This window comes from Photinus pyralis, unplaced genomic scaffold, assembly GCF_008802855.1.
Source record: "Photinus pyralis isolate 1611_PpyrPB1 unplaced genomic scaffold, Ppyr1.3 Ppyr1.4_LG6, whole genome shotgun sequence".
NCBI classification, from domain to species: domain Eukaryota; kingdom Metazoa; phylum Arthropoda; class Insecta; order Coleoptera; family Lampyridae; genus Photinus; species Photinus pyralis.
In genome coordinates this window covers 43,061,582-43,205,760 of record NW_022170663.1, presented here as the reverse complement: position 1 = coordinate 43,205,760, position 144,179 = coordinate 43,061,582, and the positions used below count along the sequence as shown (strand labels likewise).

Genomic DNA, 144,179 nt, shown 5'->3' with positions numbered 1-144,179 from the left:
TTTCGATATATTTTTTCCATATTTCTCTCGGGTTATGTGGAAAGTTCTAAAACTATTTAGGGGCTGTTCAGAACTCTAATCGATACACCAATTCTCCATAAAAAAAGTTTTTGTGTTTTTAGCCCGAAAAGTAAAAACCCTTCGCGGTATCATGGTGCAGAAATGATACTTTCAAAATTCTCGAGGGGCTATTTGGAGCTACAATCAGAAAAACTTACCAAACAATGGCCCCAAGTATTTTTTTACCACTTGCAATACGAAAAAGCCTCAATCCAGTTGTTATCAGGTTTACTCCATAAGTTCATTACGGAACGTTCTAGAAAATTTTGCCATGTTCTCGAATTGACCCTCGACAGTTTAAAAAGCGCATTTTGTGGGCGCTTTGTTCGTCAGTCTCCCCGGGAGGCGGGAATCAAATCAACCGGCAGCCTTTCAAAAGTGGAAGTTTCTCTAAGAAAGTGTTAACTGATGACTTACAATAAGAGAAGAATGGAGAATCGGAGTTCTGATCCTAGTCGTTCTGGAATGTGCCTCAACAGTTTACTACAATAAAAAAGTGCAACGGGAGCATTAAATTTGGATTTAAATTTTTGATGTTTCTCGAAAAAAAAATTTTAAGTAAAAGTTTTAATCTGTATAACAATGTCAAGGTTTTGAAGTATTTTCCCAAACAAATATTGTTCATTATAATGTACCGAATTTATTTGGATCATTGTAGTCATTGAAATATGTGTAATTTTTACACCGTGGTTATCAATGGTCTTTTTGTTCCGATTACCTGTTCCTGAAAATTATCATTACAGTCATCAAATTTCTTTTTACCTGAGGGGTATTCAATACTCCCAGACCCCTTGGGACTAAACTGTCACTTTTAAAGCAATTTAATAAATGGCTCCATCTATTGTTGGAATTTCACAACGCAATTTTGCCGCGCAGTGCGTGCCGAGTTTCACTTTCTTTCAGTTACACTTTGGTTAAACAAACAGCAGAAGCGTAAGTTAGAAGGCATGGAATTTTAATTGCCATCATCCATATTTATTAATCTCTGGCGATTGGATTCATAAATTGGAGATTTCGAGATATTGTTGGACGGATTTCACTTATATAACTCTTATAGTGAGGACTTTTATTGCGTTCTTCCTTCTTAGCGTTAAGTACCATTCTTTAGGTTTGGCTGTAATTTGTGTACTAAAATTTTCCATCGACAATTTCTGCTTCGTCTTGCAAAGAGGTATGTAAATTTTAGGTTATCAAGGAAAGAGGTTATCTTTGATTTCTTTTAGGGTTCAAGTTTTAGTTCCGGTCTAAACTTTCATTTTAAGTAATAATAATAATAATAATAATATCATAAAGGAGATTTAATATCAAGATTCAATCCTCAACAAAGGAACAACTTCTGTAACTCTTAGTTAATAACGATTTTGCCCCTTCAGACATATGTGATAAGTGATTACATTCACGCTAATTGTAAACCTCAGGACCTCATTATTTATCTTTGCCATCTCGGTTATGTTATGATCGAGTTTGAAACGCGGGTGTTGTCGAAGACCATCACTTTCTCATGAACCGGATGGCCAATGAAGTACCGTACCTGGTATAGATGCAGATTACAAGTAGAGCGAGGCTCCTCGGGCATTATTCAACTAATTAAGGTTTTTAGCGCATTTTTTAAGAGTCCTGGAATTTTTTGCAGTAGGTAACCTATACCTTGAAGGTGTGCCAGACGGCCATCAAATTTCGCCGTCTAAAAGGCCCCCCCCCCCACGAATTATTTTCTGAGATGCTGTTTTTGAAAGTAAAACGTGCATAACTTTTACATACGACAACCAATTGGTCTGAGATTTTGCAGGGAGAGGGGGAGGGGGTAAACACATGTTCTACCCTTCATGGTATTCTAATGAAAGGTCTCATCGAAATAAATTGGTTTGTACAAACTATAACTTTCCTGTGCGACTCTTTTTCGAGATCAGTAAGCGACGGGGCCTGGGGGGGTTAACAATTAATTTTCTCTCTCATTGTATTCCAATAAGGTCTCAACAAAAGGAACCGTTTTCTACCAACTACTGCCCTTCTTTCTGTCCTTTTATCAAAGTACGGGGGGGGGGGGTTACTTTTATCCTTCATGGTACTCTAATGAAAGGTCTCAACGAAAGGAATTAGTTTCTACCAACCATAGCCCTTCTCCTCGAACTCTTATCGTGATCGGGTATATTCCCTTATACCTCAAGAACGGATTGTCGGAAGAGGGTACTCACAAAGGGTGATTGAGACGTCTGCAAGAAATATATCCATTGGTGATGCCAAACTAAAAACTATTTCGGTTAAAAAAAATGCGCTTGATCTGCACAAGAGTTGTGCACAATTTATACTTGTTTTTTATTGGTTTCAGGTTTAGGATGCGAGAACTGAGCCCATTTCTTCGGCGTTAACATCCAATTTTATTCGAGGTAAGATTTCCCATATATATGTTATTTGTACTTGACCCTATACGTGCGGATTTTTGCCAGAAATATTAATTTATTTAATTCTGGAAAGTTGTTTAATGATTCAGTAATTATTTTTCATTACTTTGCAAGGAATGCTAACAATTTTTCATTTTCTTGAAGGTATTCCATTTATGAAAGTTATAAGGGCTGAACATTTTCGGGGAGGATGTAACAGCGAGGGGTCTGTGGGGTATGGAATACCCCCTAGTACACAGAAGGAATCGATCACATTTTCCTGAAAACTATCATGGCAGTTCATATTCCGCAGGAGGGTCATCGAATCCCTATTTTCCGGGGGGAGAGGAGGGGTATTCTATACCCTCCAGATCCCCAGGTACTTAATTATCTCCCAAAATGTTAAGAGCATGTTCTTGATTACTTTGTAGGGAATGCCAACCGTGTTTTATTGCCTAGGAGATATTCCGTGCATAAAAGTTCTAAGGACTGAACGTTTTGGGGGAGAATATAACGGGGGGTCTGGGGCTATCCGATTAAGTTTTGAAAGATGGTCATCAAATCTCTCTTTTCCATGTGGTTATTCTCTACCTCCTGACCAACCGGTACTGAACTGTCTCCTAAAATATTAAGAGCATATTTTTCATTACTTTGCAAGGAATGTCAACATTTTTTCATTTTCTTGGAGATAATCCATTCATGAAAGTTAGAAGGGTTGAACATTTTCGGGGGAGGATGTAACACCGGGGGGTATGGTTCTCCTAAAGTTCAATCAAGTTGTAAGTTTTACCTGAGCTCCCCTACGTGTCCCCTAGTATACAGAGGGAATCGATTACATTTTCCTGAAAACTATCATGGCAGTTAAGATTCCGAAAGGGGGTCATCAAATCTCTATTTTTCGGAGGGTGGAGGGGTATTCCATACTCCTCAGCACACAAGAGGAACCGATTATCTCCTCTTGAAAACGATTATGACGGTTAAGTTTTGAAATCTTTATTTTGAGAACAATTTAAGTGGGTCTTTTGCATTGATCTTTAGGGAAACTATTTCAATGACTTATCAAGAGCATGGGAACTATTGATGATCTTTTTAGAAAACGCATCTTTGACTCAAAGGGGGGCCACGCGTGAAATTAGCCTTCGATATTTTCAAAACTGACTTTTTATGACTTAATTGTCGGAATTTTTTTTTGGATTTACCAAGAGCTGAAAACTTCAAGGGGCCTCTAGAACTCTAATTACAAATGTAACATTTTTGTAAATGGGCGTTACGTGCGTTCTCACAGAAAACATTGTGTACTATCACATTATTTGGAAAAAAATGTTACAGCCTGAATAATTAGGCTATATTAGAGTTACGTTATTTGCTTTTTCATCGACGGAATAAAAACCTTTGTAATGTGAGTCATGTGACGCGTTCTCCAAAGTAATTAAATATCCCGTAAATCATCCGACAGACTAGCTCGACTCAATCCCCTCTAATCCTTCAAGAAATGAGAGTCACCATTTGTTCCTTAGCACAAGGGTAGTAGCAGTGCAATTCCTAATGTAAATATTTAATTCCTATTTCACCGATGCGGAGTGAAATCAATACTCCTAAATGATCGACACCACACTGTCTGCATAGTTTACGTGCATTGGACTCGTGAGAAGCATTTTATATCAGATGTTGATAGAAATTGAACTGACCTCTCGCCCTTATTACACCCACGTTTCTAGGGCAGTTCATATCTACCTGAAAAGAACGCACAAATCTAGGCTATAGAAATTAACTATTTAGAGAGAGAAATCAATGGAAATATGTTTTAAAGGTAACATACATCAGGAAAAAGTGTAGATAAGGGTTGCTCTAAATAAAGTGCTATAAATAGCATGGTGTAAGGATGCATCGACCAATATTCTGGTCAGTCACCTCGCTAAATTCGCTTGCAAGTTACATGAGAAATTGGGTTACGGCTACAATTACCTAAACCTTTGAGTGTATAAACTTATTGAAACCCGATGAGGGATGTGCTTGTATCTACATCGATTTTGGATAGGTAAATGTACACATTTTTTTGTTACGAAAGAAATGCGTAGGTTTATGTAGCTAGAGTTACTTTGGATAATTCACACGAATTGGACCCTTGGGGTTACGAAATCCTATAGCAAGAAGAAACTTTGACCTATACACCTACGCGGTCAGGTGGAAAGGTCAGTGTCGTTAGACGTTCCGTTTAATCACGCTTGGACCACGGATGCTGGCCAAAATAAATGTTTGCCGCGGCATTCGATCGAAGCTCAAATGTCTTAGATTGCGTATTTTACGATTCTGTTCGTAATGTTATGCGGATGTAAACAGAGAATAAAGGAACCGTAAAGTAACTAATGAGACCCACCCCTAGAAGTGCGAATCGCGAAGTACGCGTTTGAGAAAATTCCGAATTTGGAAATTAGGAGACTTTCTCGTAACAAGATAACAGGGGACTCAAGATTTATAAAGTTATCATTATGATCGGCTTCAAAGTAATCCAAACGATACATTTGATTAGACGATGCTGCCAGTATTCAAACTGTTTTTGGAAGTCTTTTCCGGAATGTACTTTAGTATTTAGATCACATGCCTTTGAATGTCACAGGTTCGTGAAATGGCCAATTTATGACTGTAACATATAATTTACCATATAAATTTTCTTATGCTACACCTAACGTAATTCTTGGACACGAAAAGAAAAATCTGACAACAAACTCTATCCGGGTCGGAATGAATTCGAATAAACACACAGTTAATTGATTGACAATGACAAAAAACAAAAGAAAAGCTTACAAGACTTGTTTGGACATATTACCCCGCACGCAGGCGGTCGACAAATAGAATAAGAAATGTTAAAATGACCTACGCTTGTTTCTTAATAATCTGGCCGCACAAGGTTTGCGATATTCGGACGGACTTAACTCACACACAAAACGCTGACAGATTCTGAACATCACTTTACTTTATAACACAGAATTAGTTGACAACAAAATTGGTATGATGAGTAAAATGAACAAATTTTCTATTACTGTTCGCACGGTAAAACGTTTAACTTTTAATAAGAGAGCCTTAACAAAAGTCCTCCTTGTACTACTTCTCACGATACTTTGGTTAACAAAATAAGTCTTCAACTAAACAAATAGAGCTGACTGCCCGAGATTTTGGCACAAAGAAAAAAAATGTACACGCTCTTCAACGTTCCCGACACCAACAGCCTAGTCCCTTTGCGGGTCCAGTATTTAAGGAAATGCCACTTCCTTCTTTATCAATTTTTCAATAAACCGCCAATCACAATCAGCCTAGATAAACGCCAGCGACGACGGAACGGGCCAAATGTCCCCACTCCTCCTCAAGAAGCCCTCAATACTTCGAAACACCTGCATCCTTCGTTATCAGCGCCAGAATGCGCATTTCCCTGAAGTTAATTAACTTTTGCCTGATAAACAAACGACCAGATGTAACCTTTTTCAAACAACGTAATTTCGATCTACTTTATATTAAAGCATCTTATTCAAATTGAACGATTACGTATAAAATTTAAACAAATATTAAAACGAAATATAGCGCAACTGCAAAGAAAAAACAAACACTGAAATATAAATTCAAATAAAATGAACTAACTGTGCTGTTCCAGATTTTTATTTTTATTTTATTTTTACTTTATTTTGGAGTGGGCGGGGTATCAGCTAAGGCTGCTCTACCAACCCAACCCACTATAATACATTTACAAATATCCATGCCCGAACTCGGATTCGAACCAGGGCCCCTTAGTACCGCAGTGCAGCTGCGCCACACGGGTCGGCCAAATGGTGTTAATATTCCATTGTTATCGGTTGCCGTTGTTACGGATTATGTTTAGGATTGATGAGGAGCTAAAAGAGCATCCCTTTATGATACCAATCTACTGAGTAGTAAGTAGAGATGAACATTGTGAATAGCATTCCAACCACATTCTTCATACTTATTTTTTTCTGAGACTACACAAATCAAATAAGACCAAGAACCCGGCACACTGTTGTGTAAACAACGTCATGTAGACGTTATTTTGATCTAAACAGCGAAAATAGTGACGGCACGCCCTGTATGTGAGAAATATTTCAATCTAGTAAAGCAAATCGAATAAGCACAGAATTGGTTTATTTCGTTTGAATTTGTTTTTTTTTGTAGTGGTATTTTTCCCTAGAATTGCTTGTAATTGCGTATTGTTTATTTAATTGTAAAACGTGAAATTCCGTGTTATAATGTGGGAAAATCTGGTCAAATTTTGCGTAAGTATTTTTTATAAAAGGTTTAGTTTAATGTTTGTGATAAGAACTTTTGATATTCGGCGAAAATGCATATCTGGCGCAGATCAGATAATGCACGTGTGTTACGAACAATTGCACCTCTCTAAAGCGCGTTCCTTCGAAGTTGGCTTATCTAATCTAATTACAATTCCCGCATTATTTATTAATAGTGGAAAAAGGAGATTATTGTATGTTGAAGATGGTGTTTCGTTAAATACTGGACACACCGAAAAAAGCAGCCGGTTCGCGACGGTTGCAAAAGAGTGTACTTCTCTTTACGCTATTTTTATTCGAATTGGTTACACTATTTGATTAATTGGAGACGTAGTTTGTTGTTAATTATGATAATTCTGTATCGCAAATCTGCTTACGATCAGATTATGTAAAAAAAAGAAACTGTACGTAATTTTAAGATTTCTTATTTTCACTATTGACCGCTTGTGTGCGGGCTAATATAGCAAGCAGGTTGGATAGCCATTTCAGGAATTTTGTATTAATTTTCTTTAGACGTATCCACCAAATATGGTCTGGCGGGACCGGAAATCAGACCCGCATTCTGTCGTTCGTAGGATTAAGACCACTCTGTTTATCAAAAAGAGAAAATTTGTTGGAAAACATGGTGTAAACTTAGTCGGATTTTAACTTTCATATTGTTATTGTTAAGATATTACAAGAAAAGATAATTGCGTACATTACTTCCAAGTTTAGGTTGGCGCATGCGTTAAAAACTAGGTTTGCGCATACGCGAATCAAAGCTTTTGGGCTTTTGCGGTTGTTCTACCAAAGAATTATGGTTACTCTTTGGTTCTACTACCCAGTGCAAGAAGTCTGACATATTTTGCACCATAACCTTTGCCAGTTGCCAAGGAAGCTATTTTAGGTCCCCACCAATCCTAGCAGAAAATGAAGAGGACGTAGACGATCCTGATGGGGAGGAATGTTATTACATCTGAATTGGACATTATCTTTGCTCAAAAAATTTCCCTTTATCTTTGTTGTAGGTAAAGTTGAACTGTCGAAGCATAAACACCACGCGTGTCAATGAGTCTTGAAGGGAATTTAATTCCGTACAAGAATCCACTTATACGTTAAAACTGAACAGGTAATGAGCCAGAGGAAAAGTTCGACCGAAATTTCAAATTCCTCACCTTCTAGAGGCCTTAGTTGGATAACAATGCGTTTTTTTTGGAAAAAATGTATAGAAACAAAGTTGTAGAAAATTTTATGAGCTTTCGATTGTTTCCTACGACCCACCATTTTCGAGATATATCCAAAAATCCGCAAAACTGTACCTTCAAAAGAAAAGAAATCGCTCGGGACTTTATTACACAATTATCAGGGAGTTTTCAACCACACATTCCCGAAAAAAATTGGAACTACACGATTTATTTTTTTCTATATTTCCTAGAATGACATACTACTTATAGTCATAAGAAGAATTTTTAAGCCTAAACAAATGTTGGTCATGATGATCTAAAGAATTTATCTGGATGATTGGGGTCAACGAAATATATGTCATTTTTTTGAGTGGTTATCATTGCATTTTTGTTTTTTTTTTTTGCCTCTAATCGTCAGTCGCAGTCAAATTACATCAGTTATAAAAGGGATATATCCTTATGTTAGTGAGCTCATCATCAATAAAATCAAGGTGGAGTCAGCTAAATGTGTAGGTTTTGAAAAGGGATAGGTTTGATTAACAGCCGTTCGGGATTGTAGGTGCAAAGGATACTAACCAATAGAAAAAATGTAGACATCGTCATTTTTAAGTTAATTCGCCATTGTGGGTGTGAAAAAGTTACTCAATAATTAAGAGAGGGGATCATTCAAAGTTGAATTAAAAACAGATTTGTTATTTATTTTATTTTGTCTTTATTTTTAAGTGGGCGGGGTTTCAGCCAAGGCTGCTCTACCAACCCAACCCACTATACATTTACAAATATCCATGCCCGAACCCGGATTCGAACCAAGGACCCTTAGCATCACTAAATCTGTTTTTCGCTCATATTATTAATGCTCATATCTAGTAAACTGTGGATTAAAAAAAAAAACAAAAGCATATCTTGAATAAGCTCTTCAAACTACAACTCTTTCCTCATTTAACCGAATCTGTCTTACGGTTGCCGAGATCCTAATGCTTAAAATGAAAAAAAACTCAGCCTGTATATCCTAATTTGCCTATTCAATAATGATCAAAGGGATTAAAGGTGCGCAATCGAAATAGATCATAATTTTCGTTTGTCATATTTCAATTTGTCTTAGTTTATCAAAAAAAAGTGTATTAAATATCCACTTCAATCTGATCTTAGAACTTGCTTGCTTGTCTGAAAATTAATATACAGAAAAGTGGATTATCTCAGAAATTGGGTTGTTGACTTCAGTCGCTTGTCGTCTTCATCACATTTTATGAACGATTTTCTAACCGCGACGGTTTCCCTCGTAGCAAAATTGTGTTCTTTTCGCAATTTACGTTTCATTACTCGTACACTCAACTTTTATTAAATCCGTTGCGCGCAAATGATGATGGGTGTCAATTGACGCCATCCTGATTTTACTAATCAAACAGTTGTACGTATTCATTTCGGTTTTATTAAAAGTACAAGCGAGATTGGTCCCCTTCAATTATCTCGCGGATTATGCTTTTTTTTTAAATAATTGTAATATTGCCTTTGAGCGAGAAATACAAGTATCATTTCGCCACTGTAAGCGAGACAGTATTAATGTCTAGACAACCTTTTCTGAGCTATTTTCGTGTTCATTTTTACTACTCATATACTTCATGATGAGTACCAAATCAAAAGATTACGCTTCGTCCCACACGGTGCTCTCGATATCATGTGATAGTTATGGCTCTTCCGCAAATGCAGCAACACATACATAGATGATCCCAAGACTAGTTCATGCGACTCCGGAAACGTTCAATTCCTCCCAACGGTTTTTCCGCTAAAATATACCTAAAATATAGTAAGTTGGAAAGGGCCTCGCCTCGCCGTTTTGACAAGCGGATTAGTTAAATGAAAGTGGATGAACACGAATAATATGCAATCTACGTATATTGATGAAATAGTAATCGATTAAATCCCGCGGCATCAAGGCAATCTCCCAATTATTTTCCGCAAACCAAACCAAACGGACACCTCGATAAAAACCAATTTTTCATCAGCACACCATTTTCGGACGTGCTCACTTACAATTCACGTCGCAATATGTTTAACGAACCAGTTCCAAGACGGAACGACAACACAATGACGAAAATCTATACTATGAGTAAAAATCTGACACTTGTCTACTCTTACAAAAGAAACCGTTACATCTGAACGCACGGTATCGAAACGTGATATAAATTTGGGTGCTTTGTTACTAAGAAACCGTAGCTTCCAGATTTATTTATTTCTTTTAGGAATTAGAAACAGAAGGTGATTTAACTTCTAGCGCCCCTTTAGCTGCCGATGAGGAAACCAGTTTCCGTATTATATAAATGAACACTTTCTAAGATAACCGCTCCTTTTGCTATTACAACAAGATAATCATAGCAAGGAAGATAAGATAAAATCGAGGATAGCGCAGGCCAAAAAAGCATTGGAATAAAAGCGGGACCTGGACGATAGACAGGCAAAAGCAGGATAGAATGAGGATTAGCTGAATGGATAGGGTAACAAACGAAGCCGTCTTGGAGCTAGTACAGGAAATACGGAAATGTGGAAAACCGAAGAGAGAAGACGAGATAGAATGATAGTGCACGTGCTAAGACACGGAGGAACAGTACTATTAGCTATAGAAGGTAGGAGAGAGGGCAACAGGGGGGGGGGGGAAGGACCACAGAGACATAGACCAAATAGTATTTGAGATATAGAGTGATACAGTTTAATAAATCATTTATTATTAATATCTGTAATACCACTTTAGATATTTAAATGAAATTTGACATGCACATACTATGTATCCAGAGGCATTTTTTAACGTACCACATTTTTTCAATTTCCACCAGTGGCGTTCGTACGGAATTCCACATGCCCATTTTGGCAGACATTGATGGTACGCCACTGATTTCTTTGAAAATAAAATTATTCTTGAAATCCCCAATCATTTCTAAGCAAATTTGATCCCTTTGTTTTTTTCAATCCGATGCACGGTTTTCGCTTAAAAAAATAAAAACCGTTTCTCTGCATGATTATGACAATATCATGCAGCGAGAAAGATTTTCTTTTTAAAATTGTGCGTCGAATTGAAAAAATCAAGCGATCAAATCTGCTTATGCTTCGTACTCCGAATTTTGGAACTTTTTCAATAATTAAGTAAAAAAGAATACTTACCATTGTAGTAGGCTGCGCCTGTCACAATTTTTAATTTTGTGGACGAGTTTTTATTTATTTAAGCGAAAACCGAAAAGAAAGGGTTGCTTAGAAATGATTGGGGATTTCAAGAATAATTTTTATTTTCAAAGAAATCATCAGTGGCGTACCATCAATGTCTGCCAAAATGGGGATGTGAAATTCCGTACGAACACCACTGGTGGAAATTAAGACAATGTGGTACGTTAAAAAATGCCTCTGGACACATAGTACATACATGCCAAATTTCATTAAAATATCTAATGTGGTATTACAGATATTAATAATTTATATAATAATGTAATTAATTTATTTTTGAAAACTCTCAAAAGTTACGATGTTTAGGACATATGAAATTTTCTTTTTAAAATACACCCAAATTTCGATATGGTTTTCGGAGGTGCTATAATTTTATCGTTAGATAGCGCTACCAGTATAAGAACTTAATTATTAGCGCATTTTTGAAAAAAAAATACGCTATTATATTCGTTATGGTTGGCTGACTGGCTGTCCGGCTGAGATTTCAGCAATTACAATTGCTAGAGACTTTCAATTTTCACTAAAAGCTTTCTGTTATAGTGTAGAGGTGCAGGCTCTAGTCTATTTTGAGTTAGACTACTCGTGAGATCGATAATTTTAAACTTTGCTAATGAAATACTGATCTGCATTACCAAAAATGCGCTTTCATCATATGCTGATTTACAACTTGTTTAGCGTTATAAACTTAGCGTTACATATAGGAACCATTTAATAAATTGAATGTATAAACACTAAACATGTAAAAACGCACGTATTTACAGATAGCCTTGACATGTTTACGAAACCATAGAAGCTGATTAGTGATTACATTGCAATCAGTTTTTAATCTTAAATTTATTTTTCTAATTATTAGGTGATCGTATTAAAGCGTAAGTTGTAGAAGTGATTCCAGCAAATTCTTGAACAGTGTTCATCAGTAACAGGTAGATCCCAACCAATTTTCTTACACCATCAATTCCTGTCAGCTAAAATACAACTCCAGGTACTAATTTGATTCTGCTTTAGCACATTTAAGAAAATCAATGGTTGTTCCATATACATATGGAATGGGGGATTGCATGGGTAACTTTCTTATTATTAAAGATAGAGAATTGGTTAAATGGACAATGTTTTGCAGTTTTAGATGCTTATTTAAAATTTGCTTGTAGAAATTCGAAATGTCGAATAGGTTCGTTGTAAATTCAAAAAAACTAAAATTGGTCATTTCCTTTAATGTCTTATATCATCGAAAGTATATGAGATATAAAAAAAAGTTTTATATAAAAGTTACTGTCTTTGATACGCTTAATTTAGAATTGATGTCAAAAAAAATTCAAGATGGCCACTTTTGAGGAACATTTACCAACTTCCTAAAGTTAAATGGGCGCCATATTGGATTTTTAGATTATTTGATAGATTTTTTAATTCTCTTTTCAACGTATGTAAGTATGGATAATATGATAGTCAATAAGTGACGTCATAAAAGTCAAAGTTTTTCTACGCTTACTTATATAAAATTTTGGATTTGGAGGGAGTTGTAACGCCCAAACCTACTACCCATGAGTGCGCCCCTGATATTTTAAACATCTAATGTAATTACTTTTATCGTTTTGTTGCCTGGAATAGATTTAGTTTTTTTTTTTTTAATTCATCATAGCCTACTTGATTAAAATATAAAAACCGTTCATATAACTGGTATCTTATTTTCAATCTTATGCTATGATAGCTCGTTGAAAAGAGAATTAAAAAATCTATCAAATAATCTAAAAATCCAATATGGCGCCTATTTAACTTTAGGAAGTTGGTAAATGTTCCTCAAAGGTAGCCATCTTGAATTTTTTTGACAGCAATTCTAAATTAAGCGTATCAAAGTCAGTAACTTTTATATAAAACTTTTTTTTATATCTCTTATACTTTCGATGATGTAAGACATTAAAGGTAATGACCAATTTTAGTTTTTTTTAATTTACGTCGAACCCGAGGTCGAACCTATTGGACATTTTGAATTTCCACAAGGAAATTTTAAATAAGCATCTAAAACTGCAAAACATTGTTCATTTAACCAATTCTGTATCTTTAATAATAAGAAAGTTACCCATGCAATCCCACTCGATCTGGGACACACTGTATATGAATGCGTTTTAAATTGTTTTAATAGTACGAAAAAGTTTTTAATATACAGTGCGAGTCTTTAACTTAGAAAAAATTCACTAGGCACATCAAAAACATTATATAAATCGAAAAATAAATTAAACTTAATACTAATACCTTTTGGCATTCCACTAAATATCTTCTAAATAGAAACATAAATTTGAAATTTGGTAACATGTATAACTTGATATACTTTTTAAGTCATAAAAAATTAGGGGTGGCGTTTAAAAGAATCATCGATGACTACATGACACGTTAGAGACTCGTACAATAAACTAAGAACTTCATGTAGGATTAGAATCTGGAACCAAATGCAGGGTGTTTTATTTAAATACTGTAATTCACCCTTTGTCTAATCGGTAAGCTCCTCAAGTTGTGCGGACGAAAAATCAGATCCCCGCCATCTGTGGCAACAGTGGGAAAATTCGAAATCAGAACACAAGCTAAGAACGCGTTACTACACACACGGCAATTGATAATGAACAAAGCTGAAACATTCGTAACCGTCAGTCTTCCCGCTCAAAGGGATGTGAGGTACGCCATCGAAAAAATCAAACAGACCGTGACATGGAGGGACCATTGCAATGTGCTGGATATCAGTTGTGGAACGGGGAACGTTCCGCACGACGTTCTTCTACCAATTCTACCAGAATCGACAACTGCCATAATTGGTGTCGACATGTCAACATGCGTCTTACAGTATGCGAATGAAAAGTACGGCAAAAAGATTATCTTCAAACAAATGGATATCGTTAACTGCCAAATTCCCGGAACGAACTACGAATAGTCCAGTCAACCTGTGTTTTTAGTGGGAAAAAATAGTATAAAGCTAATTTTTTCACCATCGACTACTACCATTTAGACAAGTGTTTAGCCAAAAGTAGCTCCCATTATTACCTTTAAAATGATATGACATAGTACGTACTTTGTTGAAGAGCCTGCGAGATTCAGCCGGTGTAATGCAGAATGCGTACCCAGTCGTGGCGGGCTTCGTCGAGGTAGGCCCGGCGGCGCGGCATTGCAATGCTAATATTGTTGTATAGTGAGTGTTTTTTTTTAACTTTAAGGTACACTATTGCATTTTCACTTCGATCACACTTTCTCATTTTACTGCCTGCACTTTATAAACGAGCAGGAGTAAGTGACTTTCACCATTATTCCACCATATTCTTTTTGTCTTTTAGGCTCGCATTAAGGAATATTTACCAGCTATTGAAGCCAGGGGGAGACTTCTTCTTCACCTGCGGCGTAGGGTGTACCTAACTTGCTTGAAGCTGCCAGATTCCTGTCCGGAACCGAGAAGTGGAAGTCGATTGAGTCGAACATTGATAAGCATATGTATCCATACCAATCCTCGTCAGATCCTAAAAATTATTTTGAACGAATACTATTAAAAATTGGATTTAAAATTTTACAGTTGAGCGTCGAACCAAAGGATATCGCGTTACCGATCGAGTGCGTTCCCGGTAAGCGAAGGAATGTATTACATTTACATCTTAAGGTTGTTTTTGTAGCATATATGTTTGCGCACTGGCCAATTGAGTTGCCTAAAGACTTTCCGTCAGCCTGCATAGATGTTGTAAGGGAGTGGAATGATGTGCACACTAAAGAAGATAATAAAGAGTTCCTTTTAATGAAATATCAAATGGTTTTTGGACATGTTCGAAAACTTGAGTCAATGTATAGTAATATTTTATAGGAACACGCTGTATTTTACATATATGGAAAACCAAGGAAAATTTGAGATTACCTTAAATAGCTTTATTAAGGACCCCAAATCGCTTACTTAAAGTTCACATACTAACTTTTTTTAACGTTCTTCATCTGCTTTGCGTAAAACTTATTATAATTCCTTGATTCGAATAACACAGCTAATTTGAAGGATACAATGCATTCAAATTAACAGAAATAAATCTTCGTAGTAATCAGAAAGTAACGTAGACAACAGTCACCAGGTTATTAGTGCGGGTAGATCAGGTGTTTGGTTTCCCTGAACTCTGCCGGTAAGGTAGAAACTCATCTATAGTGTGCTTGAAATGAGATGATGACGGTGGCACTACTCCAAATGCATCTCTTTGCATAATATTGAGAGAATCCAAAGTTCGGCGATTATCACTCAGTAATATCGAGGTAGGAAGCAACAATCAGGTAGGTAATTATAAAGAAAAGCAAGTAAGCCAGAAGTAAAAAACCTAAAAATGATTATTCAAGGCCAAGATTTTTGGCACATACCGACAACGGCCTTAGAACTTGTAAAAGATATCCGCAAATGCGTCAGCGAAGTGTCGAAAGCATAATAACAAGAGCAAAACTTTACTAAACTTATACAGTCACAAATTTCCCCAAAAGGCAGACAAAAATTGTCGAGTAACAGCGCCTTAATAGGTTATTTAAATCGGGAATTTCAATTGGCAAGAAACTAACTTACAGAATGTTTCGTAAATCTGAAATGTCGTACGTTTTCCAAATTTCAAAATGTGGCAACGCGGGGCGCCGCTGCCAAACAGTTTATTAGTGAGATTGGCGTAAAAATTCGTGGTATTACTAATGAAACAACATCCAGGAATTATTTAATTCAACGAATAGACGAAACGCTGCATCTGTCTTACGGACCTTGCCTTTTCTACTAATTTTTTAAATTAGATTCTTTATGTTTTAAATTAGCGCTGTAGTTTATATATGTTATGAAAGCTATACTCGTAGTGTCATTTAAACAAAAAATTGGAAGTTGTAGAAGTGATTCTACACTACTTCATCAGTATCAGTACTAGGTAATGCAGATACTACAGAATTTTCACTACAAATTCTATATCTGCTTCAGTATATTTAATAAAATCAATATATGAATGCGTTCTAAATTGTTTCAATACTAGAAAAACCATATTTATTTCATAGCATATGTTAAATTGACATTTCAATAGGTTTGAATGAGTACACTAAGTCGCTATTTGACCTATAGCGATCACTTTAACCGCAAGGGTAGATAAAGTGAAACAGATGACTGTGCATTCTAATGATCTATCATTCATACTTTAAATGGGACGCGAAGTACGATATAAAATGACGTTCAGAACATATGACAATTCTGTTTTTAGGGAAACGACAACGACGGCAGAACCTAAGAAGGTAGCGGTAGAAAGCATGGGGAAGCTTCGATCTTTACTGTGATTGGTTAAAGCACGAGTCAATTACACAGAAAACCAGTGGTGAATTTTGTAAGCTGGTAATTTCTGTTGCCAACTAGACTATCGAACTGTCATTAGCTGTCAATTTCAAAGATCCAAGTATGAAATCGATTAATTTATGTTCATATTTTTCAAGTTTGGTACCATTTTATATCCTGTGTGTACTGATCTATAGTCGATAAAGGGAAACTAACCATTTCACTCAATGGTTAAAATATCCCTTTATCGTCTTATATCGTGTGTCCCAGGGAGAGCGCACTATAGAATTAAAGTATCTTTCCGTGAAGGATTCAGGAGCCCCTTGATATGTGTTTGAAGTAGTAGAAATAGTTGAAAACATTTTGAGAAAAACGACTCATGAATGTTTAAATATTCGTAAACACCAATAAAGCTCTGCAAAGCCTTTAAAAGACCCTTAAGGACCAATGAAAACACCAACATTTCGCACACCGACAATTAGAAAGGTTTGATCTTTCCGGTGCCAATTTCAACTTAATGATTTACGATCAATCGTCGACTTTTGGGCACGCCAACGTTGAAAATGGGTTAAAATTGTAGTTTTGCCTTTGGAAGTTCGCTACCCGAAATAGTATATTAAGACACAAGTGTATACTTAATCAAGTCTTTAAAGCACGCGCAACGACTTTAACGTACATGTGTATCTTACAGTATTTTTTATTATACCTGCAGTATAATTTTAAAATAGGAAATACAATGAAATCATATTGAAGTTATACTTGAATACATGTCTAATTAAGTGGGCTGGGTGTTGTTGACAGTTTCAAAAGTATACTTGAAGTATCATTACCTAGCAACTTTAAAGCACGTGTGTTTTAAAGGCCTTTTTTCGCACGCATTTGAGTGTTTAAAACGGAGATTGTGATTCAGGTATAATAAAAAATCCGACCTGAAAATGTGCATTAGGCAAAACAATAATACGTCAAGAGTTTTTTAACTTTCGTCAAAGATTCAAAACGTAGATTTATCGTTAGACATGAACCATTTAATGAATGAAATGTATAAACACTCAAAAGCAAATAGCAAGTGTACTGATAGCCTTTGACGTTTAGACGAAATCATGTGAACTAATCACAATTAAATCTGTTATTAGGTTTATTTTTATTTTGCTAACCATAAGAGATGATCAATTAAACGAAAGTTTTGAAGTGATTCAAGTAAGTACACTATTTCACCAGTAATGCAGTAACACCACAAATTCCTGTCCTCTTTATAATATTATTCAATTCCAGGTGCTAATATACCTCTCTTAATCAAATAAATGGCTGTTCGGTATATCAATCCGTTTTAAATTGTTTTATTTTATAGCAGATTTTGCCATTTTTACAGGTTTGAATATTTAAGTAGGCTGAGTCGCTCTTTAACCGTGATGGTAGATACGGTGATCACTTTAATCGCAAGGGTAGATAAAGTAAAACAGATGAGTATGCATTCTAATGACATCTGTCATACTAATTTCAAATGGGACGCGGAGCACGATGTAAAATGACGTTCAGAACATATGACAATGCTGTTTCTATGCAGAACACTTTAGTTTGACGTCTAAATTAAATTGTCAGAAGCGTTTACAATGATTTACATGGCATCTTTCACTCAATATTTATAATATCTTATATAATAAATTACTATTAATAGTAAAAATACATTTTTTAATATAGGCACAGTGAGAAAAAGTACGAAAAAGTAATTCAACTCAAGAGCAATACCTTTTGGCGTTCAACTTTTGTTAAATATCTTTGAGAAATTTGAAATTGGGCACACATTAAAAAATGTATCTTTCGTTCTTCTTTATTATTCCTAAACCCGGAGTTTGCCAATATAGAAATAGAATCAAAGCTGTAATCAATGCTATCAATTTTTATTTAGTGTCAGAACAGTTCTTCCTATGACGCACCGCTTTCGAGATTTAAACACAAAAACAAGAAAAGTAGGTCTTTGCCTCACTCTAGACATCAGGACGACAGTATGTTTACTTACAAACTATCCTACACCAGGTCATAAATTGCAACAAACCCAATAACCCTTTCATTGACTGAACTAAAATATTGGTCAAGTCAAGTCGGTTTATTAATAAAAAAACTATTTATAATAGTTATTTACAAGATTACAGATTATACTGCTTGTTTATTTGAATCAAGAGGAAAGCGACGCTTGTGGTTTGCCCCCCCCCCCCAACACACTTAGAGATTTCATAGTCGTATTATTATAAATGAATGAACTCGTTAGGCGCCCACATGCGGCATCGATAATAACTCTTGCGCCATTAGTTTTTTTAGCAATCCGAAAATACATTAGGGGGAGGGGGGCATATGTAGCCCCCCGTAACGTTCAACAAATTAGAGACAAGCTGAAATTTGGCAAGGTAGTTTGTTATAAGGGTCTAAACACCATCTGAAACCCCAGCGTCGAGGCGTTGAGCCCGTCACCCTAAACCCACCCCCTAAGTGGGATAAAATCTACCTTTTTTGAAATTTTTGTTCATAACTCTAAAAGTAAGCATTTTAAGAAGAAATGTCAAGGGAGAAAAATTGTAGAGAAGAAAATTTACTACCATATATGCATATGCATCAAATTTGTTAGATGTTCAGTGGCGCAAATTTCATCAACTCATTCAACTACTTAACCGAAATCCTATAGTATTTCCTAATATTACTATAAAACGCCGCAAACTGTTCACTTAGGTTGCCTACTACATGATGAATTCAATACTGCCTGCAAGGGGGTCTTCGAAGTGACCCCCCATAACTCTAAGTAACCACCCCCACCCCAATTGTGGGCGTCTCGACTTTTCCGGCACCTCATTCCCCGTTTAGTCTTCGAGGGGTAGTCGGCTTCGGCCGCCCAAAAGTTGCCTTTCCGATAAAAAATTGTACTTGCAAAAAAAAAACTGTCCACTTTAGAAAAGTTTTGCAAACTTCGAAACCATGTCAGTAATAGCATCATATTGACAAAATTATACTAATTTTTTATGAGGATTTCAAAAATGGCACCAGAAAAGATAGTGCCATTTGCAATAAGAAAGTTCCAGTATCGTTCTGATACAACCGGAAAAGCGGCGATCTTGAAAATATGATTAAATGATTCGTTATGATCGATTATTCAAAAAAAGGTAATGGGTCCCGAATTAAAATTCCAAACTGTTATTCTAATGGTCCAGTTAGAAATAGTTGCCCCCCCCCGCCCTTTTTTGAAAATTTGTCATGGCTTAACCGTGATGGCGCTAGTTTTAATTCAATGGCGCAATTGAGCGCAGATGTATCAGATGGTATAGATACCAGCGACAAAATACGTAGGGGGGGGGGGGTGCCTATACTTGGCGGCTTCCAAATGTGTTTTCGGATTGCTAAAAAACGATAATGGCGCGTGTGAGCGCATTACTTTATAAGAAAACAACATCAAATTTGTAAGAATGAGGTGCCGGAAAAGCCGATACACCCACGATTGGACTGGAGATGACTGATTAGAGTTAGGGGGGGGGGTTCACTTCCAAGACCCCCTTACAGGAGACAGTATTCAATTCATCATGTTTTAGGCAACCTTAGTGAGTAGTGAATTGCTGAAAATTGCGTCACTGAACATATAATTTGATGTATACGTATTTTGGTTTGGTAGCAAATTTTCTTCTCTACAATTTTTCTCTCTTGACATTTTGTCTTAAAATGCTTAGTTTTAGAGTTATGGAGCAAAACTTCAAAAAAGGTAGATTTTACGCTACTTATTAGAGGGTGGTTTTGGGGTGTCGAGCCCAACGCATCGGCGCTGGGGTTTCAGACGGTATTTAATACCTTAAAACAAAGCACCTTGCCCAATTTCAGCTTGTCTCTAATTCGTCATCCTGTATGGTCCCTGTGCTATAAGGGGAGAGGGCTAACTTAACGTTTTTTAACATATTTTTTGCGCTACATCGTACTACATCTAGCGCTATAATGCGACGTAAACAGAAATCTTTGCGCCATTATAGTTGTTTAGAGACCCTTTATACCAGTGTTTTACAACCCTTTCGAATATGCCACCCCTTTGCAATTTCAAAAATTCTGGCGATCCCTTGGCGTCTTAATAAAATTATCAATTACTTTAATTCAATAGATTCATTGATACCAGCGACAAAATACGTAGTGGGGGGGGGGGGGGGGGCTACGCATACTTGGCTCCCTGCAAATGTATTTTCGGATTTTTAATAAACGATGACGGTGCAAAAGTTATTATCGGTCGCGCATAATGAGCGCAAGTAGGGGGGGGGGGGGAGGTTAAATTAAAAAAAAATAAAATTCCATTTATGTGCTTTTAAATGGTCAGATGTCATGTTTTAACTTATTCAAGAACCTTTAATTTCGTTAATAAAATTGTATGCTATCTCCATTGATTTTCGATGTACAATGATATTTATTAAGAAGTAGACATAGGGATTTACGTTAATTGTTTTTCGCTATGGCTACTTTATCAGTACCAGATCGCTATTTGTTTTAAGAAGTCAGACGCCTTTCAAAAGGATATGTCCACTTCTTAATAAATATCACTGTATGTATCGGTAAGCACCAGCTATGTTATCCAATGTCCGAAAGAATATTATTAAACGGATAGATATATGTATTGCAAAAGGTCCCTTTTTTGAAAATTGGTTAAAAATTACTGTGTGTTAGTTTATAAAATTGGGTTGTTTGTTGCAGCCGTGTTAGACTAATGGATTGTTTACCAACATGTTGCAGGTAAAGTGCGCAAATTTGAAGTTAAATCTAGTTACAAGAGGCCGCGTTACTACACCCGGCAATTCACAATGCACAAAGCTCAAACATTCCTAACGCACAATGCTCTCCCTCAAAGGGATGCGAGGTACGTCATGGAAAAAATCAAACAGATCGTGACATGGCGGCCCCATTGCAATGTGATGGACATCGGTTGTGGAACTGGGAATGTTACGCACGACGTTCTTCTACCAATTCTACCAGAATCGACAAATTCCATTATTGGTGTCGACAAGTCAACCGAATTCGTACAGTATGCGAATGAAAAGTACGGCGACAAGATTGTTTTTGAACAAATGGATATTGTTAACTGCCAAATTCCCGGATCGAACTACGAAGAGCATTTCGATCACATTTTCTCATTCTACTGCCTGCACTTTGTAGGCGAACAGGAGTAAGCAAATTTCACGAGCATTTACCCAATTGCCAATCTTTTGGTCTTTTAGTCTCGCCCTAAGGAATATTTACAGGTTGTTGAAGCCAGGAGGAGACTTCTTCTTCACCTGCTGCGTACGATGTAACGGGTTTGAAGCTGTGACAATTCTGGCCGAAACCGAGAAGTGGAAGCCATCCGTGTCGGATTTTCATAAGTATCTATGCCCATACCAATTCTCGTCGGATCCCAAAAATGTTCTCGAGCGAATGCTGTTAGAAACTGGATTCAAAGTTTTACAATTGAGCATCGAACCGAGGGATACCATGCTGCCGATCGAGTTCGTTTCCGGTAAGCGAATGAGTACATTACACCTGAAGGTTGTGACCTTTTTGTAGGATTTGTGCTGTCGCACTCGCCAATGGAGTTGCCTAAAGATTTTCCGTCAGCCTGCGTAGATGTTTTAAGGGGGTGGAATGATGTACACACTAAAGAAGATAATAAAGAGTTTGTGTGCATGAGATATCAAATGATTTTTGGGCATGTTGCAAAACTTTAGTCATGTGTTTTATAATATATATATATATATATATGTGTCATGTTTTATAGGAACAGGCTGTTTTGTACACGTAAAGAGAAAAATGTGAAATTCTAATAGTTATTACTATACAAGACCATTGAGTGAAAAATTATCCTTTCACGAATTGGTTAGTTATTGTATTATACAAAGCATTATTTTATAATAGAAACTTCTCAGAATTCTGGATTTAATTGAGACGTCAAAAATAACATGCTTAGGTTCTGCCGTCGCGGTGGTTTCGATAGAAACAGCATTGCCATAAGTTCTGAACGGCATTTTATATCGTGCTCCGCGTCCCATTTGAAATAAGAATGACAGATAATTTTCGTTTGTTAAATATCCGCTACCTTTTATATCGGATGTCAAAAGTTTTATTAGCGGCAAAAAGATTTTCCAAAGTGGATCTTCAGAGAGCCTTACATTAGGTGCCAATGCCAATTCCAATCTTTGTAACACGGCCCAAAGTCGTCAATAATATGTTTACAGGTATTTTCGTTTATATTTGAATTTTGACTGCGCCCGATAACTTTCAAGAAGACGTCCAACATGTACGTACTGTTTTTCGTCTACTTAACACAAAACAACTTCACCGTCAACGTAAGTTAATGAGATTTTGGGACGACCGAGTTAGATTCACCGGATTACTCCGTTTGGCTATCAGTCAAAAAGGTTGCGACCATCTTGAAGTTGCCACAGTCCTAAACTGCAAAACAATCAAAACAGTCTTAGCGTCACTCAATTTTTACAGGTGATTTCTACGGCACGCTGTGCATTTTCAAAATGAAATTTACCACGTTGATTCCTGGAAACAAAAAGAACGACATAACACCGAACTATCAAAGGAAAATATTATCACGATCATTTCACTTCCGGTTTTACCGAATGTGGATAGCAACTTTCTTATTTTAAATAGAACACCCTATATTTTATCGCATTTTCGAAATGTACATGAAAATCTACGTCGTTTGATACCACTTTTCCCTATACTCAGCATCAAACGTTTTCAAGTTATTCAAGATTTTTTAAAATTTTTGACGTTTCACTGATTTAGCGCTCTGTGCCTATGGCTCCGTTGACTTGAATTTTAAAAAATCTTCCAAAGCTGACGTGATGCTACGTGCGAATGATTTAAATTTTGATAGCACTTCTACAGGGTGTTTTAAAATTAATGGTCAAGTTCAATAACTTCAAATCTTAAAAGGTTGATTTTTTCAAATGAAACCTGCTTTATTTTTTTGCACTTTCAAATGCGGAAAAATTCTACATCGATCAATTATTACATTCTCTATACCTATCTGTTATGGTTTTCGTTTTATGTAAGATTTTCTAAAATTTTGACCGTTTCTTCTCTGTCCTACATTCAAATAGGCCACAATTTACAATAAAAGTGTCAAACATAACGCTGGACGAGGAAAGTTAATAATCCATATCGACCCACGACCGGGCGCGTCGATCGATATTAACAATTTTCGTTTAGGATTTGCTTGAAAGAGCAAATTTGGGCAGAGGTATTTGTGCTTTTGTTGAGGGACAATTACAGAGGTGACGTATTCCTTTTATCTTTACGTCTATTGCATCCACCTAGTAATTATATGATCGTGTTAGATTATTTGCCAAATTAACGGCATTCCCGTACAGCATGGGTATTGTCATTTATAACTCATTTTAAATACAAATTGCCCTTTTATAATTGTACTGATCATACGTTGAATTAAATGCAAGATTCCATTATGTTTTCTACGTAAATATGTTGTTTCCCAATTTACAGTATCCCTTTGTTCCTAGCACTGGTTTTACCTGCCAACCCGCAATATGAATTCCAAATTTAAAAGATCTAATAAATATTATAGTGATTCGTAGATGGTGCTGTATTTGGAAACACCGACAACTACATTGTTAATTTATAGTTGAATTTCTTGCAACACATTCCTTTTCTTTTGCATGAATATGTTACTGTTTGAAGTGGAGGTAATAGTATTAACAAATTAAAAAAGGACAAATAGCATTTTTTTTCTTTAGCTAAAGAAAAAATAAATGCTATTTGTTAACTTATGAACATTTATTTGTAATGTTGTAATGATTGTTTTTAGCGTCTTTTCCTCGAAGTGAAAAATCGCTATTGGCAGCACTTTGTTGTCCGTCCGTTCGTCACACGTACTCCTTCTACACCACTGAACCGATGTGGGCGATATAGGGCTCATTTGAACGGGCTTAGTCCAAGGATTTCCCGTGCATACCAATATTTTTTGTTTTACGCATGCGCAGTGTCAAAAATTTGGATTAACGCATGTGCAATGCGAAATTTTTTATTTATGAAGATATTTAAATGAAACTTTATATGTAAACACTACGAATATAAGTAAAATTAACGACATTTTCAAAATGTTGTTTTGCGCATGCGCAATGCCAACTTTCTTATTGATGAAAGCAGTTAAATGAAATATCATATGTAGGCACTTTGAATGAAACTAAAACTAATGCCGGTTCCAAAATGACTATTTACGCATGCTGTATGTTTTATTTCTGAAGGTATTCAATGAAATTTCTAATGTAGACAATGCGCAATGCTATTTACGAAAGCATTTAAAAAAAGTTTTATATGTATACACTTCGAATAATAGTAAAATTAATGTCCATTTCAAACTTTTTTGTATTTGTATACGTTCCACTATTTTTCTCTAAACTGTATAGACTTCGATGATAGGCGGCTCATTTGAAAGAGAATGGGGTAAGGATCTCGTGCCTACCGGTATTTTTTCCTGGTCCTAGCATTAATATTATTAGGAGGAAAATACGCTCTCGTCATTTATGTTTTCATAATGACTTTTTAAACTTTTCTTTATGTATGGCGCCGTTCAGTTGGACTGTGGTGCTAAGGGTCTCTGTTTCGAATCCGGGTTCGGGCATGGATATTTGGAAATTTATAGTGGGTTGGGTTGGTAGAGCAGCCTTGGCTGAAACCCCGCCCACTCAAAAATAAAGGCAAAAAAATACAATTCTTTACGAATTCCAGTGGAGTCTATGATTCGACATTATATTAATTTCCCAGCCTATTGTCATATTTGTCCTCGGTGAACAACCATTTTCTAAATTTAATCTTGCAATGCTAATTATTATAGAGTTGCGCAATGTTTCGGGGCTGGCCTGGGTACACCACACACTTGACTTTTTAGGAACAGCGAAAAGAATTTGAGATACTGTTTATCTGGCATTTGATGGCACTAACATGGCACTAACACCGTGATCATTATTTCGATAAGTAAAAGTTGAGTGCCCCGTTCCAGCTGTCTTATTTTTCTTATGTTATGTAGTAGCACTAACGATAAGCTTCGAGCACTAACGTGGCACTAACTGTCGACGCTTTTTTGTCGAATTATTTAATGTGGGCGGGGCCAACTTCACATGGATGATCTGGTCTTTTCGATAAAAAACCGTAAAGAATTGCTAAACAACTCGACGGCGACGCCTGAGTCTTTAAAGGAGGCAGTGGATCAATGCAGTATTAACGAACCGCCAAGGTCATGGAACGGTGTAGACGAGATCTCAAGAAGAGGAAAACTGGCAATAAACCTTAAAAAAACTTGAAGATCCCGTCTTCCCAAAGTTACAAAAATTCGATATTTTTTTATTTTAAGTCGAATTTGTTTTGAAAACAGATTTTTTCTGGTGATCAATAAAGACTAGCAATTTCCTTCAAGAAGTCAGATCGCCAATTGGTCTGTCCATTTTTTAAAACTTTGGACTTTAGATAATTTAAGTATCGATAGTGAAAGCGGACAAATGCAGGAATGTTTACCAACGTGTTGCAGATAAAATGGGAAAATTCGAAATCAAATCTATTCAAAAGCTAGTTCGATTAAGACCGTGTTACCACACACACACGGCAATTTATAATGTACAAAGCTCAATCATTCCGAATGCACAGTCTTCTCGCTCAAAGGGATGCGAGGTACGGCATCGAAAAAATCAAACGGATCGTGACATGGCGGCCCCAGTGCAATGTGCTGGACATAGGATGTGGAACTGGGAATGTTACGCACGATGTCCTTTTACCAATTCTACCTAAATCGACAAATTCCATTATTGGTGTCGATAAGTTAACCGAATTCATACAGTATGCGAGCGAACAGTACGGCAAAAAAATTGTTTTTGAACAAATGGATATTGCTAACTGCCAAATTCCCGGAACGGACTACGAAGGGCATTTCGATTATATCTTCTCATTCTACTGCCTGCACTTTGTAGGCGAACAGGAGTAAGTAGCTTTCACCATTGGGTACCAATTGCCAATGTTTGGGTCTTTTAGGCTAGCGCTAAGGAATATTTACAGGCTGTTGAAACCAAGTGGTGACTTCTTCTTCACCTGCTTCGTAAAGAATATCATGTATCTATGCCCATACCAATTCTCCTCGGATCCCATAATTGATCTCGAACGAATGCTGTTAAAAATTGGATTTAAAGTTTTACAGTTGAGCATCGAACCAAAGGATATCATGTTGCCGACGGAGTCCGCTTCCGGTAAGCGAAAAGCATGTATTACAATATCTGAAAGCTGTGACCCTTTTTTGTAGCATTTATGTTTTCGCACTCGCCAATCGAGTTGCCTCTAGATTTTCCGTCAGCCTGCCTAGATGTTTTAAGGGAGTGGAATTATGTACATACCAAAGAAGATAATAAAGAATATTGTTGCCTGAAGTATCATATGATTTTTGGATATGTTGCAAAACTTTAGTAATCTGTTTTATGTATAAATTTATGTTATGTATATTATTTATCTATAGATGTTTTATATGAACAGGCTTTTTATACATGTAAGGAAAACCAAGAAAAATTTTAAATTAAATGGCTTTATCGATTTTAAAATAGTTTTTCCTTTCCTGGGAACCCATCTAAATGCTCTCTTTCGGGCGTAAAAATTGGTTGATCCTAAAATTTGAATTTCTTTTTAAATGAATGGCATAGTAGCTGTTCGCTAACCCTACGACAGAAGGATTGAAATTGCGGTTTTGCATAGGTCCTTGGACATACCCACTTTGATTCTGTAAAGGAGGGTGTGCAAAAATTCAGATTTCGACGAAATGTCTTACTTTTCCATTATCAAAATAATAAAAATTGTACAAAAAAATCAACTTCATTCATCCAACCGTAACCTAGTTACATCCGTAGAAAATTCGTGAAAAACTGACTAAGAATAGTAATTCTTTACGCGGATTTTTAAATATTTCTTAAGGGCTATTATTATCAACGTTTTCATTTGGTGTATAACTTATTTTCTAAAAACAAAACTGGTTAGAATTGGTATCGCAAGAAGTACCGCAGAGCCTTAAGTACGATAACCTAGGACCACAGTGGAACTTCATCGGTTAAAATTTTGATCACTCTCGCTCAGTGATTTTCGAGCAAGATCCCCTACTATACCACCGGTTTTCCTCGTGGTAGTTTCCGTAGCCGATATATTAAGTCGTTTATTATCTTCACAACGTGTACGGTCCTTCCCAAGCTCTTTGTAATAATTTTGGGGATTGTCCGCGTCTCCTCTGGGGACGATACAGCCATACCAGATCTCCAGGTTGGTAACCACCTGCTGGATCTTCATGTTGTACTGCAATTTCATTCTGTCGATTGCCAACTGCATTATTACGGCGAAAATTATCATGGATAGCACCTAATTTCTGACGCAGGTTTTCCACGAACTCGTTGCCCACAGTTTGTTCTTGGCCCGTCTTGTACCGAACCGCAAATCAGATAACACGTTATATTTGCGGGGAAGATTACCTAACATCCGCCTTCGTTCTTTATCACCGATGACTCATCTTTCACGGCACCTCGATGTCTATCGAGATTTCTGGAATGTTCGCTATAATGTTATCATATGGGGTCCTACATTTGGTGGTCCTTTTTAGGTAACGATGTGGGAAAGCTGGTAAGCAATTGTTCTGTATAAAAAGTAGACCAGAACCAGGGACTTGGGCACTTAGATACTCTTATAGGTCGTAAAAGGTGTTAAAGGGTCTTTAACTTTCCGATATTAAGTACTTATAAATGTCATTAAAAGCTCTTCCAGGGATTTTAAAGGCCTGTTAAGGGATTTAGATGCTGTAGAAATGAAAACATTTTTAGAAAAAACAACTCATGAATTAATTTGCCTTTGAGCTACCGGATGATCCGCACCCCGAATATCCCGCTTGGCCGTAAAAGTAGGCACTCAGAATGTCGCCTCCTATGGAAAAACTTTATTCTTTCAAAAATTGTGATTTTCTGGGACCATCCCTTTAGGAATCATAATATATTCGTATTCAAAATGACCGGACGCATTTATAATGAACACAATTACTGCTGCAGACGAAACAATTGAAAAGTTTTGGGGAGCGTTTCACACGAACGAGGTTACATGACTTAACTGTTGTACAGGATGACAATTTGAAAACTTACCCCCCTCCCCCTTGTCTTAGTAAATAAACGAGATATTTTAAAAAATCAAAATCCGTTTCGGTAATTCGGAGAGGAAATCACAATGACATAGTTGGCGACGCACCCCCTCCAACTCTCTGCGCCCCAGCCACCCCAACTTTTAAATCTTAAATAGTGCCCCTCCACGTCGTTGGAAAGCTCTGAAAATATGCTTTCCAACCATACCACATAGAATTATATTTAGGTTAGTAATTATCGTGCAAATCAAAAAATAAACTAAAATGATACATTTGAAATCTGTCGTATTTAAAACGCAACCGGCGAACATAGACGAACGAAGACAGAAAATAATTCAAGAATGTCGAAATATTGCAAAACCAACATTTGAAAAGGTTCGACAAGAGTTTGAGAATAGATTATACTACTGTCTTACCAATAACGGAAACCATTTTGAACATTTATTGAAATAAAAGCCAACTTCAGAAAATGTATTATATTAGTTTATTCTTTGATTTGCACGATAATTACTATATCACAAATGGGGGGTCATTATTTAAGATTTAAAAGTTGGGGTTGGTGGGATACAGGGGGTTGGAGGTTGGTGCGTCGCCAACTATGCCATTATGATTCCCCCGCCGAATTACCGAAACAGATTTTGATCTTTAAAATATCTCGTTTATTTACTAAGACATGGGGGGGAGGGGGCAAGTTTTCAAATTGCCACCCTGTAGATAATGAAACGCAGTTTAGTTCTAGTCGATTAAAAAATGGTGTAACATTTTTTCTTCCTCGATTTGTCATCCAGCCAGTAATGGACATTCTAAAATTACCAATACATACAATAAAAGAGTGACATTCAGTACATTGGTAAACAGATATTTGTTTAGTTACCCTCTATAGGGGTATCACCAGAATTTCTAAGGAATAAAATAGAACTAGATTTTGTATTATTAAGTGTACAGCTAGCCTTGACGTGTTTACAAAACCATGGGAGTTGATTAAAATACACTGATTAGTCTTATTTTTATTTTGCTAACCATAACGTGAGCAATTAAAACGCAAATTGTAGAAGTGATTCAAGTAAATTCCTGTGCACTACTTCATCAGTTACAGGTAATGCAGATACTAACGAATTTTCCTGTCGTCTATACCTCCATGTGCTAATTTACTTAATTGATAGTTATTTATTAAATAAGACGATAAAGGGGTATTTTAACCCTTGAGTGAAAGATGATTCACGAGATGGTTTGTTTCCATTTATCGTCGGGTAAAAGCTTTATTTTATAGCAGAAGCCATTGTAAAGCTTCTGACAATTTTGAATTTAATTTAGACGTCAAAAATAGCAAGCGTAGGTTCTGTCGTCGCGGTCGTTTCAATAAAAAAACGCATTATCATACGTTCTGAACGTCATTTTATTTCGTGTTTGGTGTCTCATTTAAAGTGAGAATGACGGATGTCATTAGAATGTACAGTCACATGTTTCACGGTTAAAGAGCGACTTAGCCGACTCATTCAAGTCTATCAAAATGTAGAAAATCGAAATCGAAAAATTAATTAAAGTTCAAGGTAATACCTTTTGACATTCCAAGTTTTGTTAATAAATATCTTCAATAAAAATTTCAAATCTGGCACACATGTATAAGTTGATATAACCTACCGTTGCAATTTAAAAAAATAGTCGATAAGGCATATCTCAAATTTGCTGTACCTTGTGTAAAATTTCGTTACATCGCAAAGACCGCAATTTAAAATGCTAATTGACGTGTCCGAGCATATTTCCGCACACAAACTTAATGTTGTGAATTTTCCAAGTTAGAGACTGGCATTGTATACACATGTATTTACATATATCTCAACCAATATCATTCTACGAATGTTACACTGTTCAAACATTTCTATTGCTATTGCGTCAACATGCATACCCAACACTTTAGTGATAAGCGAATTTTTTACTTCCAGTTCACATACTAACTTTTTTTTTAACCTCATTAAGCTCCTTTATCTACTTTGGGAAAAACTTATTAATTAATGAAATCTTCTAATTTAAGCCTTATTGTATTGGTGCTACGTCTTCTCTGGAGCTCATGTACTTTCCCTTTTAGAATATTGCGCTTTTGGTCTCTTAAACCAGGTTTTCTACTTTTTAGCGCATTTCCACAAAAATAAAAAAAAAATGCGCTATTGTGGCCACTTTCCGTCCGTCCGTCCGTCCGTCCGTCCGCTAACTTTGCGACGCTACTAGTTTTTTATCTTAAGAGCTATTGTTCTACTTTTTTCGCTATTTGGTTCGTTATGGTGTCGAGTCTTGTACCAAGGAAGGAATTTTTTCTGTACCGCTTACAAAAAAGTTATTGTAAAAAAAACAAAAAACCGTTTTTTACATGTTCCATAATTTTACACTTTTGCCGTTTATTAACGATCCTAGAGATCGTTTATAATTTTGCATTGCTATTTGTCGCCTGCCGGTTGGTCTCTCCGTCTGTTCCTTTGTCTGTCTGTCCATCTATCTGTCCGTGTGAACGATAATTTTGTTTAGAAATGTTCGATCGCTTTTACATCTCCGTGAGTTATGAACTGAATTGCATGAAATTCAATATGGGCATAGATTTAGCCATATAATACGCAATGCCAAAAGTTGAATCGAATCGATTCAAAATTCACAGTGCCCTTTTCGCATATCGACCATTTATAAGCCGAATTGCAAACTTTTTTACTTATAAAAGTATTTGAATGAAATTTGATACATAGGCACTTGGAATAAAGGAAAATCAAACGCCAATTTCAAAATTTGGCTTTGCGCATGCGCAGTGCCAACTTTTTTATTTATGGAAGAATTTAAATGAAATGTGATACATAGGCACTTAGAATAAAGGAAAATCTAGCGCCAGTTTAAAAATTTTATTTTGCCCATGCGCAGTGCCAACTTTTTTTATCTATGGAAGCATTTAAGTGAAATTTGATACTTAGGCGCTTGGAACAAAGGAAAATCTAACATTAGTTTCAAAATTTAGGTTTGCGCATGGGCAGTTCCAACTTTCTTATTTAGAAAAGCATTGAAATGAAATTCTTCTCATAAACTGAAATTGAAGTAGCACGTCAACAATGGATTGCTCATGTGCAACGCTATCTTTCATATTTGTGGGCGGATTTTTACGATTTTAACAGAAGTTGCATCTTACAAATGGGAAATGAATGCAAGTGGAAATGCGCTTTATGTAAATCGTTTACAATTACTTTTTAACTTGTTACACTTGTTGTCAAAAGATTGAAGAAAGAAGGCTACCCGAGAACACCACAGAACGCCAATTTGAGGATGTTAAAGAAGCGTTTCCGAATGCTTTGCTGATTGCTTGGCACACATTCAAAATATCCGGTATTGAAATTCGCACTTTTTGTCTCCAGCAATAGATATGTCTCGGCCAGTGAATTGAGATCTCTCCTGCCATAGGAACGTTAAAGAGGATTTTAAAATAGAGTCTTGTGTAAATGGCCAAAAAGGGTTTCGAATCTCCACAAACAGTTTCAAGAATAAGAAAATAAGGCAATAACTTAAAGTAGAAGAACCTTTTCTTTCGTTTCCCTATGCCGCTGCTATTTCGATTTGGGTCTCATATACAGGGTGTTATATGAGATGGGTGGCACGTCTTTAAATAGGTTTTCGGGTATGCCCTATCCGATTTTGAACAAATTTTTCAAAATTCATAACAAGAGAGGGGATTTTGACGAAATTTGGTATCTGGGGGGTTTTGAACATGAAAATCACGAATATGACATTCGTTTTTTAAAATTCGAAAAAAAAGTTCTCCCTGCAATTCTTGGTCGGACAACGAAAACGGAGAGAATTCCACGAAATTCGTTGTGTACGTGTGTTCGATGGAGTGGTTTTTGCCTACGTAGCGACAGGGAAAGCAAACTAATGGAGGATTGTTTACTAACTTGTTGCAGATAGAGTGGGAATATTGGAAATCAAAGCTAGTTCTATTAAGACCGCGTTACCACACACGAATTTATAATGTACAAAGCTCAAACATTCCGAACGCACAGTCTTCTCGCTCAAAGGGATGCGAGGGACGCAATCGAAAAAATCAAACAGACCATGGCATGGCGGCCCCATTGCAATGTGCTGGACATCGGTTGTGGAACTGGGAACGTTACGCACGACGTTCTTCTGCCAATTCTACCAGAATCGAGAAATACCATAATTGGTGTCGACATATTAACCGAATTCGTACAGTATGCGAATGAAAAGTACGGCGACAAGATTGTTTTTGAACAAATGGATATCGCTAACTGCCAAATTCACGGAACGGACTACGAAGAGCATTTCGATCATATCTTCTCATTTTACTGCCTGCACTTTGTAGGCGAACAGGAGTAAGTAGCTTTCACCATTGGGTACCAATTGCCAATGTTTGGGTCTTTTAGGCTAGCGCTAAGGAATATTTACAGGCTGTTGAAACCAAGTGGTGACTTCTTCTTCACCTGCTTCGTAAAGTGTAACTTGTTTGAAGCAATCCGATTTCTGGCTGGAACCGAGAAGTGGAAGCCGTCCATGTCGGAATATCATAAGTATCTATGCCCATACCAATTCTCCTCGGATCCCATAATTGATCTCGAACGAATGCTGTTAAAAATTGGATTTAAAGTTTTACAGTTGAGCATCGAACCAAAGGATATCATGTTGCCGACGGAGTCCGCTTCCGGTAAGCGAAAAGCATGTATTACAATATCTGAAAGCGCTGACCCTTTTTTGTAGCATTTATGTTTTCGCACTCGCCAATCGAGTTGCCTCTAGATTTTCCGTCAGCCTGCCTAGATGTTTTAAGGGAGTGGAATGATGTACATACCAAAGAAGATAATAAAGAATATTGTTGCCTGAAGTATCATATGATTTTTGGATATGTTGCAAAACTTTAGTAATCTGTTTTATGTATAAATTTATGTTATGTATATTATTTATCTATACCTAAATGTATCATATGAACAGGCTTTTTATACATGTAAGGAAAACCAAGAAAATTTTAAATTAAATGGCTTTATCGATTTTGAAATAGTTTTTCCTTTCCTGGGAATGCATCTAAATGCTACGAAAAGGCTCTCTTTCGGGCTAAAAATTGGTTCATTCTAAAATTTGAATTTCTTTTTTAATGAAAATGGCATCTATTCGCTAACCCTACGATAGAAGGATTGAACTTACGGTTTTGCGTAGGTCCTTGGACATACCCACTTTGATTCTGTAAATAGGGGTGTGCAGAAATTCAGATTTTGACGAAATGTGTTATTTTTACATTATCAAAATAATAAAAATTGTACAAAAAAATCAGCTGCATTAATCCAACCGTAACCTAGTTACATCCGTAGAAAATTAGTGAAAAACTGACTTGAGAATAGTTCTTTACGCGGATTTTTAAATATTTTTTAAGAGCTATTACTATCAACGTTTTCATTTAGTGTATAACTTATTTTCTAAAAAAAAACTGGTTAGAATTGGTATCGCAAGAAGTACCGTATTGACCTAGGACCAAAGTGGACCTTCATCGGTTAAAATTTTGATCACTCTCGCTCTCGCTGATTTTCGAGGAAGATCCCCTACTATACCACCGGCTTTCCTCGTGGTAGTTTCCGTAGCCGATATATTAAGTCGTTTATTATCTTCACAACGTGTACGGTCCTTCCCAAGCTCACTGTAGTAATTTTGGGGATTGTCCGCGTCTCCTCTGGGGACGATACAGCCATACCAGATCTCCAGGTTGGTAACCACCTGCTGGATCTTCATGGTGTACTGCAATTTCATTCTGTCGCTTGCCAACTGCATTATTATGGCGAATATTATCATGGATAGCGCCTAATTTCTGACGCAGGTTTTCCACGAACTCGTTGCCCACAGTTTCTTCTTGGCCCGTCTTGTACCGAATCGCAAATCACATAAAAATGCTCTATCAAATGACACATAAAGTAAAAATGGCTTCCATAAGAAAAAACAAAGTTGATGATGGTTAACTGGAGACGAAACGTCAGACTTAAAATTGAAAGCTAACATCTTTCAGAGGGAAAAAGTGGCTATGATAATGTGTCATTTATTTTAAAATATCTTCTTAAATAACTTCAGCAAAAATAATTTCGTTTTATTCCGCATATCTCCGAAAGTAGTCGGAATTTTTTCAGTTTTAAAACTGCATTTTGTTAAGCAAAATACACAACTGTGCCCAATTTAAAGAAGATTACGTCACATTCGCCTTCGTTCTTTATTACCGATGACTAATTTTTTACGGCACCTCGATATCTATCGAGATTTCTGGAATGTTCGCTATAATGTTATCATATGGGGTCCTACATTTGGTGGTCCTTTTTAGTTAACGATGTAGGAAGGCTGGTAAGCAACTGTTCTGTATAAAAAGTAGGCCAGAACCAGTCACTTGGATACTCTTATAGGTCGTAAAAGGTGTTAAAGGGTCTTCAACTTTCCGGTATTAAGTTCTTATAAATATCATTAAAAGCTCTTCCATGGATTTTAAAGGCCTGTTAAGGGATTTAGATGCTGTAGAAATGAAAACATTTTGAGGAAAAACAACTCATGAATGCTTAAATATTCGTAAATCTCTTCAAAGTGTTTAACATCTCTTAAACGCCCCTTAAGGATCAATGAAACACCAACATTTGGCATACCTGCAACTCCAAAAGTTTGATCTTTCGGCTGACAATTTCAACTAAATGATTTACGATTAATCGTCGACTTTTGGGCATGCCCGCGTTAAAAATGGGTTAAAATTGTAGTTATATTAATTTGCCTTTGAGCACCGGATGATCCGCACCCCGAATATCCCGCTTGGCCCTAAAAGTAGGCACTCAGAATGTCGCCTCCTATGGAAAAACAGTATTCTTTCAAAAATTGTGATTTTCTGGGACCATCCCTTTAGGAATCATAATAATATTCGTATTCAAAATAACCGGACGCATTTATAATGAACACAATTACTGCTGCAGACGAAACAATTGAAAAGTTTTGGGGAGCGTTTCACACGAACGGGGTTACATGACTTAACTGTTGTACAGGATGACAATTTGAAAACTTACCCCCCTCCCCCTTGTCTTAGTAAATAAACGAGATATTTTAAAAAATCAAAATCCGTTTCGGTAATTTGGGGAGGGAATCACAATGACATAGTTGGCGACGCACCCCCTCCAACTCCCTGCGCCCCAGCCACCCCAACTTTTAAATCTTAAATAGTGCCCCTCCACGTCGTTGGAAAGCTCTGAAAATATGCTTTCCAACCATACCACATAGAATTATATTTAGGTTAGTAATTATCGTGCAAATCAAAAAATAAACTAAAATGATACATTTGAAATCTGTCGTATTTAAAACGCAACCGGCGAACATAGACGAACGAAGACAGAAAATAATTCAAGAATGTCGAAATATTGCAAAACCAACATTTGAAAAGGTTCGACAAGAGTTTGAGAATAGATTATACTACTGTCTTACCAATAACGGAAACCATTTTGAACATTTATTGAAATAAAAGCCAACTTCAGAAAATGTATTATATTAGTTTATTCTTTGATTTGCACGATAATTACTATATCACAAATGGGGGGTCATTATTTAAGATTTAAAAGTTGGGGTTGGTGGGATACAGGGGGTTGGAGGTTGGTGCGTCGCCAACTATGCCATTATGATTCCCCCGCCGAATTACCGAAACAGATTTTGATCTTTAAAATATCTCGTTTATTTACTAAGACATGGGGGGGAGGGGGCAAGTTTTCAAATTGCCACCCTGTAGATAATGAAACGCAGTTTAGTTCTAGTCGATTAAAAAATGGTGTAACATTTTTTCTTCCTCGATTTGTCATCCAGCCAGTAATGGACATTCTAAAATTACCAATACATACAATAAAAGAGTGACATTCAGTACATTGGTAAACAGATATTTGTTTAGTTACCCTCTATAGGGGTATCACCAGAATTTCTAAGGAATAAAATAGAACTAGATTTTGTATTATTAAGTGTACAGCTAGCCTTGACGTGTTTACAAAACCATGGGAGTTGATTAAAATACACTGATTAGTCTTATTTTTATTTTGCTAACCATAACGTGAGCAATTAAAACGCAAATTGTAGAAGTGATTCAAGTAAATTCCTGTGCACTACTTCATCAGTTACAGGTAATGCAGATACTAACGAATTTTCCTGTCGTCTATACCTCCATGTGCTAATTTACTTAATTGATAGTTATTTATTAAATAAGACGATAAAGGGGTATTTTAACCCTTGAGTGAAAGATGATTCACGAGATGGTTTGTTTCCATTTATCGTCGGGTAAAAGCTTTATTTTATAGCAGAAGCCATTGTAAAGCTTCTGACAATTTTGAATTTAATTTAGACGTCAAAAATAGCAAGCGTAGGTTCTGTCGTCGCGGTCGTTTCAATAAAAAAACGCATTATCATACGTTCTGAACGTCATTTTATTTCGTGTTTGGTGTCTCATTTAAAGTGAGAATGACGGATGTCATTAGAATGTACAGTCACATGTTTCACGGTTAAAGAGCGACTTAGCCGACTCATTCAAGTCTATCAAAATGTAGAAAATCGAAATCGAAAAATTAATTAAAGTTCAAGGTAATACCTTTTGACATTCCAAGTTTTGTTAATAAATATCTTCAATAAAAATTTCAAATCTGGCACACATGTATAAGTTGATATAACCTACCGTTGCAATTTAAAAAAATAGTCGATAAGGCATATCTCAAATTTGCTGTACCTTGTGTAAAATTTCGTTACATCGCAAAGACCGCAATTTAAAATGCTAATTGACGTGTCCGAGCATATTTCCGCACACAAACTTAATGTTGTGAATTTTCCAAGTTAGAGACTGGCATTGTATACACATGTATTTACATATATCTCAACCAATATCATTCTACGAATGTTACACTGTTCAAACATTTCTATTGCTATTGCGTCAACATGCATACCCAACACTTTAGTGATAAGCGAATTTTTTACTTCCAGTTCACATACTAACTTTTTTTTAAACCTCATTAAGCTCCTTTATCTACTTTGGGAAAAACTTATTAATTAATGAAATCTTCTAATTTAAGCCTTATTGTATTGGTGCTACGTCTTCTCTGGAGCTCATGTACTTTTCCTTTTAGAATATTGCGCTTTTGGTCTCTTAAACCAGGTTTTCTACTTTTTAGCGCATTTCCACAAAAATAAAAAAAAATGCGCTATTGTGGCCACTTTGTCCGTCCGTACGTCCGTCCGTCCGTCCGCTAACTTTGCGACGCTACTAGTTTTTTATCTTAAGAGCTATTGTTCTACTTTTTTCGCTATTTGGTTCGTTATGGTGTCGAATCTTGTACCAAGGAAGGAATTTTTTCTGTACCGCTTACAAAAAAAGTTATTGTAAAAAAAACAAAAAACCGTTTTTACATGTTCCATAATTTTACACTTTTGCCGTTTATTAACGATCCTAGAGATCGTTTATAATTTTGCATTGCTATCTGTCGCCTGCCGGTTGGTCTCTCCGTCTGTTCCTTTGTTTGTCTGTCCATCTATCTGTCCGTGTGAACGATAACTTTGTTTAGAAATGTTCGATCGCTTTTACATCTCCGTTAGTTATGAACTGAATTGCATGAAATTCAATATGGGCATAGCTATAACCATATAATACGCAATTCCAAAAGTTGAATCGAATCGATTCAAAATTCACAGTGCCCTTTTCGCATCTCGACCATTTATAAACCGAATTGCAAACTTTTTTACTTATAAAAGTATTTGAATGACATTTGATACATAGGCACTTTTGAAATACATAGGCACTTGGGATAAAGGAAAATCAAACGCCAATTTCAAAATTTGGTTTTGCGCATGCGCAGTGCCAACTTTTTTATTTATGGAAGAATTTAAACGAATTTTGATACATAGGCACTTGGGATAAAGGAAAATCAAACGCCAATTTCAAAATTTGGTTTTGCGCATGCGCAGTGCCACCTTTTTTATTTATGGAAGAATTTAAACGAAATTTGATACATAGGCACTTGGGATAAAGGAAAATCAAACGCCATTTCAAAATTTGGTTTTGCGCATGCGCAGTGCCAACTATTTTATTTATGGAAGAATTTAAATGAAATTTGATACATAGGCACTTGGAATAAAGGAAAATCAAACGCCAATTTCTAAATTTGGTTTTGCGCATGCGCAGTGCCAACTTTTTTATTTATGGAAGAATTTAAACGAAATTTGATACATAGGCACTTGGGATAAAGGAAAATCAAACGCCAATTTCAAAATTTGGTTTTGCGCATGCGCAGTGCCAACTTTTTTATTTATGGAAGAATTTAAACGAAATTTGATACATAGGCACTTGGGATAAAGGAAAATCAAACGCCAATTTCAAAATTTGGTTTTGCGCATGCGCAGTGCCAACTTTTTTATTTATGGAAGAATTTAAACGAAATTTGATACATAGGCACTTGGGATAAAGGAAAATCAAACGCCAGTTTCAAAATTTGGTTTTGCGCATGCGCAGTGCCAACTTTTTTATTTATGGAAGAATTTAAATGAAATGTGATACATAGGCACTTGGAATAAAGGAAAATCTAGCGCCAGTTTCAAAATTTTATTTTGCGCATGCGCCGTGCCAACTTTTTTATCTATGGAACTATTTAAGTGAAATTTGATACTTAGGCGCTTGGAACAAAGGAAAATCTAACATTAGTTTTAAAATTTAGGTTTGCGCATGCGCAGTTCCAACTTTCTTATTTAGAAAAGCATTGAAATGAAATTCTTCTCATAAACTGAAATTGAAGTAGCACGTCAACAATGGATTGCCCATGTGCAACGCTATCTTTCATATTTGTGGCGGGATTTTTACGATTTTAACAGAAGTTGCATCTTACAAATGGGAAATGAATGCAAGTGGAAATGCGCTTTATGTAAATCGTTTACGATTACTTTTTAACTTGTTAAATATACCTTCAGTAGGGACTGGTAGTATAACTAGTATAGCTGAATTAAATAATTTACTGTTGAAAGATTGTATAATTCTAAGTTAATGTTTGATCCAGTGGACTCTTAAGGGCCATGGATTAAATATAACTTTTATACTATACTATGGACGTTAAAATTTAAACCGAGACACACAAAAATACATCAATCAAATGTTGTGGCACGTATCTTGCTTGGTTTGCGACTCCGTATCTTGACAGTTGTGCTATAGGGGCCTTCAACGAGTTTCAGATAACTATTTAGTAACATTCCACGGGTTAACTTTTACAACTTTTGGAAGTGCATGTAGGTACATATATGAATGTAGAGCAGAAAAAAACGTCCAATGCAAAGATGGCTTGGTGTCATCCTCTATTAAAACTATAGAAGATAACAAGGTGTTTTATAGGTAGTTTAAAGGACGACGCCCATTTTCAATTCAAGTAACTGAAGGCAGCGAGGTTTTAATGGGCAGAGTTCTTTAAGCTATAAAACACCGTGATATCTTGAAGATTTTTTATACCACTGAAGCTTATTTTATCCGAATTCGTCTTTTATTAATAATAGAATCAACAAAACTAGGTACGAAAAATTAAGCAGCGTACTTTAAGTAGTATTTAAAGTAAGTCACCATTGACGACGTATTTTATAAGAAACAATTTCCCTCGGATGATCTTTGGTCGAGTTGCAGCAGAAGGGGTTCATCTTCTTGGTTAGAATTAAGTATGCAGAAAATTCTTCATTCGGTTTAATGCACCCAGGATTATTCGCTTCATGAAAGAGCACAAACCTGTTGAGGAATTCTGAGACATGGTTTATGGCATGATGGACACGTTGCGGCTCATTAGGCAAGGCAACATTTGCAAACAAGCCCCACTTGCTGCCCAATTTCTCACTGGAAACGAATGGCAGTTCCACATCAAGAATGGCCACAATGCTGTATGGGACTGCGTTTTATTAGATGACTTGTTGAATCACTCGCCTCCATCCTGACTACATCCAATTTTATGAAGAGACAAGTTTTTAACAGAAAGAAGGCATCATCGCATCATGTTCCTTTGCTTTCTTTTTGACAGTTGATCTTCATACACATTATGGCGGTAAAATTGTGGAAACATTTTACGAAAATTTGCGGTACAAAAAACTGCAGCCGGTCTGAAAGTTAATCCATTATAATCTATCAAAATCTATTATAAGATAACAAGGTGTTTTATACGTACTTTAAAGGACGATGCCCATTTTCAATCCCAAGTGACTGAATGGAGCACGGTTTTAATGGGCAGAGTTCACCGTGTTATCTTCAAGATGAAGTTTATTTTATCCGAATTCGTCTTTTATTAATCATGAAAGAATAGTATATTAAGATACAAGTGTATAATCAAGCCTTTAAAGCACGCGCAACAAGTTTAATGGCACTACGCGATGGTTGTTCGATTTGTATCAGAATTTTGAGGTAAATGCACCATAATATGATGCCTGTATCTACAAACACGGCAAATAAACGAAGGGCAATCATTTATAGTGCAGGCTACATAATATTTTTTTACAAAAAAAATTAGTTACCGGTTCAAACCGGGTTTTTCACGCTGGTGAAATGATTAGAAATTGGGGAAAAATAATTAAAACAGGTGAATTTTTTCGCGGGTGAAATTACGGGGGTTGAAAGGGGTGGAAACGTATTTTTATTTGTGGCAAATCTATTAATTTTAGGCGAAAATGTTCAATATAAAAGTTATAGAGAAAAAAATGAACAACTTTTGTAGCTGAACTATTTACACTTAACCTCAAATGTTCCTAGAAAAACCTGAAATATCTTTTTTTTTCGATTTTTGTTTTATGGTAAAAAAGGAGACAATTTTTTGGCCCGTAAAGTTGAACCGTTTCCGAGATCTCACGATTTCTGAAAAACACCACCTCTTTTTCAAGGGGATGAAAAATCTATTTTTTTTCATCGTACAAAGGTGCGCGGGGTAGCAATTTTCGGGAAGATTTATATTTTAATAAACAAAAATTAAGAAATATTGTTCCTATAACAAAAATTCGAAAAAATCGCCAAAACTGGAAAAAACAGTTTTAAGATATATACGGTTTTTGACATGATAAATCAACGTGTTGGATGTTAATAAAGATTTTTTCGAAATGTGTCTTCTTGCTTTTATTAATGTTTGCTTAAATATTCTCTTTTGTTCTTTTATGTTCAACTGTTTTAGTTAAAACATCTTTATTATTTCTTTTTTCTGCATTTTTACAGCAATAAAAGCAATTCGAAATAAAATCGAATTATCTTTCTTCCTGATTCCTGAACAATTCGCTTTTGTTCACTGACTCTTCTTCCTGTCTGTTTCATAGCTGATGAAATTGCGTTGAGCCTGTTGATAAACTTGCAAAATCTGCAATAAGAACTTTAGTTTTACCAGCCAAAGCAAATGATTTGAGATGTAAAACCTCGAATAAACTTCATGAGGATTTTATTCATAATTCCTGTAAATTAACGACCAACAGGCCCAACTTAATCCCATCAGCTGTAAAACAGGCAGGAAGAAGAATTAGTGAACAAAAACAAATTGTTCAGGAAGCAAAAGAATTCGATTTTACTTCGAATTGCTTTTATTGCGGTAAAAATGCAGAAATGAGAAATAAAAAAGATGTTTTAATTAAGGCAGTTGGGTACTAGGGAACAAAATTAAATATTTTAGCAACATTAAAGAGCAGAGAGAAGACAGATTTCAAAAACTTTTTCTTCTAGCGCGGATCCAATACGTTAATTTAGTTGCAAAAAAAGCTATTTACCTACTGTCAAAAACGGTATACCTTAAAACTGTTCCCCCAGTTTTTGCCGCTTTTCTTAAAATTTTTCCATTTGAATATTTTTTATTTTTGATTATTAAAATGTAAGTCTTTACGAAAATTTTTCTACTCCGCGCACCTCTGTACGATGAAAACAAATAGATTTTTCATCCCCTTGAAAAAGACGTGGTTTTTTTCAGAAATCGTGAGATTTTGTAAAAGGTTCAACTTTACGAGCCCAAAAAATTATCTCGTTTTTTATCCTAAAACAAGCTATGTTTCCTCCAAATTTCAAAGCCCTACGACTTTTTTTCACAAAAATAAAAATAAAAAACGAAAAAGACAGTTTTTCCAGTTTTTCTAGGAAAATTGGAGGTTATGTGAAAATAGTGCGGATACAAAAGTTGCTCATTTTTTTATTCTCTATAACTTTTATGTTGAACATTTTCGTCTAAAAGTAATAGTTTTGCCACAATTTGCAAAACATCACTTTTCACCCCTTTCAACCCCCGGGATTTCACGCGCGGAAAAATTCAATTTTCCCAATTTCTAATCATTTCACCTGCCTGAAAAACCCGGTTTCGCCCGGTAACTAATTTTTTTTGAAAATAAATCATTTTGTTTTTTTTTTATAGAGCTATTTAGCCTGGACTATTAACAATAATGATTGCATATGGCAGCTATACAAGCACGATGCTGTTTTACAAAGGAAAACTGTTCAGACGAGATTTTGAAAATAAACTCAAAGCACTGAGGCATAGGATGTGCAATCTTGTGGCATAATTTGCATTTTCCATTATTATTTAGAGAAATCCGATTTTGGTTACTAATATTATTGAACTGTGGATTTTTTGAATGTGCATTATGGTTTACAATTAATGCTGAAAAACTAGTCCAATGTGACAAATAAAATGTTTATATAGTAAGTTACTGTTCATGTTCACCCACATTCCCACCCATCAATTTGTAAGTGCTGCATGCTATGAGTTAAAAGAATAATTTTGTACTGGCATGTTTGCACTTACATGTGAATACCTCTTTTAACGCTTATACATGTATCTCCGAAAGGCGTGATATTGTATCTCTGGGAAGAGCGATTGCACAGCAGTACAATATACAGTGAATGATTTTCCACTAGTCCTTTGAATAAATTTAACATAAACTTTCGCGCTCATTGTTGCGATGTTATCCCAGATACGCCTAGAGCACCATAAGTTACTGCTCCTGAATAATATGTAGCATGTAATAGCGGTGCAATATGTCAGCAGTAAAAAAAAAACACATGTGGTTCACTACTTTTTTGTTTACAACCCCGTTAGGATTTCTACATCATAACACATTGTGAGCCACTATAAAACTCATTAAATATGTATATCGTTCTGCTGTGGATACTACACGAACTTTCAACAAGTTGCGGCCGTAACGGGAAATAACATTTTACTTCGAGAAGGTTCGTACACCAACTCCCGGAAAAAAGATTTATTTAAAACAATTAGAAGTGAGGGGGTGGAAGACTACCATTCGCTCTATAATTCCAAAATTGATTTCAGCTTCAGGTTGGTTGCCTCGCTCCACAAATCGGCAGAGCACAAAATACATGCCACTCTAATTGAGTACAAAAACCGCACCACTGCGGTAGATTTACCTTTTCACCAGAATTACATTAAATGGCACTGCCAGATGAACCTTTATTGAATCAGGGAATAAAAATGTACGGTTGCTATTAACGCATAGAATCACATTCGTAATTAGCGTGGACTATTATAAAATATGTAGATTTTAAATTCAGGCGCTCCATTTTACGATTTGATTGACTTTTACCTTCCGCCAAAGCACCCAAACGCTTCCGGGCGGAAATTTGTTTAACTTCGCATAATGAATTCGCATTTTACAATCAATCTTTCGGCGCTCACTGTATTGTTAAGCCCGACTATTTCTAATCATATTAGTCTCACAATGCTCCGAAAGATTAACCCTAATTGTAACACCATTAACGGAAATGTAAATATTTAAGCGGAAATACGTTGTAACACTTTGGCCTGTATGAATTAGATAGCACGTTTACCAATGGGAGTGTGGATCATTAATCTGGGGTTTACCACTGACATCAATGTATATGGTTCGCCGTAATAAAGTGCCCCCAACGGATTTTAAGTAAACTATTGCTTCCAACTTAAGAATTACCTATACCCTTCGCTGAAGGAATAGGTTATCCGTCTTCAACGTATTACTCGATAATAACCTGCAGAAATTCCCTCTATGTCTGCCAATGTGATCATGAATGCGATCTTTTCTATGTACAAAGCCATACATATTAAATTAAGTTATAAAAATGAGATCCGCAGCGTATCTACGACAAAGTAAAGTATAATAGAATTTACCTATATTCCATGTTTGCATGATGGAAATTTCAGCAGTAGTATAATGAGAGTTTGCATTTCACAAATTACACCTTCCAAGTTACCTCGCTGCATAAAGCTAGCGATTTTTATGAGCACTTGCCACGGGGTGTATTCCACATGGTGCACTCTCTAACCGTTGCCTTGAAAATGAGTCTCTTCTTGCGATTTCTTCTTATAGCCAATTTGTATGAATTTCTGCTTTCCAAAGCTTTACGGGATATTAAAAAAATTAACACTCAGTACAGTTTCTTTTTTTAGAATATAAAGTTGGGATGTAAAAAATTTCAAGGGTTTAAAGTGTTTTCCCAAAGAAATATTGGTCATGATAATATAAAGAATTTATCTAGATGATTGCAGGCAACGAAACATGTGCCATTTCTAACTGGTAATTTTCAATGGGTTTTTCTTTAATTACCGGAGACGTAGACGAATTGGTAAACTCATTATGAGATAGTTAACTTGAGTCAGCTTGTTTTGGAAAACAGATGAGATTGATTACGACGTTTAAAATTAGAAAAAAAAAGACACTAACCAATGAAAAATTAGTATTATAACAATTTTGAAACATAGGCCGCCATTTGTGGGTGTTGGATACACCTTGACTTTGAAAAAATTAACAGATGAAGTCTCTCAGCAATTGTGGAGAGATCGTAAAGTTTCAATAAACAGGGAATTTATATTTTTCGTGTAGACGTTGAGGTTTCGTCCAGAAGCCTGAAGTTAACGGGTCCGTTAATTGTTAATGACATTTTCGTTTCAATTTATTTTGTTAAACTGTTGGAGTTTTACGTGTAAACACAAAGCCAGTATTGCATTTGTATTTGTATCCAAGTCCAAGTGGTTTGTTTTGTTTTGCTTCGTTGTAAAAGACTATTTCCTAGACTTGTTAAATGTACGGCAATTTATCATTTATTTTTGGTATCAATTTTGCTTTGTTGAATCATTTATGTGCTAATTTAACTTACGGGCACTTTGATTATTTTTATAAAAGGTTGATGTAACTTACTAGCGATAAGAATACACTTGATACGTGACTACAGGAGCGTCAAGAAACGGAGTTAATTGAATAGAGTTCTTTTTGAATTTTGGAAGTAGGGAGAAACGTTAAATATTGGAGTAAGGGGGCCTTCTGCCAATTTCGAGCCGAGTTGCTATTCGTTGAAAGCCTAGAAGACGCGCGTCCTGCATTAGGTTTCGTTTTGTTCGTCAAGTAAAATTACGTTCCTGTCGCCTGATCAGAAGATACGCTAAAGAAGAAGTTAAGTGCGTTTTTCTGACGCAATTAGTGGTTTATGTGCCCGGATTTTTGTGATTTTAACAGAAAACTCTAAGAAATTTTAAGATTACATTATTTATTTGATTGTAATCGGACGCTTTTCTGGAGTGTGTAAACGAACCTTGTTGTAGTCCATTTTTTATTGTTAGCATTCTATGATTAATTTGATTTTGTTTGTGTGAATTCATGTAAATCGTGTGTTTATTGGAACCCTTTAACGATACAGATAAATGTCTCATGCTTAATTATGGTTAACTTTGTTGATTTGCTGTCTTTTTTATCGTGTCGGGAGTCAAATGTGTTCTGGGAGAAATTTAATAAAAGATCTAAGCTAGGTTAATCTGGGGGGATTATTTACGAAATGAGCACAGAGTTGACTTGTTTCATTTGAATTTATATCTTAGTGTTATTTATCGATTTTGTAATTTATTCAATTTAGATAAGGTATTAGTGTTTGTTTATAATGAACGTATACGTAAATATTTCATAAAACGTAACTCGTACATATTCGTATCGTTTCCGTAAAATTACATCGCTATTTACAATAAACCAAAGATCATACTAGATAGTAGTATGATCTTTGACCGTACGTAACTTTGAAACATTTTCAACTTTTGCGACTATGCGCAAGATTTACATATCGCTTACGTACACGTACGTAAAAATTACGTTCATTATAAACACCTTCGTATGTTTCTATACCATAACTTTGCGAAATTTTTAAGTTTTATGTATTTCTTACGTATACGTTCATTGTAAACAAGCACTTAGAAGTAAGGCGCATCTAGTCGTTGCGATAAGGAGACTTTATCAGGCGTTCAGTTGACGAGTATTGACAAAAATTTAAACAATTAGTCTCTTGACCATCGTCTATCTATTAATGACTATTGGAAAATTCTGGAAATTTCGACGGACAAAAAGTCCAAAATCATGAACTTACTTTTTGTCGCTCGTTGGTTAACACAGAGGGGCGAACAGAAAGTCCAAATGACCAACATTTAATCAGAAAACAGAAATGAGAAACTCTAAACCGTTCGTGAGTTATGTACATAAACGGACGAACGAACAGAAAGTCCATAATCATGAACTCACCGTCACAGGAGCAGAAATATACTTGTACAAAATCGATGTCGGTCATTTTGGAAATGGCTACCCAAGATTTTCTGACTTCTATATATACTTCATTCGATTCTGCTATCCAACTTACAATGATTATTATTATTATCACTACTATCCTAGAAGAATATGCAACTCAATCCATAAACAAGAAAATCGTAGGCCAAGGTTAGATCCATTGATTCTCTTTTTAATGTTCAAAATTAACGGTGATTACCTAGAGGAGCCTATTGAATTTATTTATTATTTATACTAATTCAATTTAGGACACTTTAGGTAACCTTTCCAGTTGACAATGGTCAATTGCCATAAGATCAGGGTTCGGAAATGTACGGTTTCAATATAAATTGATAGAAGAAAGGCTCTAAGTAGGACTTGTAGGACCCACGGCTACATTTATTCAAAAAACCTTTCTTTTGTAATTTTCAATGAAAACATGAAATATATAAAAAAATTAGTTATTTAGATCATTAATAGCGGCCTCAAATTCCACAAATCTGTAGTAAACCAATTTTAAAAGTAGCCCCGAGTATTGTGTCAAGAGAGATTAGCATACAAGTATGTATCAGAAGGAAGGTACACTGGGTGGAACAGGTCAGGTCAAAGAAAACTGGATGGTATAATTGAACAAAACAAGAATTTTTGTAAATTCACTTAGGAACCAAAATCTGATACTCATGTGACACTCGTTTTTAAAAACTAGTTTTCTATCCGAATTCATTACACAATTTTTCTCAATGACCTGTTTAAAAAAAACATTATCGCATCCTTCAAATCAAAGCTCAAGATCATAACTTAACCCGAACTGAAATTCTCATGATTAGAAACAGAAACCTAAATATGATTTTAGACCCAGATCCCTAAATGACACCGAAAAGAAAACAACGGTTGTTTGACAGAAGGCTAAAATGATTGCTTACTATTTTTAGGTAATGACAACAACGACCTCTACAAAATCGACCTCATGAGACAACAAGGTATCGAAAAAACTCCCCTAGGGTAAGTATTCCGGCCCATTCCATCGCATAAAGACGTGTCTTTAGATACATAATTTGACCCATTTTTAGTTTTTTTTGGGAAAACTATAGAAATTAGGGTTACACCAAGGGTTACACTGAAGCCACATTCCAAGATAGTTGGTTACAACAACAAAATTATGAAACATGACATGAATACTAAAATTTTAACGGATTTGATTTATGTAACGTGGATATTTGAATATGAATCGTTGAAATCAATACGGGAATTATTTTGAGCACCCCTTTTGCATCAAAATTCGAGCAGCAAGAATAAAATACGTTTATCCAGTTCAATTGGATAAAAAGTACAATTATGCAAATCATACATTATAACCACATCTTTATTCCTGCATAGCAATTTTGAGGTAAACGACAGGGAAAATGACATGAAATATATTAAATAAAATGTTAATGGCGCTTAATGAAAAAATGAATATTTCAAAAGCCTATTCCAACATAATGACAGTTACAAGGGATTCCATCGATAATAAAAGATTAAATTTGATCGCAATGTTAACTATCTTCGGCATGCACAACGCAACGCATGGTAACGGAGAAAATGCATAGTTCACATGAGGCACCACCCCGTACAATTAAACCAGTAAAAATGCTAATTCCTCCACATTATAACTTCCAATTCCGTCATCCCGAAACTGTATTCCCATTAAACTGATTTAACAAAAGTTACAGCCGATATTTCATTCTGATTTTTGAAAAAGAATCTCTCTTTTGTTCAGACGCTTCCTGTACTTGGGGCGCGAATTAAATACGGACGAAAAATTAAAAGTAATTTAATGGAAATTTCATAACACGATTCTAATTTGGGAGCGATCGCGAGCTTATTTGTTTTCTTTTTTGGGATTCAATTATCGAACCACTCAGAACTTCCCTAACGAAACTTTTGAAGAACTCTCGGCTCTTTAAAAGGCCAAGTTTCTTGGCCGATTATAAAAGTTATACCTAACAATAGGATTTATTTTAGCAGCTATAGTGTATCAATTATTTTCATACTTTGGTTCGCAATTCCATAAAAATTTTGAATTGATATTGCTTCTGTGGAATGTAATGCGAGCAAATTAGTATTCCTTTCAACTTCAGAAGGTATTAGACGAGGAATAAATTATATATAAGGATCAATAATTTAATTTTGGCAAGCATTTAAAATCATAGTATTCCCAATTGATTATGGGTACAAAAGTTTTTCTGTTTGAAAGAATTTTTCACACGTATCACACTCTTTTTATAAATTGTAAATAAATTTTTTTAATCTTTTTATATAAATAAATAATGATGATTGCCAATATATTGAAGGATTCAATAATTTATTACTTTTATTTGTATTTTAGTAAACATAGCGAAATTTATACGAGTACATATACCGCTTTATAGCGAACGTGAACGAATTTATTTGGAAATAAAAGGCGATAACAACAGGGTTTCTGACTGACGAGGTTGAATCTTAAAAGAGCAAAACCTCAGTGCGAAACTTTTGTGGTTCAATTTCAATCATAGAACGCGTAATTAGTTGCTAAAATCGTTTGCGTAGCTGTCAAGGTTAACAGTTTAATTTCTAGTAAAAAAATATATTAAGTGGCCAGTTCTACTAAATGTCGATAGTATCGCGAAGAACCCGTTAGTGATTATGTAGTAGGATTGCGTGACAAAGAAAGTCTTTTGAGCAGACTTATTCGTACCGGGGTCATTTACTTAATAAGATTGACGCGAAGGAACATGTTCGAGTCAGTGAATTATCTTTAATACCAAAGTAGCTAACAGAACGGCCAGGTAAAAGTAAATATACCAAAGTTGCGTAAAGCATTTGTGCAACGACTTATGCGATAAATAACGTTTTATCCACAACGGTATTAGGCGGGAAATTTTAAGACAGGCAAATGACAATGAATATTCATTCACATTGAAAAAAGGTTACTTGTTTGATAAAAATTTAAAATTAACACAGCGGGACATTGGCGTTTTGATCAAGTGCAGAATCACAATATCGGGTATTAGTTTTGGCGAAATTTGAGCTGGTTTGTTGAATTCGCAATACGTATGGACATTTTTGTTTTGCATCAGCACAAAGATAACGTTACTATGATGGTAAAAAAGTCCACTGTACCATATTTCATATTTCTAAAGGGAGCGACGTTTTCCGGGATTCATTCGTACCAGAAGGAAAGTTACCTGCGCTATTAACTGCATAAATTTATGGTCGGTTGTTTTTGTGAATTTGGCATTTAATTTTTGTTAAAGTAACTTGTATATTCCTGAAGCAATCGACCTATGAGAACCATTTCCGTAAAAATTCTTTGCTAAGAATCAGATCCAAGCAAGGGTTTTGGTTTTTGTTTCAGTAATTGGGTATTTTAGTTGCGTTTCCTTTCAGTATTACCTTTGGTTAAAGTAAATTTTTATTTCGTATTTAGGACTTGCACATTTTGGACAAGAGAATGTAGCAATGAATATGAAGTATTTAGATAAGGATCAAAATTAACAGGACCACATGATCATGAAATAAGCATTGCACATTTTGTATTTCTTTTTATAAGTGGAACCAATATATCAAATCTAACAGAGTGTAAAGAAAAATGGAACTTGATTTTGAATAATGTATTCAATCATATGTGTATTTATTTGAGTTCAATCAAACCAGGGTGTTATATTGTGATTTTCAGATTTTAAAAGGAGCCCAGACTTCAGCAAGTTAAGAGGTATAAAAACAATTTTATTACTGAGCTAGCCGTGGGAACCACAACAATTGATTGTCAACTGGACAATTTTGCCAGTGCCGTAGACGTCAATTTTATTGTATGCAAATGTAATTAAGACCGTTACAGGGTGTTCAAGGTGAACAAGAGCTTGTAATAACCTTTAAGGATATTTAATACACGAATCCAAAAGAGCCTAATGGACTTTAAGGGCCTCTAAGTGCATTAATGTCATTAAAAGCGCTTGAGTTCCAAAAATCTTCTTCGTATTGTCCCGTTTAAAATCTGGAATAAACTTCATGAGTTCAAATTAACGTTCAACAGGCACAGCACAATCCCATCAAATGTAAAACAAGCAGGAAGAAAAGTCACTGACGGGAAAAAATTGTTCCAAAAACAATAGAAATCGATTTTACTTTTAATTGCTTTTATTGCCCTTAATTTTGTTTTAAAAATGGTATGTTAAGAGACAAGTGTATAATCAAACGAATTTAATAGCACGGCGTGTAGCGGAGTGCCTTAAAACGTTGAGAAGGCTTTAAAGACCAATTATACTCATGTTTCTCATAGCATTTTTTATTATACCTGCAATATAATGTAAAAATAAGGGACGTAACATAAAATCCTATACTTGAATATATGTCTAATTAATTGGACTCTATATTCGTAATTCCACGATTGCCATGGAAATGTCGCTTGACGTTTGCTTATAAAAATTACCGTATTTGTAAATAAAATGACTTCGGTTAAAAAATATAATCCACCGCCCATTCTGGCTTTTTGCAAAAGCAGAAGAAAAGTTGGTAGGTGCGAAATCCAAATCCAGTAAAGATTATTATAAAGAATATGAAAAGTTGTTTTCGTTGATGCATAGGAAGCAGCTTACGAATAAAGTATTAAATGCATCGGTAATGCTAGCATATATGAAGGTATTTAATTCTTCAATACATTGATGCATTCATTTAAATTTTTAAAACTTCAAACAATGCCGCATACCCTAAATTACAGCTTATTTACCAAAAATTCCTGCAACTTTTCTGTTATACATCTTATGTCAAGGGGGAATAATCCTTTCAAGGTGAAATATTACAAAATGGTCTGCTTGAGCTTTTCATAGCTTTAGTACGGGCGAGTTGTGGTCTAGTCCATCCTTTTAGTTTTATACAGATCAGGAAATTGAGATGAGCTTCATAGAGATGGTGTATATTATTTAAGCTTACACGGTTTTCCGATTCTTTACAATTTACTTGAGCAGACGTTTGAAACGGTATGTAAAATCAGCCCTTATAGTGAATCAATCACAACACACTTTGATCATTTGCGAAATGAAACTTATTTTATACAATTTAAATATGAAGCTGTAAACCTCGGCCGAAATCGCATTAAAACGTTCATTAATAATCATGTTATTTTTTTGGAGAAAGCTATATTACGTTACACGCTTCTCATATATTAGTATCGACACGTAGCACGAAGGCACAAGCTTATTTAGTTTCCAAAATCATGTTATAACTTTGTACAGTTGTTATCTACACCTACATCGAAGTATGTTTCCTTTGAACAGCGTAGAATTGATAAATTACGTCAAGAGAGTTGTCAACTGAACCTCGACACCCTTTCAAAATCGAATTATTTAAAACACACAGCCAAATAAAATTTGATTTACTTTTCCATGCCTTCGTGCAAAAAAAGTTTCGACCGATACTTGAAAGTAACGGTTTGGTAAGTAAGACCGTAGTCACCGGTGAATAAAAGCGATCCAATACAATTTTTTATGTAAATTTAGCTTAAGGATAACATGTCTGCCAAAACATAATGGCTGGAATTCCATTTCAAAGTCAATGTTATCGTTTATTGCAAAAGTTTTGAAACTTTGTGAATATCAAATGCGCGTTTACGCAATCTTATTTAAATTTATTATGTAAAAACAGCTATAAAGGGATTAGAAAGGGATTTTCAATTCAAAATTGAAACGGGCAATAAAATTTGGTTTTTCGCGAGATATTCTGACATTTTTTAAACGTAGTGAGAGGTGTTGCGATGCGCATGTAGAGCGGATTAGGAGTCGTTGATCCTATTCGTACTGCAGTAGATGTCACAATAAGTATAATAAAAAGGGATTATTTGTATATCTCCAAAGGGTATATGGGTGTAGATAAATAAAATTGGGGCACATAACATGGTAATACTGTGACATGAATGAATGAACGCATTTTACCGAAATGAAATTGCCAAAAATAACCACATTTCATTCATTTCTTAAGTATCACGGGAATGTTTGACTATTTTCCCAAAGAAATTGGTGTTTTCGCAATCGAGAAATCCATAAAAAAAGACATCAAAGAGCTTTCTAATTCTTTCCAGTGCAGAAAAATCTTATCCCTCACAATGGAAAAACAATAGGTATGCCAAAAAATAAGCGGTAGGGGAAAAACCAAAGCATACTTTGTCTGAGGGTTTGCCCGTGAACTACTGTGAACCCCAAAGATGCAAAAATTTACTCTTAAGAACCCTTAAGGACTTTTTTCTATTTCGGTGTTACAATGAGAATTTTGTGCAACTGTTTTCGGCAAAAACAGTGTTTCAATGAGTTCCATTGTAACATTGTTTTTGGTAACCTTTTATCTCTAAGTTGGCAGTTCGCCAAGACGTCAACGTCAAATCATTAGATGTGAAATCAAATTACGTACGTAAAATTTATGTGTTTTCCTTGATTTTTGGTACACGAAGAACTTAATACATTCCAAATCAGCAGTTTACACATCCACCATAAATAAATTTATCTACGAGTAAAAAATTACACATTCACGGAATTTAAAGTTTCCATGTCAGTGTTGTGTTTATCTGTTATCTTAAGACATATTAATTCTAAAGTTTCCTGTAGTTTTTGATAATTACTTTTTAATTAAATTAAAGCCCCGAAATAGAAAAAATAGTATGAAAAACACGTGTTACAATGCTTTATTGTAATACTCCTATCTTGTGGACACTCGTGGCTCCGCTTCGCTACGCCACTCGTGCCACAAGATAGTCGCATTGTAACGCTTGTCTTCCAATATACTATTAAAGGCTTCTACGTGTTTGTTAAAGACTCTCAAGAACTGTGTAAAAATTATTGAAAACTATTAGAGAACAACCACTTGGTGACTCGATTAAGGCCTAAACCTTCCTAAAGACCAATAGACTTCTTAAAAGCTTTTAAAGACTGTAGTATAGTATCTTAAAGTCATTCAAAGGCCTTTCAGGCCTAATAGAAGCTTTTATGCGCTCTTAAAAACGCGTAAGCTCTGGCTTATGGCGTATGGTTTTTACTTTTCCGAGTCCCTGCTACCTTTCAAAAGGAAAAAGCCGACAGTAATTAAAAAAAAATTCAAAGTCACTTTAACCTTCCTGAAGAGATCGACCCACGAGAGTTGATCCCGTGGACAGATTTGTATATTCTTTATATATGATAAACGAACCCAAACAAAAGATTTTGGTGATTTTTTCTCATTAATTGTGAAGTGGAATTTTAAGTTCATAGATACCATTCTTTTGTGTGGATTATACGAAAATGTGTCAGGCTACAAAATTGAGATTAGTGAAGAAAACTTACAAACTGCACAATGTACTCAAAAATCCTGAAAGGGGTTCTAGATGATTTTTAAGGATTAAGTGGTTCCAAATGACCCAAAAACTACCGACTGAGGTTTTCGCAATTTTAAAAGTTTCGCTAATTTTATTCATTTCATTGTTCCGAATCCTTTAAATAACACAGGCCTCAGTTATAAACGCTCCAAGAAGATCTCCTCTCAAATTAAAATATGTTGGCACTTGAAAAATACTTATCTATCGTACCAATTACAATTTTAGGAGTGTCTATAGCGCTAATGGATGAAACAATTATGCCTACACTATCTGCTAAAACGTTGGAGGGGTATCATCGTTGAAATGATACCACTAGCCTTGATAACTTAATGAGGACCTACACAGTGTCACATTCTGAAGTGCCTTCTGAGCCAGGTGTCTTTCTTCTTTTTGCCCCTTTTTTCCTACTTTTTGAATTTTTCACCCTAAAAATTACTTTAAATCCAGTAGCCTCTCCTGTTAAACTAGCAGGAGATCTTTGTACCCTTCATCTGAATGTTTGTCCGTTTGTTCCAGTATTTTAACTGTACACGTCGAAATAAAGACGCTTGAACTCGTGGTATGCGAGTTGTAGTTAGGCGTTCCGATGGAAATAGAGAGTGCGAGCGATGCACCACTCCGTTACAACTCGCTTATATACATAATAGATAATTCACTTTTCAATGAAGGTATTGGTAACTAAAGATAAGAATGTCGCGTCGACGTTGACTTCTACCTGTTATCGCTACTGTCGATTTAAACCATTGGAAGTCTGCAATCGAACATCAACACGGATTAAAGCACAAATCGTCCTCTAAGATGTAATACCTGCACAATGAGCTTTTTGGTTTACATGATACTTACCAGAATAAATAGTAATGCAAGAGCGGCGCATTTTTTTGTTCGTGTACTCGATATAATAGGAAACCACGAACCCTTGTTTGTACAATTGTCCTTCATATCAATACTTATAAAGGTGTCTTGAAAATAAAACCCACTTTTACGAAATTATCCCGTTTCTCCTTTTATGAATGAACATTAGCAACCGTGCCATGGAAAACTTTGGAAACAAGCAGTTTCGTAATTTTAACTGTTACCGAAATGCCTCACTTCCATAATTCCGCTTTGTTGAGACATTTGTTTTACGATACCGCTTATGAAATAAGTTTACACCATACACGTTTATAGTTACGACACGGTTATAATAACAAATAATCTTTTGAAGCTTCGCTTTGCATTTAATTGCAATTGTTAATAGTCCATATTACCTCAAATGCTGCAATGCGGAAGCTTTTCGGCCGAATGAGACGGCGACGCGCAGGAAAAGTAACGAAAGCCTACGTCTTTCTCCTGTTTACTAATGAAAATAAATTAAAATAAAAGGAGCCTTACGAGATTAAAATTATGGGACCATAAATTCGGCGATCGAAATTTATGACAGTTGTGACGCGTTTTAATGTAATTGAAGATAATTAAAAGGAGCGAGGTAGGACAAATATTTTTCAGTGGGACTCCCTGTTAATTAATTTTCAAGTTTTAGATTGGAATAAGTTTGTATACCTTAAATTAAAACAAGAAAAATAAGAGATAATTCACGTCCTACAATTTTCTTTCTTCCTACCATCTTTTGAAATTTAATTCGAACGCTGCGGCGGCGTCCAGGTTCATGTAATTAATTCTACTTATACCAAAATGACATGGAAAAGTCAAATTAAGAAACACGTTTTAATCACACGAGTCCTTTAACGGACGAGTACGATAAAACACCTTAGGAAACAAGATTCTTATACTATTTTATTATTTTATATACTCGTATAAAAAATATGCGATATATATCATTCTTGCATTTATATTGGCAGCACTGTTAATTTGTTTTTTCAAAGTTTACGTAAATTCGAATTTGCACTTTCTTAATTTATTAATATTCTTTTGTAAAATGGGCAATGAAAGTACTCCACCGGAGAAATAGCGGAAAGTACAATAAATTAGTTATTTATTACCAAACAGGCCCAGGGAAAATTTTCGTAAAGAAATTCGCCATTGTTCGCGAATGGTGCACTACAAAGTGAATAGCATCTCCGAGAACGTATTACTTGCTTACTTTGAAGTACTATGTAAAAAGAAAGAAGTAATCTTCTTTGTGGTCAATATATTCTGTTATCATGCTTAAATATTCACAAAGACGTGGACATTTCCACGTGTAAAATGAAATAAAGCATATTTGATACGATTGTTTGAAGAGTACGTGCCCAAAAAATCCAAGACCCTTGAGTTACATGAGGAAAGTCTTTAATTTCTTTGCTACAGAAGGCTGATGATAAAACACATATATGTGTAACTCGGACATAATGCGCATTGGCCGACTTGCACGTTTTAATATCCTCGGCTTCGGCTCGGATTTTAATCTTCGCGCACGTCTGCTAATGTGCCACTAGTCCTCGATACATAATGTACTGTTATAGCATATATTAAATTGACATTTTAATAGGTTTCAGAGCTGGGCAGAATACTTTCAAAAAGTATTTGAATACTAAAGAGTAAATACTTTACACAAATCAAAGGTATTTGAATACTAAATACTTTTACGTCCAGCACAAGCGACTACTAGATACAGATACATTGAAAAGTATTCAAATACTTAAAAAAATAAGTATTCAAATACTTTAGAATGTATTCGAATACTTTCAAAAGTATTCGAATACTTAAAAAGTATTCTAATACTATCAAAGGTATTCGAATACTATAAAAAGTATTCGAATACTTTGAAAAGTATTTCATTATCTTACTTTGAAAAGTATTCGAATACAGTAAAAAGTATTCAAATTACTTGTCACTCAAATACATTAAAAATTTAAAATAGTATACTAGATAAAAGGCTTAATACTACTTAAAAAATCAAGTTATACTTTGTATGGGGTTAGCTTTTTTTATATTTCTATTGTCTTTCTGAAATTAATCCTAGCGATTTTGGAACAGATCCATTTTTGACCATCCGTTTGTCCGTGTGCATGATAACTTGTTTAGAAACGTGCGATCGCTTTGAAAATTGGTACACATGGTCTTAAGGATATAAGAAAGGTCCCTATTGTTTTTAAGTTACGTAGACTATCGAGTTCGGTATTCAGATGTATCGGATTTTTATATTTGATTTTGTGACAATGGAAACTTTCCCTAAACATTTCTAAATTGTTCTCAAATATTTGAATAACTTAAGTACTGCCCTTTTTTGAGGACCGAAAAAAAAATTGTCTCACATCGACCCGGAAAAAAAATTTTCTTATAGAATGTGGCCTGTAGAATCCATAATTTCAAACAGTTCCAAGATTGGGCTACTAGTTCAAAAGTTACGGCCCTTTGAATTTTCTTTCGAAATTGGTTTCTAGTCTATAACTTTTGATTGAGAAGTCTGATCGAAAAAGTACGAATTGTTTTGGATTCTACGCACCAAAATTAATAAGAAAAAGTGTTTTCCCGAGAAATTTTGGTGTAGTCGATTTTTGGTAAAAAAGGAAGGTTATACACTGCCTTTTTTTGAGGCCCGAAAAAAAAATTGTTTCAGATCGACCCGGAAAAAAATTTTCTTATAGAATGTGGCCTGTAGAATCCATAATTTCAAACAGTTCCAAGATTGGGCTACTAGTTCAAAAGTTACAGCCCCTTTAAATTTTCTTTCGAAATTGGTTTCTAGTCCATAACTTTTGATTGAGAAGTCTAATCGAAAAAGTACGAATCGTCTGGATTCTACGCACCAAAATTAATAAGAAAAAGTGTTTTCCCGAGAAATTTTGGAGTAGTCGATTTTTGGTAAAAAAAAAAGGAAGGTTAAGTATTCAAATACTATGCGAAGTATTCGAATACTTCTCAAAGTATTCAAATACCTTGCGAAGTATTCGAATACTTTACGAAGTATCCAAATACTTTGCGAAGTATTCGAATACTAAATATTTGTGAAAGTATTTGAGTTACAAATACAAATATTGCTTCCATAAAATTATTTAATTACAAAGTATTTGATAACTAAAAAGTATTTACAAAATCGAATACTGCCCAGCTCTGATAGGTTTGAATGAATTCTTTAACGGTAGGGATAGATATGAAGTGATCACTTTAACCGGATTGATAAAGTGAAACAAATGATTGTGCATTCTAGTGATATCTGTCATTCTTATTTCAAATGCACCATAAAATGACGTTCAGAACATAATGACAATCCTTTTTCTATGGAAACGATCGCGACGGCAGAACCTAAGCTATTTTTGGCATCTCCACATTAAATTCAGAATTCTCAGAAGCTTTACAATGATTTATATGGCTTGAAACTTTAAAGTTTTGTTATACACGACGATAAAGGGAAACTAACCATCTCGTGAAATTTCGCACGAAAAAAAACGCTCATTTAATACGTCCAAAACTGTTGGCGTGGTAGAAGCGATCAAAACAACCACTTTTTTCTAATTAAACCGAACGTCTAAAGTGATATTTTGGGGAGCCATCCTCAAAAAAGGGGTGAAATTTGAATTTTTTCTTTAATTTTCTTCTCAGCGTTACAAAGACTGATCGCACATCTTTGGATAGGTTTTGGGGTATGCCTTTTCCGATTTATCTTACATAGTGGCGTGTATTTTTTCAAAATAGGAGAACTCCAACCTAAAATCGTCGACTATTTTGAACAACTAAAAAGCATTTGTCAATAAATTTTCGCGACCATCACCTTCCCAAATGCGAATGATATCCTAAAAGAAAACTACAGTTAATATTCAGATACATTAGGCCTTTACAATAAAGAAAGTTTAATTCGTTCCACACTGGTAGTCGGTAGGTTAATATATCACAATCACCGCAAAAAAAAAACAAAATGGTGTTGCTAGAGGAAATTGGTTTAGCTATAGAGGGTCGTTGCCGACTTAAAACTATAGCGCTAGTTATCGAAATAACACTATTTCCAGAGTATAAAAATACCAATTTAGCGCAGTTTACTTTAAACCTTTATAAGCTTTTCCACCAGGAAATGATTACATCTCTTAACCCGACTCGAAGTGCAAGTGAAAAAACGCCAAGAATGTGAATTACGTTTTTCAACTTATAGCTACCTACATGTTAAGTCAGTCATTTAAAATATTTAACTGCATGCATAAGAGTGTACTTCTTAAGAGAAACCCTCTAACTGATTTTGAGGGGTTTCTTTTTACATAATTTCAGTTGCATTTCAATGCGAAACTCCCGCACAACGCAGACGAAAAAGATTTCCGTAACGAATTGCTTCGCGTTTAAAGAAATTTTAATTTAAAACATGTAATTCCCATCAGGGATTTTTTACTTTACATTAAAGAGATACGCTTCTTTTTTGTACGTTTTCGTTTTGCAATCATTAAAGTTATAATTAATTTAGGAAAACTACGTGCACAATTTATGTAAGTTAATTACTGAGCAAGGTATGATGGATTAAAATTACCTGCCGGCTTGGGATGGTGTGGTGGTTAACGAATTTATTCAATCAAGTACTTATTCATCGTTGTTATGTAGGTATATTACGCCCGTACAAGAGTGATGAAGTGTAATTCATGGATTGGCCTGCATGCCGATGTGAATTCGCCGAAACGGCAAATGTGTATTGATTTCAAGTATTAAAACTAGTAGTGACGTGCTAAAACAAAATACATCACATTGCGATAAATATCTGGTATTATTTATGCTTGTTGGTGTTTTATGATTACGAGGATGTAATTACCGGAAACACGTTACTACCAAATTTAAGTGTCTCAAAATATGTGGATATATATGAAGGGGATAAAATAATGGAAAACTTTCGTGTAAAACAAATTTGACCCGGATCACTTTAAACAATAGCGTGTTTTCAGAGATGTGTAGTGCTCGATAGAGACTTTTTATGTAAAAGCTCCACGTGTCCGTAACGTTAATCTTACAACGTTCACTTTCCGGTCTTTCACTTAAGATATAACATAAATATCATTTTGCATGTGTTCTTGAAGTCGCCGTCACAAAATAACACGAAACAATGCCGCAAATCATACAACAATAACTCATGTCAGATTTTATTAATAAATCGCAAGCGATAAAGTGTTATTTATTCGCTCCCTTTATTGAGAATATTTCTGATTCGTTCTCGTGGATAATGGTCGCAGCATAAGCTCATACAGATTGCGTGATTAAATTTTCTTTATAGTAATAGTGTCTACTCTAACATGTAGTTTTATTACTATTAAATCTGTTATGGAACGATCAGTTGCATGACACTGGTATATAACAGCTATACAAATGACCGATAGTGCAAATAAACGTTACCTTTTGGTGGCAGTCAACTGTTTATGTGGCTTGAAGAGGGATACATTTCCACCTAAAAATCAACCTCTTCCCAGCATCCTCTCCCACATGTAACAAATTTCAAATGGAAATAATCTTTGAATGCACCGTACTTGAAAGGTCCTTCACTGTTTACCATTGTAAGGTAAAAAAAACGTTACAGGGTTGGATACAGAAGGGAAAGACTTTTTCAAAAAAAGGCATGAGTGTTGTTGTGGGAAATGCACCTCTTTTAAGTTCACGTGATTTACGATTGTGACTTTTAGGGTACCTCGTGTTAACTGAAATCTCGTGATCGTCTTTTTCTCAACATGCCCTGCATGCTGAACTGTTTAATAATCCCATGTTAGGTAGATGTTCACCCGACATTTCCTCGTGATTATCTCTTTCACAGTTTTAATTTTATCTTAGTCCTATAAAATGGGGTTGTTGGATACCCATCAGGTCTACCTAAAGAGATCTGGGAGTTATATATACTGCCCCGGGCTGTTTAACTATTTTCTGCTGTTCTCTTCTGTCAGAAGTTTCCTCTGCGATTGTGGTGTATGAAATTGCAGACGCCCACATTACTGTTGCTGTGCGGTTTCCCGCAGTAGCAAAGAAAGATCCAGAACAGGGTTTTTTGGACTTCAATCCTTCTCCTCTTAAATGAACTACGCCATGAATTGAAAAGGATGTGATTATAAGCTTTGTTTAAAGTTGTTCATGATCTACCGAAAGAAAATATTATCATGATTTATGGTTTTGCCGAACACCCTCTATTTTATTGCATTTTAGAAATCGAGGTCGTTTGATACCACTATTCCGTATACACATGATTTTTTACATTTTTTGACGTTTGATTCCTTTTCTTTTGAGCCCGTTGACTTGTGTCACGATTTATTTTCTCCATTACAAAGCATTTAGATCTCTAACAACATTCAAAAGCTTTAAACACGCATTAACATCATACCTACTGGAGAAGGAATTTTATTCCCTTGGTGAATATTTTAATTCGTTGTAGCGTCTTGTATGTTTTATATGTATATAACCATTTAAATTTTGACATGTCCTATATTACATTTGGAAGAATAAATTATTATATTATATTATTCTTATTGTTTACGGTTTATTACTTGTCGAGAGACCCCCGTACGTAACTTTTAAAAAGATTTGATAAGTACCATCTATTGATGGAATTTAACCACGCAATTTTTCCACGTCGATTGCCAACGCTTTGATTTGGAGATGTCGATTCTCATCTTCCTCCTTCTATAGTAAACGTATCGAGGTACACGTCCATTAAAAAAAACATTTGAAAGCGTAAAGTAGAACGCATGGAATTCTAATTGCCATCTTCCGAATTTATATTGATATCTGGCAAATGGATTCATAATATGGGGATTTTGAAGTGATTATTGGATGGGATTTCACCTAGTGATTTGCGTCCTTACTGTCTTATCGTAAGTACCGCAATTTGTTTCGGCTGTAATTTCTTGTACTGCAATTTCCATCGACAATAAGTCTTGCTTCATCGTGGTTACCTTTGATTTCTTTTAGGGTATTAGTTCCACTTTAAATTCAACTTTAAGGACCAGTTTAAGTTCCAGTTTACGTTCAGTTTCAAGCTCCGGGCACGTGGAACATTACATACGATTCTGTTCGACGTACAAGTTTCGTAACCTTGGACTAAGCTCACCATCGTCTGCGAGTGCCGACGCCCTTGACTTATCTTCCCACCTGTTGACAACAAGTGGCCATTTTGCTGTGAAATGGATCACCGTTTTTCACTAAACAAAAATTTGATTTCTATTTGAAAACGCTCTTAAAACATCCAATGATATTTAAATTTTACTTTCTGAGGCCGCTTTGATTGGTTACATTTGAATATATCCGCGATCATTGTAAGACATAATTAAAACCGTTCATTGGACAAGTAGAGGCATACACTGGTTATGTGCCTTACGGGCAATCTTATCTAGACTACCGTTTCGCTGGATCACAACAAATTTCAATTTCTCTTTCTCTAGTTTCAACCTGAATAAAGAGATAAAATGGTACCTAGATACCTATACTAGATATAGCCAAGTACGGCAACAACGCGTGGTTATAGCAGACACAGAGGCTCATACTGTAAAAAGCTTCAAATCTAATTGAAAAAACAGGGAAATGGCCCGGAACGCAACAAGGGTTTTAGATGATGTTTCGGCTATGAACTCGGGTTACGGCATTACCACTGAAATATTAGGATTTACTGGATTTTGTAGGTAGCAACTTTTCTTCTGCTTCTGCAACAAACCACTGAATGTTATATTTATATTACAGATATTTTATGTTATAGTTATATTTTGATACTTAATGTGCGTACGAAAACTGAGAAAAGATGGTATAAGTCGTTGTTCATATGTCCTCGAACGAGTTGATAATCATCCCATTCTAAATTATGTGAAAAATACAGAGCGATTACTTTATTAAGTGCAAGTATTATAATATGATAGCAGAAAATTAGTTAGATGAAGCACAGAGCGGTGTCAGGACAGGGTAAAGCACGTACGAGTACACTTCTCAATAAAGTATCTACTAGTAAGAAAACAGAAACGTACACGCATTTTTGAACCTAGAAGAGGCATTTGATATGTTTCTACCAAAGCGGTGTGGGTACGTGGGGGCTTATATAGGGAATAAAGAACTTATATGAAATTAATAAAGGCTACGTCAATAAGGCTAAATTCCGAAATAAATACAGGAGAAGCAGACAAATTATATTCACATTCCTATACATATATCAGTCAGTCAGTCATTAATACAATTATTGAAAGCTTCAACATATGTGTTTATAAGAAAATGCTTTATTCCGTCCAACTACAAAACGAACAAGTATCGTAACGGCTGATGCACTGATGCAGGAAACCAAGAAAATGTTTTTAAAATGCTGTTAGCTTGGTATTTTAAAATATAAGATTGGTAAAAAAGAAGAATCTTTTACGAAATTTGTAAATTAATAAATTACACTATAAAAAGCAAAAGCAAATTAAATAAACTTGCCTTTGCTTTTAGTATAATTAACAAAACAACAAAGCGCACTGGTTATGGCTACATAAACCTTCTTAAAAGATGAAAGCAAATAAGTCTAAGGAACAGTTCGAAAAAGTACCTATGTGGTCTTCTATTTTATAGAATGTCCGCCATGAATAACTACAAAATGTGAGAAAAATTCTTATCCTTTCAGTTCTGTTTAGTTCAATAATATATAGGTCCGTCAAAAGAAGCCATCTTTAAAAAAGCGTTATAAATGGTAAAATAAATTCCGGCGCTTTATTAGGTAATTAATATTACTCGAGATACACAAGCAATTTATTAAAGGTGGGAAGAGCACCCCATTTTATATTTCCCGGATCTATTCCGCACTGAATCATTAGCATTCGTAAAACACAGAACATTAAAGAAATAAATGTTTTAATTCGGCAAGATTAAAATGCGTAAATTCGGAAAAAAAACAACCTCCATTTTCAACATCAAATATGTAAATTAAACCCAAAACCCAACCGTTATACAATAAATCTATAAATTCACATTGATTAAGCACTTAGTAATCCATATATGTATAACGTACGTGTCCAACATTCGAACAGATTTACAATTCTATTATAAATCGAGATAATTCGGGATTTTTAAATTTATAGGCAATTTGTCAAAACTTAAAACAGACTAAAACTCAAAATTGCTTTTTTATTTTAATCCGCCAGAATACGTATCGCCAATAAAATCAAAAACTTTTCAAATTTATTTTGCTCTGTTTAGCTTTCATCACATAGAGAATTAAGTTGTAACTTAGTTACATGTAGTAATAAGAGTTTCTTCAAGTTTCTAAACAACAATTAATTACTTAGCGCAGCTTTGCGACCATTCTCTATATGCCGTAGTAGGGAATCGGATCCACTAGATCTGTTAATGCTGAATCACGATTAATGATACTGCACGTATTCGATACATAAAGAAGAGTTGATTTATTTTCTCGTGGTAAATTGTTTACTCTCTGCCTAACTTAAAAATTTACAACTTGGATGCGGAAATTAATATAGGCGTAATTGTCTGTTTACGAGATCCCAAAAAAAGTAATGTGCAAACTAATTTAATGACCACCTAGTTAAATATTAACGCCAATGGATGGGAACGGTTTTCAAAATGTGTATAGGATAACATCAGATTACGATCGATGTCAGTGAGTATACCTTAATGACAAACGTGTACGTTCATTCAATATTAAAAACGTACTCAATAACAACTTAAAAATTACTTACTGACAAAATTAATTAACATGGCCAAAATATGACTGTTTGACGTAACTCGTAACCGCCATGTTTAACAATAAAAAACGTCAACCTAGCTCTCCACTCACTTTCGTCTTTCAAGTTCACATCATCACATTTTTGATTGATTTATGAATATCTTGGGTCACTGCTTCAAAAGAAATGTCGAGGGTCGGATGGTTTTTGTACAAAAGGCGACGATATTAAAGGACTCCTTAACTTTCTCGTAAAGCTCCTTCCTTTCATTTTATCACACAAATGTGCTTCTACGCAAGAAATGTAGTGCGTTTTCATAAACCATAACACTACAGAGTGCATTATGTACCCACTTACTTTGAAGGGATTTATGTACCTTGCCTTCTTTCTTTTCAACGCTGATTAATATCAACTAATTTTTGCATCATTAGCTCTATATTGGTGAGGATCGTTGACAAATTATGATAATGCCCCAGGGCGACCTCTATTTGGCATACTAATATTTTATGTTAGAAAAAGGGCAAATAGACGCGCAATCATTTTAGTGGCACCCTCATTTAAATTTTACTTCTTTTATTTAAGTAGTGCACCCTTACGCAAAGCGGTACGTACATATTTTTGTTCATGAATGCAAAAGTGTGTAGTATCGACGAGTTTACTATGAAAACCTTTGTGTGAAGTTTAATTTTCAGTACTATGCCAGTGTTTAAATATGCAACTGCAGTGCATAGAGAAGTGACAACGAATTGGAAACTTGAAACTTATGTAGTTTGAAATCTCGAAGAAAGTTAGACTCCCATATGAGAAATCCGGGTTCTGACACAAATTCTTTATTCATTGCACTTCAACTTCTTAAAATCACATACCTACCGTTTATACACATTTCTCGAAAAGATTTCAGTTGACAAGTGTACGTCTCTCTGAACGTGATCCGCGATTAAATGGGAGCGATAAAAATTAATGACAGGAACAAAATAATTTCCGTTACAATTTGTTATCTATTTCACGGAACATTGCATAATTCACGTACTGAGCACTGAACATCTACAACCTTGGCTAGATTTACAAAACGACAGCTTAATCGATTTTACGGCCAGCACCTCTCACTATTTAATTCCAATTTTCAAATGCAACTTGCCACCCTTTATGTCTGTGCAAGGCATTTGATTGTATTTGACACGAAGAACTAGCAGGTAATTTAAAGTTAGTTAACAATTTTCCATCCAGCGGGCTTTTCAAATTTTAATTAAATTGTGTACGCCCAAAACTAAATAAGCTGTTTCCAGGACCATTGTATTGTTATTGAAATCCAAAATCGATGTGTACGAAATTTCATTTTAATAAAAATAAAATTAATTAAAGATTAACCAAATCTGGGCTAACGTATTTATGCTGAGAACGTTCCGACTTAAGTGGAGTATGTCATTAGTACTTTGCTTAAGCTTCTCAATTTTTGGATGTGGTAGTCGCTGAATGTCTTTAATTAAATCTTGAGTAGTTACTTGTTCAGATATTAAATCGATAAATTTCTTTCTCAATTTCATGAGTCCATCTTATAAGATGCCTTCAATTTATTGAAATGCACGGGCGGTCAATTAATAATATCAATGTTAGATTTTCAGTAATGAGAGGATTCACAAAATACGCTAAGGATTGTTCAGAGCGGGGGCGGCGAGCGTCGCTTCGATACAGCGTTGCGGTGAGCGCCGTGACTGACGGTTCTTAGTATAGGAATCTTCTACGGGCGAATGTTCCTGATGCAAGTCGTCTGACGGAGAATTTTCCGGAGGTGAATCTTCCGAGGGCAGATTCTGAGTGGACACATTTTTCGATGGTAAGTTTTCTTGGGAGAGAATTCATCCGGACGCGTTTTCCGAAAATGTAGGAAAGCTCGGTTAATATGTAGGTAACATTGAAGGGGGACAATAACTTTAGGGGGTTTGGCATTGAAAATACGGATTGCATTAAAATTAAGCAAATGAAATTCAACACATATAAATTTACAGGGTGTAATGGGACCCCGGGACCCACCCAAGAGCTAGCGACTTATCGGCCTATCGTCCTTCGTCTTTAAAACGATTGAGAGGATAGTAGGGCAATACATAAGGGAAGAATTCACACTAACAAAATGCATACCAAAAGGGACGCTCTACGGAGATCTTCATAATCTCATCTCTAAGAGTGAGAAAAGCATTCTGGACAAAAATGGACCTTAGTTTGCTTTATGAACATTAAAGAGGCATTCAATTGCCCCTTCTATGGCTGAGTTTCACAAATTAAATCGGTTCAGCCGATTTTTCAGAGCCCAGGACCTAGTTATTTGTGAATATGCTCGCATGCGCCATTAATATTAATTTTTCCGCTTTGAGTGTAACATTTAAGCAAAAAATTGTGTGGCGGATGAGAACAAAGAAAAGATTATTCTTCCAAACATCCTGCGGATACAAAATATTTCTTTGAAAACTGTCCTCGAGGCCCCAAAATGATAACGATCTTTGAGCATTAAAAAAAAAGCGACTCAAATTTATTTTTGCAAAATTTCAAAAAAAATTCTTTGCACCAGAAAGTGTAATTTCTGCATTTGCAATGCATTTTAAGAAGAAAGTCTGGACATTTCATTTACGGGAAATTCTTCTCTGATTCTTTTTACCAAATCTGGTTCGTTGACTAACACAAGATTTCCAAAACGAGTCCCTAATAAGGGAACTAACTCTATAGTTTCGCATTTTTTCATATTATGCATTTTTGTACCTATCCCTTCTCCTTCTATATGAATTTTTTTTGCCGCCGTAAAGATACTAAACCATTTCACTCACTTGAGAAAAAAAAGATACGGGGTTCTGAAAGGATTTAAATCAGGAAATATCTCCGATACCGGAAGAAAACAGGTGTACAGGTCTACAGGGGGTGACTAATACAGCAGAAGTGGACAGAGTGAATAGTGGAAAGGGAGTGAAGATGAGGGAAAAGAAACGCAAGAGAAACAAAGTGTTCGATTCGCTGTATCATGTGAGAATATTGAGAACTTTAAAAGCATCAAACGGAGATGGCACTTCTAGAAGTTTTTGAATGAAGTGAGCCCAGTAATAGACAAAGGATCTGGTCAACAGAGGGAAACCTGGAATAAGTCGAGTGGAGGCAATACAGAAGACCAACAACTAATTCGATGGATACGGATTGTGGCGTGGAAAATTTTGAGATTGGAGGGAAGGAGTATATTGTGAGGCCTAATGCGTAAGGCATACTAAGGGTTCCTGGTACCATTAACAAAGGAAAGGGGATTGTCAAGACAGTCTCATGAGGCTATGAACCTGTTTGAGCGAATAATAGACAGAAGAATAAGTACCGGGTCGTGAAAATCAAAAGGTCAGTTTGGTTTCATGCCCGGAAGGAGAACAGACGCCTTGTTTATTCCTACTAGTGCACGAGAAGTATGACCAAAACAAAAAAGCTTCATCTCATCTTCATAGACTAGGGCGTGCGACACTGTACCAAAGAAGGAGATCTGGAGGTCTATGAGGATAGGGGTTAACAGAGACATATGAAGGAAGACACTCCAAATTTTTCCGTAACTGTGCTCTTGCACCAAGATTATGAGCTCATGTCACAGAGGATGTGTTGAAACTATGTATGTAAGAAAACAAATGGCTACAAGACGGGATCATACAACCAGAAACAGAAGGTTTTCTAATCGCAATTCAAGACCAAGTTATAGCAACACGAAACTACAGGAAATATATTCTAAAAGAAGACATGGAAAACGACAACTGCAGAAAATGTCACATAGCCAAAGAGACAATAGATCACATCACCAGTGGTTGTAAAATACTAGCAGGAAAGGAGTATACAAACAGACACAATCTTGTAGCAGGCATAATACACCAGGCACTAATACAGAAACACAACACCAATATTGACACACAACCCTACTACACATACACACCAACAACAGTCATAGAAAACCAAGACATAAAAATATATTGGGATCGAACCATACACACTGACAAAACAATTACACACAATCGCCCAGACATCACATACACAGACAAGCATAACAAAACAACATACCTAATCGACATCAGCATACCAAACGACGACAACATTCACAAAAAACACCAAGAAAAAATTGAAAAATATACACCCCTCGCACAAGAAGTCCAAAGAATATGGAAACAAGATAAAGTTTTAATACTTCCCTTTATAATATCTGTTACAGGTCTCACACACATCACATTTACACCAAACCTACAAACACTACAACTACCACTACGCACACACACACTAGCACAAAAATCAGTTATCCTCAAAACATGTAATATAGTGCGATCTTTTCTACACTGGCTATAAAAATAACAATAGGTATCAGTGGTACTTGGTGTTCACACCCGTCCATTGATGTAACTCCACAAAAGTGAGAAATTTAAAAAAAAAAAAAGTGGGCATCAACTACATTGGTCATTAGCCCTGTTTCTACAAAGACATTCCTTCCCTACCATGTTACTACACTCTCACTCTGTATCCTTTTCATAATCGTTCTTGTCGGGTATCGACCACCTTTGCGAAATACTATATTTTAGTAAAATAACTGGACTGCTTTAAATATAGTAAAGTACTCTTGATCCCTTGGACGTCTGCGAGACAATTCTCCAGATTTTGTGGTACGTCACATAAGTTACGTTGCACGGTTTGGGCTGGACAGTTACATAATATGTGTTCTACAGACATGGCATTATTATACATAAATCACACAGTGGAGGGTTCTCGCCTTTTAAAAGGTAAGTATGTGTAATTGCAGTATGTCCCATTCTAAGCCGGTGGAGACGCACACTTTCTTGACGTGGTAAGTTTAACGCTGGTGATGTTGTTACAACACTGGGCTTAATTTGAGTTAAAAAGGTATTGTTTTCTTGCCACGATTGTTGCCACAATTCTTTCATGCGTTGCAATATGCAATATTTTGCTCACTTTTTTTAATTTCAGGAACATCTATTTCTATTTCCGAGGCTGCTCTTTTTGCGGCCCGATCTGCAAGTTGCAACTTCATTTCCTAAAATTCCCACATGTGCCGGTATCCATACAAACGTCACCACAGTGCCATTGGACGCAATTGCAATAACCTTTTCTTGACACATTTTAGTTAAAATATCCGCCGATGCAAGATTCTGCAGGCTTGTCAAAGAGCTTAATGAGTCACTAGCTATTACAACTGATTGGAGATTTGGATTTATTTCACAGTATCGCAAAGCTTGCCAAATGGCATATTGTTCTGCAGTAAAAATCGATGCTTTTGGAGATAATGACCACGCGTATGCTATTTTTCCTATTGCAATAGGAACACCCAACACCATATTCAGTTCGTGATCCATCTGTATAGATTGTTACATCCGGGGAAAGCTCTGCCAAAATTTCGAATAGCCTTCTTTTCATTTCTGCAGGTAAGTGGTTTTGCTTAGCCCACACAGTGAGGTCGAGACGGATGTTTATACTTGGATATAACCAGGGAGGTGTTTCTCTGATAGTATCAGGATATACCGAGCATGCTGACATATTAGTTTCTTGTTCAATTTCATTTGCTCTGATAGAAAGAGGTCTTGTAATTGTTGGTTTTTGCTGATAGCTATTATCGATCTCGGTAAGCATAACACAGTTTCTGTGCTGGTGATTTGCTCTGATTGCAAGGGTGTAGGTCAATATCATTTTCGTTCTTCTTATGTACAACGGTTCAACACTAGACTCACAGTAGAGACTCATTACAGGTGTAGTGGGGAATGCACCGAGACAATATCTCAATCCAAGATTGTGTACAGTATCAAGCTTTCTTAACAAGGATGGTCTGGCCGAGGAATAGGCAACACAAGCATAATCTAGTTGTGACATTACTAGACTTTTATAAATGCGTATTAAGATACGCGTATCCGCTCCCCAACGCGTCGATGATAGGAATTTTATCACGTTCAGCCTAGATTTGCACTTCCGCACGAGACAATCAATGTGCTGTTTCCAATTGAGTTTTGAGTCCAAAATCATACCGAGAAATTTGTGCGATACTACACATGGAATGGGTTCACCAGCAATAAACAAAAGAGGATCGTAATGAGGTCTTCGTAATCTGCAAAAATGCATACATTTAGTTTTAGAACGTGATAGAACAAAGCCTATGTTTTTAGCGGTGTTATATATGGATTCTATGGATGGTTGAAGTTTACGTGTTATGGCACCGATCGTGTCACCAGAACTGATAATGCAAAGGTCATCAACATATAAGCATCGACCAACGGCCGAATTAACATTTTCCGATATACTGTTAATAGCGATGCCAAATAGAGTACAACTTAATGTTGATCCCTGAGGGATTCCATTTTCAAGAAATTGTCGCTCGGAAAGAGTATTTCCTACACGAACCTGACACCACCGATCAGATAAGAAGGATTCTATGAAACGTGGTAAATTCCCTCTAAAACCCCAACTGTACAATTGATGCAAGATATTGTATCTCCAGGCCATATCGTATGCCTTCTCAATATCGAAAAATAATAATAATAATAATAATATATATTTGTGTTTCTGCGTGGTTACACTTACACTCGTCAAAATTACATGTAAACAGATAAAACAAAAATATGGTTATTAAAAGTACAAACATGAGCATTACACTAAACTAAACCAAATTACGAACAATGTCAATACCTAATTCACAGATTTACAACTGTTCACGAATTCTTGATGGGAATAGAAAGGATTGACTAGAAGAAAGTTTTTTACATTGGTCTTAAAAGTTGAAAAATCTAAATTTTTAAATTTCGTGGGAAGGCAATTAAATAAAAATTGAGACTGATATAAGGCTCCATGTTGAGATTTGGACAGTCTACATAACTCGGTGCGTATATTGTTCTTGGAGCGTGTATTATAGTCATGTAAGTCGGATTGGTATATATTACTACCCTCATTTTTTTTTGCAAAAGACACAGCTTCAAGTATATAAATGTTAGGGAGTGTTAAAATGCTTAATTTGGTAAAAGTTGAACGACAATCATCTCTATACCCCAAAGAAGATATAACCCGCACCGCTCTACACATTGGCGATGTATCTTCAAATTACAGCTGTAATTTGAAGATACATCGCCAATGTGAGCTATGGCCCCACGCCAGAATGGCATAAGATATAGTGCTATGAATATAGGCAAAATATGCGGTTCTAAGAATGTTCCTAGATGTATTATCTCTTAAGCGGGTGAGTAAGAATATAAATCGGTTTAGTTTTTTTGTCATGGTAATGCACTGATATTTAAAATCAAGTTTACTGTCATTAGGGGTAAGCTGAAGATTAAGAAGTAAGAATACAGGGTGCCCCATTAAAAACATTTTAGTTTGAATACCTCGATCATCCGATAGTCAATTGATTTTCTGGTTTGGCTTTCGGCATTGTAATTCGGAGGCAAAAAGCTTCATATTTGGTGATATATGCGGCTTCATGGGGTACAAACTTTGGTTGGGACACCCTATAGTTAATGTTCTCTATTTGCATAATATTTCTACTTCAGGCAGAAACTATACGTATAAATTATAAATATAACTGCACAACCCCAAATGTAGATGAAAAAACGTATTAGATTTTTACGCGAAAATACATTAGTCCAGGGAATAGAGGGTTTTAACTTGCAAAATGAGAAGTAGTTCCAATTTCTTTTGCATGTCATAGACAATCATCTGGTGGTTCAGAATCTAAGTTTTCGACCTTCCATCCCTTGTGCTTTCCCCGTACCACCCCCAAAACCCTTGAAATTTGGTTGGTTTCTTAGTTGTTCAATCATATCTTTTTATAAGTTCACTTTACGGAAAAATATTGTTATCAGAAATTGTAGACCACAAAATTCGAGACAACTTTGATATACATTACGTTTTTGTGAAATATTTATTAAAAAAGATATAGAGCTTCAAAGTTGCTTATATTTTTAAGAATTCTGAAATTTCTATATAGATGTTTTAACCAGATTTTATACTTTACCTCTATAATTAAGAGTTTTATGAGAAAATATATTTAATTTATCGTGGTATAAATCTCCCTACCCTGCACCCTTACCAAAGGGGATGCATAATAATTCAACTTTCAACCCTTGCTAGTGGCGATATTTGAATCACTCTGAGATGGGAGCGCTTTCTAATATACGTTTGAAATTAAAAAAAAATGTTTCACTTCGGTTCAACTCTCCCACCCCCCACCCCCCGGAAGGGAATGAATATTTCAACCCACTTGCAGCGATTGATTAGTCAGATAGTACAACGCTTATTACTTATATTTTGTAATACACTCGTTCTACCTTTCAACACTCACTATAGGGGGTTGAAGTAGTCCCTTTTTGTAGGAGATGAAAAGAGTTAAAATGAAGTAAGACCACTTTTCTTATTTGATAATTGTATTCGAAAGCGCCATAATCACACAGTGATTCAAATACCTACTACGACCAAGGGGTTGAAGTGCTATCATCCCCTTTGATAAGGGTGCAGGATACCAAAATTAATAGCACCATAGCTTCATAATCGAGGTATTTTCTCATATAAATGTTATGATTATAGAGATAACTACAATTTCATTAAAATATGTGCATACATAGAAATTTCGGAATCTTCAAAATAAAGACAACTTTGAAGTTCTGTATCTTTTGGAATAAAAAATTTACGAAAAAGAAGTATATGACAAATTTGTGTAAAATTTGATGGTCTACAATTTCTAATAACAATATTTTTTTGTAAAGTGAACCTATAAAAAGATATGATTGAAAAACCAAAAAACCACCAAAATTTCTTTGGTTTTAGGGGTGGTACGGAGGAAGCACAAGGGGTGGGAGGTCGAAAACTTGGATTCTTAACCATCACATATTCCCCCATGACATGCAAAAAAATTGGAACTACTTCTCGTTTTGCAGGAAATGGTCTATTTTCAGTCTCTATTTCCTGGACTACATTGTATGGAAGTAGTTACAGAAATAAAGATAATGTCATGAGATAAACGGTCACCGAAGATACGAAAACGAAGATAAGGAAACCCCAAGCAATCCTTACATTAAATGAAGAACGTCCCTTGAAAACCCTAAATTTTCCTAAGTGTCTTACAAGAAATATTACCTTGCCCGGGGGATGTAAGTTCGGCTCACAGTCAACTTTGTCAGTTCCAATTCGGTTAACAGCAGCTAACAGCATCCCTACTGAAGTGTGGAGAGACGAAAATACCATTTTTTTTATTCCATTGCATTTCAAATAACGCCATGTACCGGCGAACAAACGCAGCTCGTCCGCTTCCGCTACGTAATTAATTATAGACGACGATTTTAAGAGGCGATTAAAGAATGCCAATTCACTCGAGCTTTCGTGGAAAATGCTATTACACTTAATTCGATAAATACTAACTAAACTAAATTACAAATAAATCGTAACAAAGTGGAGTTTCGTAATAAAATAGTTTAATTAAAAAGACAACAGCTACCCCGTTTCTAACGCGCGCAATTAAATCAAAAAAGAAAACAATAGAAGGTATTTAGAACAATTACATTATCTAAATTCACGACACGTCTTATATTTGTTGTTCCCGTGAAAACTTCCTCGCAAGGGAAAATCTTAATTTCTTATCTTCGTTTCAACAGAAATATCGTGAGAAAGGCGCTAATGCGACAGGGCACATATTACGCCACCGTTGTTAGGTTTCACATTTGGAGAAAGTAATATTATAAAGAAAAACCGAGCCTTGTTCATATCAAAGATAAAACGGAAGTTGCGAGTTAGGCATATTTCGGAAAGCGTGCAAACGCTCACGTGATCTTATAAAAAATATTTTTATGGATGGACACGTAGAATGGCCCTCTTTACGATGATCTTTATCTGAATAATTTGGATTGTTGAATATTGCAATGCTCCGTTCCATTTCTTGTTTTTAAACTAATTGAATTTTATGGAGAAGTTGTTCCGACAGAAGACTTTAGATTGATGGTGACTTTCAGTGTAAAAATTAGATGAACGAGGCTAAAAAATGTGTATCAACTTTTATTAATAGAGGCGCGTGTTCCGTTTAACGCCTTTTTTTTGTTATTATATAATTTTAGCTTAATCTGTATGGGTAATTTAATTTGAAGACTTAAGGGACTTACGAACGAAGTAATCGACTTTCAAAGTTTCATAGCAATTTGCACGAAAGTTTCTCAACTTTATGCTAACTTGGTAATTTTTGGAAACAAACTACTAACACATCCTACAAAGCACAGTGTAGTTCGATAAAGGGCCATTAAAAATTTATATATTAAACGAGTTCGTCGAGGCATTATTCCCGTCTATTGTCCGCTGCAGTGTATTCCGATAAAAGTTGGTTAAAGTACCTCATAACGATGTGACTAAGGTACTAGCAATGCACTTGGGATAGGTAAATGGGGTATGCGTCCTTTTGCTCGTTTTACTTGATTACGTAGTGTTATAGGAAGAGGAAAATTTCAGCCTAAAGGATTACCTACTGACTGCATACTTTTTTTCTATAAGAGCTTACATTTCCTTGTGTTCAACAGGTCTGCAAATACATAATACAATACAAGTTCTACGAAGTTTCTTTCTCTTTAGAAAACCTTATGTAGAACAAAGCTTTACTGCTCAAATTACGACCAGACTAAAAACAAGTATGTACTGTATCGATTAAACCCGAAGGTTCAAAACAGGGATGACAAAACGCAGTTCAAGGCGTCAGGTGTCAGTTTTCACACAGCGAACCATTAATTTTGAATCCTTAGCGGTCGTTTCGTCATTTTCCAAAGAAATTGGTATATATAAAAGGCAGAAAAGGTTCTATACAGCGTTGACTGATGCCTTAATTGGTATCTCATTAAAGTTATGAGCAATAGTAGACATACATCGAACATTTGCCTTTGAAGCTTTGATGTTATCACCACTGACACGTGATCAACAAAATCTGAATGTTACAGAGTTTGAGAGCAGAGTGGATAGGCGTCTCATTACATATGGGTCCTTTAATGATCTTCTTGAAACAAAATTTGTCATTTGTATCGTTTAGGAATCGCAGCTAAACGACTGCCTAAATGGGTAGGTAATTCATATGGGCTTACCTGTGCCCCAGTGGTCAACGTCAAATAATCTAAACGTATCGAAAAAAGAGTCCAGTCATTAACAATCAACATTTGAGAAGACAACTAACGGTGGTTCCAGGAGCAGTAAAGCGTGGCGCCACATTGGAACTATATAAGAGGAAGGATCAAAGAGCATACGTGCAAATAACTTTACTCAAAAGCGCGAACCTTATCTAAATTTAGGACCTAAGCACCCAAATATGCAAATATTAAGCGATTGTAATAATCACGTTATTTTATAGTTATTTACATAATAAGTCATGAAAGTGGTCGTTTACATGACGCGGAGGCTTATTGAAAAGTACGAGGACGCGTAGCGTCCGAGTGTCTCTTTAATGCCTCCAAGTCAGGTAGACTCACTTTCATGACATATTATGTATAAAATTTTACCTGAAACCGCAACATGTAAAAAACTTTTCCAAATTACATTATTCATGTGTGAAATTTTGATACCTAATCACGCATGCTAAAATCACTTTATTTAATTGTTTCCATAGAGATTTCAAAATAATTAAAACAGACAGTGTCATTTTTAACGCAGTTTTCAGTTTATACTTTGTATACTTTTCAACTATACACTCTTTATAACTAGGTACAAAAGCAGGTATCAGTGTACCTATGCAAGACGTTGTTATAATGTAGCCGAAGCTGCGGCCGCTGTAGTGCAATATTCGCTCCCCACAAAGTCAAAAAAAGGTACGAAAAGGCGTAGAAACCTTTTAATGACTGGCGCAAAACTAAAGGAATAATTACTTCCACACATATTCCATTTATTGTTCGTAATAAAAAACCATTATCCTTTGTGTAGGTATATTAATATGAACAAATATCCACATAGTCTGCATTATAATTATCCAATCGTTGATTGAATAACTTATTCAATGAATGATCTAATTGTTATTTTGCATGTACTAGGACTGTAATGGGCGCCAGGCAAAAATATTACAGTACTAGTCAGGTAAAGATCAACTTTCTAATGTCAAAATAGCCCTGAAATTTAGATTTTCTTGGCGGTTTCAGGTAAAATTAATTTATTATAACCATAATGATCATAATCATAATTTCAACCTTGGCTTAGACTCCCGAAATCTGAAAATCCGGCACTGCTACCGAGTAACATCTATAGATCAAAAGAGGTGAAAATAAATCGACTTGTCTCCTTTTTTTAAATATAAAATATTTGACTTAGTGTTCAACGCGAATTATTTGAGATATGGAAGTTTCTTAACTATTGAGAATTCTGTTTGGTCTATTGTTTCGCAAAGTTTGTGGTGTTTCCGCTTTCAGGCGAGAGCAACAATACACAAAGTATTTCTTAGGCGGTACGGTCTAAATTCGCAATGGAGGAAATTATTTTATGCAATATCCAGCAATGTATCTTCGTCTAAAGCACGCCGAATATGCTAGATTAAAGACGTATGGAAATTCTAAGGTATATCATTGCCTACATTTCTCAGATGAATTAATTTTGAAATGTAACGAAATGATGGGCTTTATTGTTAATTAAATCAAATTCCATTTGATAATAGTTATAACTGACACAAACGTTGGTATTGTTTGGGAACGCACTAAATTGTTTCGCCTAAGGAGTTATGTAACGGTGCCGAAGTACTTTTAAATTAAATTTAAGTAGAAAAGCTTTCTGGGCATTGTCACAAAAATTAATAAAAGCATCGCCGTAACGGTTATTATGTTATTAAAAGTGCCATAAAGGTCCACCGCCAGTTCTATTGAAACTTGTTCAATTCAATTCCTCCATTTGCTATTATGACGTTTCATTTAAGTTTAGAAGACATACAATAGAAGCACTAGCGCGCTGTATATTCGGGGCGAAATTAAAACTATCGTATTTTTAATGTTCATGCAGGAGCGATAAACTTCAAAAGTTTTGCTTTTAGTAAACGATGTATAACGATAAAAGTTAAGAAACCGAATCAAAAATTTTATTTATAAAACAATTGAACGCGCAGGAAAACTTTCTTGATCTAGATTTTCTAATCCTAAGCGGGAGGATATTAAAATCTTCGCGAGCTTTTAGTAGCCCTCTTTGTACTTCTAATGAATTTCGCCAACTTTGAAAATAGTAAACGTGATCCTTTTTTTCTTAGAGAATACCACTCATTCGAAGAAATAGATGAGTCTCCAAATACCTCGTCGCTGTAAAGCGAATATTAAGTAATTAAATTATTTGCAGAAAAATTTTGTCGTCAGGGAAAGTGCCAGTAATTGCTTATCGCCTGAGGGAATTGCATTTGTAAAATTGTTAACATTTGTGTATTATCAAAGTAAAAACGAAATTTAATAATTTTATACGCATATGCGGTAAGAAATCTACATAATTTGCGTCCTAAACAGGCGCCCTTAAATTTACATTTTATATTCATTGCTGTTAATCATGCAATGCTGATGTCAGTAATATTTAACCAAAAAGTTTTAATTAAATGTTGTGGATGTTTCAGTTTTCGAGCATTTATTTTGCTCTTTCTTCTCCCCATCTCGTCCGGTTTCAAACAGATAATCATCATGGTCAGTTCATTTGCGAAACTAGTACCTACCTATAAAGTACTTTGCGACATTTGTAAAAATTAAGCCCATTTAAAATAAGACTAATATATTGCTGTGTGAAATGGCAAACGGTCACTAAGCCACCCACAAAGTAACTGTCCAGCTATCTGATTATAAATTTCTCATCAAGATACGTCCGGCCTTCGCTACAATGAAAAAATCTCGATAAAGACGTTAATTTCAGAATCTCAGCAGTCTTGATCACATTCAACAACTCTAAGGAATTATTTAAACAAATTTTGAATAACACCATATTAAATTTAATATGAGAACTCTAATCTGGGTCGCACTTTGGGCTCGATTAAACAGACAGCTACTTCAGTGACAAAGAGAAAAATGTATTCAGTACAATTTAAACACATAAGCTTTCAGAGCCAGATTTACCACATACAACGCATGCAAGGGATCGATCGACAATTAATGAAAGAAACCTTAAATACTTAAAAAGAACGGCCGTCTCCCACTCTCGTCAAACTTGAATATGCGTCTTCGATCAATTAACAACTGTGTTTACGGCGAACATATGTTTATCTTCAAATTAATTACCTTGCGCGAAACGATAACGAACTCATTATCGCAAAACGGGATTTAAATAAGATAAACACTTAACGCAATTATGTCCAGATGTTCCCAATCTCATAGAGGGTGATACTACAGGCGCGAACACCAAAAAAAAACGTCCACATCCTGTTGTTTACATAATAGTATCTATCTTTTAAGAATACTTAGCAAGTATTTAATCGATAAAAAATGCCCAGAAAACATTTAGTCAGTCACACAGAAAATTTGCTGATGATGGTTCCCCAGAAATTGTCCCAAAAACTAAGAATCTCGGCAATATCTATCTAATATAGGAAAATATGGAAAATTCCTTAGGGAAGTCTGAAAGTTCACAACATTTTTTGAAGTTGAAAAATTCTATATGAGAGGTACCTAATTATAGGATAGGAAGTAAGAAACTCTTAAGAAAGACTATCTATAAATTTCTGAAGAAGGGTAGGCATATTGGGAAAAAATGTGGGTTCATAGAAAAGTTTTGCTATAGTTTTGATTTTCTCCTATTGTATGCTTTTGGGGTCAATGGATCCGTAGTAACCTTGTTACTTTTCTGGGCCCTCAAAAGGCTTACCTACGCCTTTATTTTTATTTCGCATAGAAGGTTTAAAAATATTCTAAAGTATATCAAAAAAATTCCGAAGTACCTGTAAAAGTCTTTGAAACATTTCTGAAGGCCTTTTAAGCTCGTTACACTGGCGCAACCGCATGTTCCTTTTTAGGCTTTATATATACAGCGTTTTCGTGCTTTTACGTGGCACCAATCAAGTTTTTTGCCCAGGAAATATTAATATAGCCATTTCAAATTTTTTTAACCTCATTTTCTTCATCAGCACAGAAAGCTTAATACACGGGGAGTGGTTACTCACTACGTGATAAAAATATGGTGGTTTACCTGCTTGACAGTTATTCCAAACCGCGTTTTTTACAATTGTTATATTTCGCGAGATATCCGCATTGATCTTCACAAAACATGACGTAGTTATAACACATGAAAAATAGTAGACGATGAGTTAACATTGGCGTATGAAAAATTCTTTAATTATCTTCGATTGTAGCCGTTCATGAATAATTCGAATATCATAAAAGCACAAAATTTGAATAATAAGATAAAAAATTGCCGAAAATCATAAAGTTTACATTTTATTAATTTTACTGTTATGGAAATGATTGTAAATATCGTTGTTCGTTCGAGAATTGATCAATCTCATCCTACGTAAGCTTTTCTATAAAATGGTGTGCACTAAGTGGAAAGACATTTTGTTTTCGCGATTTTACTCACAAATTTATCAATTGAAGATGTACTTACTTGCAAGGTAGAAGTATCCGCTCTCGTTGTAGAAATTATGCAAAATCGGTTTGATGTTATCCAAAGTTAACGTTTCCAAGTCGTTGTGTCTCAGATCGAAATTAATAATTGCTGGTACACCATCGAGGAGCGTGCTTCGTAGACTCTTTAACTTGTTGTAGCTCAAGTTCAATCTCCATAAATGCGTCAAACCAGCAAACGCCCGATCAGATATGAATTCAATTTGATTCGCTTCCAGATCCAATTCCTGCAAATGATAGTTTTAATTAATATTCCACGATAATGGTTGTAAATGAATAATTACGTTGTAATTACAGTGAAATTCATGTAAATGTAAGATATACAATGCCATTTCGCGTAGTACATCAAAGTTTAAACAGTTCAAATATAGGGAAATACGACGATAATCAATATTTAGTAGATGAGGCTATATTTAGCAACCATCCTGTTGGACAATTTAATTAAAATTTGTTTATCGAATCCGCGGCATTATCGATTTCCATTTTCCATATAATACATTATGATGCATTTTGCAACAATTGCAAGTTGTAAGCTTTTATCTACACTATGCAGCTATTTTACGATCGTCTACAATGTATGGAGTGGCATAATCAGCACTTTTTATTAGTCAAACTGTTAAAACAACCAGCGGTTTTCTTTGTTCGGTTTTATAAATAGGTACTAAAAATGCAATGTTTTACAAGTTATCGATCTGAGACACTTTTTCTTATTAATTTTGGTGCGTAGAATCCAAAACAATTCGTACTTTTTCGATTAGACTTCTCAATCAAAAGTTATAGACTAGAAACCAATTTCGAAAAAAAATTCAAAAGGCTGTAACTTTTGAACTAGTAGCCCAATCTTGGAACTGTTTGAAATTATGGATTCTACAGGCCACATTCTATAAGAAAATTTTTTTTCCCGGTCGATCTGAGACAATTTTTTTTTCGGGGCTCAAAAAAAGGCAGTGTATAACCTTCCTTTTTTACCAAAAATCGACTGCATCAAAATTTCTCGGGAAAACACTTTTTCTTATTAATTTTGGTGCGTAGAATCCAAAACAATTCGTACTTTTTCGATCAGACTTCTCAATCAAAAGTTATAGACTAGAAACCAATTTCGAAACAAAATTCAAAGGGCTGTAACTTTTGAACTAGTAGCCCAATCTTGGAACTGTTTGAAATTATGGATTCTACAGGCCACATTCTATAAAAAATTTTTTTTCCGGGTCGATCTGAGACAATTTTTTGTTCGGGGCTCAAAAAAAAGGCAGTGTATTACCTTCCTTTTTTACCAAAAATCGACTGCACCAAAATTTCCCGGGAAAACACTTTTTCTTATTAATTTTGGTGCGTAGAATCCAAAACAATTCGTACTTTTTCGATTAGACTTCTCAATCAAAAGTTATAGACTAGAAACCAATTTCGAAAAAAAATTCAAGGGCCGTAACTTTTGAACTAGTAGTCCAATCTTGGAACTGTTTAAAATTATGGATTCTAAAGGCCACATTCTATAAGCAAATTTTTTTTCCCGGATCGATCTGACAATTTTTTAAAATTTTTATAAGAAAAATGCATAGCGTGGGGTTAAAAATAAGGTTTCCTATCATAGGACACCTCTTATTTTAAACTCCACGTTCCCAAACTCAGAATGACTTATATCGACAATCGACTACCAACCTTCAATGGTATCATAGAACAGTTTCCTTTTTCAAATTGTACTGTGCCGAAATATTCAGACCATATTGTTTATGCTCAAACAAAAATCTTAACAGTTACTACACAATAAAATGAGGAACGGCGATAAAGATAACGTGACCAAAAAAAGACCTACATTTTAGTGATTACCTATTACAGTTATAGATGAGTGATGATTTGTTTATTGAGTTCAAAAGTGTAAATAAAGAGGGAAGGACGTACCAAGAAAAAAGATTGTAGAGAAGACTTAACAGTGAACTAAGAACAGAATCGGATTGGAAATTTAAGAAATCAAAATGGAAATGCGACTAATCCTACTCCAATTAAACATAGTTAAAAAAAAATATTTTGTTTAAATTACTTTGAAATGCAGGCGCAAATTGTGCTAAAGATTTGAGTGATCTACAAAATGATGGTGAAACTGTTAGTCAAATACAATCCGATCAGTTATCTTTTGGTGATATTTTAAAAGTGAATTTTGAAGACTACGGTGATATTAACATTCCAGAACAAAATGCGCATTTTTGGGGAACAATTTAGGTACTGGTAAAGATTGTAGTGCTTACTCCACCAACCAAACACATCTAACTACTAATGAAATAATTTTATGCCATTTCCCAGTATATTCTGCCGAGGCAGGTGGCTTATTTGAAAGTTTCAGGTATTTTTCTCGAGAAACTGTGGGGAGATTGCACAACTGAATTTTAGGTCTACAATTCCTTCAAGTTGCTAAGTACTGTAGCGTGGCAATTAACCGCTCTCTACTGGTAACTGCCTCATGTGGGTATCATTCCTCTCAATACCTGGGTGAACATATATTTTAATAAATTGTGCAAATTATTAAAACTCTCTCGTTCTAATTCTCACATGAGGGTACTTTTTTCGTTTCAGGAATCACTGTTTTGACCACAGTCTCTTTTTTTTCGTATCTTCAAATAATACTATATATCATCAAATTATTGTCAGTTTCTCCTTATGATCCATACCAATTACCACAGCACCCAAAAGAACACAACCCAGAGCTAGTACTACAGAACTGAAATAGCGACAGAACGCCGCCTGCTCGTCTATTGAGATTTGTCCGTGATCTGTGTACAGCCATATCCGCCTGTGTGTAGCTCAACACGGATCTGTCCGCCGTACAGATCCGCCGTACATATCCGCATGTGAATGGGGCCCTTTAGACTGACCTCGGAAGTTTGAATATAGCCCTTGATCTTGACAAATAAACCCTAAATGCCGCAGCTTTGGAGTACTGGGCATAGGTACTTACAGTATCAACTGTGATTGTTCTATTCACAAGTTTGAAGAAACCTAACTGCTAGATTTTCAGCTAGGAAGAGAAGAGAGAGAAGTAGGGTAAGGTCTCATTCATCGCTCTCTGACGAAGACGCTTGAAAAGGATCCGTTTTTCTAAAGTTAATTTTGTTTTAGGGCGGGGAGAAAAGCTCCTTTTAGAGAAGATTCTTCTCTTTAATAGCATTTATTCTTTATTTATTTTTTAGATGCTTGATAATAACAAATTTAACAAGATGCGAAGAAAATCGCATACGATTTTCATTAGGGCAATTTTTTGACAGCTCTCATTCGAAAACACAACTTTTAATCCGGCACATATTCAATAGGACTGTAAATTTTAACTCTGAACATACAAATCTCCTATGTTCAATTCTTAAATATACAACTCAAATGCCCCTTAAGATATGCAACTAATCTTAACTTTCATCTTTTTGAAATGTTTTTCAATAAACGTTAATATCTGAATTATTTATTAAATTTAGATTATCAGCTATATTCTGAATAAAAGGTATACAACAGAAGAAAAATGAAAATGTTACAGATGTATTTGAATAATCGGATAAACAAATCGGCTGAATACGTATCTATTAAAATAATAAATAAAAAAGTTTCTCTTGTTTACACTGCTGTCAAATTCGTTATATATGCATAACTGTCAGGCATATCAATGCATTGACTTGTACATACCGGGTGGTGCATGATAAGTAGGAATATAGGGCTTTAAAATGGGAAATTTGTTTTATGCAATATCCTGCCCTCCTGTACATTTTACAGAAAAAACTGTAGAGTCGTTCAGAAGTAAAAGGTGCATACGAAACTGTTTACATGTTTTATTACGCTTTTGGTATACCCGCAAATTTAAAAATAAATTTCAACATTTGTGTTATTAGTAGCTATTCATAAAACAACAAAAGTCATGGTTACTAATAACAGAAATGTTGAAATTTATTTTTAAATTTTCGGGTATACCAAAAGCGTAATAAAACATGTAAAAACAGTTTTGTATGCACCTTTTAATTCTGAACAACTTTAAACTCTGTAAAGTGTACAGGAGGGCAGGATGTTGCATAAAACTAATTTCCCATGTTAAATCCCTATGTTCCTACTTACCGTGCACCACCCGGTATATTTAGGAATTGAACATGGGAGATTAGTATGCTCAAAGTTAAAATGTACGCACTGTATATTAATAGCTTGGAGATACCTGTTATTTTTGTAGCGTGAAAACTAGTTGCTAGCTTATGTATGTCATTGTCACTTATCGCCACCTTAAATTTACCACCACCGATTCAACAATGCGCCGTTGTTAACAGTTTCAGGTTTTCAGAGTTATTTCAATTCCATTCGTAATTGACTGTCATTTCCAGATTACTCAGATATTTTAAAATTGCTACAAATTAAAATTATCGTCGATATTATAAACGCCCTTTCGCATTCTCATTCATCTAAGGTATTTATAAATATAATAATCTGGTATAATCAAGGATATAATTTTATATATCTGAGTGGCTTTCTATAGAAATAAAGTGGAAATGTTCGTTTGAAAATGAAATTCAGATACCGAAGGTATTTCTAATTATTTCAGAGCGTTCCCAAGAGGTTACCAAATTGTAAAATTACTATGCTAATATACAAATAAAAACTTCTTAACCCGCTTTATGTGTCAACTTTCTACATATAATTTTCATGTATTTTTGCATCTAGCTAAAGATCGCTTGTGAGGTATTCGAGCTTTACAATTAAGTTGGTAGAACTTGCCACTTCTTGTTGTGATCAAGATATCTACGAGGTTCAATTATTGGACCTCGAGTTTATACCTTTCGGCGTATTCTTAATAAGGTTTCGATAGATTTTTGTGGATTTTTACGTTGTACTGCATATAAAATTGACGTCTTAATACGCACGTGTTTCGGCTTTGTAATTGTAATACCCATTTGTAAGTTGTTTTATAGTTCATCCGATTTTGTTCATCTATGACCTGGATTCAAGCAACCGACAAAGATTTCGATTTCCATACAGTCACGGACGTACGTCATTGGCAAACACTGTGAAATGGGATTTAAACTCTAAGTTATGGCAAACTTTATTTTACATTAAATTATACTTCCGATCTTTCAAATGCTCTTGCTATTAAATAGTATCTCCATAGAGGAAGAAACAATTCAAAATGACATTGTAACAAAGTTCCCTGAAAATCGTCATTTTCTCCTAGATTCTGGATGAAAAGATTTCATTCAATTCTCGATATAGCGGAAAGCATCTACGTCTTTAATACGGAAACTTTAAATAAACATTATAATTCAAAGATCACGCCCTTCCGGGAATAGCAAATACGATTCTCTTTAAACAAATTAAAATAGAAATTGCGGCCTCCAGCGCCCCATAACAGATGGATGGACGGAACGCAGGACTTGAATTAGGTTTTAGCTATCACGTCTCTGACAATATTGGTCCAAGATAGGATAGGAATGTAGATAGGAAATAATTCGAAATTACTTATTAAAAATTAGATAGTAAATTCCTTCGGCAATTATTGGTCGAACCACAAAAATGGTCAGATTTTCATGAATTTCAAGAAATTTGGTATAGTTAAAATTCAAACGGGATTTGCATACGACTTTCCAAGAAAAAAGTTATGTTTGTTGTGGTCCACTACACCGCCACTCAAACCTTTTGACACATTTAATTATTAGACCCTTGTATACAGGTTTTTTAGAAATCGGTGGAGGATTTCGGTTTCCAAGCTCACCGATTTCCACGGATTCTCTAAATATTGCAAAGGATCTCCGAGAATCTCAAAGAATTTCAAAGCATCTCCGAAGTTTGCATTTATTATAAAACCTACTTCACCCTCATCAAAATACATATTGAAAATAGTGATGTGAAATTACACCTTATTTTTAAAGTGCGTGTAAAATTACCAATTGCTTACGTTTTTTATGATATTTTATGTAATTTATGTAACTTACCATTTTTTTAAACCGTAATTTTACAGAAAAATTACCAGTAATTTATGTTTTTTACGTAATTTACCTATGTTTTTGTAAGATTACCTGTCATTTATGTTTTTTTTTAAATATTTCATAATCCTTTTTGAATTTTGTGAGTTTTGAAAACAAAAACACTTGTTAAATAACATATTTTGGTGTATTAAATAACATACCCAAGCAGTAGGTATTTCGCCATCACGCGTCGTTTGGAAGAAGAAGTTCCAGATCGCGAATTAGATGCTGTAGCATCTACATTAAACCAAACTAGATTCAACGGTGAATCGTTTACGTTGGTAGTACCGTCGATGGTGTGTGGTAGTACCCATCAAAATGTATCAAATTTACAAAAATTACGGTTTTTGAATAAAAAACGTAAGTTACGTAAATTTCATAAAAGGCATAAATTACATAAAAAACCGACCTCTTGTAAGTTACGCGTAATATAACAATTTTTTGTGTAACTTTACAAATGGTTATTTTACAATACACATCACTAATTGAGAACAACCTAAAGTAAATTCGTGCTAAAGATTTTCTTACGTAACAAAGGTCATCTTTGCAGAGGATTCATTGCTGTGTGTAATGGTATGTGGTGAAAAATACCACCCAAACATTACCTAGGTACCTCAAATTACAACTTTGATATCGTTCTATTTTTAAATTCCTCTCAGGGATCGACTGGACTCTTATACAAACAAACAAAATCCTTACATTGACTTAAAAGTGTTATAAATTTGTATGTTACGAAGACCGCAATCAAATTCCGTAAATTCCAATGAAATCACTAGGTGAAATTTTGAATTGAAATTAAGACTTAAATAAATGGGAAAAATCTGACGCAGAAAATTAAACCTTTACCTGGATCTCAAGAATTTATGCTAACACACATTTTAAGAAAAAACACTAATACAGTAACAAAACCTGTAAGAAAAATTTTAAGGCTAACAATGCCTTTTTGAAAACTACTCGTCAAATTTAACACAACAATGACATACGCTTTTACCATCGCCCCGAAATGAGCCTATTATTTATTAATTTTTCGTATTTAAAGTACAGACCACCTCCATTAATGAATTCCATATCGTAGTTTCCCGGTGATACACGAAACACTACTCGGTCGCCCGTAATGATAAACACACTTATCTTGCACATTGTATTCTTATCAAGGAACCAATTAACTTTTGTTCTTTAACAAACATCTTTCCTTATTTATGCGTTTTAGACAAGAAATAGAATTAACTTAAACAATTACTAACCAACTTTACACACAGGATGTCCAGATTGCCATTTTCAATACTTAAACCGGAATTACGTTCACCACACGTACACTGTGAATCAACAGGGTGGCTCGCTTCTTCTTCGGTATTGTTTCAACCTAGATAAACGAAACCCTCTTGCAGTTTACACAATATTTGTCTGAACAAACCAAAACTAATTCCTTTTACATTCGCCATTACAATTGCAGCCCTTGGGCAATTAGAAAAAAATTGTATTTAGAAAGTTTCTGGAGCAAGGTTTAAATTGTTTCTAAGTTCTTTAAAATCTACGATCAACGCAACAAATTTGCTTTTCGTTAAAAACTCGCTAAACATGGCATATTGAAATATGCAATTTTTTTCCAGAAATTGCAAAAACAAGTCTTAATGCTTAAAATTAAAGGTTTACCATAGTTTTAGCATTTACCGGCTACCCCCACTTTAAAATTATAATCTGCACTCTTCCATAGTGTGACACATCATTTTACAGTACCTACTAAGTATGGTAGGAATGCATATCAAAATTAATGTTAAATTTGATTAGAGAATGGAATAAGCTTTCAATTCATCAGACGATCAATATAAAGTAATTTACTAGGGGAAAACAATACCAAACATTCAAATTCAAATTAATTCACGTTAATTCACGTAAATTCATGTTAACTCACATTAATTCAAGTTATTTCACGTAAATTCAAATGCATTCATGCTGCGTTAATCAAAATTAATGTTAAATCTGATTAGAGAATTACGAGCTTTCAATTTATCAGACAATCCATAAGGTAATTTAACAGGGGGAAACAAATAGGTACATCAAAAGCTCAAATTCAAATTAATTCATGTTAATTCAAGATAATTCACATATATTTAAACTAATTCTCACTAATTCAAATTACTCCACATTAATTTCACGTTAATTCTAATTTATTCACGCTAATTGAAATTAATTCACGTTAATCAAATTTAATTCATAGAGTTGTACACAAAAAAATCAATGTTGTTTCCCCCTAGGTAATTATTAAAAAAATTAATATGAAAGAGATTTGTTTTCGCTGGAAACTAGTTTAGTAGGGCTACAAAATATTGTTGGGGTACCTTTGTAAACCAACAGGGCCAATTATCAAAGTCTATAAATTGTTTCGGAGATCTGGAAGGTGTCCTGCTAATAAATTATCAAAGAAATGAAAGAATAAATCTTATGGAAGAATATCTTGCAAAATTTAAAGCTGTCTACTACGCAGAAAATCACAGAAAATAGTAAATCAATCATTTACGCGTACAGAAAAATGTATTTGCGCAACAAAGATGACAAAATAGAAGTTAATAGTAACAATACTGCCAAAGAAAACCTGGGAAACATAAAATTTGGTCCTTCGAGCCGAATTTTCTCGGAGTACGACGCAGCACAGTGCGGGATACGAGTGGAGTGTTAGACGCGCCACCAGTAGCGCGGTAATATCCAACGTCAACAATTCAACAAGCTAGGTGAGCGGCGACTTCTGGTCTCTATTTTATGGCGTCAGAGTCTATCACCAAGTTCGTAACAATCAGCTATCAATTCGACACAGAAGCACAGTAATAGAGAAGTTCATATGTGGTCTGAACATCTCAATATCTAGTAAGCAGGCATATGATGTATCAATTCATCTGGCAAAGGCACAAGATCTTTTCATTCAATTTAAAAATGTGCGAGACGACATCGAAGCATTGCATCGGAAGAAGACATAGTTTCCGGTCTCTGATTCATGATGTAAGCAAGATCAGAGCAATAAAGGTCACTGTGAATAATTACAATCGTTGGAACAGATAATGGCTCGTTACAATAGCAAACGCGTACTTCTGCGTAACCATACCATGGTTTTTGTATCTTTCCGGACAACGAAAGGTAGAAACGTACTTGTGGCGACATTAGACGCCTAATAGACACGGTTGAAGAGAACGTCCTGGCGCTCCAGTTCCTGAAGCAGCCTACACAACGGTGGAATTCTATCACATAACCACCTTCATGCGTTATAGGGGGCTATGTTCACTTGGCCCCTCCCAAATATATTTAAGGATAACTAAAAAACAAAAATCGCGCAAAGATATCTTTTGACGGCGCATTTTAGCGCATGCCTAAGAGTACAATTTAGTATAGAAACATGATAAAAAAGTGACATCCCCCCCCCACTTTTTGAAAATTAGTCATGGCTTAACCGTGATGGCGCTAGCTTTAATTCAAGTGACACAATTGAGTGTATAATGAGCGCATTACTTTGTAATAATATGACAGTCAAATCTCTAGGTGGTGGAGAGGGGCAAGTTAACGGACCCCTAACGATTTTTTGCCTGCAAACCTATTGACGGGATTCTGAAATGTTGCACCATTGTTAAAAGAATTTTCCAAAAAGATCCGTTTAATTCGCCACTTAAAACTAGAGAACGATGAGGCAAAAAGCATTTTCTGAAAAAGTTAATTTCCTTCAAGAATTTTCTAAATATAACTCCGATCGACATCGGCTAAAATTCATTATTGTTTTGGACACCTTGTACAGAACAAATAGACATTACTAATTATACCATCCTAATGTAAAATAAGACGACATTAGCTTTCCGAGACAGACAGTATTTCAAATTTTCTTGGGTAGCCATACGTAAAATTGCAAATTAGGAGAGCACCGGCACGCATAAAATAATGTTGACTGCGGTACAATTTACATTACAATTTTTTTGTTTTATTGCATAATTATACGTATAAGACAAAAAACACGGCCATTATGAAAATGAAAAATAATAACCTCCGCATTAGGAAATGTCTAGCCTTCAATTGTATCCTGCCCCCTAAAGAAAATGAGAGCTTAATCAAAATCATGCAATCAGTGATCTTAGAATAAGTATTTTAATAATATATGGAGGCATGGGACTGGCTGTGTGTAGACGAATAATTTTTGCACAAAATGACTGGTGTCTGCACGCGGCAATTTCAGAATTTCAGATACATTGAAGGGTCGTAAATCATTATCCTATGTACACTTAACACTACGCTAACCCTTAGCAGCAGATCCGTACCCGCAATCCATTTCGTGCAGACGACCACTTCTACCGACTTCTTGACTAAGAAAAAATGAGCAATAACTAATTAATTTTGAACGAATGAAAAATGGGAATTTGATTTTTTTACTCCGCCACTTGTCTCTCAACGCTGTATAATAATAAATCGAATGATGGGAAAAACACAAGAACCCGTACGCGAGAGGGTGAAAGTTTTAAGAAAAATTTTGTATGTAAAGCAGGCTGAATAGGAATGAAAACTGTTTTCGTATAACGTCATCGATTTTCTGTCAGCAAAGAATTTGTATTTTGCGTGCGTAATGCATTAAAAAGCAGTAAACACTGTTTTTGTTGCTTGCCATTCAGAGAGATGGCCGACAGAAACTGCGCTTCCCTTCACTGTCTATAAACCTATAACGTAATTAACAATCCGATTTCCAATTTTGAGTACCTATTACTATAGTGTATTCCATTTGTATTCAGCTCATTACTGGCTTACAAAGGGGCTAGTTAAACTGGATACATACCGTAATTTAAAGGATGTTTAGCGATTTTTCTGCAATTAATTCTGTTCGCTTGGACGATTAGGTTCTAATTTGAGGCTTACGTAAGAAATTGCCTATGAGTTTCCTTCAGTTATGATTGTTTATGTTTTCGCGAAATTCAACCACCATCAACCGTTAGTTGTAACTACATTACTAATTTTATTTTAATTCGTTTAATTGTACAGGATGTCGTATGGAAAAGGAACAGTTCTGGCAAATGAATGAATCAAAATACGCCCGGATACAAAAACATTATAGTTTTCAAGGCGGAGGTCTAGGACTGTTTATTTTACAACTATTGTAACCGACTTTTTAATGCTTGTTGAAATCGGATGTGTAACGTCTGAAAAATAAGGGCAAAAAACTGAATTTTCAGTAATGCTTTAAGAGCATTCTACATTGATATCGCAAGAATTTGAATGGGGTAGAAAAATTGTAAATTTTAAGTGACATCTGGCACGCTATGTAATATCACTGAATTGATCTTCAAACAGTTTTATCCAGAAATTGCAGAAAAACGAATCAGTACCTGCAACTAATTACAAATTTGTTTACATTGTTAAAAACAATCAAAAGTCACATTTTCCACTACTGATAAGCGATGAGCATAATACAACCGCAACCGCACTTACCGACGATCCTTCACAAATGACTTACGTTCATATTATGAATTAAAGCGATTACCCTTATCTATCGTGACAAACAGACAAACAGAAACAGGTATACATCACCGGAGCACATACGTACATGGTGCCAATGCCGTGTACAACATGGAGCTCTCAAAATCTTTTGGAGTTACGGTGTCGGTTAAATTTATCCAATTCACCTTACTGCAATTACTGGTATTCTGATTTGTTGTTTCAATGAGAAAATTGCTTCTTTCATGAAGGAACTCAAATGTTGCAAAGTGTTTCATGTCATGCAACTGTAAATGTAAATTTAAAATGGTTGTATTTCGATTAAACGTGATAAAATCATTATTATTCTAAAATCTAAAGGAACCTTTGCATCCATTTTCGAGAAATTACAGTTCTCTTTGTACTTTTTCAAAATAAAACTTAAAGGTTTGTTGCGAATTGACGCCGCTTGCATCAACTTGCATGCGTACAAATCTAGGGGTTGGATTATTTTACTTGAATTTGTATCTCAATGTTTGTTTTTCGTCTTATAAATTTGTTAGATGTTTAATTTTTTTCATTTGAATCATAACTTTGTAATGGTTCAATTAGATAAGGTAGAAGTAAGGCACATCTGATCGTTGCAATAGGAAGTTTTATTATTGGGCGAAGATTAATTGACGCACATGTTCTGACGCTGATAACAAAGACGCAGATGTTTCGAAGAATTGCGTTTCCAGGTTGGAGATCTGAGGACGTTTGGCGCGTTCCGTCATGATTGCCAATTTATTTAAAAATTCTTTAAACTGGAGATTATTATATGGTGGCAGCAAACCCCATTCCTTAAATACTAGAGACAACGAGAACTCGACGCTGCTGGTGTCGCGAGGTTTGAAAAGCTTATACATTTTTTAAAAAAGAAAATAAAACAAACTCTAGCGCTTCAACATTTTTTGCTATTGATAAACGCCGTACCGGTGCAGTACAAAAAGACGCCAACACAAAGGGAAACTTACTAAAAAATCCGCTGGCAGAAATCGCGAAACCAATGGTACAAAAATCGACGAGAATAAACCTAATTGTTGTCCTGGGCAGATTTCAGGGCCCTCAAAGGTAGTGTTTAATCGAATCCGTTGTGCGACCCGCATAGTGTTTTCATGTCAGATTTTTCTTTTCGTGTTCAAAAATTAGAACTAGGAGAAAAAGCATTCGCATACTTAGATGATGTAATGGTAAGGCATTCCAGGACCATCTAAATAATCTAATGGAAGTACTAAACCGTCTAAGAAGAAGTGGCATGCAACTACAAGTGGAAAAATGTCTCTTCTTTAGAACTGAACGAGAATATTTGGGACGTATGGTAAAAGAATTAATAAGGCCAGATTCTGAAAAAGTAGAAGCAGTTGCCGAAATGGAGCCCCCGAAGAATGTACGCGGGCTGAGACGGTTCTTAGGGATGGCGTCGTGGTACAAGAAGTTCATCCCGCAATATTCCCAAATTACAGAGATAATAAACGCATTCTTAGGGAAGGAGAAGAAATTTATGTGGTGAGAGGATCAGCAGAAGTCATTCGAACAGTTAAAGAAGGCATTAACCACGGCTCCAATTCTCACATGTCCAGATTGCGAGTAAACTTTCATTTTGCAGACAGATGCCAGTAACACAGGAATCGGAGCAGTGCTGTCACAAGTACAAGAGGACAAAGAAAAGATCAGTAAAGCACTCAATAGTGCCGAGAAGAATTACTCCACTACAGAACAAGAATGGCTGGCAGTAGTGTGGGCCATATAAAAACTAAAGGGCTACCTGGAGGGGCACCATTTCAAGGTGGTAACGGATCACAGAAGTTTAAAATGACTGAAGTCCATGCAGTAGCCAACATCCAGATCAGCACGATGGATTCTGAAATTACAGCCTTATGCTTTTGAGCTGCTGGAAATAAAAGCAAAATAGAACAAAGTGGCTGATGCAAGTATTTCAAAACTACTATTGGTCTAGGTGTAGTCAAGACGTGATCAAGTATATGTAAGGAAATTTTTTATGAGACCCGAATATTAGGGTCGCTGCAATATCAATCATAGATTGTCGAACTCGTTTTTATTTCATAAGAGAACGATACTTCATCGATAGGAATGGTTAATGCGCGAAAGATAAACCCAATAACGACAATGGCAAAACCAGACAAAAATCCAATTAATTCAACTTATCTACCCCATCAATAAATGGGTTTCGGATTCCGATGTAGGTAAAATACCGATGGATAATTAAATTAAAGCCTAAAAAACTTGTCACCAAATAGATAGACAATTTTATCAACATCAGAACATGTCATTTCAACGACGAGAGCAAAGGTGATATTTGCTCAACCCCAATTCAACCAACTACTCCTAACACACTAAGACTAACCACCCCAAAGGGGACACCAAAATTTTTTTAAACATTACTTGAATATACACTAATTTAAATACAAGTTTATATCCAAATACCACCATATTCCACTGTTACAGAAATAGTTACCTACGATATTATTATTAAAGTTCACATTTGCGTATTTGGCAACAACTTTTAGCAATCGCCTACTAATTTGTACGTTTCAACTGTATTTGTCTCTTACAACTGAAGATAAGTTTAACTTTATAAAAACACACTTTTAAGTAAAACTGTGGTAGTGGTACTTTTATATTGACAAAAGATTTGCGCTTAATTGCCGAGGGCCCTTGCGCTAATCGATTTAATATGAAAATGATAGAAATATACTTTCCTATAACACTTAAATGAATTAAACCTTCAGCCAACCTGCGTAGCTCAGATGAGTTTACGTTAGTAGCTCTAGCGCTGGCTACAAGGGTCCTGGGTTCGAATCCCAGGTAAGGCACGGCTGTTTGTGATTGTATAGTGGGTTGAGTGGGGAGAATAGCTAATTAGCTAACACTCCGCCCACTATAAAATAAAGGCATTAAAAAAAATGATTCGAAGTGCAAATAATATATGAAAAGGTAAACAAACTGGTCCTTAGTAAAAGCTGATTATAATGTTTTTAAATACACAAGATCCTTTTTGGTAGTATTACTCAAAGGTAGACCAAGTTACAAGAAGGTTTCTACTCTACAGAGAATGTTTTTGAAGCATCCAGACTCTTGTTGAAATTGATACCGCTACCTTCTGTACGAAACTTCCTTTAGTTGGCCGATTTTTTACGAATAGGAAAACTCTCACCGTTTACCAAAATAGTATATTAAGTATGGAGAACGGTAAGGGATTTTTACCGTTCGAAGACAATTGTTTGGAGGAGGAGCGAAGCGACGACTCCAATTATTGTCTGAGAACGGTAACCCTTAACGTTCGACGTGCTTATAACATTTTTTGCGCGATCGAAATTAAATTTATGCAACCAATATAAATATGCACTAAGAAATTAACGAGCAGAATAAATCGAAATGATCGAAGTGGTATGGTGTATATCACTAGGTAACCAGTTTATTTGCAAAATTGAAGTTAATAATTTCATAAAAATGTGCATGTGTCTGATGTAGTTTACTAGCTTTGAACTTCCTTTATGACTTTATGAGCGTCTTGCTATAGGAAACAACAGCACAAATTGTACGTTTAATGTACCTAACAATAATTAAAGATTAAATGTAATGTAAGACTGTTGATTTTTAAAAAGGCGTCGGTAAGTATTTTTGCTGTTCTGTTTTTAGATCGGTAAGTAATTTTGATGTCGTCGTAATCATAGCAACTGGTAAATTCTACCTACTGTCATGGAAACACCCATGGTAAATAGTCAGAAATGACCGATCGCGCAAAAAATAATAATAAGCTAATAATTAACCATCATTCGTAAATTTTTCAAAGCCGACAATGAAGGGAAAACACAAATCGAATATGCATGAGAGAATCGTTTAATACAGCAATTACATGAATGCTAATAAAAGACGATCGCATTCCCGTAATTAATACTCGATAACGTAGATTATTTATGCGTCAATTAAGTAGCAACAATTTAGTTCACATCAAACGAATATCACAAACGAAAGTATTTTAATTAAAACCAGTTTTCTAATATTCGGAGCAATTATTAAGGCAATTTAAACTTAAACGATACATCCCAGAAAATAATGCTTTAGCACTAATTTTAGTCAATCATGTAATTAAACGAAGGGATAATTAGAAAATGAGTACGTTGAGACTTATAAAATTCAGTTATTTATTCTCACAGTAAACCAATAACCCGCTGCAAAGTATTAAATTCTGAATTTGATGGTATATATTTGGAAAACTTTAAAATTATAATGAGAAATTGCCAATTGCTATTTTATTGTGTGTAATTTTTTTGAAAGAAAGTCTACATAGATGATTCCAAAAGGGAATAACTCAATGCATTTTTAAAGTAGAAAGCACTATAATCGATGTAGTTTTTCATATTTTTTATTATACCGGCATCAGAATCGTCGTTTAAAGGTTCAAAGCCCGAACGAATTCGGTCGAATGTATTCATTCGTCCGAATTCTCTCAAATTCGTTCGACGTTAATATTTTTCTGCCCACGTATGTGCCTCTGAACGACTACTTTCTCAAGCACTCGATTGTATATAGCCATTGCGTAGTCCGTGGGAACTCATACACATTATTATTATTAATAGGAACGTTTTGGAGAAAGGCATTGCTTGGAACAAAAATTGGGCAACACCTTGATGGTTTTTTTAATATTACTTTAGATGTTGTAGATAATAATATTGCAGTTATCTTGGAAAAGTGGGTGTAGACCAGTAAATATGATGACTGGAATAAATTGTTGCTTAATACAATTAACTTAAACTATAAATTTTTGTATTCCATAATAATCCTTTTCTGGTTGTCAGTGTTGTTTTTATCTATACGCTCCCAACTTAAAATTTTTCAAAGTTAAAGGTGTTTCCAACCTAAGACATTAATTCTAAAGTCTCCTGTAGTTTTTTATAATTTTTTTAAAATTAAATTAAAGCACCGAAATAGCAAAAAAAACACGTCTTACAATGCTTTATTGTAATACTTCTATAATAGGTAGCATTGTAACACTTCTTTCAATATACTATTTTCAGTTAATCTTTGAACAACAGAATAAGCGGATCAAGCCTGATTATGCCTTACCATGTATTACAAATCTGTCTGAAATTGAAATGTGAACAAAATTAAACGTTTGTTACCTTTCATGACGAAGTAGGATTTACACGACTCGTGTATACCACATTAGCGTTGTCTAGTTCAACTACGAGTATATAGTTGATTGATTATTATTTTCCTATGTCTAACTCTGTTGCGAAGACCATTGCCTAGAATGAAATAATCAAACAAATTTGAGCTGTCAATAATGTAAGTGACCATGCGTGGAAACGAAGAAATTTTCTAAATAATGTCGCATTGGTAAACCGCAAGTATTGGAAACCCAATTAAAGGTCATTTTAACCTTGATACCGTAGGTAATAAATTTCGTAATATTTAGACTGTTTATTGGCAAAGCGTGATTGATTATATGGCCGTTATATTTTAAACGGGAAAATCGTTTAGCCATCGTTTTTATAATAGCTATGAATTGATTTGGATGCATTCATGTATTCTACCGAAAATTATCCTTATAAAACCCATTTTATTGGAAATAGTCAACATCCTTTTAGTGCAATTACATTCGTTTTTCCAATTAAAACGGCTCTGTCTATACTGTGTTTCTTTGTTACATTTATACATCACAACCATTACAGTTTCCACCTTGAAATTGTTAATATTATCATATAGGTAAAAGGACCAGTTCGGATTTTCCCACAAGGGCGAGTGATTGATTTCGCCCAGTAGGGTTACGAGGCATTGAGAGTCGCAATAGTTCGGTAGTAAAATCGGAAATTTTACCTCACCCTAGAAGTTTTGACTGTCACTCTTCAGGATTTTGACAAATTCGAGATGGTTGTGATTTGTCTTGGTTTTTTAAATTAATTTCTACCCTAACCAATCGAATTTAATTTTACTCCTTTAAAGAAAGTTTTATGGCCTTATAAAAAGATGGTGGATGCATATTATAATTCTAAAATGGTGATCGCCCGAGGAGGGGAGTACAATCCCATTTTAGCTTCACAATCGCATCCTTCAATCCAAAAAACCTCCAAAACTTTACAAACTGCACTAAATCGCAATCTTGTGTGCAAGTATTTGTGATTCCTAAATAACTTATTTCTTTGAGAATTCTCGCAGGTTTTGCATGCGGTCGAGGTAAATACAAGCTTCATTACCCCGAAAAATTCTAGACTCCGAGAGGCAATTATGTTGCAGAGTGGGTTTCAAGGGCATCAGCTCAAAAGCGATCCAGTTTTCAATTTTTCGAAGAGGAATCCTTTTCAAGGGACCATTTGCAGCCTAAAGAAAAACACCGATCTGTAAGTTACTTCAATTTCTTTTAATTGTAAAAACTATAAAGTATTGGTCGGTTATCTTTAAGAATTTGCAATGGATGTTTATTTAACGTAATCATAATATCTTTGCAGGAACAGATCTATGGAGATTCATTGCAAATCGATATTTTAATTCATAAAGATGTAAAGGAGAATGGAATTGGATCAACCTTAGTTTGTCCATATATTCAATTGTTTATTTTGGAATTCGTATTTATTCGTCTGCAGTCAAACCAGGGCGTTAAGTTTCAATTTTCCGATTTAAAAAGGAGATGAAAGGCCAAACTTCCGCATGATAAGGGGTATTCAAAGGACAGCCGGGTTGATCCCTAGATTCTTTTTTGGAAACGTTGAATTTTTAAATGCATAATTAGCTTGACTTACCTCTAAAACCCAAAGTTCCGCAAACGTCAAATCACCGAGCATCACAATCTTGTTGTAACTCAAAAATAGCTTCTTAAGTTCTCCCAAACCGGCAAATGTGTCCTTAGTAAGTATACTAATTGCATTAGTGCCTAGTTCAAGTTCAACTAAATGTCCCAAATGTCTAAAAGCACCTTCTTGAATCACACTTATATTATTTTGTTTGAGGAACAACTTTTTTAACAACGGCAAGTCGACAAACACATCCCGATTCAGTTCCGATATTTTGTTTTCGTCCAAATCTATGACGGATACGTTCGCTAAGTGGGCAACGGCGTGATGACTTAATGTCGTTACGCGATTTCTCGCCAGTTTTATCTCGTGCACCTTTGTTAAATTAGCGAAAGCGTAAGGGTGAATATCCTCGATACCCCCGTACAGAATCGTGAAAGTTTGTAGGTCGCGCAAGAATTGCAGGCCTTTCGTGGGAATGAAATTCAATTCGCCATTCGGCGTTACCATTATGTTAAGCTCCGTTATAAACGGTTGCGTCGAAAACAATGTCCAAAGGCTGTGTTCCGGCGTTAATCCATTAAAAACCCAGCATTTCGCCTTCGTCGCGTTCGCCGTTGACGTACCGTCACTACAGAAGCAATGGAAAGGCGCCGAATTCCCTTCGATTGTACACAAATTATTATTTTCCACGCCCAACTTCGGCATCTTTTTCCTCTCCTTCTCCTTTCGAAGTTTTGCCACCGCACAGGAGATTAATAACAGGATCATGTAAACTGCAAGCAGGACGTTCAACCTTTTCATTTCCATATCTGAAACAAAACGAATCAATTAACTTCACTCTTACAACATTTACTTTAGGCGTAAGATCTACAACAGAGCTTAATTATTTAAGAAGATCAAAGGCCGAATTTAAGCTTAAATTCAATGTAGCGGTTAAATATTTAGCTCGTAAACTTTACGCTAAACAGTAAAGACCAAGTAATTATAATAATGAAAAATTGCTTTAGTCTAAAGCTTCTTAACAGTTTAAAATGTATTAAGAGCTTTAAAATTTATTTGCAAAATTAATTAAAGGAAGTAAATTAAACACATGTAGACCACTTATTTAGGCAGGCTTTTTAGACTTTTAAATAAAAAAAAAGCTTCCTTTACTTTATAAGTAATTGCATCTACTTAGCGGAGGAGATTGTTGCAATTTGTTTTACTAGTATTTCCAATTATATTTAAGAAAACACGGCACAAAGTGAACTTGTGGTTTGGAAATTATGACTATTATAAATGAATCTGCGAGATTTAAATAGGTTCCTTTAGACTTTTCTCAAGCAAATTTAAAGTAGGTACTTGTGTTCTATTTCAATACGGCGATGTAAATCAACAAACCTTATACAAAATTGGCCTATGTAGAATTAAGGTCCAATTTAAGGAATACAAAACCGTACCATGATCGTGAGCAGCTTCAATGGTTTCTGTACATTTTTTCTCTTCTAATTGAATGTAACAAATAGTCCAATATTTGCACATGAGGCTGGTATGTTAGCGGATTATATGCGTTCCACAGGAGTACAACACATATATTGCAGATTTACTTCAGCCGGTTCCCATTTACTTCTGTAAATCCGTAGTAGTATTCACAATGTTTAGTTCAGTAAAGCGTGTACGTATTTTTAATTTACCATATGAATTATTTTCTACCGGTTCAAGCAAAATTACTTATCGATTACATCATTATTGCTACCAACAAATAAGCAACCAGATGTTAAATTAGCTTCTAGTAGTTCCAAAAACGTGGAAAAACTACATGTTAACGTCAACATCAATCAATAGTTATTTATTATATAAGACCATAAAGGGATATTTTAACCATTGAGAACTTTCACAATATGGTAAGTTTTTCTTTATAGAATTTAATTTAGACGTCAGAAATAGCAAGCTTAAGTTTTGCCGTCGCGGTCGTTTTCATAGAAACAGCATTGAATTATGTTCTGAACTTCATTTTATTTCGTTCGACGCAGGTCCCATTCGAAATAAGAATGACAGCTGTCATTAGTGTAATGTATTCACATTAGTATATTACTAGACGTCAACATAAACGTACCTGTTTACTAAGTTTATATTTACTTTAATTAAAGGTGTACTTAATTTACATGCCTTATTATTTAATGTGGTCAGAAACCACCACTTGGTGACAGCGGTAAAAGGTGTACATCTGTGAAGTGTTGTAAGAAGATAAGGTGGTACGTGATCATAGACAAAAGTATTAGGTGTGCATGATAAATGCGTGGGGAATAAATTCGATTATAAAGAAAAATACGCGATTTTATTACTTCAATCAGGACATCTGATGTTTAATAATAAATTAATAACTTAATTAGTTATTGGCGAAGTGCATTATGGCGGAACAATGTCGTGCTCCGGAACCATTTTCGTTTACTGGTGATTTACCTGCAAATTGGAAATTGTGAAACAGAAATTTCAATTTTATCTATTAGCAAGTGGGAAGTGTGATAAAAAAGACGATGTAAAAATCGCGATTCTACTTAACTTGTTGGGTGATGAAGGTATTAATGTGTACAATACGTTTGAGTACACAGAGGAGGAAGATAGCAGAAAACTTGCCACAATAATTAACAAATTTGAAAAATATTGTAATCCAAGAAAAAATCTTGTGTACGAGCACTTCAAGTTTTTTAAAAGGGAGCAACTGGTAGGCGAGTCAATTGATCAGTTCATTACCGCGCTGAGACAATTAGCGAGTTCTTGTGAGTTTGTGGAAAAAGATACTATAATACGTGACAGAATCGTGTTAGGGGTAAGAGATCCTCGAATTCAAGAAAAACTCCTACAAGATCCCAACCTGGAATTGAGTGACGCGATAAATACTTGCCCACCGATGGAAAGTAGTGTTCTTACTCAAAAAGAGATTAACAAAGAACATGTGACAGTGAGTGCGCTTAAGCAATGGTTTAAAAACAGTAGTGGACCACAAAGTGATTACAGACAAGTGCGTGAATCCAGCGACCACTCAACGGGAGGTTTCGGCCAAGTAGCGGGATACTCAGGTGGTGCTGGAGGTCGACAAAAAGGTAACCATCCGTGCTCTAATTGCGGGCGGCAACACAAATTTGGTAAGTGTCTCGCATTTAATAGAGTGTGCAGTTTTTGTAAGCAAACTGGACACTATCGCAATTTTTGTAAGAAAAAGTCAAATATTCATGAACTAATTGAACAGTTTGGTCATCTCGAGTTGGACGAAGATGAAGATTTTGCTACCGAGCAAAATGCAGACTCTAACCTAATCGTGTGGACAATCACAAATTCGGATATTAGTGCAATTGACTGGGTAAAAGTGTTAAACGTTTCGGGAGTAAATATTGAGTTTAAAATCGATACGGGAAGTCAAGTCAATACACTAAATATTTTCGATTTCAAATCCTTAAATATACCAATTAAAAAACTAACGAATGCATCTTCAGTTTTAGTATCGTATTCGGGTCACAAAATTAATGTGATGGGACAAGTTTATCTAAAATGTATGTACAATGACCAAAGTCATATTTTGTTGTTCTACGTGATTGACGATCCCAAAATATCCTCAATTTTGGGATTAAATGCAGTGCGAGAATTAATCATTATACCAAAAACAATTGCTCGTATAAATAAGACACTTAGTCTGGATGCGGTTAGTAAAAAGCTACCAGACATTTTAAGTTTGTATAACTCAGTTTTTGTGGGCATTGGTAAAATAAACAAACAATCTTGTGTGATAGCGCAGTGCCTTGTGTAAGTGCACCGCGAAAAATTCCTATCGCTCTTAGAGATAAAGTGAAAGCAAAGCTGGACCAAATGGTTCGCGAACAATTAATAATTCCCATAACTGAACCTACCGATTGGGTTCACCCTATAGTGGTTGTGCAAAAACCAGACAAAAACGACATTAGAATTTGCATGGACCCTCGTGCGTTAAATAAATACATTAAACGTGAAATTTTTCAAATACCCACCGCGGACGTTTTATTTTCGCAACTCGGGGGTGCTAAATATTTTAGTATACTTGATGCTTCGTCTGCATTTTTGCAGATACCCTTAACGCATAACAGTTCATTGTCATGTACAATAGCTACCTGCTTTGGCAGATATCGATACTTACGTCTTCCATATGGTATTTCATGCGCACCGGAAAGTTTTCAAAGATTCATTTTTGAAATACTGGAGGGAATTCAAGGCGTGTCATCCTACTTCGATGACATTCTCGTTTTCGGAAAAACAGTAGAAGAACATAACGAAAATCTAAATAGTGTTCTTAAAAGAATTAAAGATAGCGGTCTTACCCTAAATCGTGAAAAATCAAAATTCTGTGTTAAGGAATTAACATTTTTGGGTCATACGATCAGTAAACGTGGCATATCACCTCACCAAAACAAAAGGCGTGCTATATGTGAAATGAAATCACCCAAAAATAAAAAAGAATTACAGAGGTTCCTTGGTATGATTGTCTACCTTTCTAAGTTTATTCCAAATTTGTCGAGCGAAACCAATACTCTCAGAAATCTTCTAAGTGAAAACACAGAATGGCAATGGACTTCGGTCGAGGAAGCAACATTTAATAGGCTCAAACAATTAGTTTCCTCAGCTACAACTTTGACTTTCTTTGATCCGAAAAAGGAGATCAAATTCAGTAGATGCTAGCCCATATGGACTAGGGGCAGTTATCACTCAAGATAATCGGCCTATAGAATTTGCAAGCGTGTCATTAACTCAGACTCAGCAACGATACAATCATATAGAAAAGGAGTTACTAGGACTCGTATTTGGTTGTGAGCGTTTTAATTACTATTTGAGCGGGCAAATTAATTTTATAATCGAAAGTGACCATCGTCCACTTATTGGACTATTAAAAAAACCTCTAGATGAAATGTCGCCGCGAATCCAGAGACTTGCGATAAGACTTCTTCGATATCAGTTCACACTTTCGTTCGTTCCGGGAAAGTGCCTTCAGGTACCAGATGCGCTTAGTCGTGACCCCACAGACGACATTATTAATACCGAATACTTGGATTCTAAGTTCAAATTGTTTTCTGTTATAGCAGTTAAACCTGAAACAGAAAACAAAATAAAGGAGGCTGTTCATGCCGACCCTATATTAATTGAAATTAAAAATTATGTATTGCACGGATGGCCCAAACATCAAATACAAGTTTCTGACGGTGTGAAGCAGTATTGGCCTGTGCGAAATGATACACATCTCCACGAAAACCTACTTTTTTACCAAAAGCGGCTAATTTTACCTGCAAGTCTTAGAAATGAGTTTCTAAATTTAATCCATAAATACCATCAAGGTGTGAATGCTTGCAATAAATTGGACCAGGATGCCATCTATTATCCAGGATGGTCATCAGACATCGAAAAGATGGTTCTCGGTTGTCAGTTGTGTCAATCGTATGCCAAATCAAATGCGAGAGAACCACTTTCTCCACATGACGTACCTGACCGACCTTGGCAAAAAATTGCCATTGACTTTAAAGCACTAGGCCCCCAAGATTTCCTAGTTGTAGTAGACTATTTTAGCAAGTTTGCTGTGGTTAACAAATTGCCCAACAAAACAGGTAACACTGTTATCTCATGCTTGAAGAATATTTTTGCAATTAATGGATTGCCTGAAGAAGTATTTTCCTACAATGGACCTCCGTTCAATTCATGGGACTTTATAGAATTTGCAAATAGGTATGATATCAAGTTAACTACGTCTAGTCCTCGATATCCCAGATCTAATGGAATGGTTGAGAGAACAGTGCAGACTGTAAAAAGTCTTTTAACAAAGTGTCTTCTAGAAAAAGAAGATCCATTCGCCGCTATATTAAATTATAATGTTACTGCCAAACAAAACTTACCTTCTCCTAGTGAGCTGCTGATGGGAAGAAGATTAAGGACAGCTTTACCCGTTAGTTGTAAACTTCTCGAGCCTAAGTTCCCAATTCGAGGTATTAAGGACCAGCTAAAACTTCTACAAGAAAGGCAAAAGGCGTACTATGACGTTTCAAAGAAAAAGCTGAGCGAGTTGGAGCCACAAGAAGACGTATATGTTCAAGAAGGTATACGTAATTGGAAACCTGGCGTTGTAATGAAGAAATCAGGCCCTAACGACTACATAGTTCGCATAGGTGAAGCGGATTACCGGGGGAATAGGCAACAGATCAATCCCAGACGGATGAGCGAAGAAACTCTGAAGTGCGATCCTGAAGTGAAAGTGGGCACTACTTCCAGTGAGACAAACCCGATTGTGACGAGTGACTATTATACCAGAAGTGGCAGACATGTTAAATTACCAGACCGATTAAATTTGTAATATTTAAGTATACCAATGAAATGTTATTTTTTTAAAATTTTGTTTAAGAAGGGGCGTGTAATGTATTCACATTAGTATATTACTAGACGTCAACATAAACGTACCTGTTTACTAAGTTTATATTTACTTTAATTAAAGGTGTACTTAATTTACATGCCTTATTATTTAATGTGGTCAGAAACCACCACTATTAGAATGCACAACCATCTGTTTCACTTTATTTACCCTTGAGGTTAAGTGATCACTCTACCACTGATCTGTGATCTGTCAAAGTTAAAAATAAATACTGTGGGCAGGTAATTTTGAAGTCAGTCAAACTATTTTCTTTTAATTTGAATATTCATTTTCTCATTAGAACACCCAGGCAAGACGTTTCCACCAGGGTATATAAAATCAAACGCATTGTAATTTTTACTAAATCGGCCGGAAAAATCCACCCATCCAATTTGTTGCTGGAAACCCGAACAATTCAATCCATGATGGTCGAATGGGAAAATAGGTATTCGGAGTTCCCTGGCTTTGAACATTAGACAGCGAAGAGCTTTTAAGAGTACCTTCAAATCAAGATAAGAGGAACAGTGATTTTAGAAAGATTTGATAGGAAGATATTGTGGAAATTTGAGGAGTACCTGAGAGGAAATGAAAAACCTGAAATAAACTTGAGGGGAACCTCAGAAGAATGTGACGGCAACGTCAGTAAAGCATAAATAGAACTGTCACTTGAAAACGACTTAAGGATCTTGAAAGGGAATTTGAAAGATGCTTGAGGCAAACACGAAGCGAATTTGATAAGAACTTGAGAAGGAATAGATAGAAACTTTGAGGGACTAATTAAAACATACAGAATACAAGAAGGAAAACTCAATGAAGATATAAAGAGGATTTTTATTTGAAAACTGAATTTATATTTTAAATTGATAAAATCGGTAAAATAAAACCATTTGAAACAATGTTGCCCCATAGCTCTAGCTTTCGGGAGATTTTTCGTGTTTTGGTAGTTTTGCAGTAATTTTCACTTTTTGCTGTAAAAGTGTCTTGAACGTAAGTACTCGTGTATAAATTGCACAATTGCGCAAAACAAATCCGGGAAATCGTTCACACCACATCTCTACATTCCTTTCATTTAAAAACGCGAAGATGTTCCGTAAAGGTTCCTCAACCCTTTAACTTACATTGTTGTCTTAACCTCACTCTGTACCCGACTCGATAAATTTGAATGTACGGATTAAACACTCATAGCATTATCGATTTAATACCCTAAAAGTGTTTTACCTCAACCAAAACTCACGCAAAAACATTCTTTCAATACCTTATTCCTTTACAATCCTTTGAAGTAATCCTCATAAAAAGCATTTGTATGTAGGTAACCTTTTTTATGTGGCTGAAGGCGATTACTATTTAAATTTCATTCATGCAGTGTAAAGCAAGCAGAGTGCAGAGATAAGAGATAGCTTTCTGTAAAGCGTGTTGGTACCAAACCTAGCTATCCATATCCACATGTAGCATTGTTTCTATGTAAAAGATCAGCATTTGTAAAGCTATAAACAGAATTGCATTTAAATCAAAGATAGATTGAAAATTCTAAACTACCATCTAACTTGCTTTTCCTTATAGGATGGATCGAGTACTTTATTGTTATATTCTGCTATAATGAGTTGGCAGTTTACGAGTGCATACTCTTCGAAAGTTTACTATTTTTTGCATCAGTAAGAAATACACCTATTCTACATACCTACTTGAAATTTAATAACTAACACGAACGACGGGCAAATTGGATACTTACCTTTTTAAAACTTTTCATGTTTCCCCTGGGTCTTTACTTGAAAACTAATTATGTTTTATTAAGAGATACGTTCGCTGATGTTGAAAATTTTCCAAGCTATATGCAAGGAAGTATATTGCATTTTATTTTGTAAGTCAACATGCGATGCGATACGTGAGTTACTGCAACTAATAATTGGATCGATCATTAAGGTTTTAACTTTTGTATATCGTAGATGCATCTCATTACAACTCCGCAATATCAACATTACGCTACCCTTACTACTGAGAAACAGTAAGGGTTGAATTAGGTGATCGTTCCCTGAAGTTAAATGGTTTTCAGTAAAGGTGGCTACGGGTAATTACTTCGTAGGTCGTTGCATTGCTTTGCTGTATCGTTTTGTTTTCGTCCATTCGTCCAACATTCAAAGTGTAAAAAGAAAGCCCTAAATTTAATATGAAAACGTACAATGACCACTATATCCTTGGAATTGAGTAATCTGACCCAAAGTTATTTGCAAGTCAATGAGATTTCAACTACTATAGGGTATGGAAATGAGGGGGGGGGGGGAAGGGGGAGGTATAAAGAACGAATTCATAGATATCAAAATCGCTACAACTTTTTTTGTACTTATTATCCCTCTCTTGCTCTGGGCCCTCAACAGGTTTGCGCCCAATTACAGAGTGACCCAATAATGCTTTTTAGAGGTGCCCCTGCAGAAGGCCTTAAGTTGTTCTCTACTACTCCGGTATTTACCTTACGAATTAGGAAAACTGCAGGAAAACCTAATTCGGAGTAGCCGGCAGAATGCTCGAAACTGGTCTAAGGTAATTCCCATCTCTACCATAGATGAAAAATTCACCTCAACCCAGGTTCGACCACCCGACCTCCGGATTTATAGTCCAACGCTCTACCACTGAACCACAAAGCCGGTCAACTTAAGACTTGATGATGGAGTTAACTAATATAATATAAGAACTTTCAAGAGATCTCGGAAAGATGGGTTCATTGAAAGCGATCGAGGCTGTGACTGTGATTTTCGCATAGAAAAAAAGTCTTCTGTTTATGTAAGGATAGATAAAGTGAAACAGATGAGTGTGCATTCTAATGACATCTGTCATTCTTATTTCAAATGCACGATATAAAATGACGCCCAGAACATATCACATTGCCGTTTTTATAGCAACGATCGCGACGGCAGAACCTAAGCTTGCTATTTTTTATGTCTCTAAATTAAATTCAGAATTGTCAGAAGCTTTACAATAATTTATATGGCTTCTGCTATAAAATAAAGTTTTGTATTATACACGACGATAAAAGGAAACTAACCATCTCGTGATTTCAGTCAATATTTAAAATATCCCTTTATCGTCTTGTATAATAAATAACTATTACTTTACAGAAAGCACAATATAGAAAACAAGAATGTACAATATTTGCATTTCCAATGTTTGAAATGCAAAGATAATGACACACACACAAATATAAGCAGTGAATAGGTAGGCACATGAAAACTTTCCTAGCGGTTGTTCCAGCTATCGTTAGTTGAAATGTCGCCCGCTTACAAGGGAACCGCTTGTTTATAGGAAACTTTTCAACCTACGATAATTAACAGACCGGAAACTTTTACATGCCATAAATAACAACGTATAACAAAATACGAAAACGGAAGTGAAAAAAGAGCACTAGAGAGATTCGTCACGTAGTAGGTGGGTACTTGAAGTGGATGTGAAAATAAGTAACTAATTGTAGCACCACTTTAGAGGGATAAGGGACACACAAAAAGTTTCCACTTAAATTTTTAACGAAAAATCCTCCCTAAGCTCTTTACATTCGTTGAGTGGCAAAACGGCCGACAGTCCTATCAAAGCGCAACTTCCAATATATCCCACTGCTGAACAAATTCCGTTCCACACACATTGTACTTTTACAATTTTTCTGTTACAATGTCGTATTTTCTTTTTCTCTAGAGCACTGATACCGTTATATTTGAGGAGTGAGGTTACGATTTGATTACTATTTTGTGGATCATGGCTGACCTTAATTTTCAAAAGTAAGTATTCAACTTTAAGTCAAAATTCCTCCAATAATCATCATAATTTACCTTTATCATGCTTTCGTTATTGGACCAATTAATCATTGTCGCCCCTCACTATTTCAGTTTGAAGAAGTATAGTTGATAGTAACATTTTACATTAAACGATTCACAGCATATAACGACGTTTCTCTCCGCCATTTATTATTAAACATGGGATTTGTGAAAATGTCCATTTAAAGAGTCGTAGCTCTACTCACAAATGTAATTAATTACGTTTAAGAATGCTATTTAACGATTAATGAATGTTTCTTTGCAATTCAAGTTTTGGACGTAAATATACAGTCCTCAAAATCCTTTGTTAAATGAGACATTCGTATCTGTTCCGGTACTTTTTTTAACATAAACGTACGTATACATTTTTATAAAAGTGTACTTCTGGCGAGATGATTAATCATTTCTACCGCTTGATACATTACTGTTGCGAAAATTGAAAATGGATGCTGGCACTGATTGATAAACAATCAAAGTACATTTATAAAGATGTCGTTCAAAGGTAAACTTTTGTCATTCCGTACCTGTCAGTTTAATAAATGAAATATGGGTACCAATTCTATCTCGAGTATCTCGTAGTTTTCCTCGTTTTTCCTTGGTTTTTCTATAAGTTCACAAAGTTAGCCTTTGTTGAAAGCTTTCTCAAACGCATACGTGGTTTAGAGTAGGTATGCTTCCAAATCTGTTCTACTTTTTAGTCGCCGTAGTGATTGAACTTTTGAATGAATGCACCAAAGGGGAGAAGATTTAAATACCTTAGACATTTTCTGCAGATATGATATGATGATATGATGTATTTAAGACTTCGTTTGAAAGATGCTTCCAACTCATCCAGGCATACAACTTTTCATATTCTTTATAATACGCGTTTTGCATTTCGATTTTGCAGGTACCAACTTTTTTTACTTCTGCAACAAGCCACTGAATGAACGGTGTATTATCTTCTTTAACCGAAGTGTTTACAAATACGGATATATTTTAGAAGCAAACGTCAAGTGACATTTCCATGGTAATCGTGAAATTTCAAATAATCAAATGTATTGGAGTATAAGGTTAATATAAATTCATTTTCGTACTTCCGAGACTAAAGTGACCACTTCACTCCATTATGACAAGTACTGAAGTGTCACTTTTTGTCCCGCCGGGATTAAATTTTGACGAAAATCCCGGAAGGATGAAATTACTAACAAGGCAATTTCAGTAAGTTGTTCCACATTTTGTATGCGGCACTACTTCTTAAACGCATCGTACTGCTGCTCATATAGTTTTTTGGATTTCGGTGGTATCAATTCTTTACCTAGTTTGGCTGCTTTTTATGAATATCAAATACACCTTTGTCACCCACCACCAAAATTATGACACTAGCAATGACAGTTTCCAAATTATTTTTGTTACCATAGCATAGGAATTGACGTACCAACGCAACGTTCCTATGGTAACTTGTTAAGTAGCGATTTTTTGAAAGAACGCGTTCTCTAACTCCATACATATTAAGTGTTTCAGTTTCGGAAGTACGAAAAACATCGTATATACCTTGCGACTGAAGTAGTGTTCTTAATCCCGAAGGTAAAGTTTATGGCCCGACGAAAATTCCTGCTTGACAACAAATTTCTCTTTTTTTACCATCGTTTAGCTAACATGAATCCTTCTTTTTCTAGAATACATCTACTTCATAAAATTTACAAACCCGGTTACCCCACGAGACACATCGTATCCTTCACTAACGCGTCAGTGTCCAAGATCGCCAGCTGGCTCAACTCGTTTACAAGAAACGCCTTAAATTTCCAATTTACCAACTCCATTAAAATTCCCTTTCCCTTGCTACTGAGTTAAAAAATTTCGCTTTCCAAGAGTGTGACATCCTTATTTCGTTCTATATAGTCAACCTGTTCCCCAGCATCCCCTTTCTAGAATGCTTCCACTCATTCCTTGCCCCCTGACCAAATCTGTTCCTTCGTTTCCAAATCCTTCCAATTTTACTCAGGGCAAAATTACTTTGTGTTTAATAATAACCACTATATCCAAACTGACCATGCGCATGTTACTTGCTGAAGTCTTTTTAGATCAAGTTTTTCCAATTGATATCATTAAACCCATTTCCTACTAGGGATATGTAAGCGATATTTTCGTGATATTTAGAGGTTATAGGTTATAGGTTCTAATTAGATAGTTGGTTCCACATTTGAAATTTGCCTTACAAATTCAAAATAATAAATCATTACATTTCTTAGATCTGTCGCTGACTAGAGAAATTTCAACCATTGACATCGTTATATATACCAACCACTGTCAACCCTGTAATCCTTTACAATTCATGTCACCCTATGTGCATTAAATTGGCGTCCGTTGCATTTTTTTCCATAAGACTCCTATGCCCTTCATCTTAAAAAAACGTATTACTCGAGGGAGATGAACATCATTTTCCATATTACTGTAGCTAATAATTATCTCTTCTTAAGCTTATTACTAAATTACTTCAAAGGATGATGATAAAAATCAACCTCTCTTACCCAGATCGTTAACCTTCTCACCCAGTACGTTTCCTTAAGTTATATTCATACGATCGAATACTCCGTCCATTAAATATTACCGATTCTTTCTCAGTCAAAAATAATTGTAGTTCAGACTAAAGATCTTATACCCCCTCTACCGAGTTCAGGGGTGTACAAACTGTTGTGTAGAGATTCTCAGGCTTTTTATAACGTAAGGAACAGTGTAACAGTCTAGTTATCTAGTATATAATTTGCATAACTGGTTTTCAAAAAATGCATTGTACTAAAATCCAAAAAAGACTGAATCTGCCCGCCTTCATAATAGGAAGAAGCCAGTGTCCCCATAGATATATTATTACAATATCGAAAACACATGGTCACTCTATTAATACACACATTGCGCCAAAATACTTCTCCAACAAAAAAATGTGTTATATACATTTTTGTAGGGATGCTCTGTACTTTTACATAGAACAATTTTTTTCCTAAAAGCAATTTTGACTTAGTTATTTGCCAAAAACTATCAATTTCCGGTTTGTCACTTCCGGTTAAGGGATTTCCGGGAGTCAAACATTGCTAAAATTTCTTCCATCGTTTTTAAACACATTTTTTTAATTCAGAAAACAGTCAATTCTTTTGCAATTCGTTCAAACTACAGGAATGATTCCACTAGGAACTTAACGCAAAAGGACGAGAAGCATTAGGGGAGATTTGAAAACCTGAGAGTAACTAGAGAAGACAGCTTCAAAGAAGGGTTTTCTTCGCCGCGAAACCTTTAGTTTTGAAACTTGAGAAAACTCGATTTCTTTTTAATGGAACCGTTTTTTGTGTACACCAACGGTTACTAGGCTGGAAAATATGGAATATGGAGAATATGTGAATGGTTTTTACAAAAGGTGGAATGAAACAAAACATTTTTTGCAGTTATAGTTCAGTCGCATCTGTTTTAACTGAACCATTACGAAACTCAATACAATAATATTACAAAACAGGACACAAATTTAACACCTAGGAACAGGATATGGCATGCGAAAGGTTTCTCATATCTCTTAGTTATACTCGTATTAATTAAAACGACAACCCGGGCCATATTTTTAGTACAACCCACGAAAAATAGAAGCTATTGTATCCTCGCGGCTCTGACCGTTTGTCTCTGCACGACATAACGGTAGACCATCTATATCGGCTCCGAGTCTTTGCAATTTGATAACTTACGTAATTAATTTTCCAAATTGTACCTACTGAACCGCTCCGGTAAATTGCGCCTACGATAGATTTTCCGTGCTTAAATGTCAAATTCATTTGTTCTTTTTGAGGCAATAGCAATTCTTACCTCCACGTCTTTAAAGCAGCACAACTACCCCCAAGATACAATCGCTGCAAATGTTAATATGAGCAAAATCAAAATGCAAATTGTGACACTTTTTTCACCTCGGGCGCGCTTCTCGTCTATGTATAGCATTAGGGGAATAAAGTGTAGTTGAAGCATATAGGCATCCAGAAATCGCTATGAATTTAAATTTCAATTTAACGTTAAGGGATGGTTCACCTTTAAAAGTGTACAGACCTTCATCGCCCGTATGCCGCTTTTGTCGAAATATCCTTAAACTAAACAGACCTTTCATGCATCATTCATATCATATACACTACTCAGTTTCTGCACTACGATTGAAAGTCATCGCTTACCTGGCAAGAAGTCGATACAACGATTTACACAAACGAGGGACGCTTTATTGCAAAACGTCGACTTCCAAGATCGTCGTTCATCAACAAAATTGAAAACTGATAACGATCGGTCGTTGTTACCTTTGCTTTTAAAAATGGCACGATCGTAGGTTTCAGCGGTTTTATAAAACCAATGGCGATCCGAATATAAAAAGCTGATTACAATAGGATAAAGGAAGACGGATAGATCGAAATAAAATTCCGGGTCCACAATGCTTACTAGGCTATTTGTTTGAATCATATAATTCGGAGTGAAAAACGTTTAGATGTGCGAAGGTACAAAAAGCACAATGAGTATCATAAATCACGTCCTTAATGTGCTGTTCAATGAGACACTAGGCGTAATCTTGGAAATTAACCAAAATTATGTCCAGGCAAAACAAAATCAATCCCGCGTCTAAAGGCTTCTCTGGCGCGGTTTTGTCTTTTTCGATATCCAGACAAAGTCACTAATTGTAATTTAAAATATCCTTGCCTCAAATTTAATTAAAAATTGAGCATCTGCGACAAAGATATTAACGTAATGCAAAAAGTATCGCGTCTACCGATGTCAGAAACAACAACGGACTGTTATTTGAAAAGAAGGAAAAGCCTGAAATAATTTTCTGGCAGGATATTGTGGAAATACTCCAAAGCTTCAATTTACATGTGTTCAAAACAGGCTTTCTAGTAGATGTTACGTATACAATAAGTTACCCTCTTTTCTTTAGAAAAAAAAATCTGAAGCATTATAATATCGGCATGGAATACATTTATACCCTTACTTCAAAATGAAAACTTTTCCACTTCGCAATGGAAGGTTTCAATCATTCTGTGGACTAAACAATTTTGAAGTACTTAGAAGTGGATTTATATACCTACTTGCGCGGCATATTACGAGAGCAAATTTATTTTCTTGTTTTAATTGATATATAAAAAGGGCGAGGAAGAGAACTCTCGTAAGAGGTACAATAGTCTCGATTAACACGTTCCACATTTAGTATTATTCTCAAGATGAGCCGATGAAAATGAAATATTCTCAATTATTTCCAGACAAGAACCTTTAATTTTAATTTTGTCAATAAAGAGGGCACGGAAAGACTACGATACAAATTGATTACGATAATTTTGTGCATCCACTCGCATTCATTTTATCCCTGAAATGAAATTTTTTTTGTAATTTTATACTTTTGGGATGTTTATATATGTACATTACGGTGTAAACACATTCTCATATTTAATATATTTAATTTTCATTTTCATCTTCATCCTCTCACAGGGTGACTGAATATTTTGAAGCATCTAACAGGAAGTAAGTGAATTTGAAAATTGTATTTCCATTGCTTTTATGAGCAAACAGTTTTATTCTGCCGTTTCGTTAAATCTCGATTTTATGTTTTGTATCTGGACAAGGGAAAAGTGGAAGCCGAAGTACAAACAGAAAACGAGCTCCTTTTAATATGGACCTGGGACAAAATTGGATATCTGTAATTATCATTGCGTTGCAAACCCAGATTAACAATTCGATATACAGCGTGTCTTAAATTGAGTAGGATAACATGGCTATTTTTGTTATTATTATACTTACAGATTCAGTTAAATGGGCAAAGTTGTTTAGTTTTTGATGCCGATGGATATTCCGATGCGATATTTTGAAAAAAATAATTCGTTTCGTAGATAATTGAAAATAAGTAAAAATCGCGATTTTTAAAAAGTTCAAATATTTTAGAAAGAAAACTATGGAAAAAAGTTTAAAATGAAAGTTGCAAGATTCGATGGGATAAATTCAATTGATGGAAAAATTTTTCAAAATGGTGGTTTTTAAGATATTGGCATCAACTTCCTTATTTTAAATGGACACCATATTGGATTTTTACGTTACTCGATAGATTTTTCCCACTCCACCTCGGTACCCACGTTCAACGCGTGCAACGTTTTGGATAAATACTCAACATCGCTACCACTCTCCCTATCCGCTTCAGTCTTTCTTCTGCGACTTATTTTAAATCTGTAACTGGATGTACGTTATTTATTGTTATCTAAACAACCATGTAGACATTAATTTCGGTCTAAACGCCAAAAATAATCACGAGACACCCTGTAGGTATTTCAGTTTGTTAAGTGTACGTCTGGTGGATTATTTACGAAATAAGGACAGAGTTGGTTTATTGTATTTGAATTTGTGTTTCAGTGTATTTTTCCTTTTGGAATTGTTTGTAATTGTGTAATTCTTGTTCAAATTTGGTCATTTTTGTAAATTGTTTGTTTAGATTTGTGTATTAAATTGTATATAAAATGTCAAATTGCGTGCTAAAATGGAGAAACATCGTCGTTTGCCATAAAAGTTTTATCGGACGAAATTTAATTAACGCACGTGTTCTTATCGCTGTTAGAAGAGATAGGGTGTTTTGAAGAATTGCCAGTTATTTTGGCGTAAGTGCGGACGTTTGGCGTGTTCCTTCGAAGCTAGCGTTATCAAGTCTAATTATGTTCTCGTAAAAACGAGGCGGCTGCTGCGAGTTCCGTGACGGTTAAATAGCGTGTAAATTTGTTTACGCTAAATCTGGGGCGATTTGCAAGTTCGTTAGTTTCGAAATAAAGTCTACAGATGAAATTAACCAATTATTTAAGTTATCGTCGAGTGAAGTAGTAAAAGTGTTTGAAAAATGTTTAAAGTGGTTTGTTCGTATTCAGCAGCTAATTCGAATGTGAGTAAACAAACCAGTTGTTAAAACTCCTTCTAAAATCTTTGTCTTTCATTAAAAGTTATAACTTAAGCTTTTCTTTCTTTCAGGGATCATTTTAATTTTGTTTCATGGGTATCGGAATAAATATTTTTCATGGTCAATCAATAAATTGTGTGTTTATTCGAATCCTTTGTACGACCAAGATAGAGTTTTCGTGACTCATTTTTCTATTCGCAGTTTGCTGCCTTGCATGGAGTCGGATTTTGCACTTTTTTCAGTTTCTATATTATGTCTAGAAAACTAAAAGTTTTTTTAAGATCATGACATGGTTCAAAATTAAAGTGCATATGGCACACTGTAATGGACTAGTTACATTTGCAAGGGATGAAGACCCCACTAGCAGCCGGATATAACACACCATTATACCCCTTACCTTCGGGGAGTTTGATCTTCTTATCTCCCTCTAAGATCTGAAATTCAAATTCTAATGTTCTAGTTCGCCGGAACTCCAAGAAATAGGCATATGACTTTAGTTCATTGAATAGACAACAGCGATCGAATTCCATACAAAATATTGGAATAACTCACAAAAAGAAATATATTAAAAATGCAGTGCCTATTCCGTGATCACTTTCGACGTCCCGTTCATCCGCAATTCGCGTTTGAAGCTTTTGTGCAAAAATGCGCTAAGTGAACACTGTGAATGTTGAATCGATTAGGCTAAACTTTTGGCATTGCGTATTATATCGCTACGGTTGTGCCCAGTTTGAATGGCATACACATTGGGTTCATAACTAAGGAGATGTCTAAACGGTTTTTTCTTATTTTTTGGCCTACATTACCAATTCACGAACTCCGATGTACAAATGTAATAAAGAATCCACCGCAAAATTTTATCATAATCTGTCCATCCGTTCTCTTTTAAATCGATGGTTCAAAACCGGGAATTTGGACATTCCTCAACTAGATGTTGGATTGTTTCTTTAGGATCTCCGCATAAGCAGGCTGGATTCTGTTCTAGGTTCCATTTATGTAGCATGTAATTGCATCTTCCATGTCCTGTTCTTACACGATTTAATTTGACCACCCGTTACAATACGTGATGCAAAGGTGTAACCGTCATGAAACCTTCATTTTCATGCTTATTTTGTGTCAGGAAATTTTCGTTCCATGCCACTGGCAGTAACAGTCAACAGAGTTAAACACTCTATCGCAAATGGTTAACACTGCCCTAGTTTATATTTATGTTTCCCTGAAGTACAAGTCGCAAGACAAAATTTGACCTAGTTTGAAAGAAAATTGTATACGATGCACGTCCTGTTTCACAAATAGTTCCAAAATTCAGAATTCCTATTGTATAAAAGTTGAGTTGGCGAACTTAAGAATGCTAATTTATGCCGTTTAAACACATACAGTAAAACGATTAATAAGGAAAGGCGAATCCTCGTCTCAGCGAAGCACCCCTAACCGTTATTACCCACCTCATGCATGTGACACAAGCGTATGTAAAACTGAGGTTTGTAGGTTTCCGGCGGTCCTTATTTGGACATTGGACCGTTCTTTTTTACCGTATCTAATCCAATATCCGTTAGTTTTTGTCTTGTCGATTTAAATTGAATTCTGAGGTAAAATGTATGATTTCCGATAACTTCATTTGACACTGTTCGAGAACCAAGAGTGCACGAAAAAGAAAATTTTCTCGATTCGTGCTATTTTAGGACGTTTGTTTTTGGACTCTAATTACGGCAGATACTAATAAATTTAGGCTACGGCATAACACTGTGGGAGTGTACAATTAGCGTTGTGACGAAATATAGTTTCATCAAGTTGTACATTTCCGTTTACTGCGATCGTGTGTAGCCGACCTCCATAAAAAGTTTATAGTCTTAGCGTCTTTGTGTTAAAGCCTTTTATGTGGAAGAACAGCCTCATATCAAATTTTATACGTTTAACATTCATATAAAGAAATAAACCGTAGTAATATCAATTATTGCGTTTCCGCTTTATATACATCAGCTGTTTCGGTAGTGTATTTTCCAATTTACTCAAATGACGTAGGAATAGTGAAGTGAAAACGCAGTTTCGTCGAGAAACTTGTATGGGCAAGCTATATTTCATTCTTCAGACGCAACCTACTACCTACTGTACTATTTTTACGTAATAACTGTAATTCCACTTGTGAACTAACTCATGATTCCTCGTTCTTTGAAAATACCGCAAGCTTTCCTGCTCAATGTAACTGTTTCGGCAACACAATACGCGCCAACCAAATGTATACATTTTAATTAGGATAGAACAGGCTGTTACACTTAAGAGTCCCTAATGATGTCGCTTGATTTCTTAATGTAGCTTAACACGATTTGTATAAATATTACGTGACAGGATTCGCATTTTAATTAATATTCCCCTAGTCAAATGCGTTTCAATAGAAAAGAGCGATGTACTTCGCTATTATTAAGATTAGCTAAGATTAATTTAATTAAATAACGTTAAATAAACTTAATTACCGTAATTGAAACTGAGCTTAACAAAAACTTCATGTTTACTTTTCGAGACTGGTAAATAAAGAAATAAATTACGTACGTAGTCTGTCAAGCAAATTGTGTTTCCACGCAGACGGATTTTCAACTGATGGTGTAAAATTTCGTTTTGTTTGTTTTTGTTAACGATTGCTTGGATATAATGTATAAAAACTAAGCTAACATTGTGAAAAAACTGCGACGAAGATTTTCGATAAAAGTAAACAGTCATTACTTTTAATGATTATTAGGCCAGTACCTTTGGAATACGTTTAATAACTAGAAAGTGGTTATAAATAAAAAATAAATTGACTGTTACGAGACAACGCCCATGGAAGCGGTCTTAATCGATTTACAGAAAAGTTTTCCAGTGCTTTTAATTCTTAAGTCCCTTACAGAATTGAAGCAAAACCGACCGAGTTAACTAGTTCCCGTACCTACGGAAGCACAGAGGGGCCACTTCAATTTTTTTTGGCGAATTTCATGGTTTAAGTCGAAATTTCGTGTTGCAACAGAAAATAACTGCATTCTGTTCAACACGCAGTAGCATGTTCACATTTCCAACAATGTGCCAAATTTAAATAATATTACACAGGGTGAACCACAAGGTACTATACTCTTGGGCCGTTATTTCTTTATACATGCCCAATCACACATTAATTTTGGAACGTTATTTTCTTACCAATTGATGTTCCTGGTCAAATTTTATTTAAGTAACCTCTTATTTGTGTTCTTATTTAAATTCTTGCTCTAATGTATAGGTATATGAAACCCTTACGCCATCCAGGTCCTTTGGAATCCACGCGTTTAGATGTAAGTTGTTCGTAAGTTTGTTCCAAGTGTTATAGTATTCCTATTACAGTAGTTACAGGCCATTCGACGATGGGAGGTTTCTTTTACTTACTTCTTTGTCTTGTCGCTAGAGTTTACGTGTTGTACCTTTCTGCACTTAATTCTATCCCTCCTTAGTTTATCTGGCGAGCATTTGATTTCTTTTCCCCTCGGTGAAGTTTCTGCTTTCGCATTGCTTACATGCAAATTTTCTCTTGGTACGCATTACTTTTACTGACTTCTGTCTACCCGTAAAAGGATTGGTATTTTGGCTTTACCGTTTATCTTTGGAGTGGTTTCTTTCTTTCTCTTGATGTCGGTGGCTGTGGCGCCATTGCAGCGTTTTTACGGATTTGTATTTGCGTGAAGTTTACGAAGAAGCTAGTCAGAGTGTTGTGCCTTCGGGTGTTTATCACTTATATTAAGCCTTTCTCAGCATCAGTTAAAAGTAGTTGTTTTCCGCCACCAAAGAGCAAATTTTACATCTGCATTTACAACGAACCCAGTGTCGTCACACACTTTATGGTAATAAAGATTTCTTTAAATATTTGTTTCAATCGATCGCTTGTTGCGTGGTATGTGTACTATGACGCTGAGTGCTTATTTTTATTTCCACCATATTAATTGATTTTGTCTAATAAATTTGTTCTATCTGTAAATGTTCTATGTTGTGTTTATCGAGCCCTAATTACGAATCATGTTAATTTTTTCTGTTAGTACCCAGAATTATGCCATTTGTTAATTAATTTTTTGGAATTGCCGAGGCGATTAAATCTGCTGAGTTTGTCAAATTAATAAAGTTCGAGTCTTGTCAAAATTGTACGTAGTGCCTGCATTCGAACCAAAACCAAACTTCGCTTTTAATTTTTTTGGAAATTGCAATTTTCTTTTCACGTGACTATTATTGAATTCGTTGAGCGCAGTTTCCATGAAAGGACTTACTTCACCTGCGATTTCCGACAAATGACCGTTCGGAGATGCCCTATGCTACATTTTAAGTATTTGGCATTTATATGATTTACTTGTTTCTTGCTACTCCATGATGTTACTGCACATTCTCATGTCCAACTCAGAATGAGTGAATGTGAGGTGACAATATTTTGAAGCAGTGAGAGCGTACCAGGATATTAGCGTTATCACTAGGCAAATGAAGAGGAAACAAATAAGTAATAGAGGAAATGGATTGAATAAGGGAGCGATGCGTGATGGGAAAAGGAAAAGAAACCCTCAAAACTAAAAAAAAGGAAGCAAGAGATAGAGTAAAGAACAGTACAACGATGTAGATGTAACAAAGAAAATGAAGATGCAGAGCGGAGGAATAGCTAAAAGAGAAGTGGAGAAGAGTTAGATATATGCGAGTACCAGGGGAAGGAAGTATGTTGGGGTCATAGGTAATTAATAGTTACGCCGGGGAATACAAATGGAGGAACGAATAAAAATGATTGATGAAAGAGAACAGTAGAGAAAGAGAAAAGGTTTGGGGGGTGAAAGTAAGAGAGGAAGAAACGCGGAAGAATGTTGAGGAAAAAATAAACATTTCTGGGACTTTGTAAGAGAATTCGAAGTAGTGGTAAACACGGATAGAAGAGAAAAACCGCGAGAACCTGAAGAATAGAGTGTCGATTAACAAAAAATCGAAAAGAACAATAAAAAGGTAAGCGTGCAAGGTAGTATAATAACAAGGGTAAAATAGTATACATAAGTAATAGCATAGGACTAATGTGTGTATTAATCAAAGAATGGGTAAAAGATAGCGAGAATACAACCGAAAAGGGTAATATAATGAGAGTGATATATATTAATAGCAGGGAAAGTATGGAAAATTTAAGAAAGAAAATAGAAAATATGGTAGATGATAAAGGTGACGAAAGAATCATATTGCATCTTCAGTTAAAAAAGAAAATAATAAGATCAAGTAGTTTAGCGACACAAAAACAAAAGAAATTCAATACAGACCCCTCCACCACCTGAACATATGGAGAATAGATGCTGTACATAAGTATTTAATAATAACTACATTTTACTGGTTTGTCTCCATTTTCGTTTTTAATTACTTTCCCTATCCTATGCATTATTGATGAACCTAGTAACTAAGGTACACTGGGTCCGGGAGTATGTTTGTCTATGACGCGCTCTAGCGGTTGAATGGTTAGCCTTATAAAAAAAGTGATATATGAAAAATACATTAAATGTGTACTTTAATCGTGTATAGAATTAGATATGAAATATGTGTTTGCGCGGTTTCCAACCTTAAAACTTTTTTGTTATCGTCAAGAATTCACTTAAACTTTTGCAACTGTTCAGGAGAATATATTTAGTGTAAAATATAAAGTAAAACGGAACTTTACTATTATTATTACTATGAAATACAATATATGTATTTGTGTCTGCTCCTATTTAAGATACTGCAACAAAACTAATCCCTTAATTTCTCGAAACAGCTCTATTCATAATTAAAGTTATCCTTTGATAGATCTAACTCTATAGACTATATCACGTTAGTTAAAGGCGATATATTACAAGATAAATGATAATTGTAAACTCAACGGTTTCAGATCAATCAGTGTCACTCCGCGAACGTGATGAAACTATGTCGTTGGTGATGAATTTCCTTTTAAATAAAGTAATATTGCAGAGTTTCGGAGTAAAGGTCTTGGGGACAAGTAGGTCGGCAATATTGAAATTTTTAAGATCGTTCTATTCTAAAGGGTATTGTATTTAGAAAGGGTCCCCTGAAAGGGTTTTAAATGCCATTATAGTTTTTATCATCGCCCATTGTGTACTGGTGTGCGCAAGTTGATTCAAAGAATTTAATATTTCCCATTCAACGTCAGTAATGCGCTGAATCACGTTGTCCACTAAAGAAATTTAGCACTAAGGAATCGGTGGATTAGGTGTGTAATATAAGGCACGGATGAACCAATTGATTAATTTTCAGGGAGAATGGCGAATTTCCGATTAGAAACTGACGCCGTTATTGCTGCGGAAGTGTCCGTAATGAATTGGCTGAATAATTTCCCTAAAATAGCGTAAATTGTTTTTCCCAAATAACGCCATAATCGACATTGATCCTACTCGCTGGTAAGAACATCAGCGAACAACTGAAAGATAAAATACAAATACGACCATATTTATACTAATTACAACTGAAAGTGAAAGTTTATGGACGCTGATTGGCATAAAATACCTATATCTTCTTCATAATTATTCATTAGCGTTGGTTTTTCTCTAAAATTTCATATCAATAAGTTATTTTTACTATTTACTTGCTTAATCAGGCAAATATCCTCCACTATATGACGATTTTCAAGCATATGCATACGTACAGAAGAATTTTATATATAAAGATATATAAAGATTGAAAGACAGCCAGGTAACTTCAACATACGAAATTCATCCAATAAACGTTTAGAGTGATGCTACAGCCTTAGGTAGAACAGCCATTTCATTTTAACGGTTTAAGTGAATAAAGCTTATAATAAAAATATAAATAAAGAAAACAAGACGTGAGCCGAGTCGCGTGAAGCATAACATAAGTTGAAAGTTAAGATTACTGCACTTTTATCTAAAGAGCTTAAAGTTATACTGAAATTGCACTTTGAACACCTTAAGCTTGGCGAAAACTAAAAGATATTCCACCTTTCGCGTTATAAGTTCAAAATGCATTTTACCAAAAGGCACGCTTCCCATACGAGATTAGTAGATAGCGGGCGTTGGGCAATTATAAATGGTTGTGTTGCGACGCCGAAGATAAAGGTCGAATTACTACCAGGCTTTCTAGTCAGAAAAGTAATTAAAGCTCCATAAAATCAACGTCATCGTTCGCCCTTTCTAACGAACTGCTATTTTCTCCTAATTCCTAATTTAATGTTTTATTTATCTTGTGTAGTCTCATGGTAGATTATATTTTTACGTTATTCTCAACGCATCTAAATTACACACTACGCACAGTTAAGAGATTTACCGTTTGGTAGATGTAGTTCTGGAAGTTCTCCACTCTGCAACAAAAGGAGGTTACAATTAGTATGTAAACGTTGTTTTAGATACAGCTTTTGTTTTGGGATACGAAATGAAATAATATATACGAGGAAAAGAGTGTATTTAACGCAGGGGTGCCTTTGTGCTACCTACCTACATTAATATTTGGTAAAGATAAGGAATATATTTAAATCTGATTATTTCGGTATTTATTTAAACCCACCCCAAAGTTAAACATAATATTAAGAAGAGAATGAGCAAGATAAATGTTTTTGAATCGCGAAATACAAAACCTTTGTTGATTTGTTGGAATGTATCCCCTTTTCACTGAAAAGCGCTGAACACTGATATATTTGTAGAGCTAGACTGCTTGCTCTTTTCGTTTTAGGTAAATTAATTGCTGTATTTTATAGAACGGCAATTTGTCGAAACTGTATATGATACTTACGCCTGGGGTGCCTACGCATTTACCTTTTTGCATGCCTGGAATAATTTTAACGCATCATTGCCATAATCGGCGATGACTCTCATATAGGAATTCATTATGCGTGTTAGTTTAGAAAATTAGCAATTTTGACAAAATGGTTAAAAGGTATTTTTTCCCCTAGGGCCTAGATACTACATTGTAGCACTATAACATGTAAAATAAAAAAGATGACAACATGAAGTTTTATCCATTTCGAATGAAAAAGCAATAGTGTCACAGAAATAATGGTATAGATCCTAAGTTAGGAAGTTACAGTTTTTTGAGATTTAAAGGGTTAGATCAGTTGAGGCATTCCACATCATATGAAATCTACAAGGTGTTTAGGGGGTGAATTTTCCAATAAATTATATTTGGTGGAATTGAAAAAGTCCGTGAGTGTATGGCATTGAAATTAAAGATCGTCCTTTCTGTGTATTTTCAATTGCTCCCTTAAATTAGTTTCGGGAACCTAGGCGACGCGATGCCCTGCGTGGGGATCAATTCAGCCATCTTAGTAAGTGCTATTTAGTTACCAATTTTTTATTTGTAGGGAGGCGGATTTAAGCAACGAATTACCGATTAAATATGTCCGTCTCCATTAACAATTCGACATTTTGTGAGTAGTCATTAATTAAGTAAGAACAGGGTGGGGCTAGTATGGAAAGCTTTTGAGAGGATTCGGTCTGAAATAACCCACGTTAACTTGCCGCAAAAAAATGTTGCTACAATTTTACCATAGCGGAAGTTCGTATTTTTTTCCGGGTACCGTTTTGAAACGTCAATTTCTCGCGAGGGTTCCAAAAATCTGACTCAAAACCATCGGAAGCAAAAGAAAATTTTCCAGCCAAAAGAAGATTTCAGTTGGGAAGAGATTAAGAGGGTTGTTTAAATTTCAGCGTAAATAAATTATTTGTGCCAGTAAAAGGAGAAGGGAACGTTAAACTAAATTTGTGGGATTAGTTGTTGAAATATACAAGGACAATTAGATTCAGCCGCGAACGAAACGTGTAGTTTCGAAGTGGTTGATCGTTACAAAGGAGTGACTGTTTATGTGGAGTGCGAAATTACACCTACGCGTATTGTAACGAAGCATCCGTTTTTCTCCTTAACGTTTACCAGTTTTGGTCATTAGTCTGTAGTGTAGATGAACACCCGGTATCTAGAAGTGCTTTCAGTTGGGCGCTTCTTTACGAAAAATGTTGTGTCGAAAGTATTTCTGTTGAGTCTAGGAGTTAAAGATTCACGGTCCGAAAGCTCGTGTCATTTAGAAGACGATGGCAAATTTATATTTTAGAAACTCAGTCACGTTAAGCCATTAGCAGGTTACTCTTTTTATAATTTAAAATTAGCATTAAAGCTGCAAAGTCATTCAGGTTTACGCCGATATCAGTTTTGATAAGCGACCTTTATGCCGACCCGAGAAATTCCAATTAACCATGAGCCTTACTGGACTACCGACTTTAGAAATTTCAATCCACCCAATTAAGTAAGTGACATTAACAGTAGCTGGTAATGAGCGGCCATTTTACTGTGAAATTGTGTGGGTATTTGCGGGATCGTTAGATATTAATCCCGCGGGATCCCGGTATTTGCGAATTCCGCAAAAGTTTAAATGTATTGAAAAATATGCAATTTTGTGCGGCTAACCGAAAATTCTCGATATAAACACATCATATTTCCCGAAAAGAATGCGCCACATCCGCCTTCGTTACATTATAATTTATAATATAATGGAATCAACATATAGAAAGAATGTCAGAAAACAGGACAGTTAAAATAGCGAGAGACAGGCCGCCAAACGGAAGAAGGTGAATAGCAATAGGACCCCCGAGGAAAAGGTGGTCAGATAACATCGTTTTAGGCTAGAACCGAAGTTAAAGCAAGCAAAGAAGCAGGAAGAAGAAGAAGAAACATCATAAACTGCCAAGCCAAAGTGGACGATGTGCCATTTCAAAACAAATGGCTGGGATTCCAATAATCGCAATAACATTTAAAAATCTCAAATCCAATTGTTGTTTATGAGCAAACCGAAACCACACCACTTCGTACTCCAACACTTCGGTTAAAGGAGATGAAGTTTCTCAGCTTACATCAAATTTTTTGGATATTAAATCCTTGTTCACGGGACTTTTTCAGCATAATGAAAAGAAGAGAAAAAGCATTTCATAGGAACGTATAATAATTTATGAAATGTGTGTTGATCTACCAAAGCAAGACATCAAAGTAACATTTTACTGATTAATTAAATTCGGCTTAAATTTGTATAACCTAGCTTAATTAATAATTACATAACATTTGGTCGTTTCGACATTCGCTTATGATTTTAGTGAATGTATAATTATGTTACACAGTAATAATCTACCGAATTATTGTACGCATACACATATGCAGAATATGTTATGTTACAATATTGTTAAAGCTATTTTAAATGCTCGCCCGAATTAACAGGTACTTGGTCATGTATAGCACGTTTTTGAATAATTAATTTGAATATTATTAGCTCATCGATTCGATTTATATCTGTGAATTTAATTTGTTTATTATGTACATCCAATACAAATACTAAAAAATTGCACAATATTTTCAGGTACTGGCATGGGTTTTATTAATAGGAAAAAAAACAACCATTACAAAGATTTTAAGAGATTTGATTTAAATTCTGCCAAACTAGCTTAGCTTTATAAGCTACTTGCTGTTATACTCGAACATATCATCATTTCCGCAACTTCCAATATCGTAAGATTCATGCTATAGTATACAGGGTGCCCATTATGTCTGGAATATAGTATTTATCTTGGTAAATCTTGACTATATACAAAATTTTTCTATATGAAAGTTGTTTCACATTTTATTTCACATAATAAGGTAGTATTCCATTGTTTTTATTTCAGAAAACAAATGAATAACGAAAAGCAATTTTTTTAAATAGCAATGCTCACTTTCATTAGGCTCATTTGATAGAGATTTTTTCTCTTTTTTAAATGACGTAATACGTTAGCACCCGTGTAGAAGAAATTGATTTTTATTACAAGCTTTTTGTGATAGGTTATGCCACTGCCTTGCAGTTAATGGTGAACATTTTGAACATTCATTGCCATGAAAACCATTTTACTGCTTTACAGGTTCATTTGTTTTCTTTTAATATAGGATATCTGGATTAATGTTATTGATCTAAATATGATACATTTTTTTGGAAAAATTTAATAAGGTGCTAACATGTTATATCATCGGAAAGAGAAAAAACATCTCTATCAAATGAGCCAAATGAAAAGGCGCACTGCCTTGTTTGTATTCTGAAATAAAAACAACTGAATGCTGCCTTATGGGAGATAAAATGTTAAACAGCTTTCATATAGAAATTTATACATACCTATATACTATGTTCCATACATAATGGGCACCCTGCATTAACAATACTAATTAGATATTATGCTTTGGAAAGTTCGAAATACCCTCCGATCATTTACAAACATTACCGTGTTTTACATTCTTTAAATAAACACGTGAAGTATTATTCTGAGGTCTCAACAATTAAAATCTCCCGACACGTGAAGATTCAATTAAATGTTTTTGTTTGTTTTCTACATCGCTCTTGGCGGTATCTTTCGTTAGGCGAATCCAATTTTTTAAGGGAAACAAACGAGTATTTCTTAGTAAATAAATAAGACCCAACAAAAGCTGGCCGACGTAATATAAATACGTTTAAATTGAAATAATTTGCAATTTAAATAATGGCAAAATTCGTTCGTTTACGTAACAGGGAAGTTGTATGTATATAAAAAAGTAAAATGTTAATTATAAACAAACGTTCGTTTCTAATGGAAAAAAAGTGTAGGACAAGTCAAATTGAATTAATTAATTAACATGGCAGCTTGGTCGGGTTATATGCGCATTTAAAATGCGGTTTTGCGAACAGGGTGAACTATTTTATTAGTGGATGAATGAATGTAATACCAAAACGGGTCATTTTAAGCTTACAGATTGCTGTTTGGTAAAACTAAAATAAATTACTCGCTAGATCAACAAAACCGCCTTTGCGGTTGTACTCAATACAAAAAATCAAATTTTCAGTATGTACTCAACATGCGTTTTGTGCAGTTTATATTAAATTTTTTTGCAAATGAAACGTTTTCAATTTTACGTTCAGGCAAATTGCAATTTGTTTAATTGCCTATTTAATTTCAGTGCACTATGCTTTATTACAAAGTGTACATAAAAGGCAAATCTGATACCCAAAGGCAATGAAAATTCCTAATTAATTTTATTGTAGTTTTCGACATCAAGTTGCTAAGGTTACCTGCGAAAGTTGTAACAATATAATTAGTATTTGCCAGTGATCAGTCGGCACAAAGACAATGATATCGCCACCAATTGGAAACCTTTTATATTGATTTTTAAGAAGCATTAAATAAATTAGAGCCACAGATGGATTTTAAATATTTGAAAGAACGAATAAAATATGCAGTACGAACGTTCATAAAGCCTCACAATTTTATTACCTTCAATACATTTTTTTCCGAATCATTTAATCCTGTGTACTTTTAAAACACCGAAATGAGTAAGTTTGGAGCAACCATTTTGTTATTAAAATAGAACGTAATAATTACAAGGCATTAATCGCTTGTAGGTGTCGATAGGGAAATAATGTACAAACTACGCAGATCAGCGCTGAACAATATTCTATTTGAATTGGACAAAATGGCTAATAAAATATACAACCGGTAAAAAAAAGCATATTGGATGTTTACACAGTTAATCATTTAATTAGGAAATGAACAGATGGACGAGAAAATAAAAGTTAAGTCTGTTGCATTTTTAAAGCTACCCCATGGGCAATTCACTTCGCACAAAGACGCTACCCGAGGCATATGTGCCCATAACATGCTTTTATTTTCCAGTACAGGGGTTGTTAATGGATGGGGTAACAAGGGTCGTAGACTTTTATCAAATTCAAATAATCTCATTCTTAATAACGGTTATTATGAGTGACAGTTCTTTTCCACCCCCTGTTTTTTACAGCTAATGTATTCGATTGTCGCCTATCTAACATGTTAATTTCGAGGCCCTTTGACGAGCTAAATACAGGTAAATTGCTATTTAATCCTCCCTTTCGTGCGCGTCGAGTGCGTGAAAAATTATAATCTCGCATCTTTCTTACGGTATGCCCGTCATACTCTTCGCAGAATTACTTAATTTTTCACGTATTAATCGAGCCGGCTACGGTTGAAAGTTCAGGGAATAAGAAAAACCCGTCGGGTATAAAAAAAAGCACTAAACGGGATTGATGAGACTGGAAAATACTTGCTTTCTTAGAATTTGTGGATGAAAAAGGACAAGACTCCAAAGGGATTCTTAACCAACTACTACTACGTTACGCAATTCTGTTTAGATTCTCGAAACGCTTGAGTAGCTATCGACCATCTTTCATGAGATTGCATTTATATCTATTCACAGTTCGATTAGTTTAAATACACCGCTATGAAGATATACGTAGTCAAACAACCTGTCACTATACTACGCGTCTCATTTTTGTGTCATGTATATAAAGAACGTCTTCATCTGAGTAGGTACTGGAACTAGGAAATTGCATCTTCAAAATATTTACTTTCCTTCTAATAAAGCTACGTGTTATTATCGTTTTCTAGATAATTCTTTTTTCATTTGAATATTTAACACCAGTCAATTATTTTTTAATCAAAAAGGATATTGCTGTGTAAACAATGTCAGGTGGGACGTTGTATTTGGTTTTAAGAAATGGGAATGAATTCGGGTGTTTAATTGTTAAAAATTTTTTTCTATAATCATTGTCGTTGGTCTATTAACGTTTTAACACGGAAACTAGTGCGATTCGAAGGTGTCAAGGTTTATTTGTTTACTTTGGTTATAAATGTTAGATAGACTATTTCTTTGAATTATTAGATTAAGGAAATTTTGTAACTATTGAACTTTTTGTTTATTTGAAAAAGTTAAATGAAATTGTTTGGAGACAACGTGGCAATTTTAATCATTACAAAAATTGTATTAAGTAGAAATCTTAAATTATATAAGAAAAACTCTAAGAATCGTTGCATTGTATTGGTTATCGTCATTTCTATGCAGTTTCTATAGGTTAAAGAAGTTTTAAGAAATTTAAGTGGAATTTTGCTTTAAATACGAGAGACGCGGCGAGGCCGGAGTGCCGTTCATTTAAGGACGCCTTTTGTTCTTTTTTCTTCATTTTGTGACATGTGCTAATACAATATTATATTGTCAACGGGAAATAATAAAAGTTATGAGTTATAAAAAAAAAAGTTCGAGGACGAACTGCCGTCCGTCTGAAGCAGTACTTTTCATCATATAAGGTTTTCGAACCCAAGTTTCGGGTCGTAAGTCAGTTGCCAACTTCCAGAGCCGGTTTTTTTTTGTTTGGAAGAGAAAAAGGAGTTTCATTTTTCCAAGTGCGTGAGTTGTGGCGAAAAAAAGGTGCAACCCTGTCCATTCCTAAGCATAACTCTGCTAAATACGAAAAAAGTCCCGCATATAGTGACATTAAGATGTACAACGCGTTGCCTCCCAGTATAACTATGGAAAAGTCACCACACATGTTCAAACAAAAATTAAAAGCATTTTTACTGGAGAAAGCGCTATACAAAGTGAGTGATTTTATTGTTTAGTGTTAGTTTACCTACGTGTTTGTGTTTTTTATACAAAATTTATGTATCGTTTATGTGACTTTGTCAATATCAATGTTATACCTATTGATCTGCTGACAGCAAATATATTATTATTATTATTATTATTATTAATCAAGCTTCGGTTTGTTGTCAATTGAAGTCTGGTTATCGTTGTGCTGCTTTTCGAAAGAGGCTTTTGTGCGTGCATTGAGTCAATTTTTTGGAGGTTTGGCCGGAGATTTCAAGTTTTTGTTGGATATTACGTTAACGTAAGATAAAGATTAACATTACTACAACTGTGTCGGTTAGAGGAAGCAGTGAAATCAAGTTATTGTGTCACGTGGTATCAGGCGAACCGTCTTTGGTTATTTGAGACTCGAAAATCTGTAAGTAATGTTAAGTACTTCCTGATAATTGTTTGTTATATTGAACCCCCATGTAAATTGTTGTACTGGACATTATTTTCCATCTTAACAGAACTGTAATGCTTATTTTTAGTTGTGTGTTTGTGTGCCGGCATTATGGCTCAATGGTAGAGCGTTGAGTTATAAATCCGGAGGTCGGGTGTTCGAACCTGGGTTGAGGTGAATTTTTCATCTGTGGCAGAGATGGGAATTACCTTAGACCAGTTTCGAGCATTCTGCCGGCTACTCCGAATTAGGTTTTCCCGCAGTTTTCCTAATTCGTAAGGTAAATACCGGAGTAGTATAGAACAACTTAAGACCTTCTGCAGAGGCACCTCTAAAAAGCATTATGCGGGTCACTCTGTAATTGGGCCAAGCCTGTTGAAGGCCCAAAACAAGAGAGGGATAATAAATAAATAAAATAAAATAAATAAAAATTGTTTGTGTAATATCACGCAAGTCGTGTGTTCATTCGGACCCTTTTCACGACGAAAGATATGAAGAAGCCTTAGATATAGAGAGAAAACAAATTCTTCAACAAAAGAAGAAAAAAGGATGGCCAAAGGGCAAACCTAGGAAAATCTCTCTCTAGTGTTGATACCCATACGTGATATATTTACTGTGATAATCTACCTACATCTGTATTGAATTACCAAATCTGTGATATCTCTGTCTCTTGTATCTGTCTTAAATTAATTGTTATTTGTTTGTAGTCGTCCCTTATACACTATGATCTGTTATTTATTAATATTATTTATTCCATTGTTGTTTCTTTTAATCTTATCTTTGTAATGGATACCAAAATTATCCAATGGAATTGTCGGGGACTATCCAATAACTTAAACGAGTTGAAACTATTGATTCAAAGACATACGCCATTATGTGTTGCCCTGCAAGAAACACATCTAAAACCTAAAACAAAATATAACATAAAAAATTTCAACATCATAAGAAAGGATTTCTACTCACCTGCAAGAGCCTGTGGGGGAGTGGCTCTCCTTTTACGAAAAGGTACTCCTTACAAACGAGTCGAACTAGATACAGAGTATCAAGCCGTAGCAATACAACTCGAAATAAGCAGATCTTTTACGATTTGCAATATATACGTTCCAAATACAAATTACGAGGTTGAGGAAATCGAAAAAATTATAAATCAGCTTACGACACCTTTTATCCTTGTCGGAGATTTCAATTCTCATAACGCCGTTTGGGGTTCCGGTTCAAACGACGCTCGAGGCAAAGAACTATTAAATTTAATTGAAAATAAAAACCTAAGCCTTTTAAACGACGATTCGGCAACGTTTTTTAATATCAGATCGGGAAATTTTGACTCCATCGATGTGTCGGTATGCTCACCGACCTTGCATACCAGCATAAAATGGGAGGTGGAAAATGATCTGTATCACAGTGACCACTTTCCCATAATTATCACAATCCAAGGCGATAATCCCCCGTTGAGAACGATAGCAAAATTTAAAATTGAACAAGCTGATTGGAAACGTTTTAGGCTACAACTCGTCCCTCCAAATCAGAGTGCCTTAAACCTTCAATCTCTAACCAGTTCGATTTTAGAAGCCGCCGAAGGAAGTATCCCTAAATCAAAACCCGGCCGTATCAGAAAAATGGTCCCATGGTGGTCACCTGAAATAAAAACTAAAATAACACTAAAGAAAAATGCCTTAAATAGATTCCGTCGGAATCCTACATTGGATAATCTAATAAACTTCAAAAAACGAAGATCCAAGTGTCGCCGAGGAATACTGGAGGCACAAAGAAATTCGTGGCAAAAATATGTATCCACTATGACACCGGAGACAACCAGTAACGAAGTCTGGAAGAAGGTGGGAGCAATATCCGGAAAAATTGGTCGCAATTACCCCGCGTTTTTACGCAATAATGACGGGATAATTACAAGCAACCTGCAGGATATAACAAACATCATTGCAGATCAATTCTACAAAGTTAGTAGTTCTCTAAATTATCATCCTATCTTTCTAGAGACCAAACCTGTAAAAGAATCCGCACCTTTAAATTTTAATACCGACGATAATTTAGATTATAACCAACCGTTTACCACAGAAGAACTAGACACTGCAATTCGTACCACCAAATCGTGTGCACCGGGACAGGATGGCATCCATAACCATATGCTTCGCCACAGTAGTCCTGAAATGAAAGAATCCATTTTAAAATTCTTCAACAACTGCTGGAACCATTCTACTTACCCCTCAGAATGGAAGCAGGCCATCGTAGTTCCTATTCCAAAGCCGGGAAAAGATCCGCTGCTGGCACAGCACTATCGCCCAATAAGTTTGACCTCGTGCTTAGGCAAACTATTAGAAAAAATGGTCAATAAGAGGTTACAAACGTATCTTGAAAACAACAATATATACGTACCATATCAAACCGGCTTCCGAAAGGGGCGATCGACGATTGATCACCTGGTCAGGTTAAGCAACCAAATCCTGAGGGCGTTCGATCATGGCGAACATTTGGTCGGTGTCTTTTTTGACATAAAAGGTGCATATGATATGACCTGGAGGCACGGAATATTAAAAAACATGTTTTTATTATACCTGAATCACAATCTCCGTTTTAAACACTCAAATGCGTGCGAAAAAGGGCCTTTAAAACACACGTGCTTTAAAGTTGCTAAGTAACGATACTTCAAGTATGACTTTTGAAACTGTCATCTGGATGAAATAAAAAATCCTCTTAGGTCGCTTTCTGTAAATGCAGAACATTTCTTTGGCTTTTGTACCTATCCTTTGGTTGAAGCTTTCACAAACGCGCGTAATTTAGGGTATGCTTCCAAATCTGTTCCACTTTTTAATCGCAGCATTGCTTTAAAGTTTTGAATGAATGCACCAAAATATAGAAGATTTAAATACCTTTGACATTTCCTTCATATATGCCAGCATTATGGATGCATTTAAGACTTTATTCGTAAGTAACTTCCTATATTCATCCATGGAAACAACTTTTCATATTCTTTATAATAGGCTTTACTGGAGTTGGATTTTACACCTACCAACGTTTGTTTAGATTTTACAACAATCGATTTAATGGACGGTGTATTATCTTTTTCAACGGAAATCGTTTAATTCACAAAGACGATGATTTTTATAAGCAAACGTCAAGTGACATTTCCATGGCAATCGTGAAATTACGAACACCCAGCCCACTTAATTAGACATGTATTCGAGTATAACGTCAATATGATTTCATTGTATTTCCTATTTTTAAATTATACTGCAGGTATAATAAAAAATACTATAAGATACACGTGTATAATTGGTCTTTAAAGCACTTGCAACGTTAAAGGCACTCCGCTTTGCGTCGTGCCCTTAAACTCGTTGCGCGTGCTTTAAAGACTTGATTATACACTTGTATCTTAATATACTATTATTTAATTTCAATTGACGGTACGTCTTCATTTTGTAAAACAAATCACAAAGTAAATAATAAGTTTTTATACTGGTAGCGCTATCTAACGGTAAAATTATAGCACCTCCGAAACCCATATCGAAATTATTTCCTTCAATTATCGATCTCACAAGTAATCTAACTCAAAATAGACTAGTGCCTGCACATCTACACTATAGCAGAAAGCTTTTAGTGAAAATTTGAATTCTCTAGCTATTGTAGTTGTGGAGATCTCACGCGGACAGCCGGCCTGCCAGCAATAACGAATATAATAGCGTATTTTTTTCAAAAATGCGCTAAAAATTGGGCGCCCAAGTTTGGCAAATTATAAAACGTCGGCGGTGTTCAATTCAGAATTAATTTATAATGCAAGCACATTTTCAAGTTCAGCAAATGAAATGACGAATATTGGCTGGGGAAAATGTTGAATTAAAGAAATTTCAATGATTTTTTGCGTCTTATTTAATTTTTTTGCCATATTTTTTGTGCTATATGTGCATTTCTGACGTGTTTTCATGCATATAAGTCCAGTCACTAGTTATCAGTAGGTACTAGATGAGTATTTCCGTCGAAATTAATTAACCTTTCGCTTGATATCAAAAGTTATTATCGCAACCAGTATAAACCTTTTATAAAACACGCAAACTTGAGCAGATGTTTCTTACTTGTTACTGAAATTGAAGAAATTACAAAATTACAAAAAATTTTAGGTTGGAAAAACAGCTACAGAAATACCAATTCAAATGAAACAAACCAATTCTATACTTATTCGTAAATATCCTGTCTCCCGAACCGCGCCCGCTGAGTTTCTTAAAATGTGGTTATCCATGCTAAGAAAACCGGAGCGATGGTGTACAGACGAGCTAAGATAAAAAAAGAATCAAGAAGATGAGCTGAGGCAACAGATGGAGAAATCGCACAGACACCGTCGTTTAAGGCCTTCAAAAATAGCTCTCTAAACACTTAAAGTGCATTTCACGTAAATGCCACGCCTGTAGTAGACTTTTTAGACTAAAAAGAGGTGACTCAGATCGAGTGGGATGGCATGGGAAACTTTGTCATTATAGAATATGGAATTTAGGTTAAAAGGCAATGTTCTGGAATTTTTTTGGTTCCGTTTAGTTCTCGGTTTTCAAAAAGCTTTGCCAATATACTTACCTTCAAGGTGCGAAAAGAATGATGGCCTCGATGGAATTTGGTGCTTGAGTGTAGGTAGGTGGAAAATAACCAGCAATTGTAAAAAACCCTGTACCGGAATATTTAGACCCGTTTCCTTTTGTATCTGTTAGTGTAGGCAAAGATATATTTTTGTAAATGTTTGTTTTAGTTACGATTTTAACTTTTGCTCTTTTGTTTACTGCTTTTTTTTTCTCTACTGTTCTATCTAATAATAGATAACTGAGGGCATAGTGTTTGCTATACGACCTCCTGTAAATGTGTAACTGTTTCCAGTTATAACTAGGGTAAATTACGGGGTCCTTACATACTCGGGTGTATTTCTTCCTTTAGTTTTTGTAGTCACTGTTCGGTTTAATAATTTTATCTCTTATTGTATTCTAATTAAAGGTCTCAACGAAAGGAACCGTTTTCTACTAATTACTTGGTCTCAGTCTCAGATTTTGCACACGCATGCCTTTAATGGTGCCAAGTTAAACTTTAGAAAAAGGGGAGGGGGATAAACACATGTTCTACCCTTGATGGTATTCCCTGTGGTATTCTAATGAAAGCTCTCATCGAAATAAATTGGTTTGTACAAACTATAATTTTCCCATGCGACTCTTTTTTGAGATCACTAAGCGACGGGTCTGAGGGGTGGCGAGGGGGGGGGGGGTTAAAATTAATTCTATCTCCATGTATCTAATTTAAAGGTCTCAACGAAAGGAACCGTTTTCTACCAACTACTGCCCTTCCTTCTGTCTTCTTATCAAAGTACGTGGGTGAGGGGAGAGGGGGGTGGAACTATTTTATCCTTCATGTTACTCTAATGAAAGGTCTCAACGAAAAGAATTAATTTCTACCAACCATAGCCCTCCTCCTCGACCTCTTATCGTGATCGGGTATATTCCCTTATATCTCAAGAACGGATTGTCGGAAGAGGGTACTCACAAAGGGCGATTGAGACGTCTGCAAGAAATATATGGCAAAACAAAAGCTATTTCGGTTAAAAAAATGCGCTTTATCTGCACAAGAGTTGTGCACAATTTATGCATTCGTTGTTCGTTTTAACGTTTGGACCCGTATTAAAAGTTGAAGGTACACGAAAAGGCAGTATCAAGACGAGAAATGTCCTACTTTCTTTCTTTTAAGGTTAATTTATGACCGTTGTTTTAACGAAAGAAAAATGAAAAAAACTCTAATTTCCCCGTTGGATCAAAGGAACGGGACATTTTGTAAACATCAAACAAATTATACTTATATAAGGGCCAACCATTTGATGCAGTTAAATGGCGGAAAACTTGTTAGAGGAGGGCAATTTTAATTTTATTGCGATGTGTAAAAGCCGGAATAATTATAATATTAGGACTGAAAATTACGTTTTCGTAGCACATTCCTTGCGTGTCAAAGGGTTGACGGTTGTTAAAACGAATTAATAGCATAATTAACCGACTAAATGCATAAAAGGTTGTTGAGTGTTGAAAAGTACGAGGTTCCCCGTCTTTACGTGACGCTCTGTTTACTTTCGCAAAAATCGTACCACTTTTAAATTTGCACACCTCACGTTTACTGTAAAAAATTGTATTTTTGTATTAAACCACTTTACAAATTAAAAAAGAATGCCACACACGACTTATTTTTAGATCAACGTAATCTAAAGCTGCTGCAATTCACCCCTATTTTACTATTTTATTTAGTTCATACCTGAGTCACTAAACTTAATTTTCTTGCTTAAATTAAAAGATATATGAGTTATTCGTATTTTTCTTTTAAAAAGAATCTTATGTAATTATATACAGGGATATTCATTTAGAAGTAGACATAGGGATTTTTCATATGTCTAGTTCTAGACAAAAACTCTTCTGAAGGTCGCCTAATTGTATGCAACCAAAATAAATGTTTAAAAATTGGCTTCTTTAATTGAACCCGTCCTGCTTCGCGGAAAGTATCTAATCTTATGTGTAAACAAAGGCGCGTTAAAAGCATTTCGGACACCAGCAAAACACATTTTTTCTATTTCGGTGTCACAATGATGATTTTGTACAACTGTTTTCGACCGAAAACAGTTGTACAAAGACAGTGATTATAGTCGTTTTTTTTGGTAACTCATCTCTTAAGTTGGCAGTTACTAGTTAGTACAAGTAGGTACTTCGTTGGGTACTTCCATGTTTGAACTTCAAAATGTCAGTCTTACTACGCTGCCAACCTAAAACTTATCGGCATAAAAAGTGTTCCCAACATAAAACATGTTAGTTCTAATGTTCCCTATAGTTTCTGATAATGATTTTTTTAATTAAATTAAAGCACCGAAATAGAAAAAATAGTATGAAAAACGCGTGTTACAATGCTTTATTGTAATACTTCTATCTTGCGGACACTCGTGGCTACGCTTCGCGTCGCCACTCGTGCCACAAGATAGTCGTATTACAATAGGTCGCATTGTTACACTTGTCTTTCAATATACTATTTTTTGGCTGTGTATGTATTTGATACACGAAGTTATGCAAGAGCACAGTTCGCAGTGAAAGAGGCATTCTAGTTCCAGATACCGTTGCCGGGTTGCCCTTGAACCTGTGGCAGTTAGAGATCTACACTTTCTTCAAAAAGAGATTAGGACGGTTTGGCAGATTCAGCAGCAAACCAACAGTAAAAAGCATTTCCGATAGACGAAGGAATCACAAGATAGATTTTATTATCCGGAACCAATAAATATACATGTAAATTGTCCTATGTTGGACAAAATACAAATTCAAATGCAAATTTTTGAAAACGGCAAAGCGACCACTTGCTACAATCCGCAGTTCAGCTGTCAAAGGCCTGATGTTGTGTTTTATTTATTTGGCTTGAGATTGCCCCTGAACTTATGGCTCATCTCGACGATTTGGCTGTACTTAAATAATTATTTACGATGGTGAATAGGTACACTCTGGATGCGTGGGAATACAAGCACGCCTTCAAATTAGCTCATCTCAGATACCCCGACACAGCAGTGTATCATGGAGGTTGGTTTCCCTTGCAAAAGAAGGTTCTGGTCGTCAAACTTGATCATAACTTAACCGAGATGGCAAAGATACGGAGTAAGTCAAAATTACTTAAATGTAATAACATATAACCCTGTAGAGGCAAAATAGTTATCAACCAATAGTTACGGAAGTTGTCCCTTAGAGGATCGATCCTTGACATCAAATCTCGTTCATGACCCGGTGACCCATTTGACAGCAAAATATGGCAGCTTGTTATCAACAGGTAGAAAGATAAGTCAAAGCCGTCGGCACCTGAGAGTGTCCGTGAGCTTAATCCAAGGTTGCAAAGGTTTGTAAGTCGAACCGAATCGTATGTAATGTAAAACGTAGATATCCTGAACTTAAGCTGGAACTAAAACCCTAAAACAAATCAAAGGTAACCCCCATTTCGTTCATGACATAAAAATTTACCTACCTTTTATATGCTTACGAGTATATCTATAAGAGGGTTAATCATAGATTAAGATTGTCGATAGAAATTGCAGTACTTACAACAAATTACAGCCGAACCTAAAGAAACTAAACTCTAAGTACACGAAATGCAAATGGCGGTACTTACGATAAGAAAGGAAAAACGCAAATTATATCCTCACTAGGAGTATAGGTAAATCCCGGCCACAAATTAGTTCGGAATCCCCAAATTATGAATCCAATCGACAAAGATCAATATATATGTATGATGGCAATTAAAATTTCATGCGTTCTAACTCACGCTTTCAGCTGTTGGTGTAAACGCACAAAGCGCTGGCCTTATGGAGCCCACTATCAAAACGTTTAAAAAATTACCGGGATACTTCAACTTCAACAACTAATAAACCGTAAGCAATAATAACGCTTTGTAATGGAGAAAATAAACCGTTACTATTATATTCGTTTATACAGGGTGATTCCTATAGTACCTGCCACCGTATAGGGGGTGCCTAGGGGAAGTCTTTTCATATAGGACACTTGGGGTCGGAAATCCAAAATAAGGGCGCCAGAACCAAATTTATCTTCTGGAATTTCACGCCTGTATGTAGGCAACCCAACCGACCGACGTTTCGCGCGGAGCGATGCAGAGCGAGTTAGCGCGAGGAAGCGACATGGGAGGGAAGGAGGGAAAACGACAGTCAAAAGCAATAACGTTTACAAGTGTTCAACGTGGCCACCGTTGTTTTCAATGCACTTCCTACATCTAGCCAACCACTCCCCTCGAACTCGCGTGAAGACTCCTATGTCCTGGCGAACAGCCTCTCCGGCCATGACGACGCGCGCAATTAAGTCCTCTTCGGATTCGACGGGAGTCTCGTAGACGTGCGCTTCCATCACACCCCACAAGTAAAAATCTAATTGGGTGATGTCGGGCGAGCGGGCAGGCCACTCCACCGCACCTCCACGGCCGATCCATCTGTCCGGATAGGTTTGGTCCAAGTGTTCCCTCACCTGCCGCCCGTAGTGAGCAGGGCACCCATCGTGTTGGAACCAGTGGTCCCAGTACAAGTTCACTGGAACATCCATTAAAAGTTCTGGTAGCACCTCGCGCAGGAAAATCAGGTAATTATGGGCATTTAGACGCGGAGGGAGGATGTAAGGCCCCAGTAGGTTGTCCCCCAGGATGCCAACCCAAACGTTTAAAGAAAACTTGTCCTGGTATCCTCGCGTAAACGTTTCATGAGGATTGTGCTCCGCCCAGTAGTGGCTGTTACGAGGATTGAAGGTCCCCTCTCTTGAGAATCCTTTCTCGTCAGTAACTAGCACGCTCCTCAGAAAGTTCGGCTAAGCTTCTTCCTCCTGGACGACTAAGTTGCAGAATTCCAGCCTCCTTTAATGGTCACCCGGCCGTAACTCTTGCACTTTCTTAAACTTATAGGGGTGTAAGTTGTTGTTGTTGGCGATGTTCCACACTGTGTGTTGACTACAACCCACCCGATCTGCTACAAGTCGAGTGCTAGTACGCGGGTTTGCCTCGAAACGTTCCAACACATCCTCCTCTAAGGCATTTACCAACGGGCGATCGCGATCACGGGCGCTAGTGGGCTGCGAAATAGGAGGATGTCGGTGTAAACAAACAAACTTTTCGAAATGGGTGCTTAAATGACCCAAGTATCGATGTGCATCACGAATCTGTGTGTAAAGTTAAGCCTCCGTCAGCTTACCTGCAATTGGCCTGTCTCGCACAGTCGGAAGTGAACTTCTTGAAAGACCTGTCTGCAGGGTAACTGACGGTTTGGATACCGCTCAGCGTACGCTCGTCGTGCAGCTCGTGCGTTACCATTTGCCAATCCGTACATGAAGTGCATGTCCGCGTATTCCGTGTTAGTAAAACGTGCCATAGTGTTTATTCACTTGATACGCGTCGTTGCAGACGGAATTTCGTGGGTTTAAACAAAATTCTGATCAAGTGTCAGCCACACATCGCCGCCTGAGATCGCTCCGTGTGCACCGCCGGCCGGTTGGGTTGACTACCTACAGGCGCGAAATTCCAGAAGGTAAATTTGGCTCTGGCACCTTATTTTAGATTTCCGACCCCAAGTGTCCTATATCAAAATACTCCCCTACGCACCACCTACACGCTCCCAAACGGTGGCAGGTACTATAGGAATCACCCTGTATAGAAGTTAACTGCGGAAGAGTTTCTATACACAATGCTGGTACTTTTTAAATGGAACACCCTGTAAAGCAGAAAGTGGCAAAAAATGAGTACAAAATTGTTAGTGGATCCATCTTCACGGACCCATTCTAATGTTATATACAAATTTCTCTAACAATATCTACCTACAGGTCAATACCTGTATTCTATAATTTTATTGGTTAATCCGCCCGTGTGATCTTTTATAAGAATGTCTCTCTACCCCTTATCTAAAACAACAGAACATCTGGTATCATCTCCTTAATATTACAAAAGTTCCGACACGTTAACAACAAAACGCACTTGCTGTTTAAAATTGGAAATTCGCAAAAATACTTTAGTCATGTTGTGTTCAAAAGTTCGACTTAATCCTACAACAGTTTATGCATTACCACTATTTTTATTCAATGGCATTACTTACGGTTGGCTATTTCTTTTTTCGTAGGTATAAGACATCGTTTGAAATTATGTCTGTGAAATGCGAAAATCCACCCACTATCTAATAATATGCATTGAAAAGTAGCAGACGAGCGATAAAAACTTCTGATTTATGTTAAAGGAGTCTTTATAGTTCGAAACAGATCCTTTCACATTTTATAAACGTAACATAAAAAGAGCACTACAGGAGCATACAAATAAATGTTATCCTGTTAAACAGAGGAGTTGCCAGGGTAGTGGGCTAAGCCTCTGGCGCTTCGAATGGTTAATGTTTCTATTTCCAAAACGGGAGAACCCATTTATCCGATTGTAAAGAGAAACTGCTACAATTAATCTCCTTACCTCTGGGAGAGATATCCTCAGTTTCCTTGGAAACGGAGGGTTACAAACCGATGTCATATACTGCTATGTCCTCCTTTTCGAATGTCTGTTTCGAATACCTAACACATTCTTATATATTTCAATTATTGATTGCGCATCAACTGAAAAACTTGTGCTAAATTGTAATGAATACCTACCTATCGAGATGAATTGACAGAGAACGTTTAGTTTTTAGAATTTTTTTCATATTCAAAAGCTTTACATTTAGAAATGCTAGCAGCATCTTATACAATTTCGGTCAATGCTTTGTGTATTATTTTACTCATTTTAGAGACTGAACGTTCCCTAACGTTAAGAGATCGTACTTGTGGGCAACTACTCCTTTTTGTTGCGTTTCTTATTTTCAAAACATCGCCGAATAGCCTAGCAGAAAAATTCGAAGATGTTTCGGCACAAAATGGGTAACATGAATTGTTCTATTTTTATTGTTTGACATATTCCTCTCTCACTATACCATTTTCGAAATTATCTAAGTGTGTCAAAATGTAGAATCGTTGCTACGATGACTTGATGGCGTTTTGAAAGGTAACATCCCCGTTGAGTTATTATTATAGCTCGTTTACTCCTTTACGGATGCCGTAGCCGTTATTCTTGCATGCAGTGGAGGAACGCAAATTTTCTGAAATTCCACGAAAGAATTTGTCGCGTTTGAATTATTTGTGCATACGCTAAATTTACATTTATTGAACATTGAGGAAGTGGTCCCTCGCGTGATTTTAATGGGCAAGATCTCTAGCAATTAAGAAATCACGAGTGAATAATTGCCACTCTTTCGACAATCAAGCTTTTTTATTTATCGGCGAAGAGTTTTAGCGCTAAACTTCTTCTCTTTCACTCACTTTGTTAATTCACCTAGCCCTTAACTATAAGACCAACCCATTTTTAAAATGACCAATTCATGGCGCTAGTTGCATATAAATCGCAATATTGTGCAGTTTTAGTGACCGCTGGCAGAGAGCGAATGCTACTTCACTTCCCCACATTACCGACTCAATGAGTCATAATTGTCGCGCGATAATTCCGAATCCTTTGCTTACCATGCTAAAATAATAAAATATAATTCTACCATACTGTAGAAGGCAAAAATAAATTATATTGTTGGAAACGGTAGGCCATTAGAACTGATGTCTTTGCTAATTAAGATTACGTTGCCATTATTGTATACTAAACCATAGAAGAAGTAATTAATTATACTCACTGGAATAATACGATAATAAAACTACTGGGTAACTTGAAATTTGGAGACTCGTTAAAATTGCAGTGAATATTCGTGTAGAACCTGATATTTGATGTTCTCGTTGATCTGAGTAGTACTATAGGGCTAGTTCTGGACCAATTCCTTGATCTACTATCTAAGGTCACCGCCGGGTGCAGAGCGACCTTTGAACTCCACCTTGATCTACTTTTCAAAGTCACCTTCAAAAGCCGAATATTCTTTGAACTTCACCTTGAACTATTCTTCAAGGCCACCATCAGGTGGTGATCGACCTTGACCTACGACTTGATCTGAAGTTACAACTCGAGAATCGCATGGCCTTTCAGTCGAGGACGACAATCCAGACCTGCTGCTTGTAATGACATATTCCTTCAAGCATTATGTTCAGTTGAAGTACAAGCTATAAGAGAATCATGGATGTTCACGGAATAATGGAAAGCGTAGATACAAATAGAGAAATACTGGAAGCTGTCAGAATGGTTTTGCTTCAATCATTCAGGCATGTAATTGGTCTCCATTACAAGGATGTTATGTATTTCTGTCTTTTAGAAGCATGTAAGTGGTACCTTGTGTGAAGAGTACAAGCTATCTGGTGATTTAAAAAGTTCTGTAAATTTTTATGCAAGGTGATAGTGGTAAAATATTATTTTAGCAAAGTGTTGTACCAACTATTCCAGAGCAACATATTATAAACCTTATAATTCTTGAGCAAACATGCACACTGCGTACATTTTTCAATTTCTTAATTACAATTAATGAATTAATGAAATCGGTTCAACTTTGAAAGTAACGTACCTAAAATCATAACATGGCTAAGCACATGGCAGCCAACTCACATAATAATGAAAATCCAACTTATAGCCTCCAGAACTGAGAGAAAATGTAGAAATTCGTCTAAAACACTATCACAAATCCTACAAATTATAACTACATGGATTTTTTTAATATCACTGTTCAATGTGTCGAACGTGTTCTTAACTAAATTGCGGAAGAGGAAGTGGGCAGCAGAAAAGACGCCATCACGGTCAGAACGAATGGACCAATGTAAATTCGCCAAACGAAATCACAGTTAACGATTTAAATGCTGCAAAGAATCTCCAACAATTAATTAGAGGAACCGTCAACCAAAAATGATTAATACGTACTTGAGAAAGTAAACATGCAAGTGCAACTATAAAACAAGTT

General features: G+C 35.5%; 3 protein-coding genes and 2 long non-coding RNA genes across 7 annotated transcripts; 4 read left to right on the top strand and 1 right to left on the bottom strand.

Annotated features, from left to right (window-relative positions):
* Positions 1–11,960: 11,960 nt before the first annotated feature.
* Positions 11,961–14,985, top strand: LOC116175220. Its single transcript, XR_004146270.1, has 3 exons — positions 11,961–12,088; positions 14,421–14,702; positions 14,751–14,985. It is a non-coding gene; the product is annotated as an uncharacterized LOC116175220 (long non-coding RNA).
* Positions 14,986–17,520: 2,535 nt separating this feature from the next.
* On the top strand, positions 17,521–22,282 carry LOC116175217 (juvenile hormone acid O-methyltransferase-like). Of its 2 annotated transcripts, XM_031493359.1 has the most exons (4): positions 17,521–17,596; positions 21,146–21,575; positions 21,628–21,905; positions 21,953–22,282. In XM_031493359.1, exons 2-4 carry the CDS (start codon positions 21,214–21,216, stop codon positions 22,111–22,113), a joined length of 801 nt encoding a protein of 266 aa, XP_031349219.1. In that variant the 5' UTR covers positions 17,521–17,596; positions 21,146–21,213; the 3' UTR covers positions 22,114–22,282. The 2 variants fall into 2 exon arrangements, with proteins under 2 accessions (XP_031349219.1, XP_031349220.1); XM_031493360.1 differs by lacking the exon at positions 17,521–17,596 and having other exon boundaries at positions 21,099–21,575.
* A 3,686-nt stretch (positions 22,283–25,968) lies between these two features.
* LOC116173043 (juvenile hormone acid O-methyltransferase-like) lies at positions 25,969–33,577 on the top strand. 2 transcript variants are annotated; one of them, XM_031490326.1, is made up of 4 exons: positions 29,593–29,658; positions 32,492–32,920; positions 32,972–33,249; positions 33,303–33,577. In XM_031490326.1, the coding sequence occupies exons 2-4, from the start codon at positions 32,559–32,561 to the stop codon at positions 33,461–33,463; spliced, it is 801 nt and encodes a 266-aa protein (XP_031346186.1). In that variant the 5' UTR covers positions 29,593–29,658; positions 32,492–32,558; the 3' UTR covers positions 33,464–33,577. The 2 variants fall into 2 exon arrangements, with proteins under 2 accessions (XP_031346184.1, XP_031346186.1); XM_031490324.1 differs by lacking the exons at positions 29,593–29,658; positions 32,492–32,920 and adding an exon at positions 25,969–26,389.
* On the top strand, positions 26,519–26,997 carry LOC116173044. The gene is made up of 2 exons (XR_004145844.1): positions 26,519–26,652; positions 26,706–26,997. It is a non-coding gene; the product is annotated as an uncharacterized LOC116173044 (long non-coding RNA).
* A 36,801-nt stretch (positions 33,578–70,378) lies between the features above and the next one.
* Positions 70,379–123,240, bottom strand: LOC116174698 (connectin-like). The gene is made up of 4 exons (XM_031492658.1): positions 123,211–123,240; positions 98,826–99,628; positions 80,589–80,835; positions 70,379–71,148 (listed from the first exon to the last, which is right to left on the bottom strand). Exons 2-4 carry the CDS (start codon positions 99,624–99,626, stop codon positions 71,087–71,089), a joined length of 1,110 nt encoding a protein of 369 aa, XP_031348518.1. The 5' UTR covers positions 99,627–99,628; positions 123,211–123,240; the 3' UTR covers positions 70,379–71,086.
* Positions 123,241–144,179: the final 20,939 nt, after the last annotated feature.

Bases quoted from the DNA above. Each gene is read 5' to 3' on its own strand.
- LOC116175217 (XM_031493359.1), top strand. From the start codon at position 21,214: ATGCACAAAGCTCAAACATTCCTAACGCACAATGCTCTCCCTCAAAGG. The intron at 21,576-21,627 runs GTAAGCAAATTT...TTGGTCTTTTAG, and splicing joins CACTTTGTAGGCGAACAGGA to TCTCGCCCTAAGGAATATTT. The intron at 21,906-21,952 runs GTAAGCGAATGA...ACCTTTTTGTAG, and splicing joins GCCGATCGAGTTCGTTTCCG to GATTTGTGCTGTCGCACTCG.
- LOC116173043 (XM_031490324.1), top strand. From the start codon at position 26,028: ATGTACAAAGCTCAATCATTCCGAATGCACAGTCTTCTCGCTCAAAGG. The intron at 26,390-32,971 runs GTAAGTAGCTTT...TGGGTCTTTTAG, and splicing joins CACTTTGTAGGCGAACAGGA to GCTAGCGCTAAGGAATATTT. The intron at 33,250-33,302 runs GTAAGCGAAAAG...CCTTTTTTGTAG, and splicing joins GCCGACGGAGTCCGCTTCCG to CATTTATGTTTTCGCACTCG.
- LOC116174698 (XM_031492658.1), bottom strand. From the start codon at position 99,626: ATGGAAATGAAAAGGTTGAACGTCCTGCTTGCAGTTTACATGATCCTG. The intron at 80,836-98,825 runs GTAAGTCAAGCT...TATCATTTGCAG, and splicing joins CGGAACTTTGGGTTTTAGAG to GAATTGGATCTGGAAGCGAA. The intron at 71,149-80,588 runs GTAAGTACATCT...GCATTTTTGCAG, and splicing joins CGGATACTTCTACCTTGCAA to ATTACGAAGACCTCATTACG.